Genomic DNA, 126551 nt, shown 5'->3' with positions numbered 1-126551 from the left:
TACGGTCACCGCACCCGGGCCACCCAGACTCCCCCGACCTCGTACGGGCCATACCCTTTGTCACAGTTGCAAACTCCCTCTTGCCATGTGAGGTGACGTGGACACAGGTTTTCTTCTGGTCCAAGGAGCAGACATTGGGAGGGGCCTTCTGCCCACTGAGGGTGGATGGGCTGCACCGGCACTCGGGCCCGCCATGTGTCTGTGACTGAGACCAGCCACGGGCACCGGTGTCTCTGTCTCCCCATCACCAGATTCCCTTCTGGCGGTGGACGGGACCCCCCCCCCGGCGGTGGGAGGTGTGTGTTCACGGTCCCCTTTACTGGACCGCGCCCTGGCAGTGGGAGGTGTGTGTTCACGAGTCCCCATCACCGGACTCAGACCCAGTCCACGAGGGAGTCTCCTGTGGGCACAGTCCCCAGGCGAGACGAGGTGCCCCCTGCCCGTTTCCGTGGGATCTCGGCCCGCTTCACGTTTGCTCCGTCAATGCCCACCTACAGCCCCCGACATGAAGACCTTTCTGCATCCCCCATGCTCAGCCCCGCCCACTTCATCCCACCCACTCTTCTCCCAGCGCAGTCTTTGAAGGCAGGAGGATCAGTTCAGTGTCTCATCCTCAGCGCCCAGCGGTGCCCAGCTGGCTGTCAGAAGAAGCTCTGGGGGTGGATGGCTGATGCGACAGACAGACTGATGACTGGGTGCTTGAGGCCCATGGGCAGGAAGGGGCCAGGGTCTGAGCGGCCTGGGAGGCCCCGCGCTGGCCTTCCAGAACTGGAATTGTTGCACAAAAGCAGCCAATTGTGGCTCCATGTTGGAACTGTTTTTTGGCTTGCTTTTGTTATTATAATCATACAGAATGGCCTGCCTCAGACAACCCTGCCTCTCCGCCTGACTGTTAAACCAAAGTGCCTTCGTTCAGAGCCTTTTCCACCTGTGGATGGCAGGGAGGAAGAAATGAACACACCCCCTGGCTGAGGCTCGCCATTCAGGCAGACGTGTGCAAGGCTGACGGCCTTCTTACTCTGCTTCCTCATCTCCCCACATCTCTGATCTGTAAAAGAGCCTGGCATCCAGACCCTGCTAAGATTTTTGGTGCTTGCCTGCGTCTTCTCGGTCAGCTGGCTTTCCAAATAAAGTCGTTTTCCCAGCCTCATGCAGCCAGCAGAGCAAGCTTGGACTTGGTAACAGAATGAGGCTGGTGGGTGGGTTCTGTGCTCTCACACTCAGATGTGGCTGAGGATCTCATGCGGGGCGGGGCTTGGTGGTGGTGGGGTCCTCAGCTCCCAGGAGGTGTGACCAGGTGGCTGTGCAGCAGGAGAGCAAAGTATGGGTAGAGAGCGGGCCCGAGCCTGGGGTGCAGGCGTCTGTGCAGGGACACCTGGTGGCCGCGGCGGGCAGCTGCCCTCGGCTCGCCGGTGACCTCCCAGTGGCCTCACGTCTGACAAGCCCTGAGCGAGGAGCACTGGCTTTGGAGGCTGCAGGGGACGGTCCGAGCTCCCTCCCCAGGCCTAGACCGAGCGGGGCTGAATGTGCATGGCATCCATGGGGAACGTGGGGACAGACACGGCCACCTTGTAAGAAGCTCATGGGTGTTAGAGCCTGTGTCATGGTCTGAGCGCCGTGCCTGGCGCCTAGTAGGTCTCCAACTTCAGGGGTGCCTAGTAGGTCTTTAATTCTGAGACACCTAGGAAGTCTCCAACTGCAGGGGTGCCTATTAGGTCTTCAACTGCAGGGCTGCCTAGTAGGTCTTCAATTGCAGAGGCACCTGGTAGGTCTTCAATTGCAGAGGCGCCTAGTAGGTCTCCAACTTCAGGGGTGCCTAGTAGGTCTTTAATTCTGAGACACCTAGGAAGTCTCCAATTGCAGGGGTGCCTAGTAGGTCTTCGACTGCAGAGGCACCTAATAGGTCTCTAACTTCAGGGGCACCTAGTAGGTCTCCAACTGTAGGGGCACCTACTGGGTCTCCAACTGCAGGAAGCCCACGGGCAGCTCTGAAGTGTTAGCTCTGGCTTTCCTGCATTGGTGGGAGGTTGTTAAAGACTTCCAAGACTCACTGAAAATCAACATTACACCCAAAGTCATTCGTGAAAAAGGCAGGAAAATAACAAGTGTCCTCCTATAACATGCAGCAATGAGCTTTGCGTCCACACACCTCCATCTTGACTAGAACCTTCTACAGTGACGGAAATCTCTCTTCTGGCTGTTCAGATGACACCTGGCTTCTGAGCATTGAGCTTTAGATTTCATTCGCTTCAAATTCAAATGGTTCAAATAGCAGATAGTTACCATCTCATCACAACCGCAGCACGCACAGACAGCGCACCAGCATCAACCCTTGTGTGCTCAGAACCCAGGACTGAGTGACTTGCCTGAGCGAAGGGCTGGATGTTTTGTCTAAACACAGGATCATGGGAAAAGCTGTGAGTGTCTGAAGAGAAGACAGGGGGCTGGATTTCATACCCCCACCTCTGCCCCTGCTATTTCTATTGAACTGAGTTGGGAGTTTCATTTTCCTCTGAGATTTCTCTCTGTCCTGGCTCCTCTGCAGCATTTCACAAAGATCTGTTTTTCATTTATTTCAGTGCCACACATTTTAAACACACTTGAGTAGCGAAGTCTTACCTGTTCATGGAGTTTGCCAAGAGGATGATAAAGCCTTAGGTCACCAGGTCTTGGAGTGGCTGTAAGGTCACCACGTGACGCCTCAGTTCTAGCGAAGCGTGCAGGATCAGGAAACGGGCAGACCTGGCCTCCAGCGAAGGCTAAGGAAGACGCCTCGGAGAATTTCTGCCCCAAGCCAAGGTTATTCTGCCAATTAAAACAGATGTTTCCAAATGCCAGAGAAAAGCAGAAGTCAGCCTTGGAAACTTCCAGCTGTTTTTGAAGTGCCCTTTGATGAATATATATATATATGTATGTATGTATTGTAATGAACTCGAGGAAAGTGTGCTCACCCAGTTTGAGAAACAGGCCATGTTAAAAGATCTGGCTTGGTGGCCCCGGACGCTGCCTGTATCGCGCAGATGAACGACGGTTGGCTTCGGCGGCTTTACCTGTTAGCTGTAGAGGGTGTTGACCAATGTGCAACCAAGAAGGACTTTTTATGTATTTAGTTTCCAAACGGAAACATTCATTTCCAGAAGGGAGCATTCTTTTTTTTTTTTTTTTAATTTTTATGTTACATTAGAGCATAGTTGGTGAACAATGTTGTGTTAGGGAGTGTTCCTTTTTTTAAAACAAGTGCTGTGCTGCAGTGTTTATTGTCTAAACGGAGTGCCAGTTTTCAGGGGTGGGGCTGGAAGAACCTGAAGTGGTGACATCAGTATCTAGAAAAAAAGTGTAAAATTTTTTTTCCCTTAATCTCTTTCTCCCTTGAATTTGCAGCCTCTGGTCGATGCGTGTCATACCAACTGTTTGTGTAGTCTGAGGCACATCAAAGCAAAAGATAAAAGACGGCTAAGATGAAAAAGAACGCTCTCCATCCTCCACAGCTCTCTGGGAGGCAGGGAGGCAGAGCGATGCCTGCTCCGCGTGGGTCGGGCCTGTGTTGCCATGACGCCGGGCTCCTCCCATCCAGTGGGGTACCAGGCAGGGAACCCTGCATCCCTGATTCAGGCAAACGTGTGGATGCTCTATCCTGGGGTGGCTCGAGCTCACTGCAACCCACTGAGAAACAAAGCCAAGCCTGTTTGAAACAATGGGTGACTCACGTGTTCCGTGATTAGCTAAGGAAACGAAATACTCACAAGTCTTTGTTGAGTGTGCACGACGGCCCTGGCCCTGTGGGTTTTGTTCGAGACGCGGGACACGGACTGGGTTGTCGTGGTGGCGGTGGCCGGGGGACACCTGATCGACCCACCGGGTCTGGGACGGGTCCGCCCCCGGCCCGGCCTTGCCCCGTCCCTCTGAGCCCCCACCACCCTGAGCGGCCAGCGGAGCTGAGCAGAGCCGAGTGTGTGAGCTCTGACAGCTGCCCAGGGCGTGGCAGGGACGCTCCGGGAAGAAGCGTCTCGTCAGCGGCCGCGAGGGCGCGCCTGCCGGGTGGCCTAGTGTCGCCTGTCCTTTGGCGTTAAAGGTTTGGAGACTGCGTGTGTGTGTGCACGTGTGTGTGCGCGTGTGTGTGTGCGTGTGTGTGTGTGGACATGGGTGGGCTGCCCGCTATTATCTTCTCCAGCCAGTAAATGTCCTGAGTGGATAGAAAGTTCTCTGTACTGGGCAACCTGGGAGTCATGCACGGCTATTGGGCACTCAGAATGTGGCCAGTACAAGAGGAACTGTACTGTAATTTTATTTTATTCACCTTTATTCACTTGTAATTCTTTAAAAGTCGCTGTAATTCTTGTAATTCAATTGTAATTCTTTAAAATTACATTTTATTCACTTGTGATTCTTTAAAATTTGCTGAAGAGCCACCTGTGGCCAGGCCTTCCAGGCTGCCCCATGCAGGTCTGGACCAGCGGGCTTCTCCAGCCCCCAGGCCTGGATCCCACCTGGCCACGTGCTCTCTGTCGCTCCATCTCCTTGGTGCCCAGCTCGCCTGTCCCTCCTAAAGGGGCCCCAGGAGGACACCTCCTGTCTCTGCATCTCCTGCTATGTCTGCCCTCCACTGTGACCCCTGGAGAGCAGGGGTCAGGGGTCAGTCCGACGCGTGGCCGCGGGCCTGGCCACCGCAGAAGCTTCAGCCACAGGCACTGTATGAGCCTAACACTAATGGGTGAGCATCCCTTCCGAGACTGATGCGGGCTAAGAGCTCTCAAATATCCATCATGTCAGGACATGTCTGGGTTGGAAATAGGGTTCCCTCCCCAGCTGTGGTTTGGACAGTTCACTCAGCCTCTCAAAGAGGCATTTTGTTTGTAAGATGTGAATACCAAACTCACAGGGTTGTTCTGAAGATTAAAATGAGATAAAATAAATGAACTGTGTAGGACGCTATTGTAGACTCAAATAAATGTCAGGAAATAAATGTCCTGTTTTCTTCTGCACCTGGTCATCCTTAGGAAGATTTTAGTCCATTTGAGGAATCAGTATTTTAACACACAAATCAAGAAAGCATCATTCACTCATTCATTTATTCATCAAGTATCTGTCAAGCATCTTGTATGGAACATTGCAGGGCAGTGTTCCAAGCCCTGCAGACACACCAGTGGGCAAAAAAAAAAAAAAAAAAATCAGTGTCCTCATCTGTTGTTCGGGTGCTCAGTTGGGTCCGACTCTGCGATCCCGTGGACTGTAGCACACCAGGATTTCCTGTCCTTCAGCATCTCCCAGAGTTCACTCAAACCCATGTCCATGGAGTCGGGGATGCCATCCAGCCATCTCATCCTCTGTCGTCCCCTTCTCCTCCTGCCCTCAGTCTTCCCCAGCATCAGGGTCTTGTCTAATGAGTTGGCTCTTGAGTGTCCTCATGGAGCGTAGCACATCTAATCAGGAAGGAAGATAATAAAACCCACGAGCAGGTGACTCCCACAGAGGTCTGTGTGCTGTGGAGACAAAGACAGATGGGGCGGGGGTGTTGGCAGTGCTGGGGTGGGGGTGTGGGTGGAGACACCACCGCACTGCGGGAGCCGTTTGCACCGAGAAGGTGACAGTCCCGCCGGGCCTTGAGCAGAGGTAGCGGGTGAGCTGCACAGGTGCCCGGGAAGAACTTCCTGGCAGAGGGAACAGACGTCTCCCAGCCCCAGAGGCAGGACGCCTCTGGCGCCGTGGACGAGGAGGGTGCTCTGTCCTCTGTTTTCTGGGCCCACCTCCACCAGGGTCTAGCGCCCAGCTGCTCGATATGTGTGTGTTCCTAATATATATAATTTATCGAAGTATAGTTGACAAAATGTTATAGGTGCATAGCAAGGGAATTCAGTTATACATATACACATACATTTCAGATTATTTTCCATTATTACAAAATATTGACTAGAGTTTCCTGTGCTATACTCTAAACCTTTGTTGCTTGTATATCTTTTTTTTTAAATTAGAAATCTATCATTCTATTCATACTAAGTCAAACACGTGGAATCAAAACACGTTTTGTATTTTACAGTGAGATTGTTTTCTAGTGTCTCAAAGTAGCCTTTCTGTAAAGGCTATTTTCCAAATACTTTACTCAGGCTGACTTATTTTGGGCCGCGCTGTCTTCTTTGCCGCTTGGGCTTCTCTCTAGCTGTGCCGAGCCGGAGCCTCTCACTGCAGTGACTTCTCCCGAGGATCACAGCGGTAGGCAGTGTGGTCTCCGTATTTGCGGCTCCTGGGTCCGAGAGCGCAGGCGCAGTAGTTTTGGCGCGCGGGCTGAGTTGCCCCTCGGCGCGTGGAATCTTCCTGGACCAGGGACTGAACCTGTGTTTCCTGCACTTGCAGCGGATTCTTTACCACTGAGTCACCAGGGAAGCTCAGTATGTGTTTTTTTGAATGTACCTCAAAACTCTTCAAGGCAAATTGTTCTTTTCTACATTGAAGCACTTCTTCCTCTTTGAATAGTGAAATTTAGCATTTTGTGGCTGCAGAATTTGTGTATTTTCTTCTTAGATGGTTCACACAGGGGTCGTGCTCTAGTAAACTCCCACTGCAGTTTTGTGCAAAGTTGCTGGGGAGGGACCCTGAGCCAGTGGGTACCCCCACAACCAGTGGGGGGCACGTGTGTTGTCTGAATGGCTCAAGCCTTGGTTTGGGGGCCTGATGAGGGCCTTGCTCCCCGAGACTCGGCACCCAGAGGCTGACCCAGCCCGCCTTTCTCCTTGCAGGAAGCATGGCTGACTCCCCCAGGGAAAGAAAAGTGGCCAGGCCTCCAGACTCCACGCAGCTGATTGACTTGGCGTCTGAGTTTGTAGGAGGAAAGGTAAGCAAGGCGTCTCAGGGCGGGAACAAGCGTTGTACTTAGTGCAGCCAGGCTGAGGCTCCAGCTGACCACTGCAGGGACCCGAGCTGGAACAGCAGGAATCAGGGGGAAGGCTGGCCTCCCCAAGGAAGCCCGTTTCTGCGAAAGTCTCCCAGGGAACTTCCCTTAAACTGGTGACAATTATGACCGGGGCAGCTTGCCCGAGGTTGGGAGCACACATTTTGCCCCTGTGAAAAGAACTCCCCACCCCGTAGTGTGTTTTCTTATGGGGCAGATGAGTGGTCCTCAGCCTTCAGTATGAGAATCATGTGAGAACCTAACATGAGGCTCCAGGTAAGCTACAGACCTACCCTCAAGAGCTTAGGCTCTGCTGGGAGACGTGCAGACCAGGGCTGGCATCAAGGCAGGACAGGGCGCTGCGGGGCCACGTCTGCCACGCAGGGTGGGGAAGCAGGGCGAGGGCCATTCGGGGAAGCAATGCTCAAAGGAGCCCTCAGTCGGGGGAGGGGCCGGCAAGGCAGGAGGGTGATGGGGAGGGTCAGACAGAGGACGAGGGGAAGGGGGCTAACATGGGGTGTGAGGGCAGGAGCCTGGAGGGGTAGCGAGGCCCCCAGTGCCTGGAAGGTATCTGCCCCGGAAAAGGCTTGCAGGCCCTGAGCAGGGGAGGGACGCCCAGGTGAGCTCACCGAGCTGCGTCCTCGGGAGGCAGATGTCGACAGACAAAACCGTGCACAGCCTAAAAGCTGAGCACAATGCTTTATTCAGAGACAAAACAGGGCGTCAGCCCGGGACACGGCCTCTCACATGGCTCTACGGACAGCTCCGAAGAGGTGAGGGGGGAGCCAGGATATGTAGGGGGGCTTGCAACAAAGACCATGTAACCACAGCATTAAAAGATTCCTATTCATAAAAGAAAACCAGACATCTTTAGTTAAGGACTTTAGCCCTTTTCTGTGTATGGGCTTCCCAGGTGGCGCTCCTGTTTAAGAACTCACCTGCCAATGCAAGAGACGTAAGAGATGTGGGTTCGATCCCTGGGTCGGGAAGGTCCCCTGAGGGAAGAAATGGCAACCCACTCCAGTATTCCTGCCTGGAGAATCCCATGGACAGGGGGGCCTGGTGGGCTACAGTCCATGCAGTCACAAGAGTTGGAAACGAGTGAGCAAATCTGGGCTCACTGACACCTTCTTTTTATATTATTAAATTAATTTATTTTAATTGGAGGCTAATGACACCGTCCTTTGATGTGCGCTTCACTCTTGATCCTACGCTTTCCGCTCACACAGAGATGGCCCCCACATTTGGCCAACCAGACAACCACCAACTCCCAGACAGCTAGGCCCTCCCCTGCCTTTTAGGTTCTGGCTGTGCTCAGAGGTCAGGACACTCTTTCCCAGACCACAGGGTCCCCAGGCCTCATGTCTGGTGGAGTGGCCAGCAGCCAGGCTGCACCTCACTCTCGAAGGTGTCCTGCTTTGGGAGTCCAGTGGTGAGGACTCAGTGCTTTCATTGCCATGTCCAGGGTTCAATCCCTGCTTGACAGGGCAACTAAAAACCCCCCGAGCCATGAGGTGTGGCCAAACAAACATTCTGCTTTGGTTAACAAACCATAGAGGCAAAGGAGAAGCCTCAGCAAGATGGTAGGAGGCCAAAATCATGTTTAGAAACAAACCCCTCTCCTGCCAGAGATGCTTGGAGGGCACAAAGAAACCTTGTGTGCACCAGGACCCAGAGACCCACAGAGACGGAGCCAGAACTGTGTGTGAGCGTCTCCTGTGGAGGTGCGGGTCAGCAGTGGGCTGCCGCAGGGGCAGGGGCTCGGGGTGCAGCAGACCTGGGTGTTGGCAGAAGCCCTCTTGGAGCAGGTCGCCATTAACCCACCATAGAGCCGCCAGAACTTACACAGGACTGGGAAACAGACTCCTGGAGGGCACAAACAAAACCTTATGCACACCAGGACCCAGAGAAAGGAGCAGTGACCCCACAAGAGACTGACCCAGACTCGCCCGTGTCCAGGAGTCTCTGGTGGAGGCGGGGGTTGGCATTGGCCTGTGGCAGGGTTGGGGGCACTGAGTGCGGCAGTGTGTGCTTGGGACCTTCTGAAGGAGGTCCCGTTATCCTCATCACCTCCACCGTAGGCTGGCCTCAGGTCAAGCAACAGGGAGGGAACACAGCCCCGCCCACAACAGAAAACTGGGTTAAAGGTTTACTGAGCACAGCCCCGCCCAGCAGAACAAGACCCAGTTCCCCCTCAGTCAGGCTCTCCCATCAGGAGCGTCCATAAGCCTCTCCTCCTTCTCCATCAGAGGGCAGACAGAATGAAAACCACAATCACAGAAAACTAACCAATCTGATCACATGGACCACAGCTTGTCTAACTCAATGAAACTATGACCCATGCTGTGTCGGGCCACCCAAGACGGACGGGTCATGGTGGAAGTTCTGACAAAACACGGTCCACTGGAGAAGGGAATGGCAAACCACTTCAGTATTCTTGCCTTTAGAACCCCATGAAGAGCACGAAAAGGCACAAAGTTATAGGACACTGAGAGAGGAGCTCCCCAGGTCGGTAGGTGCCCAAGATGCTACTGGAGATCAGTGGAGAAATAACTCCAGAAAGAATGAAGAGACGGAGCCAAAGCCAAAACAACACTCAGCTGTGGATGTGACTGGTTACGGAAGTAAAGTCAGATGTAAGAAAAATATTTCATAGGAACCTGCAATGTCAGGTCCATGAATCAAGGCAAACTGGAAGTGGCCAAACAGGAGACGGCAAGAGTGAACGTCGACATTCTAGGAATCAGTGAACTAAGATGGACTGGAATGGGTGAATTTAACTCAGATGACCATTATATCTACTACTGTGGGAAGGAATCCCTCAGAAGAAATGGGGTAACCATGATAGACAACAAAAGAGTCCAAAATGCAGTACTTGGATGCAATCGCAAAAACGACAGAATGATCTCTGTTCATTTCCAAGGCAAACCATTCAATATCACGGTAATCCAAGTCTATGCCCCAACTAGTAATGCTGAAGAAGCTGAAGTTGAATGGTTCTGTGAAGGCCTACAAGACCTTCTAGAACTAACACCCAAAAAAGACATCTTTTTCATTACAGGGGACTGGAATGCAAAAGTAGGAAGTCAAGAGATACCTGGGGTAACAGGCAAATTTGGCCTTGGAGTACAGAATGAAGCAAGTCAAAGGCTAACAGAGTTCTGCCAAGAGAACGCACTGGTCATAGCAAACAGCCTCTTCCAACAACACAAAAGAAGACTCTACACATGGACATCACCAGACGGTCAACACTGAAATCAGACTGATTATATTCTTTGCAGGCAAAGATGGAGAAGTTCTATACAGTCAGCAGAAACAAGGTGGGGAGCTGACTGTGGCTCAGGTCATGAACTCCTTATTGCCAAATTCAGACTTAAATTATAGAAAGTAGGGAAAACCACTAGACCATTCAGGTATGATCTAAATCAAATCTCTTATGATTATACAGTGGAAGTGAGAAATAGATTTAAGGGACTAGATCTGGTAGATAGAGTGCCTGATGAACTATGGACAGAGGTTCGTGACATTGTACAGGAGACAGGGATCAAGACCATCCCCAAGAAAAAGAAATGCAAAAAGACAAAATGGCTGTCTGGGGAGGCCTTACAAATAGCTGAGAAAAGAAGAGAAGCGAAAAGCAAAGGAGAAAAGGAAAGATATAAGCATCTGAATGCAGAGTTCCAAAGAATAGCAAGGAAAGATAAGAAAGCCTTCCTCAGCAATCAATGCAAAGAAATAGAGGAAAAGAACAGAATGGGAAAGACTAGAGATCTCTTCAACAAAATTAGAGATACCAAGGGAACATTTCATGCAAAGATGGGCTCGATAAAGGACAGAAATGGTATGGACCTAACAGAAGCAGAAGATATTAAGAGGTGGCAAGAATACACAGAAGAACTACACAAAAAAAGATTTTCATGACCCAGATAACCATGATGGTGTGATCACTCACCTAGAGCCAGACATCCTGGAATGTGAAGTCCAGTGGGTCTTAGAAAGCATCGCTACGAACAAAGCTAGTGGAGGTGATGGAATTCCAGTTGAGGTATTTCAAATCCTGAAAGATGATGCTGTGAAAGTGCTGCACTCAATATGCTAGCAAATTTGGAAAACTCAGCAGTGGCCAGAACTGGAAAAGGTTAGTTTTCATTTCAATCCCAAAGAAAGGCAATGCCAAAGAATGTTCAAACACCACACAATTGCATCAATCTCACACACTAGCTAAGTAATGCTCAAAATTCTCCAACCCAGGCTTCAACAGTACATGAACCCAGAACTTCCAGATGTTCAAGCTAGATTTAGAAAAGGCAGAGGAACCAGAAATCAAATTGCCAACATCCAATGGATCATCAAAAAACCAAGAGAGTTCCAGATAAATGTCTACTTCTGCTTTATTGACTATGCCACAGCCTTTGACTGTGTGGATCACAACAGACTGTGGAAAATTCTTCATGAGATGGGATTACCAGACCACCTGACCTGCCTCCTGAGAAATCTGTATGCAGGTCAAGAAGCAACAGTTAGAACTGGACATGGAACAACAGACTGGTTCCAAATTGGGAAGAAATACTTCAAGACTGGATAATGTCATCCTGCTTATTTAACTTATATGCAGAGGACATCATGTAAAATGCTGGGCTGGGTGAAGCACAAGCTGGAATCAAGATTACTGTGAAAAATATCAATAACCTCAGATATGCAGATAACACCACCCTTATGGCAGAAAGTGAAGAACTAAAGAGCCTCTTGATGAAAGTAAAATAGGAGAGTGAAAAAGTTGGCTTAAAACTCAACATTCAGAAAACTAAGATCATGGCATGTGGTCCCATCACTTTATGGCAAATAGATGGGGAAACAATGGAAACGGTGAGAGACTTTATTTTCTTGGGCTCCAAAATCTCTGCAGATGGTGACTGCAGCCATGAAATTAAAAGACTCTTGCTCCTTTGAAGAAAAGCTTTGACCAACCTAGATAGCATATTAAAAAGCAGAGACATTACTTTGCCAACAAAGGTATGTCTAGTCAAAGCTATGGTTTTTCCACTAGTCATGTATGGATGTGAGAGTTGGACTATAAAGAAAGCTGAACACTGAAGAATTGATGCTTTTGAACTATGGTGTTGGAGAAGACTCTTGAGAGTACCTTGGACTGTAAGGAGATACCACCAGTCCATCCTAAAGGAAATTAGTCCTGAATATTCATTGGAAGGACTGATGCTGAGGCTGAAACTCCAATACTTTGGCCACCTGATGGGAAGGACTGACTCATATGAAAAGATCCTAATGCTGGGAAAGATTGAGGGCAGGAGGAGAATGGGACGACAGAGGATGAGATGTTTGGATGGCATCAGTGACTCAACGGACATGAGTTTGAGAAAGCTCCAGGAGTTGGTGATGGACAGGGAGGCCTGGCGTGCTGCAGTCCATGGGGTTGCAAAGTGTAGGACACAACTGAGTGACTGAACTGAAGAAACCACAGACCAACCCCCAACAGGGTGTCCTAGGATGGGCTGGCTAAGCTGCAGGGTTGACCCTTGTGACAATTTTTTCCCCATTGCTCTGGGACAAGGGTCACAAAGCCCAGGGTCCTCCATTTTTGAAAAAAAGTTGGTTTATATTCTTTCTAAGAAGTTAGCACTTTTGTATCCAGATGGTAAAGGGGATTAAGAAGGAAAGGGTGAGAAGGCAAGATTAAGGGGGAGGCAGGCAATGAAATCTAAACATTTAAAAAGCATTGTGTCTTAATTGCATATTGTTTCTCTCCCCCTCAGCAATTTCACATTTTCTTTTTACTGCATCTCATAATGTTTCACCAGGGAATGAAATAAAATGATTTTAAATTTATGGTTATTTTATCTTTACTTCTTTGTCTAGATTTTATTTGCAACAGATGACTTTTTTGCTCCTGCCGAAAATCTTCTAAAGGTACTGTAAATTGGTCTCTGCTAAGTGCTGGGGTGGGGTGAGCCACGCAGTCCTGCTAATTAAAATCTCCCTGTGTGTTTAGGCTGGGAGTCACATGATGTGACCCAGAGAATTAGTGTACTGGAACAGTAGAAACGTGTGGCAATTAGCCTCCACTCCTGTTAAGACGGCAGAGACAGCTGTGGAGCCGACACAGGGTTCTGGGACCACCTTGCTCTATGGGGGAGTCGCTGATGTCCTCTGCATTTCTCTCTGCCCCACTTTGTTTTCATAACTTGTGATGGGAAGAAAAGTGTTGCAGAGCTTGAATTTTTTGGAAAATGTTTTTCCTACTTAGTTATAAAAATGTTGCTGTTCAGTCACTCAGTTATGTCTTTTGTGTGACGCCGTGGACTGTAGCACCCCAGGCTTCCCTGTCCTTTACCATCTCCCAGAGTTTGCTCAAAGAGTCGGTGATGCCATCCAACCATCTCATCCTCTATCATCCCCTTCTCCTCCTGACCTCAATTTTTGCCCAGCGTCAGGGTCTTTTCTAATGAGTTAGTTCTTTGCATCAGGTGGCCAAAGTATTGGAGCTTCAGCTTCAGCATCAGGCCTTCCAATGAATATTCAGGGTTGATTTCCTTTAGGATTGACTGGTTGGATCTTCTTGCACCCCAAGGGACTCTCAAAGAGTATTCTCCAACACCACAGTTCAAAAGCATCAATTCTTTGGCGCTCAGCCTTCTTTATGGTCTAACTTTCACATCTGTACATGACTCTTGGGAAAACCATAGCTTTGACTATATGGGCCTTCGTTGGCATATGTTTATTAAAAACAGAAAATACCGATAAATGTAGGGAAGAACGGGAACTCTGGGGAATCCCGTCACCTTGTCCCTGCAGTGGGACCAGCGAGAGTTTTTGCGAGAGGGGTGATGGCCTTGGTGCCCGTAGAGCTGGCACCCAGCAGCGTGTGACTGCTGTGAGACGGGGGTCTCCCTTTCACTGGTGGGCCTGCAGCAGCTCAGAGCACGGGGGTGGGGGCAGGGGTGACTGTTCAGAGCGACCCGCAGCATCGAGCCTACGCTTCCTGAGACTCGGCTGGCTTCTGGTTGCCCAGTCTTTTTGGGGCTGCTCTGGGAGTCCAGCTACCCTTCCTCGCTTTGCTCAGCAGCCTTTCAGGAGGTGTCCAGGTTGCGGCTGCACCAGTGGTGGGGCCCCTGGAATGAGCCATGTGTGGTCTTAGCTTTTGCCGCCAGGGGCAAGTTCCGTGGATGAAGGCCACAGAGAAGCAGGACTTCTTTCTCGGAAGCCGATACGAAGGAGCAGGCACTGTCCTCCGTCTCCCCTACAGGCCCTGTTCTCTGCACCACCCATCTGTCCCTTTGGGGCAGACATTTATTTGCTGGGAGCCCAGGCTCTCGCGTGAAGGTTAATGATCCGCTTGTCTTTGCTTTAGAGGGACAACCCAAGTTTTAAAGAACATGAGTACACTGAGTTTGGGAAATGGATGGACGGATGGCAGACCAGAAGGAAAAGGATTCCAGGTAAGACGATGATGACGCTGTTCACTCACTCCTGTGACATTTGAGACCAGGGGCTGTTGGAAAGCAGTGCACATTGGGGGTCGATTTTAACACGGGCCCTTGGACTACTCGGTCACCTCAGAGGTCCCTTCTGAATGGCAGGCTCTGCCCATTCAGGAGGGGTTGCAAGAGCCCTGGTCATTGGTGCAAGCCGGAGGGGGCAGGCGCTTGTGAGGAAAGGAGACTCTGGAAAAGGAGGGCTGTGGGGGAAGGAGACTGAGCCGGTGCACACATCGGTCGCTGCATGTACAGCACCTGATGTCAGCACCCCTCTCTGAAGTAGGTGTTCTGGTCCCATCCGATTGCCATGGAAACAGCCGCATTCACTCAGCTCAGGTCACAGCGATGGCAAGAGAAGCCGGGATCCATCCTATCTCTTATGTCACCTTAAGAGGCCACGTTCGCTCACTGCTACTCATCAGTCAACATACACCCTTTAAATTTAAAGAAATGTCTGTAAAGGAAAACCAGCCAGCATTAGGCTAATCACGGACGTTCTTGCTACTGTCTCGAGTGTTACGGAAACAGTCGGCATTTCTCATTTTCTGTATTTCTGTGGTACTCCAGGCCTTTTGGCTGTGCTTGTGCTGTGCTTGGTCGTGTCTGACTCTCTGGGACCCTGTGAACTGTAGCCCGCCAGGCTCCTCTGTCCATGGGATTCTCCAGGCACGAATGCTGGAGTGGACTGCCAGGCCCTCCTCCCGGATCTCTCACATTGCAGGCAGATTCTTTACTGTCTGAGCCACCGGGGAAGCCCAGGCCTTATTCAGTCCAGTTCAGTCGCTCAGTCGTGTCCGACCCACAGTCTTGACTAGATGGACCTTTGTTGGCAAAGTATTAGGCCTTATTAGATTCTTATAAAACTGGACATTTTAAGGTGGATCTGAATCTGGCTACGGGAAACCGAGAATCACACAGTGTCATACTGGGAGTTCTTATGTGTCGTCCGATGCAGGGTGGGGTAGTCCTGGCTGGGCCCCTGAAGGCAAAGCTTAGGCTGTTTCCAGGAGACCCAGCTCAGTACTGAGCCCCAGCCTAGCTGGGCTGGTGGTCCCTATACCAGAGTTACAGCTAAACATTTTGGAAGCTGAGCTCATCCCTGATTTGCAGTTAAAAGAAATGAAGCTCGGAGACGCCCGTCTGCCAATGCTGCCCACAGGAAGTAGCCAGCTTGGAGTCAGACATGTGGCCCCTCTGGACCCAGGGCTTACGCACGCCCTGGTCAGATTAGAAGTGAGGGTCCGAGTGGCGAGTGGCGGCCCCGTGTGGCCACGTCATCGGAGACCTTGCAATCTCGGCGAGAAGGAGCCCGCACCGTTTTTCTCGGAAGCGAGAAGTGCCTTCCGGAGTTTCACTAACGCTGTCGCTGTGCTCAGGCTCGGCGGCGGGATTCAGCCCGCGGGGTTCCTGTTGTTTACATCCCCAGGTCACGACTGGTGCGTGGTCCAGCTGGGCATCCAGGGTGTTATCCGGGGCTTCGACGTGGACACGTCCTACTTCACGGGAGATCACGCCCCTCGAGTGTCGATCCAAGCGGCAAACTTGGAAGAAGGTGCCTGGGGGACCTTTGTGGGGAGCTTTGTGGGGGCCCCGATGGCTCACTTCCCGCCCAGACAGTCTCGTCCAGAGGCTCCCCTCGCTGCCACAGAGGCTGACCACATTCTCCCTCGAGGGCTCCGTGATTTTTGAGGTTTAGCTTAACAGTGTTCTTCAGCTCAACTTAGATTTCGCTATTCTCACACGCAGCACCCCCGGGAGGTGCAGCGTTTGGGGAGCAGGCTGCCTGGGCGGCCAGGGCGGTCTGGAGCCTGGTCGGGGCCAGCTGTGGGGCCGCCGCCGCCGCTCGTTCTGCTGCCCCCCAGCCCCCCGGGTCTGCGTAACCACGCGGCAGCTCTGGGAAGGTTCCTTTCCGAATCCTGGAATGGGACTGGTGCCTTCCGAGGTTGGCCCGGAGGTAGCTGTCTAGAAACATGTACGCTCAGGGGCATGTCTGTACATTACTTGGGAAACAGGAGTCATGTCAGTTAGCGGTCTTATCCTGGAGGCACTCTGTGCCCAGCTTGTATGAGGCTCCAGGGGCGGGACAGTCTCCCCTCCAGAAAGACAAGGGAGGGACCTGAAAAGTCACGTGATGGTGGGAGGCAACGACCACAAAGAGAAAGACGCTTTCAGGAGGCGCACTGATCGTCCACACAGGCTCCTGTCGGTGAATCGCCCCCGGATCAGTTCTGAGGATGCCACTGGGGAAGCAGTGTTTGTGAATTGACTAACAATATTCCAGAACTTTATCAATCCAGCAAAACCCGAGTCGTGTGATGAGTTTGTCTATCTGGCTAAACTTGGAGATGATATTTACCCTCTGATGGGCAGACAGACCACCAGATGTGCAGCACCCCTTTTGAAGTTACCCTAAGTATTTTAAATGTGGAGGAACTTTAACACATATATCTATTACATTGGTCATCGGATACTTTGACTTAAGAAGCGATATCTTTAGGCAAAATGAAAGTGACCCCACAGCTCACTAAGAGAGTATGTATATTCTGATTTTGAATGGGAATGGTAACCCTCCCGGTCACTGTAACTTTAGATAAACAGCCAGAAATCCCACAACGAGAAGTCAGGACAGGAGCCGCGGCCACCCCCGAAGAGTTTGAAGCCATTTCAGAGGTACGTCTCCCGGGGGAGCGGGGGCTTGTCACGGGCTGTTGGGAGCAGCTCCGCCTGCCTGCTCGCCTGCACTCAGCCTGGCAGAGCTCACAAATTGTGCTTGCCCCGTGCAACCCTGCAGAGGTTTCTGGGTGGGTCTGTGCACCCCTGACCCCAGTGCATGCGAGGTCCAGGGTGTTGCTTTCCATGGGGCAATCTGCTCACAGAGACGCGGAATGATGGCCTGTGAGATAAATACAGAGTCAGTTCACATACTTTTGATAGCAATTGGACAAAATAACGTTATGCCGGATGAATGTAATCCAATAAACAATTTGGTTTGTGTTTGGGGACATTCTTGTGTTTTGAAGTTTGTCTGCTGATCTTCATTGCGTTTTACAAAAGTATGGATCCATAACACACTGGGGAAACACATAATGGCAGCAACAGGCGGCCCTTCCAGGGAAGCACTGATCTGGAGGAGAGCGCCGGGGGGCTCTGGCCGACGTGTTTACCCCCAGGCCCACGGCAAGAGCCTGGGTTTTATTTAAACGTTCACATCACATTCCGGCTGCTGCCTTTTTATGAATCCTCAAAGTGAAGACATCCGGAGGCTCCAGAAAGACAATGGAGGGACCTGAAAAGTCACGTGATGGTGGGAGGCAACGACCAGCGACAAAGAGAAAGATCCTCGGCCGCCACCAACCAGTGCTGTTATGACCGGGGTAAAATAGAAGCAGGCCTTTACTCTGTTTATTAAACCTGGGACTTGCTGTTTATTAGTGTTTTTATTAAAGTGTTCTGTTAGGCATCCATCATTAATTTTGTTCCAAAGTGGTTGCCCCGAAAGCCCCATGCAAGCATTAGGATGAGAGGATTTACTGCTCCCCAGAGCCATCACTAGTGTTTTCATATTTATTGCTAGCTGAAGTCCGATGACTGGAGTTGCTTGGTTCCCATGACAGAACTTACACCTGGAAATCCTGCTTCCAGCCACAACTACTTTCCAGTCACTTCCCAGCAGAGGTGGAGTCACATACGACTCAACATTTTCCCAGGTAAATATGATGGACCGCCTCCAGTCTGGTGCTTTCTTCACTGAGTGCTGGCGTGTTTCAAAAACACAAAGCAAAGTCACCCTTTCCTCCTCGGTCACTGGTCTCTCTAGCCTTTTAGGATTTTAATCTTCCCTTTCTGTGCACTAGGAAGTTCTCGTTTTAGCCCTGCCATCTGTAGGTAGTGAGGAAAAACTATCAAGTAAATTAGGATGTGATGGACCTACGCTGTATTAGGTTAGATATCGCCTAACAATGTCCATTTCACAGACATTAGCAGTTGAAGTGCTGTGTACAAATAGCCCTCATTTTGTTTTATTGAGCAGCTTCATTGCAATGTAGTAAGTGTAGCATGCATCTCACCCATGTGAAGCAGACACTTCTGTGGTTTATGGCACATATAAGTTTACCATGTAAAGTCTACGTACGTAGACGGCATGGCTTCCCAGGCGGCTCCGGGGTCAAGAGTCTGCCTGCAGTGCAGGAGATGCAGGTTTCATCCCTGGGTCAGGAAGATCCCCTGGAGAAGGAAATGGTGACCCACTCCAGTATTCTTGCCTGGAAGAGTCCATGGACAGAGGAGCCTGATGGGCTACCGTCCATGGGGCTGCAAAGTCAGACTCGACTGAGCGACAGCATGAGATATATATATGTATATAGTATATGTGCACCCATGACCACGGTCAACTTTAGAGCATGTTTATCGCCTTGAAAAGATACCTGATACCCTTTAGCTGTCAGCATTCATCTCCCCCAGCCCTAAGCAGCCACTAGTCCACTTTCTGTCTTGATCCATTGGACTACTCCAGACCCTTCATATAGATGCTCTTTTGTGACTGGTGAGCATGTTTCCTGGTAGGCTGCAGTCCGTGGGGTTGCTAAGAGTCGGGTACGACTGAGTGACTTCACTTTCACTTTTCACTTTCATGCATTGGAGAAGGAAATGGCAACCCACTCCAGTGTTCTTGCGTGGAGAATCTCAGGGACAGGGGAGCACAGAGGCTATGGGGTCGCACAGAGTCGGACACGACTGAAGTGACTCAGCAGTTCCCAGCGTGTTTCCAAGGCTCACCCGTGTTGTCATGCGTCAACGGTTCAATCCTCTGTGTGGTTAAATAATCTTCCATTGTACGGACAGACCTCATTGTCCATGCATCAGCTGATAGACATTTGGGCTCTCTCCACCTATTGAAAGCTTATGAATAATGCCGGTATAAACACACCTGTACAAATTTTTGTGCAAACATATGGTTTTCATTTGGGTGTACAACTAGGAGTTGAAATTGCAGAGTCATATAACCGTGTTTTTAATTTTATGAGAAATCATCAGACTTCTTTCCAAAATGGCAGCACCATGTTACAGCCCCACCAGTGACTTTTGAGGGGTCCGGTTCTTCCCCATCCTCCCAACACTTTCCATTTTCTGAGTTTTTGATCACAGCCACCTGTGATCAAAGTGGTATCTCGCTGCAGTTTTGATTTGCATTTCCCTCAGGACCAATTATTATTTTTAAAAGCTTTCTATTTTTTTATATGGAGTGGAGTTAACAGCGTCGTGTTAGTTTCTGATTTTCTGATGTTCAGTTGCTCAGTCACTCATCCGTGTCCAACTCTTTGCGACCCCATGGACCGCAGCACACCAGGCTTCTCTGTCCATCACCAACTCCCAGAGTTTACTCAAACTCATGTCCATTGAGTTGGTGATGCCATCCAACCATCTAATCCTTTGTTGTCCCCTTCTCCTCCTGCCCTGAATCTTTCCCAGCATCAGGATCTTTTCCAGTGAGTCAGCCCTTCACATCAGGTGGCCAAAGTATTGAGTTTCAGCTTCCGCTTCAGTCCTTCCAATGAATATTCAGGGTTGGTTTCCTTTAGGATGAACTGGTTGGATCTCCTTGCTGTCTAAGGAACTCTGGAGAGTCTTCTCCAGCACCACAGTTTGAAAGCATCAGTTCTGTGGCTCTCAGTCTTCTTTATGGTCCAGCTCACATCTGTGCATGACTCTGGAAAAACTATATGTGTGTGCGCGCCCAGTTGTGTTTGACTCTTTGCGACTCCATGGACTGTAGCCCTCCAGGCTCCTCTGTGCATGGACTTTTTCTAGGCAAGAATCCTGGAGTGGGTTGCTATTTCCTCCCCCAGAGGATCTTCCTGACCCAGGGACTGAACCCACATCCCTTGTGTCTCCTGCATTGACAGGTGGATTCTTCACCACTAGTGCTACCAGGCAAGCCTCAGCTTTGACTTATGGACCTTCGTCAGTAAAGTGATGTCTCTGCTTTTTAATACTCTGTCTAGATTTGTCATAGCTTTCCTTCCAAGGAGCAAGTAAGTGTTAGTTACTCAGTCATGACTCTTTGCAACTCCATGGACTGTAACCTGCCAGAATCTTCTGTTCGTGGAATTCTCCAGGCAAGATACTAGAGTGGGTTGCCATTCCCTTCTCTAGGGGGTCTTCCTGACCCAGGGATCGAAACCGAGTCTCCTGCATTGCAGACAGATTCTTCGCCACCTGAGCCGCCAGGGCTGCAGTCACTGTCCGCAGTGATTTTGTAGCCCCCAAGGAAAATCTGTCACTGCTTCCACTTTCCCCTCTTCTGTTTGCCATGAAGCAATGGGACTGGATGCCATGATCTTACACAAGCCCCTTCGCCACGTCAAGGCTGTGATCCATGAAGGGGAATATTCCTTGAGAATTTGATTAAAAGTGAGGCTGGATATTATTTCTGTAAAGAAGAATCTTTTTTTTTTTTTAAATGTAAAATCAGTTTTACATGAACAGACATTAACACTATGTACCATGAAGGCAGTTTATAATGTTCAATGAGCCAGTATAGTGTTGTGAATTGCTCTTGTTAGCACATTTTCTTGGGTTTTATACCAACATTCCAGGAGATGGTGAAGGACAGGGAATTGCAGCGTTGGACATGACCGAGGGGCTGAACCACAGCGAATGCCAACACAGCCTGGTTTCATTTACTGTAAATACCAAGACTCCCACCGTTCTACTGAGGTTCTTTCAGATCACTCAACTTCACCAAACTTTTCATGTAAAAATATAGGGCTTGTTTCACTAGAATATTCTGATTAGTGATTTTGAGCTTCTGTATAAAAAATCTTGGGTTCCACCTTCTAGGATGTGATGCTCAAATAAAAAACGTTCATTTTATTAGGCTCACATAATGTGAGCGGATCTTGGTAGTTATTTTTTGCTCTGCAGACCTACTCTTGAGCTGCTCTGGTTCTCCGCAGCTACTTGAATTTGTGAATGTTATCTTCAGTATTCTCAACCCTACTGCAAAGCAACGTGTGTAAAAATAAAACCTAAGATCTTGTGTAAGTTGGTGTAGGATTTAGCAATGTTGATTTCAGGCACCAAGTATTATATCTGTGGTGAATTTCCCAACTGATTTTTGGCCTTCCTAGAGTTAATAATTCACCAACAACACAAATATGTGAGTATTTACTATGTGCCACACTGAAGCAAGCAAGACAGCTATTCTGGCCTTAGATTTTTAGATTCTGCTTTTTTTTTTAATGTATTTATTTATTTTTTATTTTACTTTACAATTCTGTATTGGTTTTGCCATACATGGGAGGCTTATTATCAGGGACTTAAGAACAAGGTAATTCTGGACTGTGATTAGTGCAGTGGAGTAAATAAGTGTGTGTGGGGGGTGGGGTGGGGTTGATAACCTTAACCTGGGGCATCAGACTGTGGCTGAGGTATGGGGGTCGGGGGCAAGAAGGGATGGCTCTAGAGAGGGAAAGAAGGCCTTCCTGGGGCCACGCGGTTAAGCTGAGACCTGAGAACAATGAGCAGTCTTTGGGCAGCAGGAAAGTTGTCTGAGGACAAGGGGGTGGCAGGTGCAAAGGCCCTGGGGCTTCGGGCTCAGTGTATTTAAGAACCACAGCAGGCAGATGTGCGGAGCTCTGTGTTTTAAGACCCGCAAATGGCCACTGTTCCCAGGTAATAATGATAATAAGGCACTTTTCCTTTTCAGATGGTGGAATTGCACGGCTTAGGGTATATGGCACTGGGCAGAAAGACTGGACTGCGGGTGACCCCAAAGAGCCATTAGACCTGGTGACCATCGCTTATGGGGGTGCCTGTGTAGGATTCAGCAATGCACATTTTGGGCACCCGAACAATATCATAGGTGAGACGATGCTCGAGGAGCTTGGGACATGTGGGCGTCACACTGAGCACCCCGGGATGGTATGAATTACTTAAGAGGAAGGGGCCGTCTCAAGCCATATGGGTGGGTGAGATCCTTCATATAGGATCGAAAGCCTTTAAGACAGGAAGTAAATCAATAGCAATCTCCCTTCCTAATTTTGGCTTAAGCAGTTGCTTGGGTGTGAATTTGCTGACGCATGCACCTTAATGGAAACCACGGATGTTGCACTGCTCGGGCGCACGGGGTCTGCACTGATCATGCCAGCACATGTTTATTCTAAACATTCTCGAGTTTACAACGAAACGCGGTGGTCCTGTGACATCCCGTTAAACACTGTTTTGGGCAGGAGTCGGCACGGCGAAGTCGATGGCAGATGGCTGGGAAACAGCACGGAGGCTGGACAGGCCCCCGATACTGGAGGTGAGAGGCGGAAACGCTGCGTCCCAACGCTTCCCAGAAAGTGAAGGTTGTTTCCTTCATTTGATGTCAGGGAGACTGATATTTCAGAAACCTCTTAGGCATTTTTGTAAATACTTGTTGCTTCTACATGTTTTCTAAATCTTGTACTGTTTCAATATAATATCAGAGCCAGACTACACATAAAGACCTAGAAGTCAAACTTGCTAATTAATGCTGGCTGTTCTAACACAGCATTGGAATTATCCCTTTTTTAATATAAAAAAGCTAGAGCATCTAAATTTAATAAAAACTCATGAGTAAATTTGATCTGGAGAAAAAAAACCACCATTTCATCATCTTAGATTTTTGTGTATCCCTGGCTGAGTCCACTTCTGTGAACGTGTGATGGCTCAGCTGTTTAATTTGACCAGTAACTAACTCAAGATAAGGAAGTAAAAAAGGAAAGAAAACACCTTTCAGTGTGTAAATCATATTACAAACTTAATTGTAAACACCCCTTTCATGGGTTAGTTTTTGTATCACCCAATGCTTCTAAATGTAAACAAACTCTCCTCACTAGAAACTTGTGTTTGGAGGCAGGTCACATATTGGTATAGATTTGGTCAAAGACATACCTACTTTGAAAAGTGAAACCAACCACAGGAGCTGTGGGTTGGGTTAGATAAATATCCTTTGGTGTACAGCATCCTACCTGAACTCATGTGCGTGTATGCTAAGTCATGTCCACCTTTTTGCGATCCTGTGGACTGTAGCCCGCCAGGTTCCTCTCTCCGTGGGATTTCCCAGGCAAGCACACTGGAGGGGGTTGCCATGCTCTCCCCTCCAGGGGATCTTCCCAACCCAGGGGTTGAACTCGAGTCTCTTATGCCTCCTGCATTGGCAGGCGGGTTCTTTGCCACCAGCACCACCTGGGAAGCCCACCTGAGTTTATAACTGACATACACGATCATATCAGAAATTCATCAGAATTTACCAAGCGCCCAGTCAACCCCTGAGTCGGCATTAGGCGTTTGCAGAATGACAGCAGAGAGACGCTTTATTACCCAAGAAGCAACTTACACCAGATCACAGGAAGGAAGTACTCTTTTATAGTGGAAAGTGAAACTGTTAGTCCCTCAGTCATGTCTGACTCTTTGTGACCCCATACCTGTAGCCCACCAGGTTCCTCTGTCCACGGAATCATCCAGGCAGGAACACTGGAGCGGGTTGCCATGCCACGCTCTCCTCCAGGGGATCTTCCCGACCCAGGGACCGAACCCCGGTCTCCTGCATTGCAGGCAGATTCTTTACCACCAGGGATGCCCTACTCTTTAACAGTAGGAAATGACACGTGCGTGCCAACGTTGTTGCTTGCTGCTTTTCAGGATTGGTGTCTTGAATGACAGCAAGCTGACTTACGTTGTTTCTTCCTTTTTTTGAATTCCAGAATGATGAGAACGGTATTCTCCTGGTTCCAGGCTGTGAGTGGGCAGTTTTCCGATTGGCACATCCTGGAGTAATAACTCAAATCGAAATCGATACAAAATATTTCAAAGGTAAACGTAATGCCACTAGGAAACCACTTATAATTGGTGTGCTGGTCATAATGGCAGCAGGCTCCATGCCGCAACTAAGACCCGATACAGCCAAATAAATAAATTAAAACTATGAAAAAGAATAAAGACAGCAGGCTCCAGCAGGGGAGGGACTCAGGGCAGCGGGCTGTGGACCTGGCTTTCCGCTCCCAGTCGTGCAGCTTCAATCGTGTTAACTCTTTGCACTCTGCTTCTCTCTACAAAGCATTAGATGTGCGCTCAACCACAAAAGTCGTGAGGTTCCATGAGGCACTAAGGCTCTTCACCGTGAAGGGCCCTGAACTCCACGTGGAAGAAGCCTAGGAAACACTTCCTGGTTAGGTCGTCCAAAGGAAGGGCTGGGGGCATCTTCTCAGGGGAGGGACCGCACGCAGCTTGGTGACTATTTCTTCTCTGGGCAGTGATCTACACACGTTTTAAAAATCATGGCCTTCCTTTAGTAAAATAATATTTGGAAAAAGCACCCTTAATATTCCATATTTACTTTCTTATGAAATAGATACATGTTCCATTATATGAAGTTCAAAAGAGGTTACTAAACTTTTATAATAGTTTTGCCAAGTATTGTGGTGGGCGTCTAATGACTCTTTGGCCATCTTTGAATAAATACAGCAGTTTGCTTTCATACACTGGATGCTTGATTTTTAAATGTCTTTCAAATCATTATAACCTCACTCAACTATTAACTCTTTCATCCAGGGTCAGTATATATTTAAGGTGAAGTTCATCCTCAGTGGCAGATGTAAACGGTTTCAAGAGGTCTTGATAATTTAAGCTCCTGTTGGGAAAACCATGGTTTAGATCTGGTTAGCGGCCACTGTTTCCACTTTTCAACATGACTGACTGAGGGCGGCTCCTGAAGGTCAGGAGGAATGTCAGTCCTGCTATTTTCTTGCTGTTTCTGGATGTTCACAAATCATCTCTAGTGGTATTTTTAATCCATGGTTCTCTGTGTGGTAGTTTAAAGTCACTTGTTTATTTTTGCAAGGGACAGTTTAGCCAAAACCAGGGTGAAAGTGAAGTTGCTCAGTCGTGTCCAACTCTTTGTGACCCCATGGACTGTAGCCTACCAGGCTCCTCCCTCCATGGGATTCTCCAGGCAAGAGCACTGGAATGGGTTGCCATTTCCTTCTCCAGGGGATCTTTCTGACCCAGGGATAAAACTTGGGTCTCCCACATTCCAGGCAAACGCTTTAATCTCTGAGCCACTAGGGCCAGGGTAATAAGCAGCAAATCCGTGTAGCCAGGGACCCCAAAGTGCAACATGGCATGGATGCACTGGTATTGGCCTTGGGCATCTCTGTCAGCCAGGGATGGTGGTCATGGGGATCGGGAGCAAGCCAGCATCCAGTTATAATATCAAACATGCAAGGCCTAATACATACATACACACACACACGTATACACACACGTACACACACATGCACGGATATACACACATGCACACATGCACGCACACATATATACATGTGCACATATATTAAAGAAACAGAAACAGTCATTGGGATGTCCTCTCACTGCGCCCCAGAAGCATGCTCACCTCACCCTTTCGCACTCTGCTGGGCCTTTCGATCTGATTAAAAAGGTCAATATTTCATAAACCAAACTGCGCTGAGTGCAGAGTGGAGACGGTGGCCTTTGTCTTGTTCCAATAGGTAATTCTCCTGAGACCTGTAAGGTGGATGGCTGCATCCTGACGGCTCAGGAGGAGGAAGACATGGTCAGGCAGAAGTGGGACCTTCCGGGCCATAAGTGGAAACCACTGCTTCCCGTCACAAAGGTAGCGTGGTGTCCGATCCCTTGGGGTCACACAGGCAGCCCTCCAGCAGGCTACTTCGGTCAAGGCCGGATTTCAAAGGGTTACAATTCCACCCCAAAACTTCTGCTCAGTTTAACAGTGCAATGAATGACATTTTTAAAACTGTCTCTGCCCCTTTCTATAATAAAATGACGGGCTCTCTCGTCTCACGTCTTTGCATATCTAACTCTCAAATGTTCTTTTAGACCACCTTGTTCAAGTGTGCATACGTGGAAAAACGTTTCCGCAATGTACTGACTCTCTAGGTGGGGAGCTAGCGTATTCAGGGCCAGCAGGGTGTGGCCAGCCGTGGGATGGATGCTGAGGTGATCCAGAGCGTTTCCCTGGATCACGGAGGAGGGACGTGGTCATTTTCGGGTCGCAGACGGGAGTGAGCGCTTCTGCCCTTAGTGAAGGGTGACCGCTCCCACAGCCCCCGTCTGCTTTCTTTTTCTCATCAATTTGTCCGCTTACTTAACTACCAGAAAGAAACATCACGGGGACCTGAGTATTCATGCCGGTCTCCTTGGGGCGTCCTGTCCCCAAAAGCAGATTGCTAGGGCGAGCCAAATTATTATCATGGAATAACTTTTCACCTTTTAAGGCCCAGAGTCCAAGCGGATGGGTGGCCTTGGGAGAGTCAGCCCCCTGGACATTCCAAGGCCCTCTGCCCCCCCTCTCTTCACAGCTGAAGCCTGATGAGATGCGCGTGCTGGACAGCCTGACCCCCGAACTGCAGGATGTCATCACCCACGCCAGGTTCACCATCACCCCCGAGGGGGCGTGAGTCGCCTCCGACTCAAGGGCTTTCCCAGCTCCATCTGCCTCCTGCGGCCCCGCGAGAAGCCCGTGATGAGGTTCTCGGTGAAGGCGGGGCTCAGGGCGAACCTCTAACCCACACGAAACCTGTACAGTGACTCAGACTCTTCTTCTGAAGTATTTTCAACACCGGAAACTTAAGTTTCCAGCGATTAGTGTTTTGAAGGTCAATATAATTCCTGATGATTTAATAAAGTGGTGACTCTCACACACTGGTATCCAATGGCACCCACTCCAGTGCTCTTGCCTGGAAAATCCCATGGACGGAGGAGCCTGGTGGGCTGCAGTCCATGGGGTCGCTAAGAGTCAGACACGACTGAGCGACTTCACTTTCACTTTCCACTTTCATGCATTGGAGAAAGAAATGGCAACCCACTCCAGTGTTCTTGCCTGGAGAATCCCAGGGATGGTGGGCTTCCGTCTATGGGGTCGTACAGAGTCGGACACGGCTGAAGCGACTTAGCAGCAGCAGTAGCAATGTCATTTAATGGAGTGCTTGGCAGTTGGATCCCTGAGTTGGGAGGACCCCGTGGAGGAGGGCTTGGCAACCCACTCCAGGATGCTTGCCTAGGAAACCCCATGGACAGAGGAGCCTGGCGGACTCCAGTCCTTGGGGCCACAGTTGGGTACCACTCACTCGTGGAACACTTGGTAGTTCAAAGCCTGGCTGTGGCTGTAAAAGAGCAGGATTTCTTTATTACTTTTTTAAAACAGTTGTACAAGATACTGATATTTTTATAACGTCAGTATTCTGTACCTTCGGAGGCATTTTAGCACTTTATACGTAGTCTGCCGTCCTGAAAAGTTTGTTGAAGCCCATCAAAGCCACCGGAAAAACACAATCCTAGAAGCATTCTCTGTCTGGGTTGAAGAGGCCAGGCCTGCCTTTACCTGGAACAGGAAGTAACCTTCCCAAGGTCACCCAGGCACTTGACTTGCTCCTGCTGCCCATGAAGGTGCATTCTGAAGGCTACACCTTTGAGGCACCGCCTGCCAGCTGCGCCTGCTCGCCTAGATTCCCACGTGCTCTGGGTGGTTCCTGGCACATCCTCCTTGACCAGCTTTAATTGTCCGGATGGTCCTGTCCGCCAACTCCCCCGCCTCTCCGCAGAGCGGGAGGTGGAGGAGCAGGGCGAGGTTCCCAGTGGGGCCCAGGGCACCCTTGGCCTCCCACCCCCCACCGTGGCTGGTGCCTCCCTCCGTGGCCCCGAGCTCTGCGGGCCTCACGTGCCGGGACTCGGATGCCCGTCGCCTGGCCTGGCCCTGCCCCCGACCCTCCCCTGTCTGACTTGGCCGCCCCTCTCCTGGGCAGCGGGGCAGGTGGGTGGCGGTCACAATCGCCGGTGGCGTCAGCGCGGGCGGTGGGACCGTGGACCCGGCGCCCCGGTGGCTGGGCTGCCCGGCGGCGGCTGGAGCGCACGGGCGGCGGCCGGTGGCGGGAGGAGGCGCGCGGCCATGGGCTCGCGCGCGCCGCACGCGCTGGTGGACACCACGCCCGCCAAGACCATCGTGGTGTACCGCAACGGGGACCAGTTCTACGTGGGCCGCAAGTTCGTGCTGTCGCGCCGCCGCGTGGCCACCTTCGAGGCGCTGTTGGAGCAGCTGACCGAGCAGGTGGAGGTGCCGTTCGGCGTGCGGCGCCTCTTCACGCCGACGCGCGGGCGCCCGGTGCTGGAGCTGGACTCGCTGCAGGCCGGCGGCAAGTACGTGGCGGCCGGGCGCGAGCGCTTCAAGAAGCTGGAGTAAGTGCCCGCGGCCCGCGCGCCCCTGCCCCGCCGGGGCCGCAGTCCGGCCCCCCAGACGCGGACAGCGCCGGCTCTGCCCGGCCGGCGCCGACTCCTGGCGCGCCATGCACCATCCGCCTGGTGACCAGGGCCGAGCAGTCTGTCCCCAGACGCAGAGGGTCAGGAAGGGGATGGGGAGGGGACGGCGGGCCTGGCAGTGAAAATAGGGCGCCAGGGCGCACCTCTTTGGAAAGGTGGGAAGCTCTGCGGGGAGAAGAGGAGTTGGCCACTCCGAGCAGAGCCGGACGCAGAGCTGGGTCGTAACTGGTCGAGACTGGTGTCCCTGGGGGCCTGGGCGCACGTCCTTTCATGAGTGCGCCTCCTGAAGTGTGCTGTGGGCCTGCTCACCGTGCTCTATCCTGCTAGATTCAGACCCTACTGACGACAGGCACCTGGGATTTCCGAAGTTCTGGCAGCTAAGGAAGTGCAGACGTGCCTTCCAGCCTCTGAATGCCCGCCGGGAGCAGGGCAAGGACACCCCTGCCGCCCCAGTGCTGCAGAGCTCAGGACTGCAGCTGGGGAAGGATGTAGGTGTCCTGGGCAAACAGGCCCATGTACCAATTCCAGAGCCGCCCAGAAAGCCGTGTCGGAGCCGGCCAGGTTCAGGCCGTCCGAGGTGCTTTGGGTGCCCAGCCGGAGCAAGAATTCAGTTCTGTTTCCTTTAGCCTGGGGCTGGTGTTAGTGCAATACCAATTTGTGAGATCTTTCAGCAAATGGGGTTGCCACACTTCTGTTCAGACCCTTACTTTTCTTTCCAGGAGTACATCCGTCTCTGTGCTCTGACAGTCTCCATCATTTCTCTAAGCTCTGGGTACCTCGTTATACAGATGTCATATCAATGCAGCACTTTCTTAAGTTCCTTAACAAAAGCTGTTGTGTGCGTCTTCCTGGAGGGCGGCCTGGGAGAACTGGGGAGGCTGCGAGGGCCTTTCAGGGTGTGTTTCGGGGAGATAAGGCTCAAACAGAAGTAACTGCAGAAGAGAAAGCAGAGACTGCGTCGACAGGCACAGGTGTGGTTCTGTCGAGGTGCAGGATCTCAGTAAAGGCTTCCTTTAGGAAGCAGAATCCGCCTGCAATGCAGGAGACCCTGGTTTGATTCCTGGGTCGGGGAGATCTGCCAGAGAAGGGATAGGCTCCCCACTCCAGCATTCTCAGGCTTGCCTTGTGGCTCAGCTGGTAAAGAATTCGCCTGCAATGTGGGAGACCTGGGTTCGATCCCTGGGTTGGGAAGATCCCTTGGAGAGGGGGAAGGCTACCCACTCCAGTATTCTGGCCTGGAGAATTCCTTGAACTGTATAGTCCATGGGGTCGCAAAGAGTCAGACCCGGCTGAGGACTTGCATTACACAACAGAGCGGAAGGGAGAAAAGCACTTGTTTGTTCGTCCTCCATGAGTTCCTGGGCCGCCCTGGCGTTCCTCACATCTCGTGTCCTCCTCTAGAGGTATCATTTCTGTTCCTTACGTGCTGTTGACGCCATTTCTTTTATTGTGAAATGTATCGTGCACAGAGGGGTTTGTGCATGCTCAGTTGCTGAGTCGTGTTCAGCTCTTTCGACCTCATGCCCTGCAGCCCTCCAGGCTCTTCTGTTCATGGGATTCTCCAGGCAAAGATACTGTTTCCTCCTCCAGGGGATCTTCCCAACCCAGGGATCAAATCTGCATATCCCGTGCCTCCTGAATCTCCTGTGTTGTCAGGCAGATTCTTTTCCACTGAGCTTCCTGGGAAGCCCCATATACAGAGGAGTATGTGGAATTTTACGTGTAGTTTAAAGGGCTGGGAGACCTGTCCTGGCTCTCCTCGTGTGGTGGCACTTAGCCGGTTGAACAGCCTCGCTGAGACTCAGCCTCCTCATCGGAACAGGGCTTGCTGATGTCTGCTCCAGTGCGGGTCGTGAGGACGCAGTGGACACAGCACTTTGAAGTGCCTGGCGTGGTCCTCGCGGTGGGCTTCTGTCTCGCTCTTGTTCTCCAGAAGTAGCAGGGGGGCGCCTTGCACACGAGCATCTAGGCTCTGCTTCAGGCTCCTGCTCCCCAACCCCCCACACCCCCAAGGAAACCCAGGTCCATCCAGAACCCTCCTCTAGGTGCCTGGCTTAATGGCCCGAGCCCACCGGCTCTCTGAGGAATCATTTGTCCCCTCTTTCCATTCTGTTTCGATGTTCTTCGCAGACAATGTGGAGACAATAAATAGCATTCTGTGGCTGTTCAATCTTTTTATGCCTTAATTTTCCCATATTTATTTTTACCTTTATTTTTCCATTTCATGATAATAAGTTGTGTCATTTGGGGGATTAATGTTCATCATCAAATATGTAATTTGGGGATTCAACCCTAAAATGCCTATTTGGAGACAAGCAGAAGTGTGCGTGGAAGGGACCTACAAGCCAAGGGTGGTGAGTTGAAGATGTACAGTCTCTTCAGTTCACAGTTTTCAAAGGTTTGAACTGACTGCAACATTTTATAATGGACGTGTTCATGTAATATGAAATTTTGGTTTCCATTTAAAAATAGAGGATTTTATTGTTTAAAAGGACCGAGTTTTTAGTTGCCTGCATTTCCATAGGAAAACATTGCTAGGAGTTGCGCACCCCGTCCATCTCAGAGGGACCCTCACTCCTCTAGCCACGGATCCCACCATTCCCTAACCCGCCCTTTGCAAGCATCACCTTTCACTTGCCTCCGTAGGCGTCTGAGCTTGTGACTCCTGACTGCATAGTAAGTGCTTAAAAATGTCTTTTCCTTCCATCCACCAACTCTCAGTCAATCTTTCTCTGACTGGCTAAAATCATTGTCAAAAACAATCTCAAATACATAAAGATTTTTTTAAATCAGAAGGAAGCCTTAACTAACATATACTTTTTAACGTATTCTTTTTTTATCATTAAGAACGTCTGTTCTGTCTTTGAGGCACATGGAAGACTCTTCAGAAGTCCTCAGGTTGTTACCAGTTGTACCTGTGGGGCTCATACACGTTCGGTTCCTGTGACTCTTTCCAGTGTTCAGGTTTTGGCAGGATGGGGTCCAGGACGACATTCCGTGAGACATGCGGGACAGTGCAGGCATGAGGGAGCCGGGCGGGGCGTCCGGGTCTCCGCCCTGACTTTGGCTGGTAGAGGACCCTGGATGAGCCACGAGTGACACTGTAAAGTTTCCCTCTTTGAGTCCTTCCCAAGGTTCCTCTGTGATTAATCATGTCGTGTGAGGGAAAGCAATGCCACTTGAGAACAGTTTTCCCGAGTGGTGCCAATGATGGCATCACCAACTGCGGACATTTTGCTGCAATGACATTGCTGTCATATGTTGACGTGGGCATGCACGGAGCTCTAGATTTTAGTTTTAAGTTGGTATGTAGTGGGATATTGTGATGCCGAAGGCGAGACCCCTCCAAAGAGGCTCAAATTTTCAATCTAAATATCTACCTTCTAACTAGGTTTTTCTTTCTTCTTTTGCAGTTATATTAATATAGTTCCCAGAAAACCTGCAAAGATGAGGAAGTTGAAGGAAGTAAGTGCTCACTGCCAGCTATTAAAGATGGGATAAAGTGGACAACTTGGTAAAAATGGAAACGTCAGTATGGAGTGATTGAAGTTTCATAGAAACAGCCTTTTGTAGGGAATGCCTACAAAGGCAGGCTGCTCTTTAAGCCAGAAGTCACTGGGCGAGCTTGTCCTGTTTGTCAGAGCACCTCAGTCACTAAGGTGGTGGACGTGGGCGAGAATGTTCTAAGACCGCCGTTAGGCAGAGAGCAGGTCCGTCCATCCAGTTAACGAGATGCAATGTGCTGTCATTCATTAAGCCTTTTAACTCCTCTTTTGTTTTGGAGATTTGGAAAGACAGGTGTCAGGAAAAGTTATTTCAAGTCACACGATGTTGAAGCTCATTATAATGTTAAATTTAAAGATTTGCTCTATGTTCCCAACATTTTTGTGCTTGAAAGACATTTGAAAGGTCTACAAGATGGAACCATCCATCACTCTAGTCACATCACTTGGGTCTTAGCAAACAAACAAATAAACAAACCGTATTTCACATGTAAGTTAAAAGAGATCCACCTTTTTAATGAGCGACAAAAATCACCAGGTTTGAGCAAGATAGCCTGATGCTTTTTAGAATGCAAGATGATTTTTACTTTTTTATTTTATAAATGGCTTTCGTAGAGTATTTCAAAGGTGAGCTGTTTTAGAGTATCTGCTTCTACACGTGGTAATTTTGCTATTAAGTTCTCTCTTCTGTAAAAAGGAGATGAGAATGTGTGTTAGACGATGTGTAACATGAAGATTACATGATGAAATATATGTAGCGTGCCAGCACTAAATGTGTCCGTTCTCATCCTCCATGTCCTCTAAATGTCCTTGAACTCCAGCCAGGGCTCCAGTCAAGGACAGTCCAGCGGCGCTTGCTTTGCCCCCAGGCACCAGCCTGCAGACACGTTTAGCATTACTTGCCCACCTTAGACTGTCCCTTGCCAGGGACAGGAGGCAAAGTTCCCAACCAGAGAGCAATTGGCAGTCACCGAATTTCAGAGCTGCCTTAGTAAAGAGAGAGGAAATGTGTATGGTCATCTTTAACCCCTAGGTCCCTGCATCTCCCTCTCCAGGCGGGGCAGGGAGTGGAACTAAACACCAGTTCTGAAGAGGACCCCTCGACGGTCACTGTTCAAATTTGAGTCTATGTTTATCCATTGTACACTGCAATGATTTAAAAACATTAGACTTGATTACAGGTAACAGTTAGCATTTTAGGACAGGAAGGAGAGTTCCTAGAGTATATCATCAAAGCTCCCTGTATTCTGACTGAGGACGCTGTGATGGGAGACGTTCGGACAAGCCTTGTGTGAAATGTGGGTACCGCCCCATCTTCTCCAAGTTGGGCCTAGATTCCCAGGGCCCTGACACCAAGGTTGTGGTTGCCCAAGGAGCTTTGTAATTGTTCTTTTAAAATTTGCACTTTTTCATTTTTTTAAAAAAATTTCAAAATTGCCGTGCAGAAAAGCTCAATGAGGAAATTGAAAATCACCCATGATCCCACCTCCCAAAGATCAGCACTGTGAGTGTTTCGTCATGTTCGTTTCCAGCGGCCTTCTCTGCACAAGTAGCAAATACCTAGCTATCTACCCTCACAGACACACACATATGAACAATATGTGTGTGTATATATTTAAAGAGATGTGGTCCACCAACACACACTGTTTTCTTTTTATTAGTTAAGTATCATGATAGTTTACCCTAGTAAAGGATCTCCTGCAACGTGGGTTTTAGTGGCTCAGAATGTTCCATTATGTGAGTCTATCATAATTATTTAACTTGCTCCCTGTCAACCGACCTTCCATCCTTTTGCGTTTTCATTATCGTAACCGGGCACCGGGATGGCCCCTGACGGAGCCGTCATGATTGTTGGTAAGGAGGAGGAGGTTACGCGCACAATTTTATCCTCTTCAATGTTGACTTCCGGCACGTCTCTAAGAGCACGTGCTGGTTCCAGGGCACATGTGACGGTATTCCCGTGAGAACGCCACCCCGGCCCTGGGGTGCTGCAGGGCTGAGCCATGTCCTGTGTAGTGGGGAGGCCTGGAGGTGCTTGACGGTCACCCCCGGCCCAGCTCCTTCAGTGGAAGACATCACTCAGCGTCCGAGTCCCCAAAACTGAGAGAATAAGACGTCCACAGCAATGCAAAAGCATAAAGGGGTTTTATTTCTAGCTTGAGCCAGGGCTCCCATCTCACCCAGCGCAGTGGAGTCTTGACGAGAGCCCTGAGCCCAGATTTTCACCAGTATTTATAAGTTTAGAACAAAGACAGGGAGTTGGCAAGGGTTGATTGGCTGCAGGGGTTTCCTGGTATTTACTGATTGGCCACTTATCATCCCTCTGATTGGCCAGAGTTATCATCTCTCTAAAGCCCAGGAAGCATGACTCAGGGATTATTTTTGGCCTAGTGCACCTCTCTGAGCCTGTCATGGCTCTGGTGAGGTTGTAACAAAAGTGGCTCGTGATTATTGCTGTTTGATGTGTAAATCCTTGTCTTGGTGGGACTGTAGTGTTTTCACAGCCTCTGTGAGGTAGCTTTGCAAGTGAACGTGGTGTTGAAAGCTCCCCACACCTTGTCAGAAGTCGAGGCCATGGGCTCCCCTCCTGCACCCACTCCAGCCAGCTCACTCAGTGCACACGCTGGGCCTCAAGCATGTTTATGGCAGCATTTATTATTATTATTTTTGTAACTTCAAAAACCTGGGAACCACGTGAATGTCCATCAATGGAGGAGTGGTTGAATGGTTTATGACATCATACTATGATTAGATCTATAGATATGGATCTGAAATAATAACCTGTTAGAGTGTTGTGGGGATTGAGACAGTGATGGGCCTATTGTAAGAACTCAGTAAATCATTGAAATTATTACTCATGATATCTTTAAGTTGGAATAGCTCACCCTATCGGAAGTCCATGAATGCCTACCAATTTGAACACCAGTGCAAACTGTTAAAAACACTTAATATACTATACTGTAAGTTTTAGCCAAGTCCAAATATTCAGGGTTTATATGTTTTACTAAATTATTCTGCCTTATTTTGTGATACAGTAACATAGAATAGGAATGCCTAGCTTTTCGTATTCTTTCACAGAATTTACATTCTGGTCAAAATATTAAATTAGTACAAAAATTGAAGAAGCTTCTTAAGAGATCTTAGGTTAGCAAAAAAATTTGCTTAAAATTAATTAGAATATCATAGTAGCACACTTCCTATGACCATAGAGATGGCGTGTGCTTCAGTGATGGATCTAGAACTGCGTTTCATTCAATGGAGGGCGAGAAAAACTAGACTCCAAATAGTGCTCTTGGGATCTTGAGTTTCGATGGTGATGTCATGCTGATTTAATGAGAATGTCGTCAGTGTCCGATTTTTAAAATGACTTTTTAGATAAACATTTAAAAGGCTGTCATTTGTGTGTGTTGGCTCCGAGGGGCCTTTGTGGCTGAGCAGGCTTTCCCCAGTGGGCTGCTCCCTAGTGTTGGGGCGAGGGTGCCTCTTGCTGTGCAGTGCCCGCTCTGGGGCCCACAGGCTTCATGAACTGTAGTTCGCGGGCTCCCGAGCTTGGCCTCCGTAGCTGTGCATCTTCCTCCAAATCCCGTTGTTATTTTGTGTTCCCTTTTTCGGAGAACAGAGTTGTACACCCAGTTCCTGAAACCAGAGACCTAAGCGCTGTTCTTAGTTTTCCCGTCTCCCAGCTGCCCCGTGCCCCATCTCTCTCCTCGCCCCTCAAGCCCGTTCAGTTAGTCCTCCGATTCTTGCTGACGGCACTGGAGCTGCTCCTGGGAGTCCCGTGCCTTCCGCTGGCCTTCCGGCAGGCTGCACTTCCCTTTCCAACTTGATCACCTCGGTTCCCTGGTGCAGACACTTCCAGGCCTGCCTCCTTGCTCCCAGGGGGTGGAGTCTACTCTGCTAACCTTGACTTGGCCCTTGCTTTCTCCGTCAGCCCCACCTCTCACCACCCCTCCCTCTGAGTCCAGGATCTAGTCTAGCACTTTCTGTTTCCCAGAGACCTTGTACCCACGAGGGTGTGTCCAAAGTCCTCTCGCCAGGATGTTGCGTGTATGCTGCTCCCCCAGCCTCATTCAACATTTCTTCCCACCCTCGACAGACTGGCTCCTTCCTGTAGTTCGGCTCTCAGCCTGGATGCCGCTTCCTCCAGGGAGCCTGCTTTGTGTCGCTGTGAGGAGGCGGTGCACCCGTCTGTGCCTCGCGCTGGCCCCCACGGAGCCCTCACCGCAGAGCTGTGTGTGCTTGTCCCCTTGTTGCAGACTGCCCCTTAAGTGGCCTGGGTCCCCACGTGCCCAGCATTTCCAGGGCAGGTGTGATGCTCACGCTTGCATCTCTAACACTGAACACAGTTCCTCCCCTGGCGGGTCCTCCACAATAAGCCTTAAGTAAATGAATGGAACCATGGCTGAGGGCCTTCCGGAGTCTGCAGCCCGGCAGAATCTGGACCAGGTGCTGTCCCTGGGTCGGTTTTACTTGAGGCCCCGCTTCTGAGTGGGGACTTCCCAGGACGGCCAGCAACCAGGCTGCATGAGCCAGTGGCCACCTCGTGCTTTGTGATGGTTTCTCTGATTGCGGGACTCAGCAAATCTGGAGTCATTCAGAGCACCAGTTCCAGCCTGTAACCCCATGTGTTAGCGGGCAGCTGAAGTCCTCAGATAAGCAGATGACACCACCCTTATGGCAGAAAGCAAAGAAAAACTAAAGAGCATTTTCAGGAAAGTGAAAGAGGAGAGTGAAAAAGTTGGCTTAAAACTCAATGTTCAGAAAACTCAGATCATGGCATCTGGTCCCATCACTTCATGGCAAATAGATGGGGAAACAGTAGAAACAGTGTCAGACTTTAATTTTTTGGGCTCCGGAATCACTGCAGATGGTGATTGCAGCCGTGAAATTAAAAGACGCTTGCTCCTTGGAAGAAAAGCTATGACCAACCTAGACAGCATATTAAAAAGCATAGACATTACTTTGCCAACAAAGGTCCGCCTAGTCAGTGAAGTGAAGTTGCTCAGTCATGTCCAACTCTTTGCGACCCCGTGGACTGTAGCCCACCAAGCTCCTCTGTCCATGGAATTCTCCAGGCAAGAGTACTGGAGTGGGTTGTCATTTCCTTCTCCAGGGGATCTTCCCGACCCAGGGATCGAACCCAGGTCTCCTGCATTGCAGGCAGATGCTTTAACCTCTGAGCCACCTTCCAGTAGTCATGTATGGATGCGAGAGTTGGACTATAAAGAAAGCTGAGCGCTGAAGTTTGACGCTTTTGAACTGTGGTGTAGAAGACTCTTGAGAGTCCCTTAGACTGCAAAAAGATCCAACCAGTACATCCTAAAGAAAATCAGTCCTGAATATTCTTTGGAAGGACTGATGCTGAAACTGAAACTCCAATACTTTGGCCACCTGATGAGAAGAATTGACTCATGGGAATTAACTCAGAAGAGCTGAATCAGGGAAAAGACCCTGATGCTGGGAAAGACTGAAGGCGGAAGGAGAAGGGGACGACAGAGGAGGAGATGGCTGGCTGGCATCACCGACTCGATGGACATGAGTTTGAGTAAACTCTGGGAGTTGGTGATGGACAGGGAGGCCTGGCGTGCTGCAGTCCATGAGGTTGCAAAGAGTCAGACATGACTGAGCGACTGAACTGAACTGAGCTGAGCTGGGCTGGGCTGAGCTGAAGTTCGTCCTCCAGGGGAGCATGACCATGGGTCACCTATGGGGCTTTTTGTTTGATGTTTGGCATGAAGAAGGCTGTGAGGGTGTTCACGGAGGGTTGTCGGAGCAGGATGGGGCCGGGGAGAGAAGGAACTTCAGGGCAACAGGACAAATGAGATCCGCTGCTGTTGCCTGGGCTCTTAGCTCTGAACTCCAGGTGCTTCGCTGAGTACTGGACAGTGCGTTCTCTCACTTTGTGTCTCGAGCAAACCTATGTCAATACCCTACTTTTTTTAAAAACCTTTTTTTTGGCCTAATATATATTTTTAAATTTTTACTGAATTGTATTTGATTTACAATATTGTGTTAGTTTCAAGTGTGATTGAAAAAGTGATTGGGTTATGCATATTTTAAGATTGTATTTCATTATAGATCATTAAAGTTTCATTATAGATCATTACAAGGAATGCATATTGTCCCTTGTGTCACATGGTAAATCCCTGTTGCTGATTTGGTTTATGTGCAGCAGCTTGTACTGGTTAATCCCCGTCTCCTCACTTATCCCCGACTACCACCGTTGGTAACCATAAGTTTGCTTGCTATGTCTATGAGTCTGTTTCTGTTCTGTATATACATTCACTTGTATTTTTTTCAGATTTGACTTATAAATACATCATGAAATATTCATCTTTTTCTGTCTGATTTACTGCACACGCACTGCCCTGATCTGCATTGCATACGCAGACAGACAAACAGGCTTAGGGAAGCGAGACAAACTGAGCAAACTCACACAGTGATCAAGAGCTGGAAAAAGCCCTGGAGTCATGGATGACTCAACAAAGGCTCCTAAGTGCTCTATCGACATAGGTTCAAGTGCCCATTTTGCTAAAACCTATAATAAAATATTTTTGATGGTTTATTATGGCCAGGACATTTAATAGCTGTGTGTTCTTGGAAAGATGGTATAACCTCTGATTCTTTGTTACCTGGTTGTTTTGAGGATCAGACACAAATGCTTATAAAGGTCCGAGTGCAGCGCCTGGTGGAGAAGGCAATGGCAGCCCACTCCAGTGCTCTCGCCTGGAAAATCCCATGGGCGGAGGAGCCTGGTGGGCTGCAGTCTATGGGGTCGCTAAGAGTCGGACACGACTGAGCGACTTCACTTTCACTTTTCCGTTTCATGCATTGGAGAAGGAAATGGCAGCCCACTCCAGTGTTCTTGCCTGGAGAATCCCAGGGACGGGGGAGCCTGGTGGGCTGCCGTCTATGGGGTTGCACACGGCTGACGCGACGTAGCAGCAGCAGCAGCAGCAGCGCCTGGTGCACAGTAGGCATCAGCAAGCCATCCATGCTGCTTTGGCAGCCTCGAGTGTCTTCCATCACGGACACAGATCTGGTTTAATGACCCTGGTTAGTCACTCAGTCATGTCTGACTCTTTGCAACCCCTTGGACCGTAGCCCTCCAGGCTCCTCCGTCCATGGGATTCGCCAGGCAGAATACTGGAGTGGATGCCATTTCCTTCTCCAGGGGGTCTTCCTCCCAACTTGAACCCGGGTCTCCTGCATGGCAGGCGGATTCTTTGCTGCCTGAGCCACCACCTTCAATAAAGAGCTCTAAAGCCCACTGGGTCCTGCCTCTCGGGGCAGATGATTGACACAAGTCTTGAAACTGTCCCCACCATCAGACAACAGAAAAGCATGTTTGCCTGACACTTGTTAGGAGATTATTGTACGGAATACAGGGGGAAAGGTCCAGAATCATGTATTTAATTGCTGGAGCCATTGAATCAGGCAGGTGATATTGGGCTTAATGAATCATTAACACATAGAAAAGCAATTGGTTCATTGTTTCCATAATTTTATGCAGTCAAGCAGAGAGCTGTATATGAGTATATAATTTAAAAAATCTGTTTGGTTTTGGCTGAGCTCCTTGTCGCTCGCCGGCTTTTCTCCAGCTGTGCCGTGAGGGCTTCTCGTCGTGGTGTCCTCTCTGGTGGAGCACCGGCTCTAGGGCGTGCCGGATTCAGCCGCTGCCGCTCCCAGACTCCGCCAGCACGGAGCACAGCTTCCCTGGTCCCCTCTGGGGTCTGTTCTGTTAGTGGGTATGCCCCACCTTTGCTTAGATTTGGGGCTGCTGCTGTGGGTCATATCAGTGTTCAACAAGCATTTGTTAGGTTGACCTGGGTTCTGGGCTTCCTTTGTCTCCTTGCAGATCAAACCGGTGGTGCACTGTGGTATGAGCGTGCCTTCCAGGTGGCAGATGTTCCATCGCACATCCCGACAAATAAAGTGAGTCCAGTGGGGGCAGGGGCCCGAGCCCCTTAAAGACAGTAGCCTCCCTACTCTGCCTTCCTCCTCATCCTCCCCCTGCTCACCCTGACGTCTCTTCTGTCTTCCCGGAACCTTCTGTTCGATTCTGCCTTGCAGGTGCCACGTGTTCTCTCAAGAACCTTGATTTTGGAGAAACAATGTCATTGCCCCACGGGTCACGTGGGGGCGGGAACATGTAATTTAGTCTCCGTTTTTTCATTTATTTTGCAGTCTAGTCATTGCAGCTGCTGATTGGTGATTGGAAATGTAGAAGTTCCGTTCCCAGTGAAACTTAAAAAACAAACGGAAAATAGTTATGATGGCTTTCAGAGTTTCCGATGTTTGAGCGAGGAAGGTAGTTTTGAGCCTCCCTGCTGAACTGGGCGGAGAAGGCAATGGCACCCCGCTCCAGTGCTCTTGCCTGGAAAATCCCAGGGACGGGGGAGCCTGGTGGGCTGCAGTCCATGGGGTTGCTACGAGTTGGACGTGACTGAGCAACTTCACTTTCACTTTCATGCGTTGGAGAAGGAAATGGCAACCCGCTCCAGTGTTCTTGCCTTGAGAATCCCAGGGACGGGGGAGCCTGGTGGGAGGCCGTCTATGGGGTCGCACAGAGTCGGACATGACTGGAACGACTTAGCAGCAGCAGCTGAACCGGGAGCTGGGGTAGCCGGCGTGGAGGCTATTGAGGGTGAGTTCTGTAGCAGCCAGATGCCAGAGACAGAAGCTGACGCACCTCCCCTCTCTCCTGGTCCTGCTCCCGATGGAAGGAATTCCAGTGATTTTACAGGTCCTGGCTCCCCATCAGAGAGGCCCCAGCTCGGGATGGTCCCAGCCTTGAGTAGCTGAGGCTCCACTTTCCAGCTGGTTGTCCTTCCTGCCCCTGCTGACCAGCCAAGCGCTGGGGCCCTGGACGCAGGGAAGCCCCTGCAGAGCCAGCGGAGCCCCCGGTGGAAACACCCAGGGGCATCATGAGCAAACACGCCCTGCTGGTCAGCGAAGCTGCTCCCTCACTTACCCTCAGTAAGCCCAGCCGGCATTTCTCTAAGATACTTTTCCTTAGCCTCCTGCAAGGGAGCCACTCACACACCAAGATCTTTCCACTGTGTCTTTTATTCATCTGGGAACTGTTCTGAAATAAGAAAAAACGGTATTTCTAAATTTCGTGAAAGACATCTCTTTCTGAAGAATGGATAGAAACCCGAGGGAAGATTACTGGCTTACGGGTCCTTCCTGGCAAAGACACATTTCCCTAGATGTATATGTATTTTCTTGTCCTGACCCGAGTTTCTAGTGGTTCTCACTTCCTTTTCCAGACTGTTTTTTCCTATTTATAAACCAGTTATTCTTAAGGTCTGTGCTTTGTTCTGTACACGGTGTGCTGGAAACTCCCCTGGATGGACCCCAAGCCATCCACATGCAGGGCCTTGTCTACCACCTTCACATGGAGACCTTGTAACTTAAAACCAAACAGAAAATAGTTAAGATGGTTTTCAGAGTTCTCAGTGTTCGAGGGAGAAAGGTGTTTTGACCTTTCCTCACCTTCACCATCACCACCACCATCACCACCACCATCACCACCACCATCACCACCATCACCATCACCTCCATCAACACCTTCACCATCACCACCATCACCACCGCCATCACCACCGCCACCGCCGCCACCACCAACACCACCACCATCACCACCATCACCACCACCATCACCATAATCACCACCACCATCACCACCACCACCCCCATCACCACCATCACCACCATCATCACCACCACCATCACCATCACCTCCATCAACACCTTCACCATCACCACCATCACCACCGCCATCACTGCCACCACCGCCACCACCACCACCACCACCCCATCACCACCCCCATCACCATCACCATCACCATCACCACCACCACCCCCATCACCACCACCATCACCATCACCATCACCATCACCACCATCATTATCACCATGATAATAAAATTTATTCCTGGATCCAGGTGCTACCTCCTACTTTGAAAAAACACTTCTTATTTAAAAACATTTGATGTTTTTCCTACTTTAAAAATTAGTGGTAGCTGTCTATGTTTGGAAAGACTTTTGGTGTACACCCTTTAGGAGCACCACTCAGTGGGAACGTTGCTGCAAATCTTCAACGTAGTAGTAACATCACAGATGAGTTGTGATGCAGCTTGTACAGAACATCCTTTCAAGGTTTGTTGTGGGGCAACATTTAAACATGGGAAAAGGTGGACTCTGGAGTTGGCAGGCCTCTTGCCACAGAGCCTTAATGAGAAAGTGGATTCTCTTTATTGGGTGCAAGCATGTTAAATTAAAAGTTATATTTACCCTGAAAAAAAAAAAGAGATGTATTTCTCCAGTTTTAAGTTATTTGCGTTTGGATGTGGCTCAGCAGGAAAGAGCCCTCCTGCCAGTGCAGGGGATGTGGGTTTGATCCCTGTCGGGAAGATCCCCTGGAGAAGGAAATGCCACCCACTGCATAGTTCTTGCTTGGGAAATCCATGCACAGAGGAGCCCGGCAGGCTGCAGTCTCCGGGGCTGCGGAAGAGTTAGGCGTGACTTGCGACTAAACAGCAACATTGCTCCATCGTGCATATGGCCGCGTCGTCCTTGTCCACCCTCTGCTGATGGACGTCTAGGTCGCTTCCACGTCCTGGCTGTTGTAACTGGTGCTGCAGTGAGCATTGGCGTGCATGCATCTTTCTGCATTACGGTTTTCTCTGGGTATGTGCCCAGTAGTGGGATTGCTGGGTCATGTGGAAATCCGACTTTTAGTTTTTTAAGAAACCTCCATACTGGTCTCTCCTAGTGGCTGTATCAATTTTCACTCCCACCAACATTGTAGGAGAATTCTGTTTTGACAGAGGCATAGTTTTTGAAGAATAGAGTGTAGCCCTGCCCACTGGCGTGTTCTCCTATGAGGCTGAGTCCCTGCCATTGGTGCCCCCTTCTCCAAGCTCAGGACTCTGTGTGGTTTCCATGGTTCTGTAAGTGTGTGTTTTTCCTGAAAGCCCAGCATTTTCCCCAGAGCATGAGGCACTAACAAAACCTTTTCCTTTTATCCTTGCAGTGTTTTCACAAATGGAAGATTATTTATTCCACCTGTAAAGATTATTATACCCAAATTCAGTCTGAAGGAGTGGAACAGCGTGCTGGCCACGGTCGGGGAGAAGGTCTTCCCTCTGGGAGGCGTTAGAAAGTAAGACTGTGTCCTGCCCTGGGGACCCAGGAAATGGGGGGTTTTGGTGAGAACTTGTAGCCAGCACCAGTGAGGTCTAACATGAGGCTCATGAACTCTGGTTTTAATTATTTGGGCAGGCAGTATTTCTGAAGTCTTCGGGCCATCTTATTTTTAACCAATTTTGTTCATTCACTCAACGAAGTTTAGTAAGTGTCCCCCTCCCACGAGGTGTGGTGAACACGACTACCCAGACAGATGTGTTCCGTGACCCCACTCTGTCCCTGGGGCTCTCTGCACCCCTGCAGGGGGCCAGCAGTTAGAGTTGGGCAGAAGTCGGGGGGCTGACCGGCCCATCAGTGGGAGTAGAGTCCTTGGATGGAGGAGGCCGCAGTGGTCGCACCTGGGTCACGCCAGGGAGATGCTGAGCTTCCCAAGGTCTGTCTCCTCCTCTGGGAAATTGGAAATAAGAACAGTACTTGCTTCCAGGAGTTGTGATGTGGTGAAGTGCCTGAGGAGCCCTTGGTGTGTTGTGAGTGTGGGATGGGCTGGTGATACCAATCGGGAACAGACGAGGAGTCTGGGGGAAACTGCAGACGGTCCACTGTCTAGAGCTGATGTCCTTGTGGGGAGGCAGCCAGGCCTGAGGCCGGAGCAGCCTCCAGGGTCCACACCGTGCAGGCCCTGCAGGCCGGCGCCTTGCTGTCTGCAGGCTGCTGTGTGTGTGTGTGTGTGTGTGTGTGTGTGTGTGTGTGGTCAGTGACGCACTGGAGAGGAGAGGGCTGTGGTGGCCACGGGGACAAGGTCCCGAGTGGATGGAAGGCGCTAGACCTGGAGGTGGGGAAGGTAGACTCTTGTGAGTGGACGGGGGACAGCGAGCCGAGTGTGAGAGGAGAGGAAGCCTGAGCCTGGGCCCTGGATGTGCAGTGGGACGCCTTGCAGGGCCACTGTTTCCTCTGATGCTTGGTGGCCTGGGGTTAGGGAGGGGGCAGACAGGTGGACAGGTCTGTGGCCGAGCAGGGAAGGATCAGCCTGGGAGGGGCTCGGTGTGGAGGTGAGTCCAGGGACAGCCCAAGTCATAGCTGGCAGCCTGCGTGTGGAGGTGAGTCCAGGGACAGCCTGAGGTTGTAGCCGGCATCCTGGTGGTCCCCGCACGGAGGAAGGGGGGCCAAAGTCATTGAGGCCGAGGGGCTGTGGCTGGAGGGGAAGGTGTGGCTGAGCCTGCTCGGGCAGCAAGGGGAGGACGAGGGAGGGTAGCCTGTCCCCCGGCCCTCCTCCCCCCGGCCCCCGTCTCCCTGTCCCTGCTGCAGAGCACAGCGCTGAGTGGTCCTGGCCGAGTCCTGAGGCTCCGAGGTCCGGCCGTTTCCGCTCTCAGCGTCCGAGGAGCACGGCGGGCCGTGCCGGTGACCCTGACTCTGGTCTCGCTGCTTTCTCACTCGCTGGGGGCACTTCCAGCTCAGCTGCCCTTTGTCTTCCCCTCTGTGACGTTAATTGTCGTTTCTACGTGTGTTTCTTCCTTTTGGCTCCTGTTTTAGCTTCTTTGGGGATTCCTGTTGTCTGGATGATGGCGCTTCTCATTTTTATCCCCTAACTTTCGCTCTCCATGTTCTGTTATCATTCCCTGCTTCATCCTGGGATGAAGCTCCTCTGTTTTTATCTTACAAACAGTAACTGCTTATTTCTTTTTTTAAATTATTTTTTTATTGAAGGATAATTGCTTTGCAGAATTTTGCTGTTTTCTGTCAAACCTCAACATGACTCAGCCACAGGTAGACACACATCCCCTCCCTGTTGAGTCTTCCTCCCATCTCCCGCCCCATCCCACACTCTAGGCTGACACACAGCCCTTGAGTTTCCTGAGCCGTACAACAATTCCCGGTGGCTGTCTGTTTTACACATGGTAATGTAAGTTTCCATGTCACTCTCTCCATGCATCTCAGCCTCCCCTCCCCTCTCCCCATGTCCATAAGTCTGTTCTCTATGTCTGTTTCTCCATTGTTGCCCCGTGAATAATTCTCCAGTACCATTTTTCTAGATTCTGTATATATACGTTAGAATACGGTATTTATCTTTCTCTTTCTGTCTCACTTTACTCTGTATAATAGGTTCTAGGCTCATCCACCTCATCAGAACTGACTCAAATGCGTCCCTTTTTGTGGCTGAGCAATATTCCCTTGTGTATATGTACCACAACTTCTTTATCCATTCATGTCTATGGACATCTAGGTCGGTTCTGTGTTCTAAGCTATTGTAAATAGCGCTGCAGTGAACACTGGGATACATGTGTCTCTTTCAAGTAATTGCTTATTTCTTAGTTCCCTTATCTTATAAAGTTTTCCTTGTTCAAGCTCCTGCTCCATCTGTCCAAGCACGTCTTCTGGTGGCATCTCCCCAGCCGTCCACCCCCAGCGCCTTGGGGTCCAGGCCCCGGAACCCAGGCTCTGGGGGGAGGCTGTCCTCCAGGCTACGGGAGGTCAGTCTGCCCCTGCCCTGGGCCTCTCAGTGCTGAGAGCGCCTGCCCCTCCCTGGCTTGCTGCTGGTGAGCTGTGAGCCCTCTGGGGGACGGACACCGACTGTCCAAGGAGACAGCAGGAGGGGAAGGGGGTTCCAAGCCCTGTCTCCCACTGGAAGCCCGGGGCTCCACTCCCAAGGCGTCTCACCACTCTCGCCTGTCTGGGGGTCTCCTTCTTGCCCCTCCCGGTGACCCAAGGCAGCAGGGCCAGGAGCTGCCCTGGTTGGAAACAGATGCTCAGGCCCCATCCTGGGCTCACAGGATCAACGCTTCCAAGGCGGGGGCCCAGCCGCTGTGTGTGAGCCAGCGCCTGGGCTGGTCCCGTGCTCGCTGGGGTCTGGGGGTGTGCGATGGAGGGAGGGGTGGGTCCACGTGTCCTGCTCCCGTCTCTCGCCTCCGCTCCTGTGCCCGCTGCAATTGGGGGTAAGCATGTCCTCGACCCCAGCTCTGCGTCTCCCCCCGGTGAGGTGCTTTTCCTCTATCACATCCCATCCAGAGCAGCCAGCTGAGTGCTGCCAAACAGCGCTCACCCCACACTGCCACCCTCCGCTCACTCTGAGTAAGCGAAGAATTCCAGGTTCGTGATTCAGTGTTCAAGCCCTGTCCCAGCTGTCTGCAGAGGCCCCTTCCGCTGCCTCACAGGTTTCCCTCCTTCCCATGAGGGACTCCTATGCACCCTTCAAACCCCTCTGCACATTCTCCCACTCCAGTGAGGCCCACAGTCGCTTGTGGTCTTTCTCTCCTCAGAGCACTGGCACTTTGCCCTTCTCTGGTCCTACTTGTCTCTCCAGGTTTTGTACACCGCTTGACTCTGGGGAAGCAGTGACTTTCTTATTCATATTTTTATCCAAGGCAATGCCTAACTCATTGTCTTGTGCTGAACAGATGCTCAACACTGAGTTAACTGAATGGTTTCTTAAACGAATGAATGAGTGCATTAATGCTTGCCGGAAAGAGTGCAGAATAAAAAGCAGACATATTGTAGTCTTTCGGTGCTTATAAGAAGGCGTATTGTTTTCTAATAAATGCCAGGTTTTTGTCAAGTATTGTTACACAATATAAGCCAATTTGTATTCATTTTAGTTGTTATAGTTAAAATCAATTGAACAACAACCTACAGCTTAAAGTGTTCTTCTCAAGGGCCTTTGAACACTTGTACATAATTAAAAATATACTTTAATTTAAAAATCTAAAAATGGAAAGCAAGCCTCACCCTGGCAGAGCCGCCCCCTCAGGGCTCAGCGTGTTCGGATCGCGTTTGCTCAGAGAGCATCAGGCCGGTTACTCCCCGTGTGGTCCACACGCCAGTCATGTTCTCTCCTGGACGCCCCTTCTCCCCATCCCCAGCCCTGACATCACAGCTCTTAAATCTCCAGCCCATTGCTCTTTCTTTATCCGCAGACTGTTTACAATGAATGGACATCTTTTGGACAACCCTAAGGATTTGCAAGACAACCATTTTTATGTGGCTGCAGGACTGGAGGCCTTCAAGAATTTCCCTTACTGGAAGTCCCCGAAGGTGCCGAGTGAAGTCCAACAGTGAGCACTCTCTGTTCCTTTTCCCGCCTGGTGAAACCTGCCCTTTCCCTGGCACCTCCCCTCACGTGGCCAGTTCCATTCAGGGAGTTCCGTCTCTGCGACCCCATGGACTGCAGCATGCCAGGCCTCCCTGGCCATCACCAACTCCTGGTGCTTGCTCAAATTCATATCCATCGAGTTGGTGATGCCCTCCAGCCATCTCATCCTCTGTTCAGGTATCTGCTGTTTTCTGAAATTTGATCTTCTCATTTTATATGTGATGCAGCTTTGGATTTTCAGAATCTTGGGCATGAAGAAACCTCTGCTGCTGGGGAGAGTCACAGCGAGGCGAGGTCCCATGTCGAGAGTGCTGTCTTTCTCTGGGTGCCTGGGGTCACAGAGGTCAAGGGTCTAAACGTGCAAGATGGAGGCGGTCCCAAGCCACTGTCCTGGTAACCCGCCCTCCACCTGACAGTTTGTTGTCTTAATTCGACTTGCTTTTCCTTTTGTAAAGCAGTGTGTGCGGGGGGCAGCCTCTCCTGGTGAACAAAGCCATGGTTTTACAGTAGATCCTGGGCCTGAGCAACAGGGAGCCCCGGGAGTGTGGGTCTTTGGTCGTGGAGGAGGGGCTGGGAGGAGGATGAGACGGCAGGGGCTGTGGTCCCGTCCCCTGAGAGCGTGTGGCAACTGTCCCTCACTCCCGGGTGGCATCTGGAACAGGGCAGGCAGGCACCTGAAGAGGAGGCCCCTGCTCTCCTGTGGGCTCCGTTCTGGGGGACGGCCGGGGTCTTCCCTGAGGCAGAAGAGCCCGGCGGCGGCACTCCGCTGCACAGCCGCACCCTGCGTCCATGCTCCTGAGGACGGAGCGGGCTGCTTCTGCAGAGAGCCCTTCTCACTGTTCCCGGTCCTTAAGGTGATGAGATAGGTGGTTTGCGTCCATCCCCAGGGCAGAATGGTGCTTGACCCCTCCGTGAATTTCCACGTCCCACCCAGCTTGCTTCTCAGGCTGTATTTGTGTGAAAACCCTCCGTGCTCCGAGCTCTACATATCAGCCTGTAGATTCCAGTCCCGTCCACCCTTTCTGAGTTTACCGCCAGATGCAGACACCGCCCTACGGGTCTGGGGCACTCAGGGTCATGACCCCGGACAAGCTCTGAGTGTCAGACTCCCGGTGTCGTCGGGGCGGCCCCAGGCTTGCAGGAGGCTGCCTGCGGGATGGAAGGCCCAAGCTGTGTGCCGATCCAGCTCCTCACGTTTGGCCCCACAGGAAACAGGGGGGACTGGGCTTGGGGCTGGCTTTTGTCCCCAGTTGTGCTGGTCAGTTGGGGGCATTTGAGTAAAACTCTCGTGTCCCGAGCCCGGGTTCTCTACCAGCCCAAGGAGAGCAGGAAAGCTGGTTCCGCACATCCTCTCAAGGGCTGTGTGAAGAAACAGCGTTTGCAAACATGATTAAACAACCGTCAAAAAAATTCAGATGTTAGGGTTCCCATCCCCCCTGCCCTGAGAGCGTATAAAGGCTTTAGGGCAGAAAGGAAAAGAAAGTGACACGCTCAGTCATGTCTGACTCTTTGCGACCCCATGGACCAGGCTCCTCTGTCCATGGGATTTTCTAGGCAATAGTACTGGAGTAGGTTGCCATTTCCTTCTCCAGCGGATCTTCCCGACCCAGGGATGGAACCTGGGTCTCCTGCATTGAGACAGACGCTTTACCATCTGAGCCACGGGGGAGGTTTAGGGCAGAAGGTGCCTATAAATGTGCTGCCCTTGTGTCAACCTTGGATCAACCACTACCCACCCTGGGAGGGGGGTGCTTTCTCTCCCTGGAAGCTGATGCTGTTAGGAGGCTGTGTCCTCTGGGACAGTTAGCTCCTTCCTCGTGGTGGTCAGTGTCTCCTGAGGCCAAGGCAGTAGTCAACATTTTTATTCAGATGTTTTTGGTGAGCTTTAAACATTTCAAGCTTGATTCTCTTTTGTTTTTCAGAAAGTACACAGACATGGAGAAGCATTCACGAAGAAAGAAAAAAGTAAGTGCCTCTTAACAAAGGACAAAGGACAGCTGTCATCACCCCCGGGGGGCTCTTCAGTGTATCAGTCTGTTCTCTTCTGAGTCAGGCTGCCAGCCCTTGGGTTTGCTCTCCTGGTGGGGCGCTTTCCTCCTCTAAAAGACCCTGGTGTCCTTTAGCATCAAAAAGGACGCAGGACAGGCTGGCTCTGCTCCTGTCGAACGAGCTTCTGAGCACAGGCTCCCTCCTGGGAACAAGGCGAGCAGGAGATCGGGGTGAACCTGGGGCCCAGAGTCCAGGCCTGGGAGGCACGTCAGGGGTTCGTGCCAGAACAGAGTGAGTGCGGAGATAAAAAGATGCACAGGTCTTATGGGATCTGCCAGGAGGACCAAAGGTGGGCCTGGCTTGGCCTGGAGGGAGCTGGGAGCGGGTCTTAGGTAGACGTGACAGCTGGAGGAAGTGTGTGTGTGTGTGCACGTCTGTATGTGTTCATCTAAACACAATTTGTTATTGCAACACAAAGCATGGGACAAGGGAGGCAGGTGGAGGCCAGATCCTGGCGACCTGCACAGGCCCACCTGTTCATGCGATGACCGCATATTCCAGACCAGCTCCTGGAGTCACTGCGGCAGTGGCTGTGCTGTTGAATGCCTACTGTTTCCTTCCTTCCCGGCTGGCCTGCTTGAGTCCTGACCCTCTGGAAGTGGCTGGCCTTGGGAGCTCTTGAGTTATCAGTCGACTCTTTCCTGATAGCAGGCTGCCAGCCCTAGGGTTTGCTCTCCTGTGGCAGCTCCTATTTCATACCCACCGTCTATCACCTCCCTGAAAGCCGCTCCGGCTTCCGTACCCCCGGGACCACCTTGCGTTCACCTGGGGCAAGCCTAGCCTTGGGATCCCACTCTCACTCCATCTGTACCTGCCCTGGAGGAGCTCAGACTGATGGCAACCCTGAACTGGGCCTCTTCACATTGACTTCATGGCCACAATCCTTGCCCAACCGGCCTGCATTGAAAAAGCCTCACTGCTGAAAAAAAAATACTTTCTGAGTATATTTTGCTAAATGTTGTTATGGAGCTTTGCACATCTCTTCCTAGGTGGGACGAGCCTGGAATACCTCTTTGTCCTGCTGTCTGGCTTTTGGTGTAAAGGTTTCTCTGATTTGACTCTGTTGTTATTTTGGTAGCTTCTTGAGCTGAAGGGTCATCTTACTTTTGTCTCTCTAAGGATTGCACTGAGTGTTAAATGTCTGCTGGATGAGTGGGTGAGCATCACCAAGGACACAGACATGATAGCTGTGATTCTGCCCTCGGGGTACGCTCCGTCTAGTGGGGACAGGCACATGGACTTGAGCTGTGACACACGCTTCGTATAAATGAGTCGTGTGAATAGGATGCTGCCTGGTGGGAAGGGAGGCAATTAGCAGGTGGAGCTCAGCAAACGAGGTTCAGGCTGTGACTCAGAAGGGCCAGGTCGTCCGGGAGGCAAATAGCACAGGATGCGAGCTCTACGGGGTCATTGTCTGCCGCCTTCCCCGGGATTTCACACGCTGTGTGGGCACTGGCTTCTCAGCGATGGCTCTTATTTAGTGTGAACGGTGCCCATTTGAAATCCCACACCTTTGTGGTTTTGGATGCCGCTGAACACACAGATGCTTGGATCCACCTGCTGAACCCGCAAGGCGGGTTTGCAAGTACGTGCTTCTGTTGTGTCCTCTTTTCACTGGTTTGCTGTTTTGGCTTTGGCTCCTTATAGGAAGGGATGTAGTTTTCTTTTCACTGTACATTTAAAACTGGTCTAAAATTGAGCACGTTTCTTCCAGCGTATCTGCATTTCCTTTCCCCTTCTGGAAATCTATCATTGCAAAGATAATGGGTTTCGATGAGGGTATTTAATACTTTGGACTCCTTAAACAGAATGATTACCAACATGGCATAAACTGCAATGCAAAAACGTGTTATTTAAGAAAAATTAGATCTATCGTGCATGCAGCAAGCACGTTTTGTGCTATTAATAGAAGACTAAAAGTCTTAGGAGAAAATAAACAGCACTGGTTTAGCAAAGGCTGATACACCTGCCAAGGGCTCTGCGTTATGCGTCATCTCTCGTGTAAAGGCCCACGTGGCCCGTTAACCTCAGAACTGAGCCCCGAGGGGCCCTGGCCCCATCCGAGGACTGGACTGTGTTGCCGAGAATGGAAACTGCTCTGCACGCTGGCCCCTTCCCTTTGGCTGCAGGAGCCTGGATTTAGGGCTCGTCACGGCAACTATCTTAGGCTAAACACGTCTGTTCCCTTAGTGGTTCCCGATTTTCCACTTCTAGCTTGTGAAGCCTTCATTTATTTTCTGTGTGAGCCATCTCCACATCCTTCTGGAAAGTGAGCGGAGGAAATTTAAAAACCCACCCGGAAGCCCAGGACTGCCCTCAGTGGGGACATCACCCTGCGGTGTGTGAGGGGCTGTCCTGAGCCCTCGGTTGTCTGCCCGTTCTAAGGGTGTCAGCTGGGCGGAGTAGCGACTCTTGGTAAGACTGAGAACTGAGTTTTCTTTTAAACCTGCAAGCGGCTTTTTAAACCAGTTTAAAAAATTGAAGTATGGTTAACTTCCCGTGTTGTGTTAGTTTCAAGGGAACAGCAGAGCGATCCCATCATATGTGTATATGTGCCTATGTTCCTTTTCAGAGTCTTTTCTATAATAGGGTATCGCAGGATACTGAGGATAGTTCCCTGGGCTATACTCACTGTCTCGCGCTAGATTCCCCTGTGCTTACTGTTTATCTGTTTTGTAGAGCAAAGCATCATATCTTAATCCCAAACTGCTAGTTTATCCCTCCCTCCTCTTATCCCCTCTGGTAACCATGAGTTTGTTTTCTATGTTTGTGAGTCTATTTCTGTTTTGCAAATGAGTCAATTTGCATCATTTTTTAAAGTTTCCACGTATCAGTGATATCTTATGATATTTGTCTTTCTCTGACTTGCCTTAATAGGATAGCCTCTGATAATATGAGAATGTTCTGTATGTTTGTTCCGCACGATAATGAGAATCATAATAATATGATAATCTGAAAAATCTCCATCCATATTGTTCCATTGTACGCATGTACCACGTTGTTCCGAATCCATTCATCTGCTGATGGACGCTTAAACTTCTTCCATGTCCTCACTACTGTAAGTAGTGCTGCTGTGAACACTGGAGCGTGTGTCTCTTTTCAGGTTAGTGCTTCCTCTGGATGTGTGCCCGGGAGCGGGACTGCTGAGCCGTGTGGCCTAAATCTGCACATGTGTAGTGCGTTTTGTTTTAGTGCGTTTGATTTTTGTCTCCAGCTTCATGTGCTGGAGATAACAGATGAGCCGCATGTGAGTGTCTGCCAGTGGAGTGCAAGAACGTGAAGTGGTCGTGACTGTCCACACCCGGGAACTGGACTCTGCTCCCTGGTCTAGCCCAAGCCTGCTGTCATCCCCGAATCCACCAGCATCAACCCTCCCTCCACCAACAACTCCAGGAGGGCAGCCAGCCACCCCTTTGATTTTCAGATGCGCCCGTGCCTCTCCATCAGCACGGCCCCAAAGAGTCGGGAGGACACAGTGCCTGTGAGGGAGAGTGGGGTGCAGGACGCGGGCTGGGAGGGCAGGTGAGACACCTGTATTCATGGGGCTCCTGACCTCAGCAGTGAAGTGAAATGAACAGGCGCACACTCGAGAATCACTGCTAGGGATGGAACGCCGTGTACGGACTGAAGCTGCAGCATGAGTAGAAACAGCAGAGGAGAGGCCCTTCCCGAGGCTGCCGGACCCCCCAGCCGACGGCATGAGGGGCAGCAGTTGGGTCTGAGACCTGCTGTGCGTCACTGGTTCTGTGACGAGCGTTCTCCCGTCTTCCTGGCTCCGAGACGGCGTGCGTCTTAGGCTGATGCCTCTTGGCCGTCGTGTTGCGGGTTCATTTGTTGTCACGGTGAACTTGACCACAGCCGCTCGCTTTACTGTCTTTCCAGTTGAGGGGTGCCTGGCTGGCACTGCGCATGGTGAGCTTAATTGCTGTGTAAATGTCCTCGAGATGATTCTGCTGTGATTCAGAATTGATGTGGACTTCTATGCGCGTTTGCTTTTAGTGGGTATTTTCTTCAATTCCATATGCTTTTGTAAAACAACAGCCAATTCATTTATGGATGCAGAAAAGGGAGATGACCCATACATAGCTGAGCTACCAGTTTCAATAACCTGTTACTATGCAAAGAGCCATCATCTAAAAACCGAGGAGCTTATGACGACTCTTGACAAGCCAGCCTTTGGGCTTGCCTTGTGGCTCAGCTGGTAAAGAACCCGCCTGCAATGTGGGAGACCTGGGTTTGATCCCTGGGTTGGGAAGATCCCCTGGAGTAAGGGAAAAGCTACCCACTTCAGTATTCTGGTCTGGAGAATTCCGTGGACTGTAGAGTCCATGGGGGTCTCAAAGAGTCGGACACTGCTGAGCGACTTTCACTTCCAGTGACAGTGATTCATTATTTTTCTAGATTCTGTGGGTTGGCCGAGTGGGTCTTGGGTTGGTTCCACCAGGTGCTTAGGAGGCTGCATTTAGCTGGAGGGTCCGCTGGGCTGGGGGCCCTCTACGGCCACGTCCCCACTTCTGAAAGCTGGCACTGGTGATTGGCTCCTCTGTTTTCCTTTCGGCTTCCCTGGTGGCTCAGGTGGGGGAGAACCTGCCTGCGACACAGGAGACTCAGGGACCCAGATCCCGGGTCGGGAACATCCCCTGGAGGAGGGCACGTCTCCCCCACCGGGATTCTTGCCTGCAGAATCCTATGGACAGAGGAGCCTGGCGGGCTACAGTCCGTGGGGCTGCAAATAGTCAGACATAAGTAAGCATGCCCACACACACTGCTTCCCTCCACGCGGTATTGATAATTATCTGTGTCTAAATAGTTCCTAAAGGGCTTTTTTTCAGGCTGTAGAGGAAAAAACATCTGGGTAATAAGGAAGCACCTCAACGTGGCTTAAGTGGCAGCTTAACTTCTTTATTACTGACACAGGAAAGAACCATGTGTCTTACCGATTTTTGGCATCGCGATTCAGTAAAATGGGAAGGAAAACCGTGAGAAGGAACGTGGGCATGCCCAGATGACCGGGGAGTAAGAGGAACTGGGAGAAGTCAGGAGTGACTTCAGGGTTCCCAGGGCAGCGGTGGTGGATGGCGATCAGGAGCTGGGACCTGGGCCCCTGGGGAGGGAGGATGCAGGTGTTGGTGTGTGAGGAGGTGCTTTGCTCCAGATGACCACGTCTGCCACACAAGAGGGAAGGGGCGGTGTGAGATCATATCTGTGCAGAAAAGTATTGTTTCAGTTTTGTTTTGATCAGAAAAAAGCTTACTGCAGGGCCAAGCAAGGAGAACGAATGGCTTGCGCTCAGAAACCCTGAACTCCCCACAAAGTATTGTTGATGTCAAACAGAATTCTGTATGATCTGCAGCAGAGGACAAGCCTGCTCCCATGTTTGTCTGGGGTTATCCGTGTGGATTCTTTAATGAGGCAAAAGATGAACCTTCTCTGGATCTAATTGGGTGCCTAGGAAGTGGGTGAGACCTTCTCCACATATTATGACAACAGATTTCCTTCCTTATAGCCAAGGACTCCCACCCAGGGAATGCCCAAGGCTTTAAGAGCAAGTGTGCTGGACTCTGATGTCCTCAGTTGGAATCCTGGCTCTGGTGACCAGTGGCAAGACTTATCACCACTGACCTCGCAAGGTTTCCATCGGTGAAAGCTGATTCCCCCCCTTTCATTCTTTTCCCTCCCACAGGATTCCTGGCATCAAACTTGCTTCCAAGGGCACAAATTTCTAATTTAAGCTAATGTAGATACCTTAACAGGGTATTAAAAAAAAATTGAAGAGCAAAGCTGTTTGCTTCTTATATCTTGATTTCCGTTGAGAACAAAATGAAAGAGTTTATCTTAATTTAGTGGAATTTTAAATTGCACTGTTAAAAATGCCTATTTCTGAGAGAATGACAAAAAAAATCATAATTAACACACTTGAGCTGATTGAACCATACTTGGGACACAGCCAGCCTCATTTGATTGGCTTAGTTCACTTACTGTCCGAGGCACATATTTGGACATTTGAAAATATGTCCTTAGGACCCTGCTGATACCTGAACTCTTTTTTTAAAAGTTGGTTTTCTCTTTGGTTGCTGGTGCGGGCTTTCTCTAGTTGCGATGAACAAGGGCTGCTCTCAGTCGTGGTGCTTGGGTTTCCCGTTGCGGCGGCTTCTCTCGCTGCGAGCGCAGTTCTAGAGTCTGTGGGCGTCAGCAGCTGTGACGCTTGGGCTTCGTTTTCCCCACAACATGTAGACTCTTCCCAGACCAGGGACTGAACCTGTGTCCCCTGCTTTGGCAGGCGGATTCTTAACCGCTGGAGCACCACGGAAGTCTTAGGAGCCTGCCAATGCCTTAAATGGTCCAATTAACTTGAACCATGACTCTATTAGTCCAATGAAAGTAACTGAAGGCAGCCACTCCGATTTTGTTACAGCAAATTCAGTTTTGTAGCACCTGCATTTACTGTGCAGGAGACAGAGACATGGGTTCAACCCCTGGGTCGGGGAGATCCCCTGAAGAGGAACGTGGCAGCCCACTCCAGTATGCCTGCCTGGAGAACCCCGAGGACAGAGGAGCCCGGCAGGCTGCGTTCCATAGGGTCACAAAGAGTCAGACACCACTGAGTGACTTAGCACACACACATGTGTCTTCCAAAGATGGTATCTGTTCCCTTCCAGAGAAGTGTGGTTAATTTAACAAGCACTTAAAATCGGGTTTGTATATTAAAATGATATATGGTGCAAGTCTCCATAAAATAGTAGTTACTGAGCATTGTATTTTATCATATCCACAATCAGAATGTTCATATTACCTGTTTCTCTTTGGCCATAAAACTCAACTGTTGGTAAGCAAATAGTAAGAACCGAGAACAGCACTGGAACCCAAGTGTGAGTGTGTGTGGGCGCCCGACACCCACGCTGTAATAACCAGGTCCAGACTGTGAAGTTCAGCGTGAGATAAACACTCTGGAGCTGACATTTGCAGGCTGACGCGGTCAGGTCCACACAGCGTCACAGGGCAGTCAGGCAGCGCTTGTTGCCATCTTCCGGCAGCCTGGGGCTGCAACGCTCAGGTTCAGCTGTTAGCGAGTCTTCTGTGTTAGCAATGCCCAAAGCCGAGCCTGGTTTGTTGATGGAGGTCTTGACCCGCTTTGGAACCAGGACATTCAGTGGGGAGCCAGAGAAATGCCTTTCCCCAGGAGGCGTGTTGTTCTCCCCCGAGGGTGGATCGCCTCTGAATTGGTTGTCACGCTCGTCAGTTAGTCCTGGTCTCGTTCGTCCCAGGTGACCTTCGGAGGCTGCGTTTCACGTGTTGGATGACCCGTTACGTGGCATTAAAACAGCTGGATTGGGTATGGCAGCTCTGCAGGAAAATATTACTTCTCAAAACACCACACAGTAGTAAGTGCAGTGTTCCTCAGGCTTATTTTCCAAAAATGCTTTTCATAGGAGGGCTTCCCTCGTAGCCCAGTAGGTGAAGAATCTGCCTGCAACGCAGGAGACCCGGCTTTGATTTCTGGGTCGGGAAGATCCCCTGGAGAAGGGACAGGCTACCCACTCCAGCATTCACGGGCTTCCCTGGGGGCTCAGATGGGAAAGAAGCCGCCTGCAGTGTGGAGACCTGGGTTCGATCCCTGGGTCGGGAAGACCCCCTGGAGAAGGGACAGGCTCCCCGCTGCAGTGCTCTCGCCTGGAATTCTCTGGACTGACTGATGGCAGCTCTGCAGGATAATATTATTTCTCAAAACAGCACAGAGTAATAAACTCAATTTGCCTCAGGTTTATTTTCCAAAAATATTTTTAATAGGAAGAAAGATGAGGGAAATTGAAAGCAGAGTTGTGTAAATATTTTGTTGTTTTTCTGGGCTGGGTCTGCAGTCGAGTTAGGGTCCACAGAGCACGTCATGGTATGGAGACCAGATTGGAGCGTGGATGGTGGATTAGCTAGAAGTCTGTGTCAAGACCTGTTTCTTGAACGCGGTGACTGTCCCGCGGTTCTACAAGGGCTTCTGTTTCTACTGTCAGGAAACCCCCCAGTGGTGTGAATGGGGCATGTGTCCGCCTTCACCTGCCACCCTGCTGCCCCAGGAGCTCCTGGGGTGCCGGGAGCAGGCGTCTGACCGCGATGGGTGTGCCTTGCTCTGTGCTGTTTGTCCAGCATCGTCTCTACTTTTGTGCCCTTGTGATGAGGGGATGGGGGAATATTTCCTTGTCATTGTCCTCTGAGTGCTATTTCAGAGATAATAAGCTCAATATATGGTGTCTTTATCTTAGAGGCCAAAGATGGAAAACGCTTGTGACAAGGAGATGTGAGTCATGCCAGGAAGAACCAAGCAAGCTTTCTAAATCCCAGCCTCTAGCTGCCTCCAAGACACAAACATCATATACCATTTTCTGTTTCTAAAACCAACTGTGCCAAGGCCTTGCCTCCTACACTTATGAACACAGTTTCAGCTTGCAGGAGAGCCTCCTAAAATAGGTAGAAAGATTTTGCGTGGTGCCTATATGTGGCTGAAGGACTCTTTTCACACTGTAATTTCCACAAGGACGAAACCCCTGGAACTGCATAATACACAGATAGTTTCATATATAAACGGTGCAAGTTCATGGTTCTAGCTTGACATTTTCTTAAGTGACATAGAGAACTCACAAGAAGTATCTATTTGTATAGTTTTGCCTGTCTTCACTTCCAAATACTTCAGTAAAGAAGCAATAAAGGAGAACTAAAAAAGCTGGTTTGTATGTAAAGAAGGGGTAGAATTGGAATGGTGCTCAGAATTCGCTCATCTCACACTGTGATCTGGTTATGCTTTGTATTATAGTTTATAGTTTTTTGGTTTTTTTTTTTTTTTTTAGAAATCTGAGTTCCCCTCAGTTGTAAACTGAACACGCCTCCCAGGCATTTTTTTTTTTTTTTTTGATTAGAGATGCTCCATCCTGCCCTGAGGGTCCAGTGGCGGCCATTTGGTGGTCGTTGGGGAAGCACTTTTTTGGAGGCTAGCAGGAGTGTCTCTAGAGCCCTACAGACCTGCCCCCACCCCACACAGGCCTTCCTCGCGCAGGCGCACAGCCCCTTCACCTGGAAAGAGAACCACTTCCCTTCCCGCCGAGGTGCTGCTCCCGGTGTTCCTCGGAGGAGGGACAGTATTTTCACCACTTTACAGAAGAGAAATGTAGCGACGGCATGGTCCAGATGGTGTGAGAAGGGCGGCCTCTTGGAGGTGCCTGGGTCCTCTCCCACAAATCACCTGAGGAGCGTGCACTTTCCCTGGCTCTTATCAAAATAACCGATTAGATGGAGTGTACACATCCATCCTAACGTGCTTTTTATTTTTCGTTTCTACCTTAGGAGGATCCCAAAGTGAAAGACACTCATAAACAGGACAGCATTTCACCCAAAGCACAGGATTCTGTGTTTTATGCCAAAGAAGGAAAAAAGAAACCAAAGGCAGAACCTTTGATCCAGAGTGGGGCAGGTAAGGTGAAATTCCGTGCGGCTGCTGGCAATTCAGAATGCTGCCGGGCTGAGAACACGCTTTTCCAGACCGATTTCATCCGCAGAGACGTGACTGGCAACGATCTGATTTCCAAGCCTGCCTGTAACTGTCTGACTTCTTGATGCCTCGGTTAGCGGTAGAGCTGTGGTGAGGGGAGTGAAGAAGCAAAATCCCACACTTGAGGGCCGTGGGCTTCTCCTGTCAGGAAGCCCAAGATGAACACAGGACGTGGAACTCATTCTGTTGTCTCTCTGGACGTCAGGGTGGGCATGTTTTCCCTGAAGGGCCGTTGACACAGAAAACAACCAGCAAGCGTGTCAACCTTTTGAGGGAAATGTGAGCGTAAAAGGCGTCTGAACCGTTTGGAGTGTGAGAGACTTTAAAAGACGAAATTTCAGAAGTGATTCTAAAAGGAGATAATTTAAATACACCCCTCGCAGTCCCACTCTTAATTTTAGTGCTATTCCAAAACTACAACCGCTAGTACCATCGGCATCACTACGGATAGTACCAGCATGGGATCGGGGTCCCGCTGGCGTCTACCCTCCGCCAGCGCTGCCATCGGGGTTCCTGTCGGCGCCGCTGGGCAGCGGCCACCGGCGCTGTTGCTGCCACTGCTACTGGCCTGGCACTACGGCGGTTAGCCCGACTGCTACTGCTGCTGTTAGCACTAGGGGCGCCACCATTGTGAGTGCTACCGGGGCTACCACTGTTGGCCCGACTGCTACTACGCTCACTCCTGCTACTGTTACTACCGTTATCAGTATTACGGTCACCACCACTGTTAGCACTCCCGGTACCACGATCAGTGCTGCCGTTCCTGTTAGTGCTCCTGATGCTCCTGTCATTCCTGCCGCTGTTACTGCCATTGCGAGCACTGCTTTTACCGGTATTATCACTGCTGCTGCTACTACTGCTCTTACTTTTACTGTTACTACCACTGTTAGTGCTGCTGGCACCACTACGGTCAGGGCTGCTCTTAGGGTCACTGTTAGCACTACTGTTACAACTGTTACTGGTGCTACTGTTACTACTGCTATTAGTATTGCTGTTACTGTCACTGTTAGCACTACTGGTACTACCATTATGAGTGCTACTGGTACTACCATTGTTAGCACTACTGTTAGTACTATCATTACTGCTACTGTTACTACGATTATTCAGTTCAGTTAAGTCGCTCAGTCCTGTCCGATTCCGACTCCATGAACCACAGCACGCCAGGCCTTCCTGTCCATCACCAACACCCGGAGTCCACCCAAACCCATGTCCATTGAGTCGGTGATACCATCCAGCCATCTCATCCTAAGTTGTCCCCTTCTCCTCCTGCCCCCAACCTTTCCCAGCATCAGGATCTTTTCCAATGAGTCAGCTCTTCCCATCAGGTGGCCAAAGTATTGGAGTTTCAGCGTCAACATCAGTCCTTCTAATGAACACTCAGGACTGATTTCCTTTAGGATGGACTGCTTGGATCTCCTTGCAGTCCAAGGGACTCTCAAGAGTCTTCTCCAACACCACACTTCAAAAGCATCAGTTCTTCAGTACTCAGCTTTCTTCACAGTCCAACTCTCACATCCATACATGACCACTGGAAAAACCATAGCCTTGACTAGATGGACCTTAGTTGGCAAAGTAATGTCTCTGCTTTTGAATATGTTGTCTAGGTTGGTCATACTTTTCTTCCAAGGAGTAAGCGTCTTTTAATTTCATGGCTGCAATCACCATCTGCAGTGATTTTGGAGCCCAAAAAATAAAGTCAGCCACTGTTTCCACTGTTTCCCCATCTATTTCCCATGAAGTGATGGGACCGGACGCCATGATCTTCGTTTTCTGAATGTTGAGCTTTAAGCCAACTTTTTCACTCTCCTCTTTCACTTTCATCAAGAGGCTCTTTGCTTCTTCTTCACTTTCTGCCATAAGGGTGGTGTCATCTGCATATCTGAGGTTATTGATATTTCTCCCACCAATCTAGATTCCAGCTTGTGCTTCTTCCAGCCCAGTGTTTCTCATGATGTACTCTGCATAGAAGTTAAATAAGCAGGGTGACAATATACAGCTTTGACGTACTCCTTTTCCTATTTTGAACCAATCTGTTGTTCCATGTCCAGTTCTAAGTGTTGCTTCCTGACCTGCATACAGATTTCTCAGAAGGCAGGTTAGGTGGTCTGGTATACCCATCTCTTTCAGAATTTTCCACAGTTTATTGTGATCTACACAGTCAAAGGCTTTGGCATAGTTAGAGCAGAAACAGATATTTTTCTGGAACTCTCTTGCTTTTTCAATGATCCAGCAGATATTGGCAATTTGATCTCTGGTTCCTCTGCCTTTTCTAAAACCAGCTTGAACATCTGGAAGTTCACGGTTCACATATTGTTGAAGCCTGGCTTGGAGAATTTTAAGCGTTACTTTACTAGCGTGTGAGATGAGTGCAATTGTGCGGTAGTTTGAGCATTCTTTGGCATTGCCTTTCTTTGGGATTGGAATGAAACTGACCTTCTCCAATCCTGTGGCCACTGCTGAGTTTCCCAAATTTGCTGGCATATTGAGTGCAGCACTTTCACTTCATCATCTTTCAGGATTTGAAATAGCTCAGTTGGAATTCCATCACCTCCACTAGCTTTGTTTGTAGTGATGTTTTCTAAGGCCCACTTGACTTCACATTCCAGGATGTCTGGCTCTAAGTGAGTGACCACACCATCATAATTATCTGGGTCATGAAGATCTTTTTTGTACAGTTCTTCTGTGTATTTTTGCCACCTCTTCTTAATATCTTCTGCTTCTGTTAGGTCCCTACCATTTCTGTCCTTTATAAAGCCCATCTTTGTATAAAATGTTCCCTTGGTATCTCTAATTTTCTTGAAGACATCTCTAGTCTTTCCCTTTCTGTTGTTTTCCTCTATTTCTTTGCATTGATCGCTGAGGAAGGCTTTCTTATCTCTCCTTGCTATTCTTTGGAACTTTGCATTCAAATGGGTATATTTTTCCTTTTCTCCTTTGCTTTTGGCTTCTCTTTTTTTCACAGCTATTTGTAAGGCCTCCTCAGGCAGCTATTTTGCTTTTTTGCATTTCTTTTCCATGGGGATGGTCTTGATCCCTGTCTCCTGTACAATGTCATGAACCTCATCCCATAGTTCATCAGGCACTCTGTCTGTCAGATCTAGTCCCTTAAATCTATTTCTCACTTCCACTGTATAGTCATAAGGGATTTGATTTAGGTTTTATTTATTTGATTTAGGCATTATCAGCACTGATCTTGCTATTATTACTACTGCTACTGTTACTACTGTCATTAGTATTACCATTACTACCACTGTTAGCGCTACTGGTACCACTATGATTCGTGCTGCTGTTACTACTGCTGTTAGCTCTGCTGTTACTGCTATTATTAGCACTACTGGTATTGCTGTCGCTGGTATTACTGTACTATTACTGTTAGCACTGCTGTTACTATTATTATTAGTGCTATGGTTACTACTGTTATTAGTATTACTATTCCTGTTAACACTATCATTACTAGTATTATCCGTGCTCCTGTTACTACTGATATTAGCTTTGACGGGGGGCCAGGTGCTGAAGAAGGTGCTTCTGTGGCCGTGTTCCCTGTAGGTGTGATGGATGCTTAGGAGACCCAGTCCCGTGGCTGGCTATGGAGAGAGAAGAGAGTGGCTGGAGGCAGGGGTCCCCTTGCCTTCTCCACAGCATCTGACAAGTTCGAAAGTCCTTTCTCTTAACGCTGTCCTCTCCCTCGGCTCTCGGTACCACACAAAACGACTTCGGTTTTCTCCTCTTTGCTCGCTGCTTCTTAGCTGCCACACAAAACGACCCCGGTTTTCTCCTCTTTGCTCGCTGCTTCTTAGCTGCCTGTGTTTGCTTCAAGCCATAGTGCCGGCTGTTTCCCTGGCGTTTTCCTCTGGCTGCCCCCCCGCCGCCGCCCCCGTGCTCCCCATCCCAAGACAAGGCATCGTCCTGTGGTGCACCAGGCTCTGGTCTGGACATGCAGGGTGCTCAGACACGCTCTTTCCAGCCACGGAGCTTGCAGCCTGGCAGGCCAGGCAGATGCACGAGCACCGAGGTCATCCTGAACTGAACCACCCTCTGAGGCTATCACTGAGCCTGTTGAACCTTTATGACCTGAAACTCTGTAGTATATTAGTGGCAATAGAAAATTTAAGCACTGAGTAAAGCCTCTCTTGGGAAGACATACCCTGTGGGCGTGGCCCGGGTGGCCAGGCGCAAGGCATGCCCTCCCTCTGGGAGGGGTGCGGTGTCCTAGGACTCACACTCCGGCTGTCACCCTGCTGGACTGAGGGCCTGGGAACACTCTCTGTCTGCAGCGGGCCCTCTGGGTTTGTTTGAGGACTGCCATGCGTGTTAATATCAAAGGCACAGCTAGAGGAACCTCTGGGATGCGGTGGGTCCTGCCTCTTTCCTCTCCTCTTCTGCACCTCATCCTCCAGCCCAGGGTGTGGGGGTGGCTCTTCTCGGCCGGGGGCTGGAGGGGGCGAGAATGGGCCCGTGGGGGAGAGTCCAGGACTCTCGACCAAGGAATGGGGCGGGCTGGGAGCACAGCCTCCCGTTTTGGATCATTAGCTCATCAGCGTCCGCATCTGTGTCTCCTTGGATGTTGAAGGAACTGCCTGGGCCACTTCTTTCTCTTTGCTGTCATCTGTTGATCAGGATGAGGATAAGCTTTTCAAGAGTCTTGGGATTTTGTAAGCTTTTAACTCATCCCACTGTAATGCTAATTACATGATTTTATCTGCCAATTCAGTTGAGTGGCTCAAATATACAGCTTCAACCCCTGCCTGGTTAAATCCAGTTCTTGAATATGTTTTGAAGGCGTACATCTGTGTGTCCTTAAAGTCTGATGCTGATGTCTGGCAGCTGCTTTTCATTTGTTTCTAGCTGAATGAGCCGGACACACACGTGTCGCACGCTCACTGTGTTTGTCTCTGGCCTGAGGCCCATGAAGGGTGGGACACAGGGCTGACCTGGACTCCCAGGGCCTGGGACCTTTGTGGACACAGTGCAGATGTCGAGGGACACCAAGCCCAGCACCTGGCCTAAAGCAGAATCGGGGCAGTGGGGAAACGGAGGTGGTGTGCAGGGCTGCGGTCCCAGTGTCACAGGAGGCTCTGAGAAAGCTGAGCTGAAACTCTGGTTTGGGTCAGAAAAGGCCCAATGCACGTCAGCTTGAAGCCACTGTGTTATTTTCCTGCAGATGGTGACGTGTTTAAAGCGCAGACTCCGAACCAGGAGACCCAAGGAGCCCCGGAAGTCAGGGAGGCCCCAGACGTGCACTTGGAGCTCCCTGTGGACAGGGTGGGTGGCCCTTCCCCCTGCCTGCATCCCCAGCCCCTCCCCCAAGCTCTCCCTGGCCCCTCTAGAATGTTCTTTGCCCCCTGCGGTTAACACCCTTCGGATCCAGTGCCTCCCATTTGCCTGCTCACCTTTCCCCCAAGAATCGCCTGCTACCAGGACCCTCTGGTCAGCCATCTAGGTTTGGGACCGCACGCTCTGCCTTGTCATTTTTTGGTTCCTGTCTTTTCCCCGCTGAGCTGCAAGCTCCACACCAGTGGGATGGTCTGCGTTGCTTACTTGTGTAGCCCCTGTTCCCAGCAGAGGGCCTGGCAGGTAGGAGGCTTCTAGGAATCACTGGTGGAGAGACGGGATGAATGATGTCTTCAGACCCTGTGGTCGGGAACCAGGGACCTGTCCCTTCCCAGCTTCCGGCTCTCCAGCCTCAGCCTCCTGTCCCTGTGGTGAGGTGGCATCACCGAGCCAGTCAGCACGGGCACCAAGTGATGTCGTGCACGTGGAAGCGCCCTGTCCAGGGAAGCCCTGCATGGCCCCCGGAGGAGAAGAGCGGACAGATGAGCTGGCCGAGGGGCTGACCTCGAGGCCAGGCTCCTGCACAAGAGCAGAAGCCAAGGGCTGCCCATCCAGGATCAGCTGGCAGGAGCTGTCGGGCCCTCAGGGCTCAGCACTAGCATCTGTCGGGTCACTTGTCCCCTCACTTTAAGTCAGGTGTGGCTACATGAGCTGTCATCCCCAATGACACACGACGTGTCCAGGCAGAGGCCTCAAAGGCCAGTGTGCACTTGACCACGTGCCCTTTCTGCCTCTGAGGTCGTGGGAGCACCAGGGGTTGGAGTCTCCTGGCTGGCTGACTTTGGGAGGCCCTCATCTGCCCCAGGATCTCTGGCGGGAGCCTTTGATTTTGACCCCAGAATACGCAATTTTCCCGGAGCGGAGGGGGGGCCCAGGGCACCAGCTGCAGCAGCTTGCTGCCTTTTGCCAACAAGCCTTGACCACCAGGAAGGTGCTGACACAGAGCAGTGTGCCCACGGCCTTGGAGCGAGCAGGGCCAGGCAGTCTCTTGGACCCGGAGGAGCGTGCTGTTCGGGGTCCCCACGGGTACCCTGGGAATTGCAGAGGGTCTGCAGTGACCAGTCTCTCCTTTTTACCCAAAGGGCATTTGCAGTGTTTCTTAACATTTTTCCCCAGCAATTTTATTACAGAGGTTGGCATTCTTTGGCGCAGCCAAAGGTAAAAACTCAGAGCAGATTCCACCCTGGGTGTGAAGAAACCTCTGTGGGATAAAGGGTGGCTTTCGTCTCTGCCCATACAAGCGTCAGGAGGTCACAGGGCTTCACCCGCTCTTTGCGGCTTGGAAGGACTGTGATGCTGGTTGACTGTGACTAAACCCAGCGTGTGGTGTGTTTTCTCCCCAGAGACCAGCCGAGATCGTCAAAGATGCTGAAGAGACACACAGACACACGTGTGATTTTGAAGGCAACAGGGTGAGTTAATTCAACGTTCGTTTTGTACCGCCCAGCCTAAGTCTACAGCACCTCTTCCTCCTTGTAACATGCTGGGTGGAGCGCCCATTGGATGGGCAACGGTGGGAGAGCCAAGTCTCCCCAGGGTAGAATCGTTGGACCAGAGTGTGTGTCTTCCGGGAGGGCTGTACTCACCTTAGGTCTCTTGTGTGTCGGAAACTGCAGGCGTAGTGTTCATGGTTCCACACTAATCCTAATTGCCCTTTGCTGTATTTCCAGTCACAGACTGAAGAGCTTTTCCCCCAATGACTCTCAAGATGTGTCTTTAGAAGTGGGGAAGGGGAGGGGAGCCGTGGCAGCCAGTGTGGGAGGCTCCATTGTTCTGAGGACCCCGGGGCGTCGGTTTTGCGGGGTGTCAGTGTGGTGTAACGGCAAGTCTTGGCTGAGGTTGCGTGTGGCACAGGCTCTGGAGTGGCAGTGTGAGCTAGCTCAGCACGCTCTGCCTGGCCTGGGTTTTCTCTCTTTCCCGTCCAGATGCCTCAGATCTGCCATCGGTGCACGCAGCCTGTTTCTTCCTGTCGTAAGTGATGAGATTATGTGACTGATCTGGTACTGGGAAAGCAAAACTCATGGCCTTCTATTGTAACTTTTCTAATCGAGATATATTTGACAACTAAAGACTGTCTATTTTTAAGGTGAACAATTTTATTGTTTTCGACTGTGAAATGGTCACCATAATCTAGCTGATCAACAGAGACGTGTGTGTGCAGTGAGAACATTCAAGACAAAATTCTCTTTAAATGTACAGTCCATGGAGCTGAGAAACAGATTTTGTTTTAAGATTTGTTTTAAAAATTCTATCCCTAGAATTTGTTTTAAAAATTCTATCCCTAGATTTTTTTTTAAAGGTGGCTTCTTCTTAAATTCTTGGTCCCAGGCAGGAGGTTGTGTAACACACGCCGGGTATAGAGTCCGAGTGTGTTCTGATGACAGGATATGAGCCAATCCGCAGGATGACGGCCCTGCAGGCGACTGTCTCCTGCTCTGAAACTTGCCCTGCAGTGTCCAGGCTCCACGCGTGGGAAGGGGGAGCGGTGACTCCAAGGTGGGGGACTGCAAGGTGCTGGAGCGAGTCGGCCCCTGGTTCTTGCACGTCGTGGAAAGGGGTGTTTGTGGGAAAGGACGTGGGTCCTCAGGAAGCTGGTTCAGGTTTTTCAACCTGACCAAGTTTATAATCTGAAACGGACGGCTAGAGGGACTAATCTTTCAAATGACCCTTTTTCCTTCCTTACAGTCTTAACTATTTCTGACCAGGAGGCAGCATTCAGGGAAAGACACGCTATGTCCAGACACTTAGGGAAGCCTTTCAGATGCAGGAGGGGGGTGTTTATGAGGATGCTCACGGTGGGTGACGAGTATAAGGCTGTGTCTGGGGTGGGAGGGCTTTGGTCCCAGGGCGCTGGGTGACCAGGGGCCAAGGGTCTCCTGCTTGCCTTGGGGCCCTGGAGGAAAGGGCGCTGTTAGGATCCAGTCGCGGAATAACGGAATGTCGCGGATTAATGGGAACACGGCATCCGTGTTTCATCTGAACTGAGTTTGTGCCGTCGCCTGGAGGTCTGCACACTGTCAGAATCCATCTCTGCCTTACTGACTTGTTCTGTAGATACATCTCCTCTGGTCTCCAGGGCAGCTTGTGTATTAGCCGCTGACTTCAGGCAAGAGACAATTGCTTAGCACATATCAAAGTGACTTTCTCAGTGCCAACAATATCACTGGAGTAATGGCAAACACAAGCACCTCTTTTGTTCATATCTGGGCTAAGGACCTGAGCTTTGGGGCAGGAAGATGATAAGGAGCCCAAACAGGATGACTTAAGTCGGGCAGAAGGGCTGGATGAGGCCGACACATCTCCATGGAGCTCTGCCCGGGGGGCGGGCACAGTGCGGGGACTTGCATCCCAGCTCAGCCACACGTGACTCTTCCAGGTGGCATCAGCCCCGCTTTATAGACTCAAACCCAGCGAGACGGAGAAATGTGAGCAAGTCTACCACGCCAGCAGTCAGAAAGCAGGGTGCTGGGCTCTGAACCCTGCTTCGAACGCTCTAGAGTCGGTCTCTCCTTCTCCCCAGGGAGCGGGCTGGCTGCGTCCTGCCCCTCAGAGGGCCCACTCCCCGCACCGGGCTTCCAGAACGGGCGCTCTGTGGCGCTGGGGGCTGTCTTCCTCGTGTGCGAGGCTTGCAGATGTCTGAGTCCTGTCGGGTGCTCACGACTCGTCTCGGCTCCAGCACGAGATGATAAAAAACCCCACTGGTGTGAAAGGCCTCTGAGGTTGAAGGTTGTCAGCCCTGAAATCTAGCCCATGTTCTTATGGGATCACAAGGAGAGCAAGCATTGTATAAGCACTGCAGTAGCTAGTAACGCTAATGAAAAGAAGTAATACTCCACACTTCTGGCCGAGAGGCTGCGTGACCTATCTGCTCTCAGTGGACTGGGGTTTCTCTTGGCATCGCATTTATCTGTTCATTTGAAAAATCGACCTTGTGATGTTTATTCAATGTTGGAGATATAGGTTTCTTAGGCATGTGGTTTCGGGCTTGATCACCCTCCCCAAACTGGTTGTGAAATCCTGAGGGGCTGATATGCGTCCTTTATGGAGTCTAGGACAGTGTCTTATGCACAGTAGGTCCTTCATGAATTCTATGGAATTGCTTCACCTTGCCTGTGACTCAGTTGCTTAAACCGAACTGTGTGATCCTGGGATAAAATGGTAATGACCGTGCTAAGCTGTAGGATAGCATATTGTTATGAACAAAACACAAGAAAAGCTATGACCAACCTAGATAGCATTTTGAAAAGAAGAGACATTATTTTACCAACAAAAGTCCATCTAGTCAAAGCTATGGTTTTTCCAGTAGTCATGTATGGATGTGAGAGTTACTAAAAAGAAAGGTGAGTGCTGAAGAATTGATGCTTTTGAACTATGGTGTTGGAGAAGACTCTTGAGAGTCCCTTGGACTGCAAGGAGATCCAACCAGTCCATCCTAAAGGAGATCAGTCTTGAGTATTCATTGGAAGGACTGATGCTGAAGCTGAAGCTCCAACACCTTGGCCACCTGATGCAAGGAACTGACTCCTTGGAAAAGACCCTGATGCTGGGAAAGATTGACTGCAGGAGGAGAAAGGGACGACGGAGGATGAGACGGTTGGATGGCATCACTGATGTGATGGACATGAATTTGAGTAGGCTCCCGGAGTTAGTGATGGACAGGAAGCCTGGAGGGCTGCAGTCCACGGGGTCACAAAGAGTTGGACACGACTGAGTGGCTGAACTGAACTGATAAACAGTATTTAGAAATACGTATTATGTTTCTGATGTTGGATCACAAGGGTTTCTGTTTCATTTTGGAAGTTTTTAGGATAAAGCATATTAATATATAGCATGAGACTCGCTGTTCTGTTTATTTTGTGCTTAATTCATCAGACCACTGAGTTCAGGGGTGTGAAGTGCGTTTGCAGTGGAGCACAGCTACATCCTTAGGACACTTTAGATACGTTAGTTACCGTCAGGACAACTTTGCCCACACCTGACACGTTAAAAATATTTTCCTTCTTAAAACGTTGGGATCTTATCAATGTTAATTAGCTAATATCTTCTGTGAATTTATAAAGATGATGTGTGTACTTTCCCCCTTTATCTATTTCAAGCTGTGTTCCTGACACATGTTTTTAATTAAACTGGGTGCTTGAGAACTGTCAGAATCGAGGTGGGCTGCAATCTCTCCCGTTCTGCTCGTGGCTGATTTGTTTGGATCCATCCATTGTAAGGCATTTTACATGCAAGCAGGACTTCTTAACGAGTGCTGCCTGCTAAGTTTGTAAAGCCTTGTCTAAAGTTTAGCAAATATTCAGTCCCTTTACAAAGGAATGTGAAGATGAAGTCACAGACCATGTGTTTAGGGCTCTCTGGCCTGGCAGCGATTCTGCACGCTGGGAAGAGTTCAGAGTGCTCTGCAGGCAGGTTTGCAAAGGAGTTGTCCAGCCTCTGGGACTCTAAGCCTTTATATCTAACTCTGAGATATGGGTTGTCAACCTTTTAATTGATTTTTTAAAAGTTTTTCCTGCCTTCAAAAAGGTTATCTGTTTAAACATGTCCTGGATAATTTTGTGTATCCCTGGAGTGGGAGGGAGACAGGTTGACGTTAATACTTTGGGTGCTCTCCATGGAGGTTATTCTGGCACTTTCTACTGCCTTTTGGCCACTTGATTCGAAGAGCCAACTCATTGGAAAAGACCCTGATGCTGGGAAAGATTGAAGGCAGGAGGAGAAGGGGACGGCAGAGGATGAGATGGTTGGATGGCATCACCTACTCGATGGACATGAGTTTGAGCGAGCTCTGGGAGCTGGTGAAGGACAGGGAGGCCTGGCGTGCGGCAGCCCATGGATCACAAAGAGCTGGACAAGTTGTATCTGAACAACAACCTCATCACTGCCATCTCAAGTTTCTCCCGCCCTCCAAGGCTCCTTACTAAAACCAACATCCTCATTAAGCTTTCTGGATCCTTCAGCAAGAGGTGGTAGCTCTTCCTCCATGACCCCCAGTGGCGTTTTGTTTGTATTTCTTACACCATCTGAATCACAGGTTGGCTCTTCTTAGAGTTATTTGAGCGCTTCTCCTGTGTCCTCTGACAGAGTAAGTTTTGTGAAGAAAGACTTTTATTTTACTATATTCTTAACAACTCTCGCATCACCCGGCACGCAGGAGTAACTGGTCTTGAATCTGATCAAGAACCTTGAGCACAGTAGATGCCTATTGTGTAGCTGGCCTAGAGGCAGGGCTGTGGCAAAGCTGGGACCAAGACGTGATTCCCAACAGAGAGGACTAAAAATGAAGCCGGATATGCAGTGAGTCTCCAGAGACTACGTCTTCAGAAGTCACCGAAGCTTTGACCTTTCTGTAAGTGAAGATTAAATCCTCTTCGGAAAATACCATAAAGTCAAAAGTCAGCCAAAATATGGAAGAAACTATTTGCAAGGCAAGTTTTCTTAATTTACAAAGAGTTCATTAAGTCATTAATATAATCCCATAAAAGAAAGGTAAATGAGACAGGAATTTCACAGAGAAGAATACAAATCAATGAAAGATGTAAGAAAATATATCAATGTTATTCCTACTTAAAGAAATACAAACAAGAAATGGTGAGTTTATTTTAAAAATCAGGTTGACAGTTTCCAGGGCTGGGATGATGCAGGGAGGTTGAAATGCTTCTTAACAGGGTCAAAGGTAGATGGTGCAGCCTTTTGGGAAAGGAATTTTGCTCTTTCTATAAAAATTAACTCTGCACATGTTTTTAAACCATCATTCCCATAGCTAGAAATATCCCACAGATATAAATAAATCCCACAGATATAATATACTCAGAAATAGAAACAAATGAGAAATTCATCCTTTGGGGTTGGTTGATTAATTTATGCTTCATCCATACAATGGAAAACACTGCAGCTGTAGAAACAATGAGATAGACACGTGTGTGCTGAGCTTGGGGGCTCCAGAATATTAGGTGAAAAAAATCAAAGTGCGACTGGGCATATAACATTCTGTATTTTGTGTAAAAATATGTAACAAGGTGCACACAAAAATGAGTTTAGAGTGGGGAATGGGTAGTGCCTGACCAAACGGAAGGGAAAGAGGATCCCAGCAGTGGTAGCCAGGATGGTCAAGGCTTAGACCCAACCCCTGAGTGATATTTGTAACAGGAAAGAATCTGGCCCAGCCAGGAAGGTGAGAGGAGTTTGGGAGATTAAGGATGTATTTGACAATATCCTCCTTGTGGATAGTTGATTGCTACGTTTATTTTTTTAACAATAGGAGAAAGAAGAAGAAAAGCTTTATGAAGATAATGAAAGGAAGGTTTGTATCAACAGATTCTGTAATTTTGTCTCCTATTCTGAAGACCGACCTAACAAGATAATCAAAGGATTCCCGTTAGAAATATAACATCTGTGTCTCCATCATCCACCATAGCTCTGTTCCCTAGAGGCAGAAAACCAACTCAGAGGAAAGGAAATGTGAAGACATTTCAAGCAGGTGGATGGATCCGCTGTAAAAGCAGATAGAATACAGGGGAGGGGAGACTCCTTCAGGGTCATGTATCAGGAGATGCCTCCCCCCACCCCAAGTTATCTGCCTTCAGGCACCCAGAGACACCCCCCAGGGTTGTCCAGGGAGCCAGGAATGCTCCATGCTGTCAGGCTGAGGATGAACGTGTCACAGGCTGGGGACGTCAGGGGAGGACGGGCTCCCAAACCACGAGGCTCCCGGCCCCTGGAAAGGCAGGGCTCTGGCCGAGCAGCCGGCCCCCCGTGGCGGGCGATGGTGCGTCCGGCTCCATGGCGTTCCTCTCCAGTAGCAGGGTCCTAGGTAGAGTCAAGGTCTCCTCGTTATTTGTTAAATGATTATGTGATCATAATGATTTTTGTCTGAGTACATAAGGATTTATTTACTTATTCCTAAGTTCACTTAGTCTCCTCATCACTCCATAAAAAAAATACCTGGGCCATAAATACTAATATTTGGGAAGGTGCCTAATCAAAACCAGCACCTGGAAGCCACCTGAACTTTGACATCACATCAGCTCATCCATCACTCACCGCGTGTGACCTTGGGACCCCTTGACGTTTCAGAGTCTCAGTTCCCTCTGCTGCGGAGTCTGTTCTTCAGCAGTTTATCACCAAATCAACCTCTGGGATTAGTGAATATGTGGATAAAGTATGCTCGATGCTATGCTTTCTGTGTATATGAGTGGAAATAGCGAATTGTGGGAGGATCCTGACAGCTTCAGGGGAGAGGGCGCAGGCGAGCTGCAGTTCCACGTGTGAACACGTTCCTGCGAGCAGCCGAGGGAGAGGGCGCCAGACTCCAGTCTTAGTGCTCCTGTGAATTTGCAAGTGTCCTTTGTTGAGTAATGTTACCTCTCTGAACCCCGTTCATTCATCGACAATCATCGTACATTGACAGGTTTACTTTCCTCGAAAGAATCAATTGTGACAGTGGGTTTGAAAGTTCTCGAAAAGTCTCTTTATGTTTAAATGAGGTTTATGCGATTTCTACCGAAGCTAAATAATGAAAGCACATGTTTCCAGTTGGAAAGTGGGCACTGAGTTTTCCCTCTCTTAGCCTTCTCGTTAAAAGCAGTGTGGTCAGTTTTATCCATCATTCTGTCCTTTGGAATGTCCTTAGGAAAGACCCCTCAGTGACCAGCCTGTGCGTTTGCCCCGATTCCCCGAAGACTGAAGTCACATCCACTTGGCCTCCAGTGTGCGGTGATTCTCTGGGAAATTTACCGTTCGTTTGATGTAGCTATTACTTGCTCTTTTAATCAGGATGTTTAGCCAAACACAGTGGGTGAAGAATGCAGACCTTGAACGCGTATAAACTGTGTTGTGAACACAGTTTCACTTCCCTGAGCCCCAGCTTCTTTGTTTGTAAAGCTGGGAATTTCTCACCTGTGAAGTCAGTATGGAGATTAGCATTATTCTTAAAAAGCCTCACACAGTGGGTTGAGAGTTAATTGTAGCAGTTATTGCTGTTATTCTCCAGGCTCGTCACGGTTTCTAGCAGAGGTTTCAGGACCTTAGAAGGGGGAATTTGACTTTATATTTTCATTTTTGTCAGCATCAGGCACATACAGTGCCTTACTCATAGTTAGCATTAATTGTATTTTTAAATTGAATCTTCTTCTATGCTATCTCATGTTTTAAAATGAAGAATACTTTACCAAATTATAAAGAGTTCAGTGTTCTTGTAGAATGATTAGCAGATACAAATAAGAAAAAAATGAAAACATTGAATTCCTGTTTAGAATCTGTTTTCACTTTTGTGTATATTCTTAAGACTATTTTCCATTTATTTTTTTATGTAGCATATTAAAGGAAGCATGACTCTGCCAATAATAGAAATGTATTATTTTAACAAGTACTATGAATCAGTATTGAGGATATTATCAGAATTAACTTTTTTTTTCAATATACTTCAGAATGGTGATTTTATTTATTTGGAATAAATGCAAACATTTTGAGCAAAGCTGCCATTCATATAAAAAGAATACCCCGCCCCCACAAAAATGACAGACGAAAAGGTGCTTATATGGAATTCTTCCAGAACAACGTTAGTTTCACATCTTGGGTATCCTCTTGGGTGTTATTTGTTTTGATCAGTTAATTTCACGCCAGCGGTTTTACTTCTCTTTTACTGGAATAAGTATTTTATTGATTTCTCACTGGATATATTTGTGATTATAAAGAAATATTGAGAGTCTTAGGGAAGTACAGTCGACCCTTGAACTGCAGGGGTCTATTTACATGCGAGTCTGTTCAGCAGTAAATATCGCCCCACTGCAGAAGGCCCGGGTGGGGCTACGGGTGTGGACCCTCGGACAGGGAGGGACCCTCTATGCGGAGGGCCAACTGCTAGTTACGCTCGGATTTTTATCTGCATCAGGACTGGCCCCCCGAGCCCTCCTCCAAGGGTCAACTCTAAATGGATAGAATAGTTTATCCAGTAACACATTAAAAATGGAAACTAAAGTTTAAAACTTTAAATAGATGTGAAATAACTCTGGTCCGTCCTGTGTTGGCTGATAATAACTGAAACCAAACCCCGGCAAAGGCCACTAGGATGCCCTGGCGTGCAGGTCGGTGGTCTGGTTTGTTTCCACTTCGTAGGACTTGATCAGAACACACGACCACTCTGGACCGACAGCCATCCAGACTGGCTGCCACAGTGGTAGGTTCTAGGTGCAAAGCATGTAAGAAGACAAAATGATAATTGTGAAAAGTTTTTCAAAGACTTCAAAAATCAGGTATACTTTGATAATAATAAGTGTGCTGTTCGTCACAAAACACTTCCTAGATAAGATTTTTAACACATATATTCATTGATTTATGAGATGTTCTATCACATAAAACATATGAGATGTAGAGGTGCATTTTGTATGTTTTATGACAACGTTATGTGTGCAGGCTTCCCTGAGAGCTCAGCTGGTAGAGAATCCACCTGCAATGCAGGAGACCTTTGATCCCTGGGTTGGGAAGATCCCCTGGAAAAGGGAACGTCTCCCCACTCCAGATTCCAGCCTGGAGAATTCTGTGCACTGTAGAGCCCATGGAGTCGCAAAGAGTTGGACACGACTGAGTGGGTTTCGCTTTCACTATGACTGATCAGATCAAGCTGAAGTCCCTGCAGATGAGTTTTAAAGGCAAGGCTGGATCAGACCTCAGAAACTGGAGCATCAAGTGCTGTCACCGTGACGGAAAATGCCAGATCTCGTCTGACTTTAACGCACTTGTAATTTAGCTCACTGGAAAAGCAAGAGAAAAACAGTACCCAGCAACACATAAATAGAGCTCACACCTATTTAAATTTATTCCCTGGGACACACGTAAACTTAAAAATAATGCACATTTGGGTGTTGCTTGTTCTGTTAAAATCTTGATGTTTATAAATTGGAACATTGAGAACACAAGCCTAAACTGAGACTCTGCTGTCTGGTGTCTGATTTGACAAGGCAGCACGGAGGGTCATTTTGTCTGTAGGTTATTGCCCTGCTGCTAAGTCACTTCGGTCGTGTCCTACTCTGTGCGACCCCATAGACGGCAGCCCACCAGGCTCCCCCATCCCTGGGACTCTCCAGGCAAGAACCTTGTCTGAGGTTATTGCCATAGGCTGGAATTAATGTAAGCTCGTCAAGGGCAAGGCTTGGATTCTGCACGTGCAATGAACCTCAGAGTTTAATCTTCTTGTCCAAAAGTGTTCTGTTAATAGTGCTGTTAATAGTGTTGAACTAGAAGCAGTGCGCAGGCGAGAAAAAGGGGCATCTTCAGGTGGCCTGGCCGTGCCGTCTGTGAGCGTGCAGTGTCAGCCTCGTGGAGGACGCTGGTGGCAGCTTCCCTACCCGCGTCCTCTCTTCCTTTCAGGGGAAGGCAGACCCCCATCCTTCCCCTGAAGAAGTGTAACTTCTAAGTTTCCCCTTCTGGCCTGATCCTCCACTCTTTCCCTAAAGCCGCTAATCGACTCATGAGGTACCTCTTCCAAGAAGCTTGTCAATTACACTTTAATGCCTTTTTCTTTTGGCAATTATGCATGCTATTTCACTCTTGTCATTTTCCCCTGATTACCCCCAAGTTATTGTGTGTGCGCGCGCGCTTTCCAGGTTTTCAGCAGCTCTCTCTTGTGTGCCGGCTTCTATTTTTCCTGCGAGGTGGCAGTTCCTTCCATCGGGCCGTGACTGCTGCTGTTTTCTTCTCTGCCGAGGAGCATGTGTCATTCAAAACATTCTTAGCTGAACAAGCCTGGGCCTCCTAGAACTAAAATCCGAGATGAGAAAGATCGGGTCCTCTCATAGCTTTCAGTCTTCAGTGTCTTCCTGTGGTTGAAAAATGGAAAACTGCAAACCATTATGACTCTGGGTAGAGTCATAATAACAAGAAAATTGGAATAAAAATAGAACACTGTGGGTAATTTTGATGCAGTAGAGAACAGAAATTGTCTATCATTGATGAATGTTGTGTGCTTTTATTTTTTTTTTAATTTTGGTTTTCTTGTTATTATGACTCCACAGTAAATAATGTTGTGGACCAAAACCTCCTAGGATGAGGGGTTTTGAAAGAAATGTTGTGTGTAGCTCTGCTTCACGTGGGCTGCGTGGGCTGATATCAGATCAGGAAAGTGACTTGATATGTTTCCAACTGTAAAATGAGTGATAAGACCGAAACACCTTAAAAAAATCAACTAGAAGTTTCCCTCCATTGACATAAATCACATATAAGTGATTGAATACACTTAACAAGTGCTGGGCTCAGATTGTGAGGCATTTCCCATTGCCTGCAGCTACTGATGAAAACACCTTTGAAGCATCTTGCTGAAATAAAATGCACACCGAATCCAAAACAGTAACGTACCCTTGTTATCTGCTTTATCAGGCAATCGGCAGAGGGATTTCATTTAATTCCCTTTGCCAGAAATGCCAATAAAGCTGGAGAAGGTTTGGTCTCTCGTTGTCTCTGACTCAGGATTTTTGTGACCAAATGAATTGATTTTTGAAATTCGTTGCCAGCCCAGTATCTTTACCGTTTTTTCCCTTGTATTATTTTGATACCACTTTGTCACTACAGATGAGTGTTTGATTCCTTCCCTAAGAGGCAAGGTTAGCACTTGCCTAACCTTGGAGCAGCAGTGGAGTTTCGAGGGCTAAGTGTAAGTCATCAACGCTAAGTGGGCTTTGGTGAACTAAAAGTTTTAGAGAATTACAGCTTCAGAAAAATAAAGCTTGGATTCCTCTATACATAGGAGATTCCTTTGGATTCAAGCAGAAAGAGAAAATGTTCACTGTTGAATAAAAATGCTTTATCTTCATCACAGCTGCAGGCATATATTCTGTGAAATGCTCTGCATTATTGAAGCGGAGGTATTGAATTGATGTTTGATAACAGAACAGACACAGATGAAGTGATCTGTCTCTTCATATGGTGGGCTCCATCCAAACACTTTTGTTGAATTTATGCCAATGTTAGAAATGATGGTTAGGGGCCTGACTTACTTTTAATTATGAGAATTACTAGTATGTGCTCCATCTACAATGTTTCTGTAAGGAACCAAACAACCTAGGGTTTAGACCTGTGTAATGTGGACAGGGCCATACATATAATTTTTGGAAGCAAAAAGTAACACTTAAAATTTTCATTTCTGAGAAAGCTTTATTGGCTGCCTGTACCAACCACTTTCTGGAAAGATGCTTTTAGATGAATTCAGAACTTAGCTGCCAGAAATTAATAGCCATATTTTGGAAGAAAAACTATCTTTTCTGTGAGTAGTTTTAGTGGGAAGAAAATCAGAAACATGAAGAGAGGGGCTGGAAGGTCCACAGGAACGTTGAATTGACAAATGAGATTGTTTGGGGTGCTTGGTCTTGATTCCACATATTTTCTGTGGTCCTGGCAGCTTTTCCCAGAGAGAGAGCTAAGATAAGAAATAGCCAAGTCTTTGGGATTCAAAGCTGAGGTTTACTGTTGAGCTCACAGAGTTACTGTCCACAAGACCGTGTAATAGTGGTTCAAGTCAAGGCATGTTTCTTATTTATTCATTATCAGGGTTTGTCTATATTGATATTTGAAGGAGAGGAGTCCATGGCAGGGCAAAAATCAGTTCTATAAGTAAAAGTTACATTTCTGCTTGTGAATAGAATGAATAGGAAGAGACAGGCTTTGTGGAAGTTGTAAAATATCAGAAAACGGGTTTCCACCTTAGACTCAATACTGCACCTCGCAGATCGGTGAGGACTACAGGCACAGAACATGCGTGCATGCCAGCAACCTCTGTGTTGATCTGGATGCAGTGAAACGCCCTCCCAAGCATCCTTTCCTCCCATCCTCAGTGCTGGAAGCCCGTGTGACATTCAGCGTTCTCTGTCAGCTCCGTCCAAACACGCGTCACAAAGTCTACACACTTGTACCTGGTAAACAAACCCACGTTAGGCCAGCCACTGACTCCCCGTTCCAGCCGTCTGTCCGCAGAATGTACTGGGTCTAAAGACCCTGATGCTGGGAAGATTGAGGGCAGGAGGAGAAGGGGGCAACAGAGGATGAGATGGTTGGATGGCATCACCGACTCAATGGACATGGGTTTGAGCAAACTCTGGGAGTGGGTGATGGACAGGGAGGCCTGGCGTGCTGCAGTCCATGGGGTCGCAAAGAGTTGGACGCTACTGAGTGACTGAACTGAACTGTTGGGACCTTCAAATGCTGGTTGAGAGGCTCCCTCTCCACAATAATTATTCTCATCTTTCCTTCTACTGAGAAGGAAATAGAAACATCTCTTTGCTTCTTTCAATACCTTACTGTTTGGTAATTTCCCTATCACAGTAGAAATACCTTACAGCAATTTCGAATCACCAGTGAGGAAGCGCTGCGCGTTTGGTGTCTGTTCAGGTGTAAGAGACTCTGCGGCTCAGGCCCAGGAAGATGCTCGAAGATGTAGACTTGTCACCGGATTCAGGAATCGCTGCTCTGTTGAGCCCAGAGACTGCGGGCTCGGGGAGGGGGAGCTAGGGGATGGGAGGAGGGTTAGGCTTGCTTTGTTTTTAAATGTACGTGTTTATTCATCTGAGTCAGCTCTGTGGGGTTTCTCGGGTGGCACTAGTGAGAAAGAACCTGCCTGCCAAAGCGGAAGATGTAAGAGATGGAGGCTCAATCCCTGGCTCAGGGAAACTCCCTGGAGAAGGAGGCCACAGCCCACTTCAGTGTTCCTGACTGGAGCATCCCATGGATGGAGGAGCCTGGAGGGCTACGGTTCTGGAGTGTAGACTCGGACACGACCGCAGCGACTTCGCACGCGCGCGCACCGGGCCTTATGTGCGGCGCGAGGGGTCTCTGCGGCGTCACGCAGCGTCTTTGCCGCGGGGCCGGTTCTCTAGTTGTGGCGCCTGGGCTCTGGGGCACGAGAGCCTAGTGGCCGTAGGGTGCAGACTGCTGCAGGTAGGATCTTCGTTCCTTGCAGGCCCTGAATTGGAAGGCGGATTCTTAACCACCAGACAACCAGGGAAGTAGTTAGAACTGTATTTTTAATGCAAAGTCTGTCTTCTTGCTTGCTGTATATACGAATATGTAATTAAAAATAAAGAATCAGATTTAAAAGTAACAAAAAGCTATTTGATTGGTAAAGCTGATGACTTCTTTTTCCAGATTCTAGTTTGGAAATTCTTCTTGCAGATGGTAAGCTTGAAAACTGTGCCTGAGTTTGTTTTCATTTTTTTTTAAAATTTATTTATTTTTTATTTTACTTTACAATTCTGTATTGGTTTTGCCATACATTGACATGAATCCACCACGGGTGTACATGCATTCCCAAACCTGACCCCCCTCCCACCCCCCCTCCCCACAACATCTCTCTGGGTCATCCCCTGCTGAGTTTGTTTTCAGTCTTGGAGGCGTGATGTGTAAAGTGATAGTGGACTCAGGGCTCCACTATGCGAGTTAACGCACAGCATCCATTGTTTCTAATATGCTGAGTGAATTAAATCATGCTGTATCAGATTTTGAGTTGATTTGATTCTTCAGGGTGGTGGTTCTCAAACTTATTCTCAGGACCCCTTTATATGCTTCAATAATTGGAGACTGCAAAGACCTGTGTTTACATGGGTCACACCTGTCAGTAGTCACCATATTGCAGCCCCACCAACAGTGTGTGAGGGTTCTCTTTTCTCCAGAGCCTTTTGCAAAAATTTGTTGTTTGTTGTCGTTTTGATGTTAGCCATGCCGACAGCTGTGAGGGGATACTTCACTGTGATTTTGATTTTCGTTTCCCTGGTGATTAGCGATGCTGAGCATCTTTCCACGGGTCTGTTGGCCGTCACTCCTGTTTGTACCACTGGTGCTCTTTCAGCTCGGCTCCTGCATCCCTTTGATGCATTTTGTTAAGAACTCTCTTTGTTTCTGTGGCTGCAGGTGTCTCCTTGCTCATCTTGTGCTGTCTGCCTTGGCATCCCGTTTATCTAAGGAGCCCTGGTGGTACGCCCTCACACTCGGCGGCACTCTCTGAGACTCCTGGCTGAAATCCCCTTGCCCTCTGTCGTGGTCTCTTCCTCCTGGGCTCTGCTCTCGGGAAGCTGGCGCGCTGTCCTTTCTCTCCTGGAGGAGTCTGTGTCCTGAGACTCCAGCCTGGTTGTTGCCCTGTGATCCCACCTCCCCCATGAGTTCATGGTTGTAATTCTGTGGATGATCTGACTTTTTCTTGTTGTTAGGATGGGAGCGATTCTCTTTGCAGCTCTTTACATTCGAAGATGAAGCCGGGCCATTCTGATGGGGATGTTTGAGAGGACAGGATGGTCATGGAAAGCGGTTACACTTGGGAATCAGTGTGAACTGGGTCCGTAGGTCCTGGTCTCCAGTATGGAGTCCAACAGAGAAGGGCTGGACGCTGACGCTGGACTAAGGGCTGGTCCAGGGTGACCTGCGGGCTTCCTTGATCTTGGTCTGGGCTCCCAGGCCAGGCAGCGAAAGGCCGGCCCGTGGTGGACCATGGAGAGGTGGGCGGCCGTCCGGCACAGGCTGTGTGGTTTGGCATGTCACTGTTTTTGCGTGTGTGACAGCCTCTGGCAGGCTGACCTTTGTTGCAAACGTCAGTTCTCAGCGTCCAGTTGTAGCTGAAAGTTCCAGTCCCAAGGGCTCTTGCTTATGTTCAGAGAACAAAGTTTCAGCTGCTAACACTGACGGTTTCTATTTCAGGAAGACAATTCACGAATGTCTTTTAAGAAAAAGTTTCCCTTAAGACACAACACAAAGAAAAAAGGTATGTCATGTAGATGTTGAAGAAATAGAAATGTGTATATTCTGTAATAATTCAGCCATGCGTGGGGATACTGTAAGATCCTGTTATAAACAGCTAGTCAGATTTGTCTCCTGAAACATAGTCATAATATGCATGAAACACTTGACTGAGCAAAGGTCTTATGTCCTGCCCCCATAAAGCCTCATAATAATACCACCACCAACTTAGAAATTCCTCTTCTAATTTCTTCCATACCTATTCATTAATGATCATAATGGTTTATATTTGTAGTTTTAAAAGCAATTTACAATAGATTTTCCTGTACATACCTTCTAATGTAGCGTATCAACCATGAGGAGCAGGAAATGATGTATCACAGTATTAAATGACGCAGTGTGTTGCAGACTGTGAAGACGGATGTGTTCTTAACCATTTGTCTTTTTATCACGTAAGCTGGGTATTTTATGGATGAGGAAAGGGAGGCATAGACAGGGTGCATGCTTCCTAGGGTTGCCTGGCGATGTCCTAGGTTCCCGAACTTGTAACGTGGTAGCCAGAACTCACAGAGTGTGTCTTCCTTTTTTTGTTGGTGTTTTAAGTCATTATTGAATTTGTTACAATATTGCTTCTGTTTTAGGGTTTTGGTTTTCTGGCTCAAGGCATAAAGGATCTTAGTTCCCTGACCAGGGATTGAACCCACACCCCCGGCAACGGCAACGGCAACGTGAGGCGAAGTCTTAATCACTGGACACCCCGGAAGTCCTCAGGGTGTGTCTTCTGAGGTCTGAAGCCTCACGTCTGGGGGCGAGGGTGGAGCCCTACAGTTCACCCCGGGCCTTGAACGGCAGCTCAGACCTCCAGCAGCAGCTCTTTCAGTTGTATGCTCTTTCAGTTCAGTTCAGTCGCTCAGTCGTGTCCGACTCTTTGCGACCTCATGGACTGCAGCACGCCAGGCCTCCCTGTCCATCACCAACTCCTGGAGCTTGCTCAAACTCATGTCCATTGAGTTGGTGGTGCCAAGCAACCATCTCATCCTCTGTCGTCCCCTTCTCCTCCTGCCCTCAATCTTTCCCAGCATCAGGGTCTTTTCCAATGAGTCAGTTCTTCACATCAGATGGCCAAAGTATTGGAGTTTCACCTTCACCATCAGTCCTTCCAATGAATATTCAGGACTGATTTCCTTTAGGATGGACTAACTTTACTTTAGGATTGTATGTGCTTTCGATGTACTTTATCCCCCCTACAAAGCACCTGCAGGCTCCTTTCTTTGAAGTGTGGTGATTACAATCCTGTGAGACAATCGTGTCCTGTGAAAGGAGCCAGTAGTCAGGATTATCCAACACTGTTGCTCCCCCGCCCTTCCCCGTGGGCTCTGTGTGTGGGGACCTGTGGTTGTTCCCCTTGAGGAAGGTAGAGGAGGCGTGTTTGCCACAGAAGAGGTTGAAGAGGTCCCTGGTAGCTCATATGGAGGCAGGTCAGCCCGCACTCGCGTTTATACATGGTAAAACCTGGTGCCTCAGATGGTAAAGGATCTGCCTGCCAGGCAGGAGACCTGGCCTTGATCCCTGAGTCAACAGGATTCACTGGAGGAGGAAATGGCAACCCACTCCAGTATTCTTGCCTGGAGAATTCCATTGACAGAGGAGCCTGGTGGGCCACAGTCCATGAGGGTTGCAAAGAGTCAGACTCGACTGAACAGTTAACACTAAACATGGATTAAACCAACCCAGGGGGAACCTTGAAGGGAAAAGAGAGCTGAAGGAACAGTTGGAAGATTTCCCGTGGAAGAGGTGAGCATGGAGTCTTGTCAGGACCCAAGAGGCAGAGCCACCAGGAGTCAGAGGGTCCCTAGAGAGGCTGGGTCAGGGAAGGGGCAGTGGCTTCAGGCTCCAAGACAGCAGAGTTTGTTGTGCAACCTTTCATTCTATTTCTCACCTATATCCTGGGAGGAGCGACAGATCCAGGGAGACAGGGTTCCTCAATCTGACCCTGTGTTGTAATGTTTTGGGTTTCAATTTTAAAATTGCATTGTGATTGTCAGTATCTCCACAATCAAAATCTTTCAACCACGATTTCCACTGAATGTGTGGAGAATGTCTGCCTTTCCATTTTCTACTCTGCTTGGTAACTTAAGAGAAAAGTCCTCATTCATAAATTCCAGTAAAGTGATCAGAGAAGACATTCTGTTTTAAAGAAGAGAGGTTTTTATAAAGTGGATCCCAGGTATTAAAAGATGAAGGTAGTGCTGACCGGAGGGGGCGATTTGGCTGAGGTAGGCCGCCGTCTGCCGCCTCGGAGTCGCCGCCGCCGGCGCCGTCGCCATAGCCATGGCCAGTCAGTCGCAGGGCATCCAGCAGCTGCTCCAGGCGGAGAAACGGGCCGCCGAGAAGGTGTCCGAGGCACGCAAGCGAAAGAACCGCAGGCTGAAGCAGGCCAAAGAAGAAGCCCAGGCTGAAATTGAACAGTACCGCCTGCAGAGGGAGAAGGAGTTCAAGGCCAAGGAAGCTGCGGCTCTGGGATCCCATGGTAGCTGCAGCACTGAAGTAGAGAAGGACACCCAGGAGAAGATGACCATCCTTCAGACCTACTTCCGGCAGAACAGGGATGAAGTCTTGGATAACCTCTTAGCCTTTGTCTGCGACATCCGTCCAGAAATCCATGAGAACTACCGCATAAATGGATAGAGGCAGAAGAAAAGTGCCTATTCCGTGGATTGGCGTTTTGAATGCCTTCATGGAACATGAGGCTTCATTTAGCAAGGCTTGAGTTATATCTTATGAAAAGGCATTAAATTATTTCTGTATATTATATAGTAGGTCCCTTCACTTTTTGCAGAATCGCCAACGTAGATTCTTTGTACAGGCTTGGAGCTTATCCAAAGATATGTATCTTTTTATCTCATATTTCTTAGAAATTTAATGGATATATGTTGTCTGTTTTCTATGCCTTTTCACTCAAGCAGCATATTATCAACACTGACTTTTTCTTTCTTAGATAGTTTTTTAAAACCCAATTTTCTTAAGAAAGAAAGGGATTAAAACATTTTTTTCCCTAAATCTTTCTTGAAGGTCAGGGGCTTTATCTATGAAAAAGTAGTAAATAGTTATTTGTAACCCATGTGAAACAGCAGCCAGCCTTAAAATAGTCCGTTCCAACTAAGGGTTAGAACAATGGTCCTAGTGTTGGGCTGCTCTTAGTTTCTTATTCACACTTGCTAGATGGTAGAATTCAACTTGTTACACGTTACTACTTGTGTATTGATACTGTACTGCTAATCATTTAAAAGTAAAGACTGTCGTGCGTTTTCAAAAAAAAAAAAAAAATAAAAAAAAAAAAAATAAAAGATGAAGGTAGTGTATACCCTACAGGGAAGCTGATAGCCACGTGGGCCCCAGGTCACCGCCTAGTGGCCAGGAAGAAACATGCTGAGCATCACAGATAAGCGTGTCCTTGCGGTTTAAGGGACGCCCCTGTAGCTCAAATGGTAAAGAATCTGCCTGCAATGCAAGAGACCAGGGTTCGATCCCTGGGTAGGAACATCCTCTGGAGAAGGGAATGGCAACCCACTCCAGTAATCTTGCCTGGAGAATCCCATGGACAGAGAAGCCTGGAAGGCTGCAGTTCTTGGGGTTGCAAAGAGTCAGCCGTAACTGAGTGACTCACACACACCCGTGCAGTTTAGGGTGTGTCTAAGCCCCTGCTTCTCCTCCTTACTATTCGATTTTCCACAGAAGGATGCCCACGAGGTGACAGTTCACCCCAGAGAGGCATCTCCTTGGACAGAGCCCACCCCATCTTCCCTTCCAGTCTCTCTGTGCCCTTTCCCTGCAGTCAAGGACCTGTGTACTTGGAAAAAAAAAATCCCATTAAATGCTGTTGGCTTTTATGGAGCCTTAAGTATATAAAATGTGTATTGAACCATCTGCGGTAACAATAATTTACAAACATGCCTGGATCCCACAATTCCTGCACAGACATCTCCTTCTGATTTTTATTTTCATTTTAACCACCTTGCCAGGTGACGATCGTCATTTTACAGAGGAGGAATCAGAGTGATTACCTGTCTTGTCCTTGGTGGCAGAGGTGATAGTGGAAACAGCAGAGGTTCAAGCAGCTCCACCCGCTTCCCCCTCCCCACTCTTGTTGGGGAGGCGCCGAGCTGGGTGCTGGGGGGGCAGTGAGCTGGGTCATGGCTGTGGCCCCGGAAGTGGGGCTTAGGGTGGGCCTGTCTGTAATGCCAGTCCTGAGCGCCCAATGAGGGGGCTGTGAGTGATGTCAGGACCCCCCTCCCATCCCCCGTTTGTTTGCAAGTGCCTCTGGGCTCTACCTGGGAGCTCCGAGGTTCAAGGACAGCCTCAGAGGCCTCTGGGCAGTGTTTCACCCACGCACAGAGCTGCAGGAGACCGCCGTGGCCTCACGCAAAGCTTTGTGTAGGGGAAGGGAGTGAGCCTGTTTCACGCCTCCCTGGGCAGCGCTGCCTTCCCTCCTGAGCGCGGCTGTTGGCGCCCATCCCTGCTGTCGGCTCCTGTCCTCTGCGCTTCAGAAGCCTTGGAAGCTTGCCGGTTGGCAGGCTGTTTCCAAAGCACGCGGGCTTCACCTCACCTTTTGGGAGAGTTTGCAAGTTTCATTTTTCTGGGAGACTAAGGCAGTTTTAAGTCCCCGAAGTTTAATTCAAAACAGTAATACTCTTTTTTCTCACTAAGAGTAACTTTTGGCTGTGTTCCACTGCAGTTATTTTTGTTTGTTTTTGAGAACTGGGAAGTGGAGAAGGAATAAAAGAATCAGAAAAAAAAAAATCAATTTCTCTCCTCTGTGATTTCCACCTGCGTTTCTGTGCTTCGGAGCTCGCAGTTCCTGGGGCAGAGTCCCAGGAGCAGCACCATGCTGCCCAGGCCCCAGGCGGCCTGGCTTCTGAATCCCTTTTTGCACAAGTGGGTCTCCTGGCTGTTTGGTTCCCTTGGGTGCTATGAACTGGAGAACATGAGCTGTAGCTGGGCCAGGCCAGATGCTTACTCTGCTTAAAGGCTTCATTAGAGGCCTCTTTGGGGGGGGGGGGGGGGGAGGCTATGATTTTAGTCAATCTGGCAACTTAGAAATGGTTAAAAATGAATTTTCGACATTAAAAAAAAACAGATCAATTAGCTTGGCTCTGTGATGGCCTATTATTAATTGTCATTCAAAGAGCTGCTAACGTTGGTGAGAGTTTGGGTTCAGGAGACCCAGGAGACAGGATCCTCTCAGGGGTGGGGAACATAGACCCCCATAGACCCCACTGCCAGGCCTTTTTAAAAGAGGGCTTATTGAATTTGTTACAGCGTGGTGTTGTTCAGTCTCTCTGTCATGTCCGACTCTTTGCGACGCCAGGCTTTCTTCTGTTTTATGTTTTGATTTTTTGGCCACCAGACACGTGGGATCTTAGCCCCCTGACCGGGGATCAAACCCACATCCCTTGCAGTTGAAGGCAAAGTCTTAACCCCTGGATCACCAGGGACATCCCGCCCGGCTGTGTGATTAACACGGCTTTAGCGTAAATCGCAGGTTGCTGTGCTGTGATTTCCTGAGCGCTTTTCTGACATTCCGCTTTGTTTGGTGGGAACAGCCCGCTCAAACAAAACGAACCATCCAGGTTTATCCGTTAGTTCTCATGTCTTGTCCCTGGGTAAATCTGGGACTTCCCTGCCGTGTGCGGTCCTCATCGGAGCGACCAAACAGAACGGACTCTCTGGGTTTCGGGGCTCTCAGCCCTCACATCCTCCCACCCCAGAGGGACCCCTTCTGCTGCCTCCTCTTGCTACTGGGTGGCCCATGGATAAGCCTCTGCTCTTGGGAGCTGTCATCAGTTACTCACAGCGCACAGTGAGGTTAAAGCGGTGACTTGGCTTTCCTTGTGGATGGAGCCACCTTTTCTTTGAAGACTCTGGCTATTAGTAAGGATGTGTGAGGGTCCAGTGAGTGAAGTGAAAGTTGCTCAGTCATGTCCGACTCTTTGTGACCCCATGGACTTAGTCCATGGAATTCTCCAGGCCAGAATACTGGAGTAGGTAGCCTTTCCCTTCTCCAGGGGATCTTCCCAACCCAGGGATTGAACCCAGGGATTGAATCCCGCATTGCAGGGGGATTCTTTTACCAGCTGAGCCACAGGGAAGCCTGAGTTCTCACTTCTGTTGCTCTGTCTTCCCACATAGGCTTGTGAGCGCACCCCTGCCCTGTAGGTAAGGAGGTTAGCCGTGCAGATGATTACTCCACTGAATACACACCTTGTTTTACCCAAGAACGAGGACAGCTGAAAGCAAACCAGTCGCTTCCTCTTGGCTTGGTGGTCCGGGCCCCAGCCTTGTGCTGTGAACGCCAGGCATCCGCCATCACGCCGCGCGCATTCTCACCAGTGCGCAGCCCAAAGTCACTAACCAGCTCGTGCTTCCTTCCGTTCATAAGAGACCTTGGTTCAGGCCTGGGTTGGAAGATCTCCTGGTTACCTGACAGACCTGCTTAGTGATATTCTGTGATCCTTTACTTCGATGTAAAGTGATGCTTGGGCTTGCTACATGGCACAAAGAACGGTAAGCACTGCCCCTGCATCCAGAGTCTGCTAACAGCCCTGCACCACAGGCTAGGCTGGTCCAGGAGGCGGGGTGTAGCTACTCCAGGGAGGGGAAGTGGGCAGTAGAGTCTCACGATGTGAATGGCCGAAGAGGCTGAGGTTGTTTTAGGGGCGAGGAGGGATAAAGGCCTGGGAACTCCCGCTTCCAGACGTGTGGCAGAGTGAGCAGCCCTCACTCAAGAGGGCTGCTGGAGACCGAGTCCTCGGGAGGATGTGACTTGGGTCATCTCTCCTGCAGGGCGCTTTGCAGTTTGTGCGCCTCTCAGCCAGCAGTCTACATCGTGGAGTTTATCTTGAGGCCATAAAATCAGAGATAAGTGCTTATTTTGTATCTCCAGATGTCATCTAGGTTACAACTTACAACAACAAGTGGTGGGTCTATGACTTAAATTTACTTTCATTTTGGGGATGCCTATTCTCTGTTTTCCAAGTTTTCTGTGATGAACAGCACATGTGAATGTAGAAAACAGAATTATTTTAGGAATGAAAACCCTTACCAGTTGCAGGAGAGCGCACCATGTTGACCTGTGAGTCTCGATCTCTGGTTGGGTCTTCAAGTCACAGTCAGAGAGTCTGTGAACTCAAACTACTTTCTAATTTGATTTGTGAAAGGGCTTGGTGCTTCCTGGGTGGCTCAGTGGTAGACACGGCTTTGATCCCTGGGTTGGGAAGACCCCCACTCCCACGTTCTTGTCTGGAAAATCCCATGGACAGAGGACCCTGATGCGCTACAGTCCATGGGGCTGCGAAAGGGTCATAGACAACTTAACGACTAAAACAACAGCAAAACAGAAAGACGTGGTAAACGTCTTTGCTGATCTATTTAAAAACATGCCTAAGAAATCAGTTGCCTACCTAGTTGTTACCAAATGCAAAACTTAAATGCCTTCTAACTTACAGTTTCTAACTTTCACAAAGTATTACCCCTTAAACCAAAACACTGGGTTCATTTTCACAAATTGGAGCCTGACATCTTAATTCATAATAAGCAGCTGCAGTAGACTCCGGCAGTCTCAAAAATGAGTGAAAATGAAGACAAGGTTTTAAAGCAAGTACTAAACACAGGACTTAACAGAACATTCAAATCACGTGACTGTAACACAGGCTTTAGAGGGCTTCTTTGTGGACAAAGGCAGTCGTTTTTCTGCTTTCATCCAGCTGTTGTGGTTCGTGGTGGCCTCTGACCTCCCACGACTGTCAATGAAATCAGCCTTCTCTTGAAAATCTCAGTTCTTATCCCTTTTCCTCTCTGCTCCAATGTTCGGATTCTCTCAGCTGCTGCTGCTGGCAGTTCAGCCTCTCCGATCATCTCTCTTAACAGCTTCTCCGACTTCTTCCTTTATGACCGGCAGCTCCCGCAGCTGCTCTCGCATGCCTTTTTCCTCTCACTTGCCAACATGTCAGGTCTGCAGAGCAGCCTCAGTCTAGTTCTTTTTGGCCCCTGAGTTCAATTTAACTGGAGTGCTTATTAGCACAAATATTTCTGTGTTAATTATGTCAGCGGAAACTTGACACGCCGATGTGTTTAGGAGCACATATCTGTAGTAGCATAACCGTTTCCATGCCATGTTGATGGGTTGCCGGAGATGCTCATGAACTTTAAAATGCCTGAAATCCAAGCAGAATTGTCAGAGGAGAGGCTCAGCGGGTGGGTCGGCAGAAGTTTTATTGCGTTTATTTACGTTGTGCTTGTGTGTACCAGCGCTTCGTAACTTACAAGTGTTGATGTAAATCTCGCATTTCTAGCTTTAGCATTTTTCACTGGACACTGAATATTATGATTTGCCTCCCCTTTACTGTTGAGGTTTTTGATGGGCAGCTGCCATGGAAACGGAGCGATGGTTTCTGATTGTTGGTGGGGTACATCCGACATGCGCACTTTATGGTTTGCTGGTCTGGCTGGAGAGCCCCTGGCCCCCTGGGATCCCTTGTATGGAGAGAAGGAAATACCAGCACGTACCCCCCACTGCCTACTGGAAAACGGCAGGAGGGAGGAGCTAAATAAAAGCAACCTTGACTAAAATCTGATCTTTTTCTTAGAGGAAGAGAAACAAGAAGATCAAAATTCCGTTGCCCCATAGTCTGAGAGACCACGGTTGGCATGACGCTGGTCTGACCTCCTGTACCATAGCGCAGGGTCCTGCTTTCACCGAAATGGCCCGAAACGCCTCTGCTCGCCCCTGCGTGCTGGCATGCCCCTCGTGCTTTTTAGCCGTAGGTCTCACACCACCATCTCACGGGATGGAAACCTCTAAGGCGGTGTATTAATATCTGGGTTTTCCTTTCTTTCTTTTTTCAGGATCTCTCAAGAACCTCAGCAAGAATAAGAAAGTGGTTCCGTTTCCTGGTAAGAGAACAGTTATCCTGATGGTTTATGGGGCGAAAATGTGTGCACAGCGCCCCTGCTGGGCCACCCCGGAACTTCCATTTGGGGGCAGCGCCTGGCTTGGCTGCCCCAAGCTGACCCTCCCGGGACTGTGCTCTGACCTCTGCAAACCCTCTTTTGTATGGCACCATATTTAGGAACATTGACAAAGGAGCATTTTCACTCAGCAACATAGTCACACTGTCCGTGAGCCAGCGATTCAGTCCAGGCAGACTTTGCATTGTTGAACTATGCAGTTATTTTAAAATTTCACTGTATTTATAGCATTTTATAAGAAAAAAGGAAAGAAGAAGGGGAAAAAAAGCTTATACTTGGGGTAAGAAGGTGCAATGTTCAGACAGGAGACTTCAGACAAATATAGAAATTCTTGGGGGCCCTGAAGTGACACGTTTTAGCCACATTTAGGGGCCTATTGGATTATGGGTTCAGTTCTGAAGGGAACCTACATAGAACAAGTGTGCAAGGTCAGAGACACATCACTGATGACTGCATCTAAAAGGTGACGTGAACTCAAGGGTTTTTGAAATGTGTTTTATTGCATATCAATACAGCACATATATTACTGTATATTCATGTTTCATGCAATTTCATATTAAAGAGTATGGTGATCTGTCATTCACATCTCACTACCGGTTTTAATTTTGCGTGTTCTAAGTTCACATGTCTTTAGGGATGCTTTATGTGTGGGACTAGGCACTGCTGGTCCATTTATTACTTATTCCCTTTGTTTCATTTATCAAGCATTTTCCAAATACTCTTCATGTGCCAGGCTGAGCTGAGCACTTGGGAAAAAAAGATGCCTAGGACACAACCCTTGCCCTCAGGCAGCTTCCAGGTGGGGACTCGGACCCAGCAGAGGTCAGCCCGCCCGCAGGTGCAGGAGGGAGCCTGGAGGGGGTGCTAGGCCGGCTGTGGGTGGTGTGTGGTTGCACCTTCCTGGGGGTTTGCCAAGCGCAGTTTCAGCTCCTCCTGCCTCTCAGCTCCTCAGCCTTTCATTTTCGTATAATCGATTATTACCTCGTGAAGGTTTTTGGTCTTTCTTCTGTAATAATCCCCTCCTTTGTTTTTTCTCTTTAAACTTGTGGTAAGTACCATGTGTCCAGTTTGCCTTCCACATCCGTGGATTCAACCAACTGTGGATCAAAAATATTAGGAAAAAATTCCAGAAAGTTCCCCAGAGCAAACCGGCCCAGTGCCGGTGACTGTCACGTAGTGTCTAACTGCACTGTGTAACAGCTGCGTACATAGCGCTTGCACCATATTAAGCGTTCCGAGAGTCTAGACATGATGTAAAGTATTCGGGAGAACGTGCCTAGGTTGTGTGCAGACACCATGTCCCATCATGTAAGGGACCAGACATCCATGGGGTCCTCGGAACTGCACACATGGAGAGATCAGTGTCCACAGTTCACTGTGGCCTGCGATCACTTGTCACCATGATCTTACATTTTCTGAAGACCCACTGTCACCTGTTTTTTTTCAAGAAAGAAATAACTGAGACCCAGGAAGAGAAGGCAATCTAAGATTACTCTGAAAGTAGGTAGACGAGCCAGGACTCATGAGTCACTTAAACCTTCCTTTAAAAAGGAAGTTCTTATCCCTTTTCCTCTCTGCTCCAATGTTCGGATTCTCTCAGCTGCTGCTGCTGGCAGTTCAGCCTCTCCGATCATCTCTCTTAACAGCTTCTCTGACTTCTTCCTATTACGCCTGGTTGTAAGCTCGGAGCCGCTCTGCCGCTCTCTGGAAGTGCATTGCTCCCGGGATGGGACACAGATGGACACAGACACAGATAGAGGCTTGTGCTGGAGACCCTGGAGATGTCCCGGGGAGAGAGTGGCTGACGTCCGGGGCCAGAGAGAGGATGCGGCGGGAGGTGTTACAAAGGAGGGGTTGTGCAGGCGGACTGCGGAGAGTCAGGGGGTCTGCTGGGAGGGGTGGGCGGTGCTGAGAAGGGGGTCAGGCCAAGGGGGCCGCGTGTGCAGGCGTGAGGCGGCGCGGTGGGAGCGGGCGCTGCAGCTGAAGCAGAAGGATGTCGGGGGCGTGTGAGGGGAGAGACGGGGACGCAGTGCCCTAACGCAGGCCTGCTGCATCCCTGAGAGCAGGCGGGGCCAGGTGCCGGTAAAGGTATCAGCCCCGAGGCTCGGGACGCGACCCATCAGTGCTGGCTTCTCGGCTGCACAAAGCTTGCCACAGAGGCTCTCGTGGGCGTCTCCCCTCCCAGCCCTGACTCAGGGATCTGGGGGCTTCCTGATGCTGCCGCCTCCCAGAGGAGAGGCGAGGCAGGAGGTTACACGAGACCCTCCCCAGCTCAGCCGGGAACAGGGCTTCACGTTCACAGCCCTGTGGTCGGACGAGGCCCTACCCACCCATCCCAGGTGCGAGCTGGCTGGGAACCGCGTGCGGCAGCTGGACGCTAGGGCTGGAGCACAGCTGGGTCTGCTGGTCACCGCTGCCACGCCCCGGCTGTCACTCTAGGGGCCTGGTCTTTGTCCTGCAGATGATGTTAAAGCCGGAAGATGATGTGATCAGGTTCGCGTTTTAAAATCATCACTCTGACAGCAGGAGGCGGGGACGGGGGAGGTCAGAGCGTTCCTGTCTGCACCGTGTATTAGATGGTGTGGACCAAGGCCGTAGGGCCGCACAGGAGAGACAGACCTCACGGCCACATGGACCAGGCCTGGCCGCGGAAGGGATGGGAAGACGAGGCCGATGCGGAGCTGGGCTTTCTGGATTGGGCTCTGGTGCAAACAAGAGCAGGAGCAGGTGTTGGGGGAAAGGGGGTACCAGGGTTCCGGGCTGAGGCGCCTGGCTCCTCCTGGGCTCTGCGAACGTCCAGCTGAACGTGTCTTTCCTCGGGCTGTTTCCAGTGGTGGTGTTTTCAGGTTTAGGAACATCCTCTGCTTTCTGACGACAGAGGGCTTTCATTTCTGTAGGATTTGCTTGGCGCTGGCGGGCACAGTTTGGCCGTTGGGAGGCTGATAAGTGCACAAGAATCTTCCTGCTCTCCTCGGGCGGCTCTTCATGAGTTGCTGCCTCTTCTGGAGAACGGTGGCTCTGGATTCTCCCGCACTGATGCTCTCATGAACGTGCCTTCCCTCTCTCTGTGACTTAGAAAAAAGCAAGTCTTCTCAGTGGCTTGTCAACTTTTAAACAGTGAATGGATCACATTGCTGAATGAGAGCAGAAGCGATAAAGCATGTGAAAGCACCTTGTCAGTGTGATGTCATATGTGAGAGCTGTTTTCTTAATGTCATCATGTCATTTTTAAATCAGTGATATAACAGAAGTGCTTGGCATTTTATGATTTAGTTCATGTGGTTTCGATGGCTACTATATTTACTGGTGATTTTGTTTTATTTTGTTTACTGAAAACAAGAAAAGGAACCAAATGACATTCTAGAGGAAAAAAATACACCTGTACGACTGGACACCCCAGCTGAAAAAGAAGACCAGAAAGACCCACCAATGGGACACCAGTCACAAGAGTCATCACCGAGACAACCAGGCGTGAAACCTGACAAGCAGGAATCAACTGAACAGCCGTCCTTGGGACAACTGGCCCGGGAACAGGTATCTGACAAACCAGAACCCCCTGAACGGGCATCCTTGGGACAACCATCCCAAGAACAGCTGACTCAGGGAGAAGACCAACAGCAAGAAATACCATGAAACCAGAGTATCAGCCGTGGCTATGAAGAGCACAGTCTGAAGCTAAGAAGGGTCAAAGGCAAATGAAAATCACATTAGGCATTGTTTTTCACATAATGCTGAAGCGGTATGACAGTAGGATATTACAATTGTGAATTTCATATTTTGGTGCCCAGACATAAAGTTTTCAAGCAATGACTAAGACTAAATGTATCTGGAGTTCTTTCTTCTGCTCCCTGAGTGTAAAGCTGGGAGGGAGTGGTTGGTGAGACTGAATGGCCTAGAACCTCACCCGTATCTGGCATTCCGGAGTGACTCAGCCATCCCCAAAATGATACATATTTGCATAGTTATCCATAATTACTAATTCCTATTTAAAAGTGATTTAAGACATAATTATAATACCTATTGGGGCTTCCCAGGTGGGCTAGTGGTAAAGAATCAGCCTGCCATTGCAAGAGATGAAAAAACACCAGATTTAGTCCCTGCGTTGGGAAGATCCCCTGGAGGAGGAACATGGCAACCCACTCCAGTGTTCTTGCCTGGACAGTTCCCCAGAAAAGAGGAGCCTGGCGGGCTACAGTTCACAGGGTCACAAAGAGCTGGACACAGCTGAGTGACTGAACACACTCGTAATACATGTGATATATAACTCTACACACAAATGTATCTGCACTGTATACACAGATACCTGCTCATACATGTCAGAAACAGGCAATAGAGCCCCAGCGGATGGTGTATTTTTGGTGGTGAGGAGAATGGACTTTCAAGTCAGACGCAAGTGTGGCCTCTCCACTCATTGTGTGTCTCACCCATTAATCGGGCTGATAGCAGTGCCTGACTTGGGTTGTTGGGGTGATTGAAAGTGAGAATGCTTATTAAAAAGCCCTTCGAACAAGAATGCATGGGAGGCACTAAAAGCATTGACTGTGCTGTTATTTCATTTTAGTTGTTGTCTTCTCTGTTAAATGAGAGAAGGCAAGCTGGACTTTCTGCGAAGATTGTTACCAGATTTGACTCTTCAGAGGGTTACCTGAGCTGCTCGACTGCTAGAACAAAGCTGGCAACAAGGATTTCAGGATTGTCAAGCCCTAGTTAAAAATCATACCCGTTCTTCACCATCTGTTAATTAGTAATACAGTCTTTGCATGTGGAAGGATAAAGGAGAGCTATTATTTCACCATTTCATGGTTTCTTGGTTTCTTGTTAGAACTGACCATAGCATTTGTTACACCCCACTCCAGTACTCTTGCCTGGAAAATCCCATGGATGGAGGAGTCTGGTAGTCTGCAGTCCATGGGGTCACTGAGAGTTGGACATGACTCAGTGACTTCACTTTCACTTTTCACTTTCATGCATTGGAGAAGGAAATGGCAACCCACTCCAGTGTTCTTGCCTGGAGAATCCCAGGGACGGAGTCTGGTGGGCTGCTGTCTATGGGGTCACAGAGAGTCGGACACGACTGAAGCGACTTAGCAGCAGCAGCAGCAAGGAGGAAATTGCAATCAAATGGAAACCATCTCCATCTTGTCTTTAGATATTTTCAGTTAATTAATACATTTCTGATGGAGAACCCATTGATTTTGATCTGGCTTCATTCTCACTCTGTGTTTTGGTGCATGAGAAGGAATTTAGAACTGTGTCTCATTCCATTTGCCCAAGCCCTCTGCTCCTGTATCTGGTGTGTGCTATTGCAGAAAGAAGATGGATTTGGGGTAAGAGCCTCTGGTCCAGTCCACGTCACCCTTCATGGACCCAATGGTCTTGGCCTTGGTCTTCTGTCAAGCGAGAAGGATGATGTGGGAGCTAGGAGCAAGTCCAAAGATCATGGCATTTACACCATACGGATTGGTTAATTGATGCGACAGGTAACCTGTTGCAGCTTATAGTGACAGGGTAGGACGTGGAGTCATGGTTTCCTTTATTTCCCCCTTAAAAAAATTTTTAGTTACAAATCACGAAAATATTTAATCTGTCTTAGTATAGAATTATTGTAGTGACAAATGAAACTAAATTCTCTAAAATTCACAGTAGTGTACTGGTCCCCTCATCCAAGATAAGGAGCAGCGGCTGTGCTTTGCTGGAGCAGCTGTGAAGAGATACCCCATGCCCAAGGTAAGAGAAACCCAAGTAAGATGGTAGGGTTGCAAGAAGGCATCAGAGGGCAGACACACTGAAACCATACTCACAGAAAACTAGTCAATCTAATCACACTAGAACCACAGCCTTGTCTAACTTAATGAAACTAAGCCATGCCCACGAGGCAACCCAAGACGGGCAGGTCATGGTGGAGAGGCCTGACAGAATGTGGTCCACTGGAGGAGGGAATGGCAAGCCACTTCAGTATTCTTGCCTTGAGAACCCCATGAACAGTATGAAAAGGCAAAATGATAGGACACTGAAAGAGGAACTCCCCAGGTCAGTAGGTGCCCAATATGCTACTGGAGATCAGTGGAGAAAAAACTCCAGAAAGAATGAAGGGATGGAGCCAAAGCAAAAACAATACCCAGCTGTGGATGTGACTGGTGATAGAAGCAAGGTCCGATGCTGTAAAGAGCAATATTGCATAGGAACCTGGAATGTCAGGTCCATGAATCAAGGCAAATTGGAAGTGATCAAACAGGAGACGGCAAGAGTGAACGTCGACATTCTAGGAATCAGTGAGCTAAAATGGACTGGAATGGGTGAATTTAACTCAGATGACCATTATATCTACTACTGTGGGCAGGAATCCCTCAGAAGAAATGGAGTAGCCATCATGGTCAACAAAAGAGTCTGAAATGCAGTACTTGGATGCAATCTCAAAAACGACAGAATGATCTCTGTTCATGTCCAAGGCAAACCATTCAATATCACGGTAATCCAAGTCTATGCCCAAACCAGTAACGCTGAAGAAGCTGAAGTTGAATGGTTCTATAAAAACCTACAAGACCTTTGAGAACTAGCACCCAAAAAAGATGTCCTTTTCATTATAGGAGACTGGAATGCAAAAGTAGGACGTCAAGAAACACCTGGAGTAACAGGCAAATTTGGCCTTGGAATGCAGAATGAAGCAGGGCAAAGGCTAATAGAGTTTTGCCAAGAAAATGCACTGGTCATAGCAAACACCCTCTTCCAACAACACAAAAGAAGACTCTACACATGGACATCACCAGATGGTCAACACCGAAATCAGATTGATTATAATCTATGCAGCCAAAGATGGAGAAGCTATATACAGTCAACAAAAACAAGACCAGGAGCTGACTGTGGCTCACATCATGAACTCCTTATTACCAAATTCAGACTCAAATTGAAGAAAGTAGGGAAAACCACTAGACCATTCAGGTATGACCTCAATCAAATCCCTTATGATTATACAGTGGAAGTGAGAAATAGATTTAAGGGCCTAGATCTGAGAGATAGAGTGCCTGATGAACTATGGAATGAGGTTCGTGACACTGTACAGGAGACAGGGATCAAGACCATCCCCATGGAAAAGAAATGCAAAAAAGCAAAATGGCTATCTGGGGAGGCCTTACAAATAGCTGAGAAAAGAAGAGAAGCGAAAATCAAAGGAGAAAAGGAAAGATATAAGCATCTGAATGCAGAGTTCCAAAGAATAGCAAGAAGAGACAAAAAAGCCTTCCTCAGCAAACAATGCAAAGAAATAGAGGAAAAGAACAGAATGGGAAAGACTAGAGATCTCTTCAAGAAAATCAGAGACACAAAGGGAATATTTCATGCAAAGATGGGCTCGATAAAGGACAGAAATGGTCTGGACCTAACAGAAGCAGAAGATATTAAGAAGAAGTGGCAAGAATACACAGAAGAACTGTACAAAAAAGATCTTCACGACCCGGATAATCATGATGGTATAATCACTCATCTAGAGCCAGATATCCTGGAATGTGAAGTCAAGTGGGCCTTAGAAAGCATCACTACAAACAAAGCTAGTGGAGGTGATGGAATTCCAGTTGAGCTGTTTCAAATCCTGAAACATGATGCTGTGGAAGTGCTGCACTCAATATGCCAGCAAGTTTGGAAAACTCAGGAGTGGCCACAGGACTGGAAAAGGTCAGTTTTCATTCCAATCCCGGATCACAATAAACTGTGGAAAATTCTGAAAGAGATGGGAATACCAGACCACCTGACCTGCCTCTTGAGAAATCTGTATGCAGGTCAGGAAGCAACAGTTAGAACTGGATATGGAACAACAGACTGGTTCTGAATAGGAAAAAGAGTACGTCAAGGCTGTATACTGTCACCCTGCTTATTTAACTTCTATGCAGAGTACATCATGAGAAACGCTGGACTGGAAGAAACAAGCTGGAATCAAGATTGCCTGGAGAAATATCAATAACCTCAGATATGCAGATGACACCACCCTTATGGCAGAAAGTGAAGAGGAACTAAAAAGCCTCTTGATGAAAGTGAAAGAGGAGAGTGAAAAAGTTGGCTTAAAGCTGAACATTCAGAAAACGAAGATCATGGCGTCTGGTCCCATCACTTCATGGGAAATAGATGGGGAAACAGTGGAAACAGTGTCAGACTTTATTTTTTGGGCTCCAAAATCACTGCAGATGGTGACTGCAGCCATGAAATTAAAAGACGCTTACTCCTTGGAAGAAAAGTTATGACCAACCTAGATAGCATATTCAAAAGCAGAGACATTACTTTGCCGACTAAGGTCCGTCTAGTCAAGGCTATGGTTTTTCCAGTAATCATATGTGGATGTGAGAGTTGGACTGTGAAGAAGGCTGAGCGCCAAAGAACTGATGCTTTTGAACTGTGGTGTTGGAGAAGACTCTTGAGTCCCTTGGACTGCAAGGAGATCCAACCAGTCCATTCTAAATGAGATCAGTCCTGGGATTTCTTTGGAAGGAATGATGCTAAAGCTGAAACTCCAGTACTTTGGCCACCTCATGTGAAGAGTTGACTCACTGGAAAAGACTCTGATGCTGGGAGGGATTGGGGGCAGGAGGAGAAGGGGACGACCCAGGATGAGATGGCTGGATGGCATCACGGACTCGATGGACTTGAGTCTGAGTGACCTCCTGGAGTTGGTGATGGACAGGGAGGCCTGGCGTGCTGCGATTCATGGGGTCGCAAAGAGTTGGATACGGCTGAGCGACTGAACTGAACTGTACTGGTATAAGATAGAATCTTTATTTTAATGGATACATAAATACTGTTTCATTAAAAATACTGCATCCAATGATACCCACATTTGGGGCCTAACTTTAGTGTGGTCTGGGTGCTAGAGGAGTAAATCAGTATTAAAACAAAAAACTGAAATTCAAGCAATGCCATAGCAGCTCAGCACCTTTAGAGAATGGGGGCTGAGGGCTGGGCAGGTGAGAAGATGAAGACGGGGCAGGAGGGACCCCAAGCGTCTCCTTGCTGCTGCTAAGTCGCTTCAGTCGTGTCCGACTCTGTGCGACCCCATAGACAGCAGCCCACCAGGCTCCCCCATCCCTGGGATGCTCCAGGCAAGAACACTGGAGTGGGTTGCGATTTCCTTCTCCAGTGCATGAAAGTGAAAAGTGAAAGTGAAGTCGCTCAGTCGTGTCCGACTCTTCGCGACCCCATGGACTAGATCAACCGAAATGAGACGGCCACTCACCCCGAGCCAATCTCAGACTCATTTTGAAGACACTGTCAAGGTTGTTTTCTGCGTCGACGCCCCCCACCGCCCGGGGCGCTGCTGGCAGCCCCCCGTCGCGCACCGCAGCTCTGGCTCAGCAGGCGCGGACTGCGGCCGGAAGTCCCCCAGAATCCAGGCTTTACAGACGCAGCAGCCTATGAGAACTGGGAGCGGACTGCGGCCAGACCAGCGCTTTAGGAAGTTTTCCCTCTAACCTGCTTTTTATGCCTTTCAGATGGCCTGGGAGTGGAAACCATTAAATTTAAAAAATCACCTTGGTGTCCACTCGAAGTCAACTTTCCTTGCACCATGACGCTTCCGTCTCACACGTGGACAGTTTAACAGCGAGAAACCGCGTCCGGGGTGAAGCGAGGCCCCGAGCAGTCGCGGCCCCTCAGGAGCCAGAGAGGAGGGCTTCCCGCGCATGGCGTGTTGTTCTGATTTCTTCCCTTGATGACATTTCTTTTCAGTAAACATTTAGAAGACTGAAATGTGGTTCTTTAAACTTAAGGCTCACAGGGACAGTTCAGAAAGCCAGAAGGGTTTGGAATAACGTCTGCACATTCCCCTCGTGACTTTGTTTTCTGGGAATGTGTGTTGAAAGGTATGGTTTCATTTTTATGCAACAGGGAAGCTCTCACGAAGAGGCCTCTTGAACCTCCACTACCTGCCGTTCAGAGCGTGAAAATATTTTATCTGCTGAATGATTAATTCCAAAAGAAAGAAACAATTACCAAGGTGAGTTGGGAAATGGGTTTTAAAATTTACTTTTTCTTAATGACAAAAGTAATACCCATGTAGCTAAGTGCAAAGATTTAACAGTTTTCTTTAGCAAAGATTTTAATTACAGCAAATAATATATGCCTTCCAATCACTCTGTTCAGAGTTGGGGGGTTGTTTCGCTGAGCACACGTAGAGCTGTTAGCTGTGTGTTGTTTGCAGTCTACTCATAGTTGAAGCTGTAGGCTATTTGCCTTTGTGGTTTTGGTAAAAAAAAAAAATCATGTGCTATCAACAAGGTTAAATTTTCAAAATTAGAAATTCATTTATTTTTTAATATTTACTATTTAATTGGAGGATAATTGCCTTTCAATGTTGTGCTGATTTCTGCCATACGACATGAATCAGCCATAACTATACATCCGTCCACTCCCTCTTGAACCTTCCTCCCACCAGCATTAGAAATTCAAATATTGTCATCTCCAAGATACTGATCACTGCTATGCTGAGAACGTAAGCATATATTCTATGGCACTTATTGATAATACAGTTATAACCATCGGTAACAGGCTCGACAGTGTCACCTTCTTATATTTGGTACTTAACAGCTTTGGAAGTCAGTGTGCACTGAAATGGGTCAGAACCTATTGGGGTATGCAAGAGAAAGTGAAGAAGTAGGAAAAAGAGTTAATGAGTGTCTGTCGAGACTTCTGAACTGAGTAGGGAAGCCAGAAGGAAAATGAGCAGAGTGGAAACATATTTCTCTTTTGCAAAAATATATGGTAAAATAAACTATTTGTGTTTCCACTGAAGCAGCACGTGTTATTTGTATGTGAGAAGTTGCTTCTTTCTTATTTTAAGATTCTGTCTTTGCTTTTGGTTTTCATAGTTCAATCATGATGTGTCTAGGTACCTATCTCTTCGAGTTTATCCAACTTGGAGTTTGCTGAGTTTGGTGTTCAGCTATTGGTTGGACAGAGATTCTGGGTATGAGGTTTCGGAGGGCTCCAGACCCGTTCTGGGCTTCCCAGATGGCTCCGTGGGTAAAGAGTCCACCTGCAGAGCAGGAGCTGCAGGCGACCCAGGTCTGATCCCCAGGCAGGGAAGGCACCCTGGAGGAGGGCAGGGCGACCCTCCCCAGTGTTCTGGCCGGGAGAAGGCCTGGACAGAGGAACTGCAGTCCGTGGGGCCTCAGAGCCGGACATGCCTGAAGCGGCTGCGTGCACCCACGCACACAAACCCATTCTGCCTTCTGTGGTTTCCAGAGTTGTGAGATGATCCATTTTCAAGGTGATTGTTGAGCTGGGGAGAGGGAAGTAGGAATAGGTCAAGCCAAAATGTCACAAAGCTTGCTGTTCCTACTGAGATTCAGTTACCTTTATTGAATAAATGCTCCTTGGATAGCCCCAACCCTTTAATTAATTTCTAGAGTCCTGAAAAAGTGATTTTGACCCTTTTTGCTAGTGTTCTTGTTACCTTTATGAAGGAGTGGTCCTTGCTCTGCTATTTCAGAAATGCTTCCCTTGTGGCATCTTGACGTGGCAGCTGGTGAGAATGCAGACGCCTCCATTTTTCTACCTGCCACATGTTCTTAGTTCTGCTCTCTCTTGGTTTTATAAATACAGAGAAGCAGGTCAGCAAGCCCGTATCACCAGCAGGCTGGGGAATGGCATGCCAAGTCCTTGCTCTTGGAAGTCCTCAATCTCTGCGATCGGTACATGTGAGAGTCTCCTTCACTTGACTTTGGGTGGATGTGGGAAGTGAAAGTGAAAGTCACCCAGTCGTGTCCAACTCTTTGGGACCCCATGAACTATATAGTCCATGTATAGAATTCTCCAGGCCAGAATCCTGGAGTGGGTAGCCTTTCCCTTCTCCAGGGCATCTTCCCAGCCCAGGGATCGAACCCAGGCCTCCCGCATTGCAGGCAGATTCTTTACCGGCTGAGCCACCAGGGAAGCTCTTGGGTAAATGTGGGAGGAAGTGTTAGTCTTCCTCCACTTAAAGGGAGGCAGGGAAGGAAAAGCTGAAGCATTCTCCATTAAGCCAATGATTAAGATGGTCTTATAATTTATCATCGGAACTAGGGTACTTTTGATAGTCAGAAAGGCTTCTAAAATAATTTAATATATGTATGTGTGTATAAAGGGAGGGAGGGAGAGAAGACAGAGGCATACACATGCACGCGCACACACATGCACACACTCTCTGAGAGTAATCGACCTCCAAACTAATTTTTACCACATTGGTGCATCTGAAGATGGTTCTATTAAAAAACATGTTTTGAAACTTTTGAAAGCAAGTTTTGTATAAAATAAAAAGTATCCACATACATTAAAGCAAACAGGGCCTTTTGATATAGACAATCTGAACTAAGAAAAAGCAGAATAACCACTCTTGGTACATATTCATGTATGTTAATTGCCTTCCTAAAATCATATTTGTTTAATACCATGTCCCTGTATTTTCAAAAGATATCAGTGTTTAATGTGGTCTAATTATTTCATCTTCTGTGCACACTATTATATTTTTACTTCAGAAAATTCTCTAGAGGTGCTGAGGGACCTGATAAACTCAGAGCAAATTTTGCTAAGTGTGAAAATCCTCAATACTATTTCAAAAATATTGAAATTAAAAAATATTTCAGGCAAATATTTTTGTAGTTATGGCCTATTGCTTCCATTCAGGGCGCCTTTTGTTGACAAATATTTTAACAGAACAAAACTCAGCAAAGAAGTTGTTTCTATTGATGACTTTAAAAAATGTTTTGTTAATTTTTTATGCTTGCAGAATCACAGAGCCTCTCAATTTTGTGTTATTGTGATAAAATATAAATTTATCCAATTAAAAAATAGGTTCTTCATAAACTTCCTACCAGTTGACAAAATTCCACGAAAGTTATGGGATTTCCAAATTAAATCTTCCACTTGAACTCTCATCGTTCAATATGCTGAATGCCTCCTTTGCTTTTTCGGCTACACTGTGTGGCATGTGGGAGCCCAGACAAGAGATGGGACCCGTGCTCCCTCCCTGGAAGCTCAGTCATAACCACAGCACTGCTAGGGAAGTCCCGTGCTTTGCTTTTCTAAGGACACATTTCAATGAACCTCCTGGTTTTAAGCTTTTCCCTCAATAATTGGAAGTTGCCAAAGCTTGCAATTATATAAAATAAGGTTAAACACTTGATTTGGCTCTGTTTTGGGAATAATCTGATCAAAGCTTACAACTGATTTTGAACAGACTATAACCAGAATTTAGAAAAAATTTGAGAAATGTTTATTCCAATATGGATTAGAAACAAGATAGTAAAACGTGTTTTGTGGGCCGTGCAAATTGAGAGTACTGGAGACCGTGGGTGAGTGCTGGGGCTCTTGTCCGTGGAAAATGCATGACTGTGAAGCACAGATGCTGTGCCGGGGACCCCAGCTTCCAGTGTCTTCTGCTTGCTTCCTGAGTCTCGTCTGAGTCTGGTAGGGAAAGGAGCTGCCCGCCTTTGTTCCTTCTGTAATGGGCATCTCCCTTTAGTTGGCTCCCTGGTCATCTGCCACAGCCCTTCACGGCTGTCCAAAGAGGCACCTTGTCTTCTCAGGAAGTGTTAGTGATGTGGCTGTCAGTTCAAATAGGTGGGCACAGCTTGTATCTGGAAACGGCATCTTAGCTGGAAGAATGCTGCCTATCGCCAAGATTACGGATTTCTTGTAAGCAGTATCTCTGCTTCTTATTTATAAGGTGAACTGAAGTGAAATTTGCTCAGTTGTGTCCGACTCTTTGCGACCCCATGGACTCTACAGTCCATGGAATTCTCCAGGCCAGAATATAGGAGTGGGTAGCCTTTCCCTTCTCCAGGGGATCTTCCCAACCCAGGGATCAAACCTAGGTCTGCCATATTGCAGGCGGATTCTTTACCAGCTGAGCCACAAGGGAAGCCCAATTTATAAGTTATGTCTAGTATTATTCACGGCTCATAACTGTGAATAAACAACTGAAAAGAAAATTCAGAGAAACCCCAACTTTAACTGCACATCATGGACTCATAGGGTGCTATATTTATTCCTCAAATTTCCCACTTTAAATGCTGAAATAAAACACTTGAGTATGAGATTTGACTAAATTTTGAGGCTTAGAGTGGTTCTGCCCAGAGAATTAAAAAATGTTGGGTGTAGCGTGGTGTTGCCGTTGTTCATGGGCGACACTAACAGGCGTTAGTTTGAACAAAGTTTCCATTGTGTATTTTTCAGTGGTAAAACAAGTTTACATGCCCATGAAGATGAATTCTTTCCTGAAAAAAAATACACAAAGGATGTTCAAAATTTTAAAAGTTGGAAAATCGATGAGCTTCATTTTTTCCTTATTCCTCAAGTGACATATTTTGATGTATTAATATTTCTGGAATTCTGCATAATGGATGAATTCCAGAGCGTGATGGAAGAGGAATCAGAGGACACCCACCTCCGTGGGACACACACTCTGGTGAGCTCGCCGGCAGACTGCAGTGCCTGGAAGCAATTCCTTCTTTCATTTTTATTAAAAAAAACGTGACCGATGAAAACTTAGAATTTCAGATTTGGGGCATGTTTTCCCCCGAAGTTTTCACAGAAGATGCAGTTCAGAGCACAGGCAGCGAAGGGCCTGCGGCGTCCTGTCCCGGGGCGGGACCCACTGCCGGTGCCCCTGAGGGGAGGATGCGGCCAGTGCCTCAGCTGAAGCTCCTGGTGCTCTGCTCCCCTGCCCTGGAGGGCATCCTCTCCGCCGCCACAGGCAGGAGCGTGCACCTCCTGCAACCTCATGCAGCTGTCACCCAGGCGTGCCTCCTTGAGGGCTTAGAGGACACAAGGCAGGTGTGGACCAGCTTCTCCGGTGGGGAGGGGTAGGAGGGGAGCGGCCGCAAGGCTGAGCCAGACCCGCACTCTGACCTGCTGGTTTCCCGTGGGTTTGTTCTTGGTGCGGATTCCAGGTCTGTCCATCTTCCCCCGTACTCTTGGGGCTCATGTGAGTTCACTCTAATATTTAGACAACTTTTTTCCTCTCTAGTTTAGCGCCCAAGATTGCTAATTCTGATATCCAATCTGCCATTTGATACCAGCGGTGTGAGTCGTCAACACAAATAATAAATTGACAGACAGGAGGAGGAGCTGGCTCACATCTCTGGAGAAAGTCTTCAGACACCGATTGCTGCACGAATTTGCATCACCTAAATCCTGCCATTCTGTTTAAGCTTCTCTACCTTCATGCAGTGACTACAGAAGCAGGGTGAAGAGTACTGCCCGAGGAAATAACTCACGAGAGCAGCTCCCCATAAGTTCCCAGGTGGGATTTGGAATTATGAGCCTCTTGGCTTATTAAAGTATCGATAACGCTGAGGCTTCGCTGTAGCAGCGAGCTTCGTGCAGTGTTTCATCGGACGTTGTAGTCCACTGCAGCAAGCAGGAAGCCAGCAAGATTCCCTGGTAGTGGCAAACCAGCACTTTGTTATTGTAAAAATCACATTGTAAAATATCATTCAGTCGTTCAGTCGTGTCCAACTCTTTGTGACCCTATGGACTGTAGCCCTCCAGGCTCCTCTGTCCATGGGATTCTCCAGGCAAGAATACTGGAGTGGGTTGCCTTTCCTCCTCCAGGGATCTTCCCGACCCAGGGATTGAACCCGTGTCTTTATGTCTCCTACATTGGCAGGTGGCGTCTGTACCACTAGCACCACCTGGGAAGCCCAGTTAATCATTCTAGACCTTTAGAAATGTCAGATCAGAAAGTCAAAGATAGAAGTCGACAAAAAAATCTACCCTTTGAGCTGCTCTGTACACATGCTTAGTTTTACTAATGGAAAGTATTCTGAAAAATTTACCCTCTGATAACTTGCAGGCCATGGTCTGAAGCAGGTCATTTATGTCTATCTGCTCCTTCTCTTCTTTCCTTTGAGGATTCACTGCATTTCTAGTGAGGGGATGTGTTGAGCTGCTCATATTTAATGCCCAAAGGAGTGACCTTAGCCAGCCAGAAACGAAATCTAGTGTGCTGAGAGCAATCCAGAATGCTGTCTGGCTCGTGTTTTGGATTTTCATGGGGTCAGAGTCATGTGGGCAGAGGCTACATTCAGCGCTTGTTTTTCAGGCCGTAAGTCATGTCCGACTCTTCGTGACCCCACGGACTGCAGCACGTCAGGCTTCCCTGTCCTCCACTCTCTCTTGGAGCTTGCTTACATTCATGTCCATCAAGTCAGCGATGCCATCCAACCATCTCATCCTCTGCTGCCCCTCTCCTTTTACCTTCAGTCTTTCCCAGCATCAAGGCCTTTCCCAAGGACCCATTTCGACTCTATGTAGCTCATAATGCAAGAATCTCCATTCTCTCCGGCAGATGCCCCCAAGCTCCTGGTCACCGGACACAAGTAGGGCACAGACTCCTTGACTGGTCTTTCTGAGGCCCTTGAGTGCATTCCTCGTGGCAGTACCTGCGGGGAAGACGCTGAGGCCGCGGTGAAGGAAGACTGCAGGTGACCGCCCAAGGCACAGGGCGATGGATGGGAGAAACTCTAACTTAATCTGTATGTATGGAAACCTCACATAGTCAAGGGGGTCAGAGGCAGAAAGGGAAAACGGAGTTCACACAGCATTCTGAGCTCCGGATTGGGACGGGCCTGACCCTGACCTTCCAGGGACAGGAGGGCTGTTGCCTGGACAGTGCAGGGAAGGGCAGGTGCTGGGTGACTAGATGCCAGCCTGGGCACACAGGTGGGGCCCCTCGCACAGAACTGGACTCCAGCAGTCGCATCTCTGGGGAAAACCCACAGTTTAAATTCTGTGAGGTAATGAAGGGAGGGTCATGGGAATTTGTCTTGAACCTGCAGGGTTTTGCCTGCCTTCAGTTCAGTTCAGTCGCTCAGTCGTGTCCGACTCTTTGCGACCCCATGAATCACAGCACGCCAGGCCTCCCTGTCCATCACCATCTCCCAGAGTTAACTCAGATTCACGTCCATCGAGTCTGTGATGCCATCCAGCCATCTCATCCTCTGTCATCCCCTTCTCCTCCTGCCCCCAATTCCTCCCAGCATCAGAGTCTTTTCCAATGAGTCAACTCTTCACATGAGGTGGCCAAAGTACTGGAGTTTCAGCTTTAGCATCATTCCTTTCAAAGAAATCCCAGGGCTGATCTCTTTCAGAATGGACTGGTTGGATCTCCTTGCAGTCCAAGGGACCCTGAAGAGTCTTTTCCAACACCATAGTTCAAAAGCATCAATTCTTTGGTGCTCAGCCTTCTTCACGGTCCAACTCTCACATCCATACATGACTACTGGAAAAACCATAGCCTTGACTAGACGGACCTTAGTCGGCAAAGTAATGTCCCTGCTTTTGAAGATGCTATCTAGGTTGGTCATAACTTTTCTTCCAAGGAGTAAGCATCTTTTAATTTCATGGCTGCAATCACCATCTGCAGTGATTTTGGAGCCCCCAAAAGTAAAGTCTGACACTCTTTCCCCATCTATTTGCCATGAAGTGATGGGACCGGGTGCCATGATCTTTGTTTTCTGAATGTTGAGCTTTAGGCCAACTTTTTCACTCTCCACTTTCACTTTCATTAAGAGGCTTTTTAATTCCTCTTCACTTTCTGCCATAAGGGTGGTGTCATCTGCATATCTGAGGTTATTGATATTTCTCCCAGAAATCTTGATTCCAGCTTGTGTTTCTTCCAGCCCAGCGTTTCATGATGTACTCTGCATAGAAGTTAAATAAGCAGGGTGACAATGTACAGCCTTGACGTACTCCTTTTCCTATTTGGAACCAGTCTGTTGCCTGCTTTAAGTTCAGAATAACACTCCTGCCCAAGGGCACGTCTTGGGGAGCCCTGTGCTGAACCCTGCATGCTCCTTCAGCCGGCTGGAGTCTGTGAGCCAGCACTTCCTCGCTTGAAGAAGGAGGACGCTCTTTTGTCTCTGAGATCCTCTGGCTGGTTAGTAAGTCTGTGTTAACAAAGGCACAAATGCGTGTGAGACGAAGACAGCACGTGACGCGCGGAACGTAAACACGCGGTGCCCAGGAGGGTCAGTCCTGCTCCTCCCGGAGTCGCCGAAGCCCGGCCGCCGTCCAGCCCCATCCGTCCTCTGGAGCGTGGCCTCGGAGGGCTCAGGGAGTGCTGAGTCCACACGGGCCATCCGGGGACGGGGTTCGCACGGGTCCCGCTGAGTGGCTGCGAATACCAGGAGGCCGGCACGTTCCTGTCTTTGCGGCGGTGTTGCCGGAAGCAGCGGGAAGGGACCCTGGTGGGCCGTGCAGGAGGAGTCTGCGATGCGATTCCAGGAACTCTGACAGCCGAGGAGGCCAGTAGGGGTTCCCACACCGTGCTTTGTAGGCATGCTTTTGGATTCTGGACAGAGAAAAACACGGTTGTCGTGGGTAATGAAAGTAATCTCTCTCCCCTTTGCCGTCCAACTGAAACTATCATCACACTGTACTTCAGTATAAGAAAGTTTTTTAAAGAAAAGAAAGTAATGCTCCTAAACACTCAAGGGCCCCAAATCCTCCTTTATATAAATATATCAGTTCAATTCAGTCACTCAGTCGTGTCCAGCTCTTTGCGACCCCATGAATCGCAGCACACCAGGCCTCCCTGTCCATCACCAACTCCGGAGTTCACTCAGACTCACGTCCATCGAGTCTGTGATGCCATCCAGCCATCTCATCCTCGGTCGTCCCCTTGTCCTCCTGCCCCCAATCCCTCCCCGCATCAGAGTCTTTTCCAATGAGTCGACTCTTCCCATGAGGTGGTCAAAGTACTGGAGTTTCAGCTTTAGCATCAGTCCTTCCAAAGAAATCCCAGGGCTGATCTCTTTAAGAATGGACTGGTTGGATCTCCTTCAGAATGGACTGGGTGGATCCCCTTGCAGTCCAAGGGACTCTCAAGAGTCTTCTCCAACATCACAGTTCAAAAGCATCAATTCTTTGGCACTCAGCCTTCTTCACAGTCCAACTCTCACATAGATGCATATAAATATACAGATACACTTTGTGTTGTAGGATAAAGGAGAGCTCGGAGCTCCCGATGTGCTGGCTGGCCGGGAAATGACCACTGCCCTGTTAGGGGCTGTGGTCCCCTCGTGCGTACAGGTCCCTCCCCATTGGGGAGGTTGACCGGGCTCACACAGACGCTGAAAATGGACCCTGCTCAGCTGGGAACAGGAGAAGGAAATGGCAACGCCCCCCAGGATTCCTGCCTGGGGAATGCCGTGGACAGAGGAGCCGGTGAGCTACAGTCCACGGGGCTGCACAGAGTCGGACATGACTGAAGCGATCAGCAGCAGCAGCAGCAGCAGGTGAGAACAGAACAGGCCAGTCCTTTCACCTCCGGGGCAGAAGGAACTTCTCTCAAATCCGAGGACCCCGCCTCCTCCGCCGGCACCCCCTCCTTTGGTCCTGCTGGTCTGAGCGGCGGGCGCGGCCCCTCTGAGGTCTTGGGTCTGAATTCGGGTTTCTCAGAGTCGGTGGCGGCTGCCTGGGCACAGCTGAGGCTGCTCACAGGATGGCTGCTGAGGAACGTAATGGGGTATTAACATTTGTGCTAGAAAGCGCCCATTTACTCACACTTGTGAATTGAAGAATGCCAGCATATAAGACACAAGGAGAACTGTTTTATGGGGAATCAGACTTGAATCACTAGGCACTTGTCTAGGTCTCGAAGCAGTTACACCAGTGGCCAAGTGAATCTGAGAGCTTGAGTTAAGTGGGTGTGGAGGGGGTTCCCTTTGCAGATTATCAAAGTCCTGGGCACGCAGCTTGGTTTCTAGAAAATGGATTCGGCGCCTGCGTTACCTCCTGGCATAACTGTGGCCTGGGCTGTGGGCACCGCGTGCCTCTCCTGCCTTGCTGGGGCCCGGCCTTGGCTGTGGCCCCACTCAGCCCTTCCTCCTGGCTCAGTGGCCCCCGGCCTGGCCCACTGCACCTGCTCTGTATCTGTTTCTACCTTCCTGGACTCTCACCTTGTCATCACCTCCACCTGCCCCCCATCAACTCTTCCTGTCCCCCCCCCAACTCCTGGGCTCTGATGACCAGAAACAGCTCCTAGTTTTACAGCCTGTTGAGGCCCACGGGCTTCGTCGCTTTGCGGCATGTGGGATCTTCCCAGACCAGGGATTGAACCCCCGTCTGCTGCATTGGCAGGCAGATTCTTTACCACTGAGCCACCAGGGAAGTCCCCTGAGATCTTACTGATACATTCAGATGCTACTAAGACTGAAGCCAAGAGTCCAGCTGCTCTGGACAGGCCACCACTTCCTCCAGGCCTGCTGTCTCACAGCGGCTGAACCAGAGCAACTCCCACACCACCAAGAGCCGGGCTGGGCAGGGAGTTAGGACAGCGCCGTCCAAGAGGAAGAGAACGTGGGAGCCACGGACGAGAGCCACATGTGCAATTCCACCTCTTCCAGCAACCACGTTAAAGGAAGTAAAGCGAAACAGGTATACGGTTAATTTTAATAGTACGTGTCGTGTTTAGCTTCACAGACCAGAGTGTTCTCTCTCCCATGTCAGCCAGCGTAAGCTGTGAGTGAGACTCCACTTCAAGTCCAGGGCGGGTTTTGTGTTTACAGTGCGTCTCGGTTTGGAGGAGCCGTGTTTCAGGCGCCCGATGGTGACATGTGGCCGGTGGCTGCCATGCTGGGCACTGCAGTGTCACGGCAGCCGTCGAAGGTCATGCTCTTTTGAGGTGAGAAACTCGTGCCATCTTTGGACGTCGGTGGCTGGACGCCCAGGGTTGGGGAGGCCGAGTGGCCGGGTCAACCACTAGGGAGTGAAGCACGGTGTAACTGCGTGCATCTCAGCAGCGCACCTGTCAGAAAGGGGGTACCTCGGGGACGAGGAGGGGAGGACAGTGAGGGGAGCGTTTCGCAACTCAGGAAGCAGGCTGGGCGCTGGTGTGTTACTCACCGCTGGCCGCCATCCAGGACACAGGGAGTCTGACCCGAGGCCTTTTCCCTGGTCCTCACCACCTCCTGCTGTCCTGTCCACTGGGAGGATGGGGGCGGGGGTGACACCTGGCAGCTTTTGTAACGCTAGCACTGCCCACCGATGCGTATTTCCACCATCTTTGGCCACAGGACCACATGCAAACACGCTGCTTCGCAGTAAGTCTTCCACGCTCACAACAGCTGGGAGCTTGGGATCTCTGCATTTCCGTAGCTCCAGTGTTTGGCTGGAGGGATGATTAATGATAAAAGCAGAAAACAAATGGTCTGAAATCCAGATACCCCAGCCAAGTCTCAGATGGCTAAGTCCCAGTAGCTGTAAATAATAAAATAATGACATCACTCTTCTCTGTGATCCAATATGGTATGACAGGAAAATAAATTGCTTATCACGTGCGAGTCCCAGCTACGTTTTATATTGTGTTACTTCTTCTCCATGTGTTTTTCTCAGTTGCTTCAACATGAACAGCTGTATTCCTGTCAGTTTTACCCCCACTTTGAGCCTGGGAAACATTCCCCAGCTCACTTAGAGATACCTTTAACTTGCTTTTCCAATTGCTGCAAAATCTCAGAACATGTCTGGGACCTAACCACCTTCTTCCCCATGCTGGTGACAGAGGAGTGGGTACCCTGAGCCCTGGAGATGAAGTTTCTGGAAGGAGATCTGGGGATGAGGTCTCTGGAAGGTGAGTCTGGGGATGGCACAGCTTAGGGTGGGAACTGCTGTTGGGTGGACTCCATCTCACCATATACTTGAGTCTGGTTGAAACAGCTCATCAGGCACAGGGGCTTTTTTAAAAGGCTTTAATGTCCTGTGGATTCCTAAGTGCAAGGCTCAGTCATTCCCCCACTCATGCACACACTTGAGTTCATTAAATATTCCCAAGTGCTGGGCTTGGGCCAGGTTTGGGGGAATCAGACCCAAATAAGAAAACTTTTTGTTTTCCAAAGACTAATTATTCTGTTGGATGGAACACTCAACAGATACGACTGATAAGGGACCACTGACCAAAGAAGGCATTGTGGGGAAAACCAAGTATGACATAGCCACTGGCTGGTCCTAAGTATCTGAGCTTCTGCATCCGTGGGTTCAAGCAGCGGCTGCCCTGATGGTGCAGACCCGTATGGACGCACTATAATGTCTACGTGTGAGTGGACCCACGCCATTCAGGCCCTGTTATTCAAGGTCAGCTGAGCACATTTTTGGGCCCGACAGCCTAAGGGTGGTAGGAAATGTGCAGGCTCTGGGCAGAGTCCGAGCGCGCTGGCTCTGGCCGTCTGCACGATGGCTGAGCCTGTCCTGCTCTCACACCTACTCAGAAATGTGGTGGAGGAGGAGCCTGTGGGGGCCTCGTGTCCACTGAAATCTGGGCCGCGGCCCCCTCCTCCTGGCGCCTTCACTACCGTGGTGCGTGTCAGGGATGGAAAACACCCCTTCCTGGGCTACTTCTCAAGGCACCAAGAGAACATGGGTTACAAAGAGGAGGTGACTTTCTGGGAGAATCCTGAGAAACTCCCAAGCTGGGGGCAACTTTCCCAACCTTCTGTTACTGGGATCCTGGTCTGATGGAAGAGACCTGGAGAAGCAGAGAAGTTTTTGATAGAAGTAAAGGCTGGTGGGGCTTTCCAGGAGGCACTAGTGGTAAAGAATCCGCTTGCCAATGTCAGAGACAAAAGAGATGTGGGCTTGACCCCTGGGTTGGGAAGATGCCCTGGAGAAGGGAATGGCACCCCCACTCCAGCATTCTTGCCTGAAGAATCCCATGGACGGAGGAGCCTGGCAGGCTACAGTCCACGGGGTCACAGAGAGTCAGACACACTGAGTGACTGAGCATGCACACACACACACACACACACACATACACACACACACACACATACACACATACACATACACACGCACACACATACACACGTACACACACATACACACACACACATACACACACACACACATGGACTGCTTCCTCAGTTGATGAATTATTTTGAAATGAAACCCTGATCAGTGTTCCCAGTACTTCACCTGCTGTCCTGGTTTGATGTGAAATGGAGCAGGACCCCATGGCCCTTGCTCCCCATGGCCCTTGCTCCCCACCCCCGTGTCCTCAGCCTGCCTTTTGTCTGTGGAAAAACTTCAGCCAAAGAATAAGTTTAATCAGAGAACTGAGAACATACAGAGGCAAAGGGAGGCTGTCAAACGAGACCAAATAATAGTTTAGTCATTACACAAAGTCAAGGACCTTTCGTTCCTCCTGTTAATAATGTTCAGAGCTGTGTTCCTGCTGGGAGACGCTGGCTGTAGTGAGGGATTCAGACACAGTTTTACACCCTGTCTGACTCCGTCCCACCACCAGGGAGTGAGGTTTGCTGTGTTCACGGCGAGTGCTGCTCACTTGTAACCTGGGAGAGGAGCAGAATGGTTCGCTTATTACATAAAGAACCGGAAATGCCAGAAGCTTTTATCTGAGGTCTCAATATTGTCTTTCTTAAACATAAGACTGTCCTTAAACACAGCTCAGGACGACCGCCTCTGCAGGATTATGGCAGAGGCCTCCTCCTCTTTCTAGGGAAGAGTCATACAATTAAAAAAGAAAGTGCCCAGAGATTTCTGTGTGTTCATGTTGTATTTTGCAACTTTGCTGAATTCATTGCTGAGATCTAGTGATTTTCTGGTGGCGTCTTTAGGACTTTCTCTGTATGGTATCGTGTCATCTGCAAACAGGGACAGTTTTACTTCTTTTCCAAGTTGGATTTCTTTTATTTCTTTTCTTCTCTGATTGCTGTGGCTAGGACTTCCAAACCTATTTTGAATAAAAGTGGTGAGAATAGGCACTGTTGTCTTGTTCCTGATCTTAGAGATAATGCTTTCTGCTTTCGGTGTGCTGTTAGCTGTGGGCTTGTCATATATATGACCCTTGTTATGTCGAGGTATGCTCCCTCTATGCGCTCTTTCTGGAGAGTTTTCTTTTTCTCAATCATAAATGGGTATTGAATGTTGTCAGAAGCTTTTTCTGCATCTGTTGAGATGATGCTATGGTGTATTGTATCACATTGACTGATGTGCAGATATTGAAAAATCCTTGCATCCTTGGGATAAACCCCACTTGATCATGTGTGATCTTTTCTAATGTATTGTTGGGTTCCGTTTGAGAGTGTTTGTGAGGGTGGCTGAGACTTCCAACCTGCAGGGAGGTAGGCGATCAGCAGAGCACCCGGCCCCCCCTGCCATGTGTATTTGTCGTGTCTCCTTTCAAAGGGAAGCGTCCGAAGGCCCTTCAGTGTTGAGGTTAGGCCTTCTGCCGTCAGAACTTGTCTGCATTTGCCTGCACGGACCTTCCCGCCAAGAAGATGGAAGTTTGGTTAATCTTACTTCTCTAAGTTCTTTGATCAGAGCCAGTACTGTTGGAATTTAGGATATAGCGTCATTATTTCAGCGAGGGTTTTTAACCCAAGAGCTTCACACTGTTGGCATCAGGCAGAGACAAAGTCATGTGGGACTTACTGGCTTTCTTAGGAAAAAAGGAAGATAAATGAAATTCCCAAGGGCAAGAAGGCCTGGGAATCTGGTCCTGTGGCAAGGTAGGTCTGGGAGACAAAAGCCACTGTACCCGCAGACTTCTCCATCACGGGCCCCGGGAGAGAGAGCAGACACTAATTAAATCAGTGAAGAGGAAAGATACAGAAACCAAACCCCTTTACTGAGATGCTGTGAAGAAGCAGAAGAGAGGTGAGAGGGACCTCAGAGGCATGTCGGAGGCCAGTCTCGAGAGGATCTGCTCAGACTCCCAGGGACGAGCAGTCACCTTGGCCGCTCAGACACAGGCCTGACTGAGGGCTGGCCCTGTCGCCCTGTGGCTAGGGAAGGAGGCAGCCTCTCACGCTTCTAGGAAGTTCTGTGATCCAGTTCAAATAGAGCCAATATTACAGGTTCAGGAAAAACAATTTTGTTCAAGAAAAAGGAGGTGGCTCAGCTCAGAAGCAGCGCCTGGGTTTCATCTAATGTGTCACGATTCTCCGGGGTTTGCGTCCCGAGAGGGCCACGACTGTCACCTGGGTGGACCCGTGTGGTCTCCAAGTGCATGGACGTGACTTCTCCTGACTGAGGGGCCACGAGCAAGAAACCCACTGGGGTCCAGGGCTTGTCGGGAGAACAGGGTGTAAAGCCGCTGCGGGTCAGTAATCTCTGCACTGACTTCATGTTCACGTGACCATGTTTCTGTATCAGGCTAGCTAAAGCCCACCGCCAGAGTGAGCTCCACCTCTCACCCTAGGACGGGACCTGTGGCTCACGGGGCGTCTCCACTGCCGGCAGCTCCAGGGACCCTCGCTGGTGTGGGTCCGAGGCTGCGGGTCCTGGAGGCGTCTCTCCTCCTCCTCCCTCCGCCACTTTCTTCTCTTCTCCCCTAACTAATTTTCCCAGCATCACCCTGGCTCTTAACTCATGCCAAGTGGACAGAATTGAATCAACATCAGTGCTTATAAATCTCAACATTTCCCAGCAGGAGTGTTGCTGGGAGGACCTTCCTGGCCCTGGGACTTAGCCTGGTCTGATGGGAGGGGTCTGGGGAGGGCTGGGGGGGTTGGCAGGAGGCTGGCAGAAGAGTCCCCGTCCTCACGGTCTGCCAGCGGAAGAGCCCCCGTCCTCACAGTCCGCCTGCTCCCCTCTTCATAGGTGGGCTGTCCTCAGCTGACCCTCCTGGGTGTCTCTGGACCCCGTACCAGACTTCCTTGCTGCACACCCATTACAGAAGTTTTAGGAATTTTGAGGTAAGCATGAGAGCTTTAGCTCCGTGCCTGCTTCCTGGGTCAGCTGTCAACATTCTGCCTTCAAATTCAAGGTGAATGAAAACAGAACATGAGCGGAAGGACCTGTGATTGACGGGGCAGGTGGGCATTCCTCCAGGGATCAGTTGACTTGAATTATTTCGTGTATCAAGCTGTCTGAAGTTTATCGCATCTTTCCGTTGGGGTTTTGATATTCTGGAATTCCCAAAACCTGTGTGAGAGTAGGGTTGTGGGTCCAGGAGACGGTAAACTTACTGGCAAAGAGAATATACTTTCCCAGTGACGCTTGTAGCTCATGGCAGTGTTCCTGGTGAGTGCGGGGTGCCGAGTGAATGTTGGTTGAAGTGAAACTGCAGTTCATTCTGAGTAGCTCATTACAGTAACACCCACACCTAGGTCTCTTCTACTGTCGACTTCTCTGAAAGAGTCATCGTATAGAACGAGGAATACAGCCAATATTTTATAATAACTCTAAATGGATATAATAAAAAAATATCGAATCACAACGAGTCGGAGCAATGGGCAGCATGTGACCCCAGCACGCTGACTAAACGCCTGCGCAGAATGGAAGCCAGCAGATTGGCGTGTGATAGTCGATGAGACACCTCTGTGACTTTTCTTACCAGTTTTATCTGAGCCTAATGCGCCCAGCGAAGGAACGCCTGAAAACAGACTCCTGCCTCATCATCGTATTGCAAAGCATAGGAAAGAAATCCCAAGGAGACGTCAGTAAGCCAGATGGATTGGGGAAATGAACCATGAGATGAAGCAGGAACCCAGAATCTCCTCTCACCGTGGAGATTTGCTATTTAATGTAAAAACTGAAATCACGAAGCAAGAGGCAAGCCCTGGTCACAGATCCCCCCTCCGGCTTTGGGAAAGCAGCCTCTCCCTGGAAGATGGTTTAATGTGCCCAACAGAGTCAGTCCTCTGCACAGGGAGCCCAGAGCCCTCCCTGCCTGCCCCCGGCCCCATGTCCCCGCGGGAACATCTGCCCTGCTCACTGACCCAGCACGCTGGCAACAGTGACCTCCTCCCCTTCTCTTCCGGGGCCCCTCTCCTCATAGTCCATCGGCCGATTACATTTTCCAAGATATAAATGGGTTTCCATTCATTTCACTCAATACACAGCTATTTATAAATGGAGGTCGTTCTTCCAAAGGTCACGACCTCGCTGGTAGACCACATGACCTTTGGCATTCTGCTGTCATTCTGATGTTAGACCCCTGGGAGCTCAATGCCCACTAAAGCACGGTGACTTTCTAATCCCTAGAGAAAGCCTGGCTCCTTCCTTTTTTCTTTTCTTTCTCCCTTTCCTTTCAGGCAGGATCACTGCATTGGAAGGGATACTGTGCTTTCTAAGTATCATTCTTTTTTTCTCAACATGAGCTGATTTTTTTTTTCCCAGTCCTTAGATTGATGTTCTGTTTGCCAAAGACATTTCTTAAAAGCATTCGGGTGCATCTGTGTAGTGTTAATTTTTGAAAAGGCTTTGCCCTTCTAGAACGCCCTTTCCTGTTCAATCAATAGGGCGACCTTGGCTCGAAGGCTTGGAATATTTATTTCTTCGGGGTCTTTGAAGAGAGTCCGTCACATTACATGGAATCCAGTGTCATAATTTACTCTCATGATATGAGCTCTGTTCCAAGTTTAAAGATTCATCAGGACAGTGGATGCCAGCTCATGATTTTATGAGCATTCTAAATTGTAGCTGAAGGAAACATTTGATCGTAAAACATTTATTTTTTACCAATTACATTGGGATTGTGGTAGAACCTGGATGAAAACTGTTGGTCTGGTGTTGAATTATTTTTTCTTTGGCCTGATTTTCCTGATGTATATTATGTTGGTAATTCCTTGTTTGTGAATGAGGAGGAGAATTTTTTTTCTTCGCCCTTTCTTAGAGAGCAGTCTTCCAGCCTGGTGAAGTGAGCTAATGAGGGTCTGACCTCCATCAAGTCTGGATTTATGTGCACTCAAATGTAAAGATGTTGGGAAAAGATGTCGCAGCAATTCCACACACCAAGGCATGCCAGAAAAGCAAGGGGCTGGGTTATTACTTCTACAAAAGATAGATCAGGGCTCTGAAATTTAATCCCGTACAAACAGACCATGACGCTAATTTCCACTCTCTCTGCTTTTCCTGACTCAGCGGCTCCAAAAGTTATGTGTCACAGACAGATTTTAAGTTGATTTTCCTCGTATCTCTGCTTCCATCAGATTAAAATGTGCCACCTTCACTGCCAACATTCTAGCTTCTGTTGGGACCAAATCACTCAGTGTCATCAGGGTCTCAGTTGAGAGCAAAGAGCAGAAACTTCTTGTAAAGCGTGATGTAGGTCAAGGGTAAGGTAATTTAGCCCTGGAAATCTTCTCGTAATCCAATCATTCCAGTTACTGGAAGGGTGGAAGAAAATGAAGGGGGCCACTTCTTAATATCCAAGCGTTAAAATGCCAGCTTGAAAAATTAGTTTGAAAACTTGTTATATAGTTTAATTTCCTGTTTGTAATGGCGTGAAAATTAAATCAGTGAGTGGTCAGTGCAGGCGGGGTGCCTGGATGTAGACACGGCATAAGGCACTGCACTCTTGCCCTTCCGTCTTGCAAACTTCCCTTCTTATTTCGTTTATGGAATTAAAACTGTTGGTCTGTACTAGCATCTTATAGTCTTGCAAATGCAATCACCAAGGCAGTTAGTGAAATTGTAGAGAAATGGAAATATTTGACTAGAGCAAGTCTATTCTGCGATTTGCTTGTGTAGGTGTGTGTCTGCTGCTTTACATTTACAAGTTTCTGAATAGGGTTCCATGCAATTCTTATAACAAATGGCACAATTCTGAGAAGAAAACAGCACTTTTCCCCTTTCAGTTCAGTTCAGTCGCTCAGTCGTGTCCGACTCTTTGCGACCCCATGAATCACAGCACGCCAGGCCTCCCTGTCCATCCCCATCTCCCGGAGTTCACTCAGACCCAGGTCCATCGAGTCGGTGATGCCATCCAGCCATCTCATCCTCGGTCGTCCCCTTCTCCTCCTGCCCCCAATTCCTCCCAGCATCAGAGTCTTTTCCAATGAGTCAACTCTTCGCATGAGGTGGCCAAACTACTGGAGTTTCAGCTTTAACTTCATTCCTTCCAAAGAAATCCCAGCGCTGATCTCCTTCAGAATGGACTGGTTGGATCTCCTTGCAGTCCAAGGGACTCTCAAGAGTCTTCTCCAACACCACAGTTCAAAAGCATCAATTCTTCGGCACTCAGCCTTCTTCACAGTCCAACTCTCACATTCATACATGACCACAGGAAAAACCATAGCTTTGACTAGGTGGACCTTAGTCGGCAAAGTAATGTCTCTGCTTTCAATATACTATTTAGGTTGGTCATAACTTTTCTTCCGAGGAGTAAGCATCTTTTAATTTCATGGCTGCAGTCACCATCTGCAGTGATTTTGGAGCCAAAAAAATAAAGTCTGACACTGTTTCCACTGTTTCCCCATCTACTTCCCATGAAGTGATGGGACCAGATGCCATGATCTTCGTTTTCTGAATGTTGAGCGTTAAGCCAACTTTTTCGCTCTCCTCTTTCACTTTTATCAAGAGACTTCTTAGCTCCTCTTCACTTTATGCCATAAGGGTGGTGTCATCTGCATATCTGAGGTTATTGATATTTCTCCAGGCAATCTTGATTCCAGCTTGTGTTTCTTCCAGTCCAGCATTTCTCATGATGTACTCTACATAGAAGTTAAATAAGCAAGGTGACAATATACAGCCTTGATGTAGTCCCTTTCCTATTTGGAACCAGTCTGTTTTTCCATGTCCAGTTCTAACTGTTGCTTCCTGACCTGTATATAGGTTTCTCAAGAGGCAGGTCAGGTGGTCTGGTATTCCCATCTCTTTCAGAATTTTCCACAGTTTATTGTGATCCACACAGTCAAAGGCTTTGGAATAGTCAATAAAGCAGAAATAGATGTTTTTCTGGAACTCTCTTGCTTTTTCGATGATCCAGAGGATATTGGCAATTTGATCTCTGGTTCCTCTGCCTTTTCTAAAACCAGCCTGAACATCAGGAAGTTCACGGTTCACGTATTGCTGAAGCCTGGCTTGGAGAATTTTGAGCATTACTTTACTAGCATGTGAGATGAGTGCAATTGTGTGGTAGTTTGAGCATTCTTTGGCATTGCCTTTCTTTGGGATTGGAATGAAAACGGACCTTTTCCAGTCCTGTGGCCACTGCTGAGTTTTCCAAATTTGCTGGCATATTGAGTGCAGCACTTTCACAGCATCATCTTTCAGGATTTGAAACAGCTCAACTGGAATTCCATCACCTCCACTAGCTTTGTTCATAGTGATGCTTTCTAAGGCCCACTTGACTTCACTTTCCAAGATGTCTGGCTCTAGATTAGTGATCACATCATCATGATTATCTGGGTCGTGAAGATCTTTTTTGTACAGTTCTTCTGTGTATTCTTGCCACCTCTTCTTCATATCTTCTTCTTCTGTTAGGTCCATACCATTTCTGTCCTTGATTGAGTCCATCTTTGCATGAAATGTTCCCTTGGTATCTCTAATTTTCTTGAAGAGATCTCTAGTCTTTCCCATTCTGTTGTTTTCTTCTATTTCTTTGCATTGATCCCTGAAGAAGGCTTTCTTGTCTCTTCTTGCTATTCTTTGGAACTCTGCATTCAGAGGCTTATATCTTTCCTTTTCTCCTTTGAATTTCGCTTCTCTTCTTTTCACAGGTATTTGTAAGGCCCCCCAGCCAGCCATTTTGCTTTTTTGCATTTCTTTAACACGGGGATGGTCTTGATCCCTGTCTCCTGTCACGAACCTCATTCCATAGTTCATCAAGCACTCTGTCTATCAGATCTAGGCCCTTAAATCTATTTCTCACTTCCACTGTATAATCATAAGGGATTTGATTGAGGTCATACCTGAATGGTCTAGTGGTTTTCCCTACTTTCTTCAATTTGAGTCTGAATTTGGTAATAAGGAGTTCATGATCTGAGCCACAGTCAGCTCCTGGTCTTGTTTTTGTTGACTGTGTAGAGCTTCTCCATCTTTGGTTGCAAAGAATATAATCAATCTGATTTTGGTGTTGACCATCTGGTGATGTCCATGTGTAGAGTGTTCTCTTGTGTTGTTGGAAGAGGGTGTTTGCTATGACCAGTGCATTTTCTTGGCAAAACTCTATTAGCCTTTGCCCTGCTTCATTCTGCATTCCAAGGCCAAATTTGCCTGTTACTCCAGGTGTTTCTTGACTTCCTACTTTTGCATTCCAGTCCCCTATTATGAAAAGGACATCTTTTTTGGGTGTTAGTTCTAAAAGGTCTTGTAGGTCTTCATAAAACCATTCAACTTCAGCTTCTTCAGCGTTACTGGTTGGAGCATAGACTTGGATCACTGTGATATTGAATGGCTTGCCTTGGAGACGAACAGAGATCATTCTGTTGTTTTTGAGATTGCATCCAAGTACTGCATTTCAGACTCTTTTGTTGACCATGACGGCTACTCCATTTCACAATCCTTGTCATCCTAGGCACTTGGGGGCCTTCAGCTTTAATGAGAAATGGCCACGAGCTTGTGAATGCAAGTAACAGTCATGACTAAATCACTTCCTACACCCAAACACTGAAGAGCTGACAGTTTCAGACTGTGCTGCTGGAGAAGACTCTTGAGAGTCCCTTGAACTGAAGGGAGATCAAACCAGTCAGTCCTAAAGAAAATCAGTCCTGAATATTCACTGGAAGGACTGATGCTGAAGCCGAAGCTCCAATACTTTGGCCACCTGATGCGAAGAACTGACTCATTTGAAAAGAGCCTGATGCTGGGAAAGACTGAAGGTGGGAGGAGAAGAAGACGACAGAGGATGAGAAGGTTGGATGGCATCACCGACTCGGCGTAGATGAACAAACTCCAGGAGAGACTGGAGGACGTAGGAGCCTGGCGCGCTGCAGTCCTTGGGGCTGCAAAGAGTCAGACCCAGCTTACTGACTGGACAGAAACAACAACATGCCCAACCGTGGCCACACTTGCGTCTGTATCATCCAGTACTTTATTCTCCATCCCCATTCTATTTATTATTTATTTATTTCATCTTATTATTTTGTATTGAGGTATAGTGGATTAGCAATGTTGTGACAGTTTCTGGTGAACAGCAAAGGGATTCAGCCACGCGCACACTCCTGTTGGTGTTGAGATGAAACTGAGTGGCTCGCCTCACCAGGCTCCCATCATAATCAGTGCGGAGAAGGAGGAGTCTGCCGTGTCCCAGTTTCACAGCACAGGGGGCGTGCAGCGATCTGCTGTTTCCTTAGTCGCCGAGTCCGCAGCCTGGGGCCAGGTGTACCATGCTGGGCACGGCATGAGATGCCTGGAGGCAGGTGTGCCACGCTGGGCACAGCATGAGACACGCCTGGGGGCAGGTGTGCCACGCTGGGCATGCCATGAGACACGCCTGGGGGCTGGTGTGCCACACTGGGCAGGGCATCAGCCACGTGCGTGGTCAGGTCTGGCCTGAGCTCCCAGAGCGCAGGCTGGGTTGGCAGGACGAGGTGGGCTTATCTTGGAGAAACGGACACTAACTGCACCTGGAGTCTGCCAGCTCTGGGAGCGGGAGGGAGGGCAGGGGCCAGGGCTGGAATTATTAATGGCTGGTAGGGGGTGAAGGGAGGTCGGGCTTTGCAGGGTTCCCTCTCCCCAGGCTCCATCCCTCTCAGGGAATACCGTCTTGCATTGTCCAATGCCGTCCGTGCTCATTTCACACAGTTTGCCCATTTTCCAGTTGTTTATGACTGGAGTGCACTTCTGCACCCTGCCACTTTCTCATGGCTGGAAGCGGGCATCTTGGTCTGGATCGAATATAGGCATGTCATTAAATTTGAATTTCGAATGAACGGCAAGTCATTTTTAGCGTGTGTCCCGGGTCAGCCATCTGTGTTCTCACCATAGGAAGTGCCAGGGACCCAGAGGGGCCAACTCCTCCCTGTGCCTTTTCTGTACTGAAGGTTTTTTAGAGCAGATCAGAAGCCCGCAAATAATTATTTTTCACATTAAGGGAGTCTACATCCTTTGGGAAGACATGGACAGTTTCTAAAAGGAAAAGTGAGCAGATTTGCTGATGCCAGAATCAGAAGGGACATGGGTGACCAGCCTGGTTTCACCACCAGGCTGGGGTCCAAAGACGAGTTTTCAAGATGCAGCTTGCCAGCAGCACCCACCTTTGATGTCAGTGTCTCAAATGAGAGAATAGTGAGCAAACAGCACCCAGTAAGTGACATTTATGCACTGTTTATAAAGTAATGCAAACTCGAGCTTGGAGTTGTTACTGTGATTAATTCTATAATTAGGAAAATGGCTAATAGCTTTTACTTAATGTGGATATTATTGTAATTCTTTACAAACTTGGCAAATTAAAAATGGTTTTTAATGGGAAAAATAATCCATGAAATGGAAATATGATACTTTGAATGATAGGTTCTTGTTAAATGAAAATGTTAATTATCACCAATGGACATATAAGACAAAATGCATCCCAAAGGTGAAGATGAGAACTGTTAATAGTCTCTTTGTTTTGGGTCAGCCCAACGAAAAGTCCAAGGAGGGCCTAGGGGAGATGCTAGACAAGGAGTAAGGCAGTGCGTGTGTTTTGGGTGGAAGTCAGTGAAGAGGAAAATGGTACCAGTGCGAAGGGTCCCAGAGAGAGAACTATGGTTGCATTACGTTTCTTAGTCAGTATATTTAAATGTCCTTGCTTTATAAGTTTAGTGGTTTGCTTTTAAAATGCCCTATAATACTGGGATGAAAGTGGCCAAAATCAGGTTGACTTTTGATAGTGAAACCTTAAAACCAGAACAGAACGGGTCAGGTCAGGCGCAGGCCCCGACGCAGGAGCGTTGCCAGAGAAGCCGCTGCAGCTGCCCCCATCCTGCCAGGGCGCTGGTGGTGGCACTCTGCTGGCCCTCAGCCCCTGTGCCCGTGCGCCCCCAGCTTTGTGGGCTGGCCCTCAGCACCCGCCCTGTTCTCCTGCCCACATTCGGGTCTGGTTTTTACACTTCAAGATTCTGTCACCTTGAAATGGGAGGGGAGTTTGGGGGAGAATGTATGCATGTGTTTGGACGTCTGGGTCCCTTCACTGTTCACCTGAAACTGTCACAACATTGTTTGTTAATCGGCTATACCCTGATACAAAAGACAAAGATAAAAAAAATTATCTCATCTTAAGCTTGATCCTTAGAGGGACTCAAGCTTTTTGCACCGACTGAAGCTGGTGCCAAGGTTCCAGACCCTCAGTTCCAGAGGTGGGGACACTGAGCCCCTGGCCGGGGTGTTTAGACTGATCATGTTGAAATAGCGGATAAACAGGTGGCTGGTCACCATGGAAACAGGAAGATGGCGGCCACAAGCACGGCCTGGTCACACTTCGTCTTCTCTTCTATTGAACTTTAAAGTTTTCTGCTTTTATATTATTAATTTCAAGAGCTACTTTTGTTTTCCAAATCTTTCATTTGCCACATATTCCTTGAAAAAATTTCTTGAACAGCCTGCTTTATGGATGCACTCTCTTTTCATCTTCTCCGATACTGTCAATAAAACCATAGGGGATGTTTCCATATTAAAGTATATATTTCATGCTTAAATATCTCTCAAACATCGGAGTGTTGCTAGGATGATGGTAAGAGGCCCTGGGCTTCTGGGTGGCTTCACTGCAGGGTGGCCTTCGAGGCCAGTTTGGAGGGAACCCCACCATGGTGTTATGAAGTCGCCTTGGCTGGTCAGGTTCTTCGGGCAGCTGGCTCCGGTCTGCTGCCCAGGGAGAGGAGGATTAGCTCTGAACACCTTTGGGAGGCTGAGCATAGAGGCCACTATTCCATCACACTCGGAAAAGTTAGCATTATTATAATACAACTATTTAATGCACTTCTCCAGTTAATCCAATAACGTCCTTTAAGGCTGTCTTTAAAACGTCCAATTAAGGATCAGGTGCAATCACGTCTCTTTAGTCTCTTTTAAGCTTGATAGCTTATCTTTCCTGATGGATATTTTGAAGAGTGTTGGGTGGCTGATTCATAGACTTCCCAACTTATTTTGAAAATTAGAAAATTGTTTCTAATAACCGATCCCATGATCAGGACTGAAGCCATGAAGCTGCTGGCCTTTAAGTTTCAAGAGGAGAAGTGTGACCAGGAGAAGGCGACCAGGCTGCACGCGGTGCTCCCCCCGCTCCCACAGTGGGGAGACGTGAGCCTATGTGCAGGCAGGGGGGGCGACCACAGGCTGAGTCACAGCCCGGGCGCTTCTCCACGGGGGCTGCAGGGCCCCCTGAAATACTGAGTTGTCAAGCAGCACACCAACCACGGTTTTCAGGTCAGCCCCCACCCCCACCCCACTGCTATGCATTGTCATTGACAGACTAGTAATTTCTCCAAACTCACACGAAAAGCCAAGGAACCCATAAATTGACTGTTTTCACAATATTATGTTTTCTGCATCTCCTTATTTCCCCATCTCATTTTCTTGGCAGCTTTTCCTGTTTTGGAGACTACTGGAGAGGATCATCCCCTCTCTCATTTTCATTCCTGCATATGGTTACAAGCATCATCCATGAATTCCTCATCTGATTCCTTTAAACTGGAGACTGCTGCTGCTGCTGCTACGTTGCTTCAGCTGTGTCCGACTCTCTGCGACCGCATAGACGGCAGCCCACCAGGCTCCCCCATCCCTGGGATTCTCCAGGCAAGAACAGTGGAGTGGGTTGCCATTTCCATCTCCAGTGCATGAAAGTGAAAAGTGAAAGTGAAGTCACTCAGTCGAATTCGACTCTTAGCAACCCCATGGACTGCAGCCCACCAGGCTCCTCCGTCCATGAGATTTTCCAGGCAAGAGCACTGGAGTGGGGGGCCATCGCCTTCTGTAAACTGGAGACAGATATATTAAAATACATACCCATAATTTTGGATATGGGAAAATTATTTGTCCCCTTATGGGTGGGCTTCCCTGGTGGCTCAGCTGGTAAAGAATCGCCTGCAATGGGGGAGACCAGGGTTCGATCCCTGGGTTGGGAAGACCCCCTGGAGAGGGGAGAGGCGACCCATCCTGTATTCTGGCCTGGAGAAGTCCATGACTGTTTAGTCCATGGGGTCGCAAAGAGTCCGACACGACTGAGCAACTTTCACTTCACTATGGTTGTTTTTAATTTGTGGGTTTTGGTGGCAAAGAGAGTGGAATTTTTCCATATTTCCTTTCAAGGCTGTTTAGCTTAATAGATGATTAATGGTGAAGTGATCATTGGAAGAGATTATTTAGTGAAAACTAGCCAGTGTAAATAATAGCTCATCTCTATTGCACCCCTACTCTGAGCCCAGCACCGTGTTGGCATTTCACACGTAACATCCAGTCCTTAGAGTCTAAGAGGCTCCTGGCGAATCCACCCATGAGACCTGTTTATTAAGTGATAGAGCTGGTTTATTTACAGGATTGATAACAACCAGCCTCTTCCCTTTTCATACTGCTCATGGGGTTCTTGAGGCAAGACCACTGGAGTGGTTTGCATTCCCTCCTCCAGGGCACCATGTTTTGTCAGAACTCTCCACTCTGACCCGTCTGTCTTGGGTGGCCCTGCCTGGCATGGCTCGTAGCTTCATTGGGTTACTCGAGCCCCTTTGCCACGACAAGGCTGTGATCCATGAAGGCTTGGCCAAAGCAGAAAACATGCTTGGCTTTGTATGTGCCTGGTGGTGAAAGGACAGTCCCATGCGGTAAAGATCAGTATTGCCTAGGAACCTGG

General features: G+C 48.9%; 3 protein-coding genes across 3 annotated transcripts; all 3 read left to right on the top strand.

Moving 5' to 3' along the window:
- The first annotated feature begins 6736 nt into the window (after nucleotides 1-6736).
- Nucleotides 6737-26947, top strand: ALLC (allantoicase). Its single transcript, XM_040238952.1, is given in 12 exon segments — nucleotides 6737-6826; nucleotides 12758-12808; nucleotides 14250-14337; nucleotides 15803-15928; nucleotides 16967-17046; nucleotides 17951-18083; nucleotides 22085-22240; nucleotides 22608-22681; nucleotides 24108-24216; nucleotides 25911-26035; nucleotides 26742-26826; nucleotides 26829-26947. Coding segments are annotated over 12 exon segments (1236 nt in total).
- A 1380-nt stretch (nucleotides 26948-28327) lies between these two features.
- Nucleotides 28328-71738, top strand: DCDC2C (doublecortin domain containing 2C). The gene is made up of 10 exons (XM_040238845.1): nucleotides 28328-28614; nucleotides 32109-32160; nucleotides 40057-40133; nucleotides 43240-43368; nucleotides 47261-47398; nucleotides 49359-49401; nucleotides 58816-58942; nucleotides 64182-64282; nucleotides 65695-65763; nucleotides 71610-71738. Exons 1-10 carry the CDS (start codon nucleotides 28328-28330, stop codon nucleotides 71736-71738), a joined length of 1152 nt encoding a protein of 383 aa, XP_040094779.1.
- An 11567-nt stretch (nucleotides 71739-83305) lies between these two features.
- On the top strand, nucleotides 83306-84368 carry LOC120864324 (V-type proton ATPase subunit G 1). Its single transcript, XM_040241321.1, has one exon. The coding sequence runs from the start codon at nucleotides 83390-83392 to the stop codon at nucleotides 83744-83746; it is 357 nt and encodes a 118-aa protein (XP_040097255.1). The 5' UTR covers nucleotides 83306-83389; the 3' UTR covers nucleotides 83747-84368.
- The last annotated feature ends 42183 nt before the right edge of the window (nucleotides 84369-126551 follow it).

Source organism: Oryx dammah, unplaced genomic scaffold, assembly GCF_014754425.2.
Source record: "Oryx dammah isolate SB20612 unplaced genomic scaffold, SCBI_Odam_1.1 HiC_scaffold_1, whole genome shotgun sequence".
Taxonomy (NCBI): domain Eukaryota; kingdom Metazoa; phylum Chordata; class Mammalia; order Artiodactyla; family Bovidae; genus Oryx; species Oryx dammah.
The sequence above is the reverse complement of the archived record's forward strand: the minus strand, read 5'-3'. Positions and strand labels throughout refer to the sequence as shown.

Bases quoted from the DNA above. Each gene is read 5' to 3' on its own strand.
- DCDC2C (XM_040238845.1), top strand. From the start codon at position 28,328: ATGGGCTCGCGCGCGCCGCACGCGCTGGTGGACACCACGCCCGCCAAG. The intron at 40,134-43,239 runs GTGAGTCCAGTG...TTATCCTTGCAG, and splicing joins CGCACATCCCGACAAATAAA to TGTTTTCACAAATGGAAGAT. The intron at 47,399-49,358 runs GTGAGCACTCTC...TTTGTTTTTCAG, and splicing joins GTGCCGAGTGAAGTCCAACA to AAAGTACACAGACATGGAGA.
- LOC120864324 (XM_040241321.1), top strand. From the start codon at position 83,390: ATGGCCAGTCAGTCGCAGGGCATCCAGCAGCTGCTCCAGGCGGAGAAA.